Genomic DNA, 144,179 nt, shown 5'->3' with positions numbered 1-144,179 from the left:
ATGAGAAAATGTAGTAGACCTTTCTTGATGATCTTCCAAAATTCTTGGGTTAATAGATGGTTTCACCCCATCTATTTTGCTACTTCTGTTCTTTCCAGGATTTGTTTTGGTACACTATTTTATAGTCGTTTGCAGGTAAATAGGAAAGATTTATTGCAGTGATTTACTACTTACTCTGACATCTTGGCTCCCCTATGTTATTCAATCTTAACTCACTATTTATTGCCATACATTTGTCTTTTTACTCTTTCTTGATGCTTTTTATTCTTCTCTGAATTGTAGTTGTTCCAGATTTCTTTTACTTCCTCAAGGAACTAACATCATCTCTACTGCTTTTCCCTCAATACAAAACTTTGCTTCATACTTTACTGAAAAAAAAAAAAATTGAAGCCATCTATTTCAGGTTTTTCTCTCCTTCACAATTCAAAACTTTGAATCAACTCAGTATCTTCATCCCATACCTTTCTCTCCTTTGCTCTAGTCTTGAAGAATAAGATCCTTCTTAATGTCCTTCATTTATGTTTTTTTATGCCATTGCTTTTCTTTTTTACTTTAGTCCCTTACTCTCCTTAATTATTTTCAGCACATCCTTGCGTACTATTTCTTTCCCTGTTAATTATAAACATTCCTGAATCCTACATGTTTATTAATATGATACTTTAGCTTGATGCTACCACCTACTTCATCAATCTTTATTGATCTCACATCCCTTTGATAACCAAATTACTAGAAAAAGATAACCTATGCCCATTGCTTCTACTTTTTTGTCTCCAATTTACTTTTCAGCCCTTTGCAATCCTATTTCTTTACTACTCAACTAAATCTGCTCTTTCCTATATAATCAAAGGTCTTTACAATGCTAAATTCAATGCTTTTGTCTCAGTACTAATCCTAACTACATTTTCAATATTTGACAAAATTAATTACTCCCTCCTAGATATTCTCTTAACCTTTGGTTTTTGTATTGTTGCTAACCTGCTTTGCTGATATTGGTCATCCTCACTTCTATTTCTTGTTTCACAATCTCTGTTCAAGTCTCAGTACATATATCAACTCCTTCCAGTGTCCTTTCTCGATTTACTAATTTGTAAGTATAAGCCATTCCAATCCTTGTGTATTTATTTTGTACTTATCCTGTGTATAATATTTATGAACATGTTTTATCTTGCCTAGTAAATTTAAACTTCTCAAGGGCAAGGACTGTTTAGCTTTTCTACCTAATGCTCACTCTATCCTACTGTGCTTATATATAGTAGGTGTTTAATGTTTGTTTGTTTGCGTGTTGTATTCCACAGTAGAATTTTAATTCGATACATTTATATATGTCCCTTTTGTACCAGTCATTGTACTAGATAATAGGAATACAAAGGCAAAAATGAAACATTGCCTGCATTCAAAGAGCTACTAGAAGAAAACAACACATGTATAAATAAGTAAGTATACATAAATTACACACAAATATATAAAAGATAATTGGGTGTGAGGCAAGGCAGCACTAATTACTTTGTGAATCAGGAGAATTCTTCTGTATGATGTGACACTTAATGTGAGCCTATAAGAGAGTGATGGATGCAAGGAGAGAGAAGTAAAGATGAGGAACATTATAGAAATGTAGGAGAGTTTATATAAACTCACTCAGAAAATCTGGAGATGGAAAATCATGTATCGGGAAACTCAAGTAATAAATTTTCATTTGAAATTTAGAATTCATGAAAAAAATAATGTCAAATCAGTATAGAATAGAGGATAACAAACTGTAGTCTATAGGTCAAATCTGACTCACCATTTCTTTTTATATGACCTGGGAACCAAGAATGTTTTTGACATTTTAAAATACATAAAATTTAATTTTTTAAATGTCAAAACAATTCCTTTTTAACTTAAAATTTATTTATTTATTTAAAACTTAAATATAAAACAGAAAAAGAGAAAAAAAACCCACCACTATGTATGCAGCATAATCTAAGAAAGGATTTAAAATATGAAACAATAAAAACCTATATAAAAATATATTACATAGGGGCATCGAGGTAGCCCAGTGGATAGAGCACTAGCTATGAAGTCAGAATGATCTGAGTTCAAATTTGATCTCAGATACTTAACACTTCCCAGCTGTGTGATCCCAGGCAAGTCATTTAATACCAACTGCCTCAGCAAAACAAAACAAAACAAAAAACAAAACTACCCAAAACTATATTTTGTGTTCAGAGCTGTCCAGTGCTGTTTCCTTATAGGTTTTCTATTGTTCTCTGCTGTGCATTTTTTTACTTTATTTACTCTCTGTTTGTCTTCCCCATCCCCTCAAGAAGGCTACAATTAAGCATGGATATCTTTATATATATAAATACACACAGATATATGTAAATATATACATATATATTTATATATAAATAGGTATACATACATGTACATACACATAGATATCTATAATAATGCACATATACATGTACATTCATATACATCTATTTTACCATACTATGCTTGTTTTTCTTCTGTTTCTCTAAAGGTAAATAGCATCCTTTCCATATTTTTAAAAATCCACTACTCATTCCTGCACCACAGCAATATTCCCATCTTAAACTGCCTACTTATTTTAAATAGTTTAAAAAAATATTGATTAATATGGCTGAATCTAGTGTTTCCATATTTTTCTCTTTTGATTAAATCTATTTTAGCTTTAACTTTTTTTTAAATCAATGGTTATTAAACTTGCTTTTTTCTAATATATTCCACTCCTGATCATAATTATTTTTGTATATATCTCTTATTTCCTATCCCTACTGACTCCTCTGCTTTACTTCAACCCATTATTTTGCCTTGCTATTATTTAACTATTACCCGCTCCAAGGATCCCTCCCTTATCTTGTCCTTCTACTTTTTCCCTCCCTCTTTATCCCATTCCTATTAATCTACACATCCTTCTACATCCTCCTTTATTCTATTCTCCTGTCTTATTTCTTTATAAATTTAGATGTTTATACATCTAATGTACATGAATATATATGTATATGTATATTTACACATTCACAGCATATTGTTCTCTATTTAACCTATTCCTGATGAGAATAAGGTTCCAGAATTATCAGCCCTCCTTCCTCATCTAAATTCTCTGTGTCAGTTCCTCTCATACCTCATTTGTTAAATTATTATTTTTTTTACCTTTTCCTAAATAGTTTTGCTTTTTAGAATCACATTATACTCAGCTCTACCCCCAAGATTCCTTTCAAACTACCCAATTACTAATGATAATCTTAGATGTATAGTTGACATTTCCACAAATTAAACTTTAATTGTTTTTCTTATTGAGTCCTTTGTAATTAGCCTTTGATATTTATCTTACATTTCTATTGGATCATACATGTCAAATTTTCTATTAAGTTCAGGTCTTTTTGCAACAAAATTCTGAAAGTCAAGCAATTTTTAGAACATCTTTTTTATTTTATTTATTTATTTTTATTCAGGATTATGCTTAATTTTGTTGGTTATTATATTTTAGGCTGTAACACCAGTTCTTTTGCTCTTCAATTTATAATGTTCCTATATACTTTTAAGGAAGTCACTGCTAGGTTTTGTATGATTCTAATTGTGGCTCTGCTATATTGAATTGGCGTTTTTTCTTGTTTATTTTAAGATTGTCCTCTTTGACCTGGGGATCTTCAAATTTGACTATATTGTTCCTATATGTTTTGCTAGAAGAATCTTTTTCAAGTAGAGATCAGTGGATTAATTTTTCTTTTCCTATTTCTACTTTTCCCTTTTGTTCTAATACTTCAGGATAACTTTTTTTTTTCTTGTATCATTGCATCAAGATCACTTTTTGAGCATAGCTTTCAGGAACTCTGATTATTCTTATGTTTTCTCTTCTTTATTTTTTCTCCCAGTCAGTTTTTTTTTTTTTTTTTTTTTTTTTTTGTGACTGCATTAATACCCTGGATATCTTAGAATCAGCCAGAGTCAGGATAAGCAAAAGTCTTTATTCTCGGTCTTTTGTGGTCGAGGTCAGGGGATTAGATATAGGAATCTCTACACCTCCTTTCTCTCTCTCCACCGCCAAAGAATGATCCTGCTTGTCCTTCTTCACCCTCTGATCTCTCTTCCCCTTACTCTGCCCACACCCACAGATCAGCCAGCACAGAGTTAAGTAGGGTCATCTTCCAAACATGTTAATAGAGAATTGTCCAATTGGTAATTAACCTTAAGTGATAAGTTATCTTGCCTTAAGTGCATCTGCTCAGTTCTACCCTTTACAATTTTTCTCATAAGATTTCTCACATTCTCTTCTATTTTCTTTATTTTATATATGTGTGTGTGTATGTATATGTATATATATATGTGTGTGTGTGTGTGCATGTATATATGTATATGTATATACATGTATGTGTGTATATGTATATATATGTGTGGGTATATATGTATACGTATATATATGTATGTGTGTGTATATGTATATGTATATCTATCTATCTAGCTATAAAATTCCTTGGTCTTATATAATTTTGCTAGCTTCCCCTTGCCCAGTTCTAGTTTTCAGGCCATCTTTTTTCTTCCTTAAGATTCCAGATCTCCTTTTCTAGTTGTCTGATTTTCTTTTCATAATCTTGTTTTTTCTTGGATTGTTCTCTTTCTCTGTCTCTCTCTCTCTCTTTTTCTCTCTCTCTTTTCTTATATTTTCCTCATTTAATTTTAAAAGTCTTTTTTTTTTTTTGAGTTTTATGAATTCTTTTTGGACAGGTGATCATTTAAAATTACTCTTTAGGATAGGAGAGTTTTTTTTTTGTTTTTTTTTTTTTACTTTATTATTCTCCTTTGGTAATAAATCCTGGTTTTCTCTATTCTCATAGCAACTTTCTATGGTTTGGTTCTTTCTCATTGCCTGCTCATTGAAAAAAAAAATAGCAGATTTTTAGTGTAGTCACCTTTAATCCTAAAGCATGGGGAATGGTGCCTCTGGCCTTAAATCCTCCTTCAGTTCTCCCCCCAAGATCTCTATCTTCCTCTAAATGAACATAGACATTAGAATTTCTGTCCTACAACTTCTGTATTCACTAGAGGAGTGCTGGTTTTATTTTTTACCTAAGATTATGTCCGTTCAATATAGATGACCTGGAGTCCCTCATCAGCAGAGGTTCCCTCAGGCTTCTCTGACTCACATGCCTGACTCCCCATCCACCTGAGAAATGAAAATGCCAGTGGCTGGGGCTCAGGTAACTTGAGACCCAGCTAGCTCCAGAGCACATCACTTGCTATTTCAGCAGCACCAGTATGAAGGTGTTTATACTTCACAGGGGCCAAATGCACCCTGATATCTTCGTTTGGATCTTCTCGGGTTGTCCTAGAAAGTTTGCTGTGCTGCCCCAACTCTTGTTTGTTTGTAGTGCTCTACATTTGCCCTGAGGTGCTATTTTTGTCTTGCTTGTGAGGGAAATCTGGAGAAGTTAGACTTTTTTTTACCTACTTAGCTATCTTCCTAGACTCCTCTCCCAAAAGTGTTTTTAGCTCTCCATTTGTATAAAAACAGGCATTAAGTTGGATTTGGCCTACAGATCATAGTTTGACTACCTCTGAAATAGAATCATTGGATGAGGCCAGATTGTGAAGGGCTTTTAATAATAAAAAGAGACATGTGCATTTTATCCTATTTTATGCTAGACTCAAAAGGAGTAGATGAACCCTAACCCTAAAATGCGCTGAAGCTCCTTGAGTAGAGGAGTGACACTTTTGAATAACTTTAGAAACTTAAATATCAGAATTATTTTTCTAAATATCAAGTTGAAATGTGCTTCTTTTCAATTAATCAACTATACATAGAATTGCATCCGTCCTCTGACTCCATAACTATCTAGTTCCTCTCTCCTCCTAGTTACCTTATGGTCCTTGAGAATAGGAACAATTTTTTCTTTCTTTTTTTTTAATCATTGTGTTTTCTTATTTTTATATAGTCCCTTCAGATGGAGTCAAGCCTTCCTCTCCAGAAATTCCCTTGGGTGTCCTAGTGGAGAGGAACAAATTAACCTAAAGAGCTAATATAGTGCCTCAAATTAAATATGCATTTTTAAAAATTTGTATTGTATCAAACAGTAATTAAAAGAGAAGTTCCTACAGAAATGATTTCAAGATGACAGTTATCCATGCTCAATCACAACTCTGTTGGTAGTAAAATAAATGTCACAGGACTTCATAATTATCCTTCTCAATTGAAAAATTGGAGAGGCAAAAAAGAAATAAATAAACAAATAATGGCCCTCAAGGGAAGAGAGATGAACATCACCTGTCATCTATAATTAAAAACAGATTGAAAAAATAGTAGGTCTTGTTCTACTTACATTTATAGAGGTATATGTACATTGCATATACATGCATGTTTGCATGTGTGGTTGTGTATTATCTATCCAAAGAGAAAAAAAGTGAAAAGGTCATCTTATCACTGTAAATAAAAGTCATTGACTTGCCCAGGAAACTGTGATCTCAGATTTTGGTCAGTTCAAGCCAAATAATCATTGTGCTATTATTAGTGATGACCAAAGAATGAGGATCACTTTAATAGTGAAGTGGAAGTAGGTAACCATAGCTGCTATTATTCAATTGAACTGATAAGCATTATATGTTTCTCTGTTTATGCATTTTTTCCTGTGTCAATATTTTATTTTATTTTTTTACGGAAAAGATGCTGAAGGCCTTCTCTGATCCATCATTTCATTTTTTCTGTAATTGTCAACATCTTTGAAGAAAATATTGCCACTTCAGTTTAATTAAACCAAAATCTATATGCATTGATTCTAAGTGTTCTAAAGTTCTGGAAGGACAGGAGGTCACTTTTACCCTCTGATCTCTGGGGAGATTACAACATCAACCTCTGTTCTTTGAAATATATTTGCTAGGTTGCAGGTTCTACTTCAGGAATCCAGTGGGAAAACGGTCGCATAGCAACATGGGGCTGAGAGGGGGTCATTGTGTAGCTGTGATGAAGGAAACTTTATGAAAGGGCTTACCAGGTTCTAACTGGGTCAATCCTCCCAGATCCCTGGGTGCCTGGCTTGCTGAGATGGGTGATTTTGTATGAGCATGAAATTCATCTCATTGACAGTTGTGGGTCCCTTATAGGCACTGAGGTGTATAAACAGTAGGTGCTTAGTAAGTGCTTTTGAAAAGAATGAAGGCTTTTGAGTTCACCTTGTCAAAGAGTATATAGAACAACCTGAAAATCTTTCTTATATTTTATGTCTAGGAATTTGTTTAAGTTTTGGTAGCTATTTATTAAGTTTACAAACATTTGTAAGGCACTTTGCAAGATGAAGAGGTCACAAAGATTGAGAAAATACAAGCTTCTCAAGGAGTTTACAAACAGGGGTGTCTTATCTAGTAAATTATCTGGAGGGGAGCATGAGTACCAGGAGTTCTCTGGCTGGTTAGGACACCTGGGAAATGTAATATGGGGCTGGTTGATATATAGCTAAAAGTAGTCCTGGAGAGTAATACGTTACATTTATATTAATTGCATATCCTGATCCTCTCAACTCTAACATATAGATACCCTGACTTTTCTAATCATTGACTCCCCCATTTGAATATTGTAAATTTCTGTTTTTTAACTGTTTCTATCCCTGCTTAGCCTTTAAATTTTGAGTAACTTTTCTCAACTTCTACTTTCATTAATGATTTGGTTTCCAAGAGTTTGGTCATATACATCTTTATTTCTGAGTTCTAAAGGGGTATCCCTCTGGAATTGGGAAGTGTTTCTTTAAGTTATCTGATTGAGCACTCATTCCAGCAAGTTCTTTATAACAAAGTGCCTCAGTTTTTCTTAACTAAATGACAATTAGCTTTTATAAAGGAACATATAATAAGACAACTCATAAAAAACATTTCTCATAACACCTGAGGGCACCTCTTCTGTACTACTTCAGTCCCTGATAGAGAGACAAGTCAATCTTAGGGCAATTTCTCCATAGCATTTACCCCATTAAATTTACTTCCAAAGATAGTATAGTTGAAGGATGGATGAATCTGCATTTCTGTTAGCACTGAACTAGGTCAAGTGAGTCACTATTTCTGTTTTTGGTGGCTAGTTCTCTTGTTGGTCTCTCACAAACTTCCCAAAGACTCAAGCTCCTGAACTTCTGCTATGAACTCACAATGTCTGCTCTATTTGTTCATTTTAAGGCAGAGGAGAGAAAAAGCAACATCAGAGCCATGTTTTTTTGGGATACTTGGGACCATTGAGGGTTAATGCTTAACTACATCAAACACAGCATCAGGGAAGGAGAAGACCCCTCACTTAGGTTTGGTTAGTGACTTGAATTCAGCACAGTTGTAGCTCAGGAGTCAGTAATTATTTCTTTCCACATGGTAAGCAGTTATTCAGTATCTTTGCATTATCCAGAGAATCTGGGCCCTTTTTGTCATGGCTTTCCAGATTCAGGCTCCTACTATTACTTCTTCTACTTCCATCAAGGCTGACTGCAAGCAGAATACATTGTAGATACCCTAAGGGTAGAACTCAATTGTATAGGCTTTCTGTAATATCTGACATCACATTTTACCTCTGGCCTTTTCCAGTGAATTAACCCATCACACTGGCTTTTGCTATGGACAAATTCTTTCTCATATCTTAACTTCACCTGTGAAGGAATGTCTTTATTATATTTTCCTTCTCATTCTAAGAAAAGGTTATTGGATTATAGCTTTGAAGGTATAGTACCTTAGAAGGGAAGGGACCTTAGAAGCCATCTGGCCCAACCAATCTCATTTTGCAGATGAGTACACAAAGGTTAATTTACTTGTCTGAGATCATATAGATAGCAAATGGAAGATCAGGAATTTGAACTTTGGTCATGATGGTTTGATCCATATTATGGATTCTTCAAAATCATATATTTTCCTTGCCCTAGTATAAAATTCAATTAGATGCTGGGTCATTTTTAAGTACAATTGGTAAGGAAATGTGCAGTCAATCAAATAGCAATTATTAAGCATCTACTGCCATGGACTGCATTATGTTTTGGGGATACAAAGAAAGACAAAAACAAACAAAAAATAACAAAAAACACACAATAAAAAGAGTTTACTGTCTAATTTGGGAGACAGCATACAAGCAAAAATAAATATTATATGGAAAAGTAAGATAAATGTTAAGGATATGTAAAATTCTGTTTAATTTAGTTTGCTCCTCTCAAATTAGTATTTTGGAGGGGGGAAGAGATGGATTGACTTGTTCTGGAGAGACAATATTAAAAAGAAAAAGGACAATTTATCGAACCAATTTAATTGACTGAACACTACAACTGAATCAAGTTTGGGAGCAAAAATGCCAGTCACAGTGTCAGGAAGCTCTTCTGCTCAATGTAAATCCTTTACTCAAATAATGAAAACATTTCAGTTATTCTTTATTCCAAATTCACTTTCAATTTTTAAGTTTCTGTTTAATTAAAGGGATTCACTATATCATATTTCTTTTGAGTCCAACCCTTTTATAATGCTGGGCATATAACAGGTGTCCAATAAATTCTTATTGGTTTATGAAACTCAAATCTATGCCTTTTAATAGTAGAGGAAGGGGAGATTTAAGACAACTATCTGGATTGTTCAGACTGCTATTGAAGGGGGGAAAAGATGACTTTCTGAGTCTGATTTTTCAGGCTTAACAGTATTCAGTAATTAGCTTAACCATATAATTTCTTCTATCTTACCTTTCTTGTATCAATATATTCTAAAAGTGCTTTGCTCCTTATTCTATAGCAGGATCATCTGTTTCCCCAGTAGCAGATCTGAGGAATATGAATGTCTTGGAAATTGAGAGTACAGTCTTCATTTCAATTATACTCAGTTTTTTTAAATGAGCTAGGGTTCAATGTGATGGTGTTGTAAATGATTATAATTTTTTCTCTTTCCTTCTCCACTTATCAATAGATATCTAGAAGTTATCTAAATTTCATCTGCACTTTACTACCATACCAGGAGGAATAACATTGAAATAGAAAATTATTTAATCAGGACAGACTAGAAAACAAAGCTTTTCAAATCAATTCTATATCTCAGCATTCATTTGAGAATGAATTCTTTCATGATTCCTATTATAGAAGTCTGAACAAACAACTCCTCTAAGATCTATTTTTCTGAAGTGAGAAAAGAGATCTCCAAAAATAAATTAGAGGAACATAGAATAGTTTACCTCTTCCAATAATTGTAGATTCTGCCAGTCCAGAGCTAATTCAGAGGCTGGATTTGTTATTAGTCTAAGGGTCATGGGAGAAGGTCAGAAAGAAATGTGTGTGCTCTCCATCATCTTGGCTCCACCACCATATTTTATAAGCATTTTGATTGTAAGGACTGTTTCTTTTTTATTTATTTTTGTACCTCTAGTATCTGTGCCTTAGTAGATGATTGACAAATATTTGTTGAACAATTGATTGATTTTCACTATCCTCATTGTTTTTATAACACAATTTTTCCTTCTCTACATACATAGTATCATAAGGATTCAAGCTCCTGAAATTTTCTCAGTATCATTTTCAGTATACAAGCATTTTGGGAAATACAGACTGTTCATATCACAAATTGTATGTTAAATTTATAAACACCATTTTAAAGTCTCCTGCTATTATTGTATTCCTCTTTTTTGTTAATTTGATTAATTTTTTATTTTGTGATTAAAGTGCTATATAATTTGGAAAGTATTAGTTTTTATTGATATTGGTCTGTTGTATATAGTTCCTATATATATAAAATTTCCTTATCTATTTTTGTTTATATTGCTAATTTTCATTTTATTTTACTCTTTTGCTTTGTCTGATGATACCTCTACTTTCTGGGACTCGTATTATCCATAGAACATTTTATCTTACTTTTCATTTAAATTTTGTATAGCCTTTGCTTTTCAACTTTCTTTCTTCTAAGTAATCACACTTTGGAAGAGAAGCAACTTTTCCAAACGCATTTCATCCTCTTTAACTTCAGTAGCCAATGATATGGGAGACAACCCAGTCACCAAAATTAATTAGGAGAGAAAATTATGTTCATTCATTAAGGTTTCAGGTATCATAAGTATGATTATGGGATATGCCCTTTACATATCTCTATATGTAGTTAATCTTAATAAATTTAGTAGCAAACTCATCAAATTGCTTCTCTAGAATCATAATCAACTTTACTGTGCCACTATATTAGAATGAATAGTTTAAGGAATATTACCAAAGTGGTATTAGGGGCATTGTCTTTGATCTATAGTCACAAATTCTTCATCAGAGCACCTTTGCCAACTATGCCTAAGACTGCAGACAATTTATAGTCTGATTCAAAGCACAAAACTTTTTTCTATTTAAAAATTATTTTAATTGTCTGTTATTTTCCAATTACAAGTAAAGATGGAAAAATTTCTATAGAAGCACATACAGCACAAAAATATAAGGAACACTGCTCCAGGACACCTAATCCCATGATTTCACTGACACATAAAGTAATCTCTCTTGACTTTATTCATTTTCTTCTTCATCAGTGCGATATGGGTATCTATAAACCATTAAGTAAAGAAGATTGCTACTTTTATATGATGAATACTCTCAACCCTATCATGGAAAAGAATGATGCTTTTCGTAGGACAACTTATAGTGTTCCCAAGTTTGACTCTCCTGTCTTCATATTATCAAAAATGAGTATTTGTTCCTGCTGCTGCTGTTTATGATGATAAAACACTGATGATGTCAATACTAGGCAATGTCACCACAATTGGTGAACACATTTTCTATGTGAACTTGCCACTGCTACTATGTGTTTGCTAGGTTAGCTTTCATTGAGAACATTGGCCATTAAAATCAAGATTCATATGAAGCAGTTGTAGATAGTATCATTAGCCATCTCTATGCTGGAAAATCATTGTAAATAAGTGAAACTAGACTTCATTGGGAAGTCTTCCTTTAGTAAGACAAGGGCTTAGGGGAAAATAGACCTCTATCTACCACTCAACCAAAAGAGAATATACAAAGCAGGACTTAGGCTATTAGGATGATAATTGCTTATAGAACTGCTAGAGCATGGCATCATTTCAAACTAGTCCACCTGAGAAATTCAACTTCAGTAAGCCCAAAGAGTGACTGAAATAAATTAGGTGATTGGAAAGATTCAGAATCGCATCAAGCTGAGAGAGCAAGGGGAAGGGAATCAGATAAATACATTAACACATACAGTGACGGATGAGGCAGATGACATTTTATGCTCCTTTAAACTGACTGATGAAGATCAGACAAATTAGAAATAGCTGTGGACAAATTCAAGATGACTTTCTATTGTGTACTAAAAGGGAATCTCAAGAAGTGGTACCTAGAGAGGATGGACAAAGGACTAATAGAATTAATTGCCTGAGAAATTCATTTTTTTTCAAACCTCTTCTATGTTCCTTAAAAAGAGATCCTTGGCTTTATATGTTGAAATAAAACACAATTATATCAAGAACTTGTGACTAAAACTATATCCATGTAATGATAAAATAGCATTTTTATAAATAATTGCTATATGTTGGTATAGACTTTAGTTTCTTAGCCTGGAGTAAAATGAAAATCACTAATTAGTCAAATCATATAATACAAAATTGAGCAAAATTTAAAAAAAATCTCAAACAACCCACACTTTAACCAATATTATCTATTTTCTAGCCATAAGAACACTGGTTAACATTCAGAGAAGAGAAAATAATTAGCAAATTCATATATTAAAATTCTATTAACTCTTTCATTCTCACTGTTAACATTTTGCTCAATATTGATAACATCTCTGTTGGCTATCCCTTCTGCACTGCTCATAAGAGACCTCATCATCTCTTACTGGTTACTATTGTAATAACTAATCAATACTAGCTAGTGAAATCTTCCATCATAGTCTAGTTTACATTCCATCCTCTGTATAATTTGTTCCATGAGTATCTTTGCTGGAAATAGCTTGTCCCTCCTCAAAATTTTTAAAAACACATTTTCTGATTGTAAACTATCTTGCAAAATGTTTATTTGTATAGATATCATACTTTGCCTGCCCATTGATTGCAAAATCTTCAAAGGCAGATTTTGTTTTGCTTTTGCATTCCCAGAAGTAAGCACAGTGCTTTGTGTATAAGTGTTTAATATATGTTTGGTGAACTGAACTGAATTGAAAGACATCCTTCCATTTTGGTTAGACTGTCAGAACACAAAAGTATTTACTGGCAGGAAATATAGTATTATGGAATTCAAAGATTCTTGTGGGAAATAAAACTGCGTCTATTTTGTTAATGTTGTTGAGATGTAATATTTTACTTAAACCAGCAAGTAATCAGCTTGCATGGTTTCTAAAGGTAGACAAGTAAAACATTTGCATAACAAGCAAGTCTGATTTTATTTAGCAAAATATTTGCTTCTCATCATAAGTATGTCCTCTCTTTCCATAGGTTTGGAGGATGGTGACTGATAGTGGTTTCAAAAAAGAGTTCATACTTTTAATACTTCACATTATGCTGACCAAGGAAAACTTCTGGAGATAAAGCAATTTTGGAAGGCAAGATAACCCTTAAATTAAAAAGAAAGTTAATTTTTTTAAAAAAGGGAAATGTCATTATTAGTATGTTTTCTTCCCTGAATCCTTATGCTATAGCTAAGTCACTTCAGTTATGACCAGTGATAATGAATTTAGTCTTTATGGATCTTTAGAAGTTTCAAAGTAATTAGGTAATGAATAAACAGCTATCACATGTTTAGACACTCATTAAGTTAGAAACTGGGTACACAAATCACTTCTTAGGACAAAGGACCTTCTACTTTCTCAGCAAACAAACAAAAACAAAACAAAGTTATTCCTTATAATGTTTTTTTTTTTCTTTTTTTCTTTTTCTGATTAGTCATTTTTCAATTGAGTCTGTTTCCTCGTGGTCCACTTTGGGGTTTTCTTGGTAAAGATACTGGAGTGGTTTGTCCTTTTCTACTCCAATTCATTTTATAGATGAGAAAACAGACAAACAGGATTAAATAATTTGCTGAGGGTCACACAGCTAATAAATTTCTAAGACTACATTTGAAATTATTTCAGACCTACCATTCTTTTCACTGGGCCATCTAGCTGTTCCACTTGTTACAATGATTGAGACTATCCTAAACATATTTCTACAATGTTTTGTAATTTATATGACATTTTAAAAATAAAAATCCTATAAGGCAGAATGCTTAAGAATGATCACCTCCCTTTTTATATTTGAGACTAAGATCCAGAGAGACTAAAGGATTCTCAAATTTACCTAACTAGTATGAATTAGAAGTATTTATTAAGTGCCTTGTGTGCCAAGCACTGTGCTGTGTTCTAGGTATATAAATTTCTAAGTAGGCTAAGATTTTGTTCTCCTAAAGCTTACATTCTAAAGAAAGAGATGGCAAATAGGAAGAAGGGATAGCCAGAGGAGAGTTATTACCATGTGAGCTACAGGAACAGTAATTAAAGCCATAGAACAGTTGATTGTCATACCTTTTAAAGCAACATAATATTTATTTAATTATGTTTCTTTGTAACACAGCAAAGATATATATTTCCCAATAGATTAGATGGCAAGAAATTTAAGGTCAAATATTGGAGGCATAACATAAGGCTGGTTAGTTACATGTGTGTTTATGGTCATTTGTTATTTAATCCTAAAGTATTTCAAATTCTAGTGGAAAAACTTGTGCATGAAGGTAGACATGATCTCTGGAGGCCTTGTTTGGAGGGTTCTGTTCCAATTAAGAAAATATGAGCAAAATAAATAACTAAATTACTAAATTACATAGACAATTCAGTGTCTAGAAAGGTTTGTTTATCACGGCCTAGATTTCATTAGGACCCTCCTTATGTCCTTAACTCATTTCTCTAGTATTATATCTCTCTGATTTCCCATGTGAACTTCTTTCTCTGTCAAGAGATCGGCAGCATTCTCAATCATCAGTCCTCTGGAATTATGGTTGATCATTTTATTCATCAGAATTTTTGTCTTTCTTAACTATTTTCATATAGTTATTGTTTAGGTATAAGTTATTCTCCTGATTCTGCTCACTTCACTCTGCATCAGTTGAAAATGAGAAACAAATGCCTGTCTACTCACCCTGCCCCTTCCTCACTTGTTTCTTTCTCACTTTCTCTCTTCTTTCTCACTCCTTTCTACTTTCATTTGTTATCATGTAAGAAAATAAGTTCTACCTCCATTCTTACTGTTTTTCCTATGGTGTATACTTTTCCATCTCTTTTCCCTTTTTCTTTTTCAAGATCATAACAGTATTACAAAATTTTCTTTTTTTTTCAATTATTTCATCTATCATTCTCATTTCACTTAAAATATTTTGACTTCATAAAAATCTTTTGCAAATTATAGGAATTTTAATTGAGTGGACAAGGTTTTTTTAAGACTTTGTTATAGGTATTTGTTAATTTACTCTTCTGGCTTTTGTCTTGATATCTCTGACCTTATAAAGATATTTGTCTTATTTTTAAAATTATTCTTCTACCTCTCTGTTCTCTGCAAACAGATGTGGGAAATGTGAGAACTGACACTAGGACTCACTGCTCTCTTGGGCAGTAGACTTATCTACAATCTTTTCTAGGTCAAAGAGATCTTGGAGTTCTTGGAATTTAATCTATGTTTCTGGCTCCCCTGAAATATCCTAAGCAGCTGGACTGTGTGTAGAGGTCCAGGTCAGAAATTAGCTCTTGATATCTTTTTATATTCTGTTTTGTGACCTAGACACTGAGTCTGTTTTCCATCCTTTTTTGTATCTTCAAATTTTGACCCACATCAGGACCCAGAGGACTGGGTCAATATTCTTGAGCCCACTGGAAGATTTCTTGATACTGACATGGAACATCAGCCCTGGATGTTTCTGGGATGCTTGTCTAGTTTGGAGCTCTGAGCATTGTGTTAATGATCCTGGCCAAGTTCTGTTCCATGGTTCCTGCTCTGGTTTCTCTTGCCTGGAACTTGAATTTATAATCTTAGACTACAAAGATGACTCACTTCAGTTTCCCTTTTGATTTTCCAATCACTATTTGGTCTGGCATTCTCCTTGGATTGTTGTTGGAATAGTGATCAGGGAGCTGATCTGTACTACTTCCTCCTACCATCTGCCATCTTGGCTAGCCTCCCCATCAAAATGAGTTGTATAAAACATGTTGATTTTATTACTGGTTGTGAACTTCCAACATTATGCTCAAAATACACAAGACTAATAAGTCTGAAACACCTAAAGAATCTTAATTACTCAGTGAATCTAGTATTTTAGGGTCCAATTTTCAAATGTACTAGAGGCAGAAAAGACCACCCAGGATTACACTGAAATGTTACACGGAATATCACAAAGCACATTTCTAAGCGTAGTTGGATTTTAGTTTACAGATATATAACAGTGAAGCTTCAGAACAGATCACAGATACCGAGAGCTGACAAACTAGTGGCTTAGCTTTTACTTGCTGGCTTTCTGAGGAAACTGAAGGCCAATTATTTTGAACCATAGGAGTGTAGGAATATAAGCTTGTTGAATGGTGAAATGGTATGGATTGGATATGGATAATATTCAAAATAACCTCAGAGAACATGAAAATACTGAGTTCTATCTGAAAAAGGATTTCAACTTAGGACTTTCTGACAATAAGTCCTGTGGTCTACCCACTGCATCACTTGACCTGTTGAATCACACTACTGTGGGGTAGCATTAGAGAGAGCTACCAGCAAATCCTAAATAGTCTAAAACTGGTCTTTTGATGATTTAATTACTTAAGGGAGGGAGTCAAGTATAAATAAGCTTCCAGGATTTCTATAATGAAGACTGTAGGATTTATAAGAAATCAAACAAGCAGGGAAGCAATCAATAAGGATTTATTAAGTTCCTAATATATGTCAGGTACTAAGCACAAGAAGACCTGAGTTCCAATTCTTACTTAAAAACTGAGTAGTTTTGTGATCCTGAAGAAGTCCCATAATCTCTCTAATTCTCAATTTCCTTTTTATCAAATTAACTGGTATAACTAGATGGTTCTTGGATCTCTTTTAAATTTAATTTTATGATGATATAACTTGAGACATATATTTTTATGTAATCTATGATTCTCAAAGAAAAATTTTCTTATTTCTTTTTTCCCTATCCCCTGAAGTGCCAGTCAGCCAAAAGACATTTGTGTTTTTCTTCCTTGGGTATATGGTATTCTTTGACTCCCATACCCTAAGCCCCATCTCAGTTAGTAGGACCCTAACTTTCTCATGAAGGTTGGTTTTATAATAAGGTCTTATGGAAATAGGAACTCATCCCAAGACCGTGTACCATAAGCCTTGGGTTTGTTTGAGAGTACACACATAGTAGTCTAGATTGAGAGACTAGGTAGACATAGCACTTTTAAGCTTATGTTCCAAGGAGATCTAACCTGTCTATCTGTCTGTCTGTCTGAATCTCTGACTGTCTGTCAATCTAATTATCTATCCACTTATCAAAATATTTATTGCTGCACTACATAATAGGAAAAAAACTTGAAGCAAAATAGAAAGTGCAGAGCATGGAAAACAAGATATACACTGACTACAATAATTTAAATGGAAAGAGTGACAACAACAGTTGAAGCTGGATGTTGTTAAAGTGAAATTATCTGTGCCCATAAGAATTCCCAAGTCTCAGGCCGTATCCATAACCACCTTGTTAATCAGATCACAGTCCATGACCTGAGTATTTAACCCTTTCATCCACAGAGTTCCTGCCCAGGAGCATCTGTCCAGACTGATGATCTGCTTATATCATAAGCTACTACTTTGACTTCTTTTCTCCCTTCCCTTATTACACCAATAAATTCACTTCTGTCATTGCTCCTTTTTTATAATTTATTAATTTTATAATTATAATTTTTTGACAGTACATATGCATGGGTAATTTTTTTTACAACATTATCTCTTGTATTCACTTTTCCAAATTTTCCCCTCCCTCTCTCTACTCCCTCCCCCGAAGACAGGCAATCCCATTATATTAAATGTGTTACAGTATAACCTAGATACAATATATGTGTGTAAAACCAAATTTCTTGTTGCACAGTAAGTATTGGATTTCTAAGGTATAAGTAACCTGGGTAGAAAGACAATAGTGCAAACATTTTATACTTCTTTCCCAGTGTTCCTTCTCTGGGTATAGCTTTTTCTGTCCATCATTGATCAACTGGAACGGAATTAGATCTTCTTTATGTTGAAGATATCAACTTCCATCAGAATACATCTTCATACAGTATTGTTGTTGAAGTGTATAATGATCTCCTGGTTCTGCTCATTTCACTCAGCATCAGTTCATGTAAGTCTCTCCAAGCCTCTCTGTATTCCTCCTGCTGGTCATTTCTTACAGAGCAATAATATTCCATAACATTCATATACCATAATTTACCCAACCATTCTCCAATTAATGGGTATCCATTCATTTTCCAGTTTCTAGCCACTACAAAAAGGGCTGCCACAAACATTTTTGCACATACAGGTCCCTTTCCCCTCTTCAGTATTTCTTTGGGATATAAGCCCAGTAGTAGCACTGCTGGATCAAAAGGTATATGCAGTTTGATAACTTTTTGGGCATAATTCCTGATTGCTCTCCAGAATGGCCGAATTCTTTCACAACTCCACCAACAATGCATCAGTGTCCCAGTTTTTCCATATCCCCTCCAACATTCATTATCTTTTCCTGTCATCTTAGTCAATCTGACAGGTGTGTAGTGGTATTTCAGAGTTGTCTTAATTTGCATTTCTCTGATCAGTAGTGATTTGGAACACTCTTTCATATGAGTGGAAATAGTTTCAATTTCATCATCTGAAAATTGTCTGCTCATATCCTTTGACCATTTGTCAATTGGAGAATGGTTTGATTTCTTATAAATTAGAGTCAATTCTCTGTATATTTTGGAAATGAGACCTTTATCAGAACCTTTAACTGTAAAAAATATTTTCCCCACTTTGTTACTTCTCTTCTAATCTTGTTTGCATTAGTTTTGTTTGTATAAAAGCTTTTTAGTTTGATGTAATCAAAATCTTCTATTTTGTGACCAATAATGATCTCTAGTTCTCCTTTGGTCATAAATTCCTTTCTCCTTCACAGGTCTGAGAGGTAGACTATCCTCTGTTCCTCTAATTTATTTATGACCTCATTCTTTATGCCTAAATCATGGACCCATTTTGATCTTATCTTGGTATATGGTGTTAAGTGTGGATCCATATCTAATTTCTGCCATACTAATTTCCAGTTTTCCCAGCAGTTTTTGTCAAATAGTGAATTCTTATCCCAAAAGTTGGTATCTTTGGGTTTGTCAAACACTAGATTGCTATAGATGTACCACCTTCATCTTACTTTTTGTTCATTAATTCCCTTGAAATTCTTGACCTTTTGTTCTTCCATATGAATTTTGTTATTTTTTTCTAGGTCATTAAAATTGTCACTACTCCTGAAAAAGAAAAAAAAAAGTATATCAGTCTACAATGACTCCACTCACCATTTCTGTAACTTTCTTTCTTTTCTTATTAAAGCTTTTTATTTTCAAAACATATGCTTCGATAATTTTCAACATTTACTCTTGCAAAATTTTTTCCTTCCCTTTCCCTCATCTCCTTCCCTAGACAGCAGGTAACCCAATATATGTTAAATGTGCAATTTTTCTATGCATATTTCCACAATTATCATGCTGCACAAGAAAAATCAGATCAAGAAGAAACAAATGAGAAAGAAAACAAAATGCAAGCAAACAACAACAAAAACAGTGAAAATACCATGTTGTGATCCACACTCAGTCCCCACAGCCCTCTCTCTGGGTGCAGATGGCTCTCTTCATCACCATTAGGACTGGCCTGAATCATTTCATTGTTGAAAATAGTCACATCCATTAGAATTGACCATTGTGTAATGTTGCTGTTACCATGTTCTGTAATGTTCCAAGCCAAAATATTCCTTCATGTCCACCAGACCACTACATTGGTGTTCTTTGCTTATATTCCTGTGTTAGAAGGATTTTCTTTACTTTTTGGAAAAAACAAAATAAAACAAAACAAAAACAAAACTTAGATCCCTGGTACTTAGGATAGTGCTTTAGCACATATTAGCATTTATTAAACATTTTTTAAACTTTTCATTTTCCCCTTGTTCTCTCTTTCTCTCTCTCTCTCCTGTTCTCTCTCTCTCTCTCTCTCTCTCTTTCTCTCTCTCTCTCTCTCTTGCTCCTTTCCTCCCTTCTTCGCCCCTCCCTTCCCTCTCTTCTTTCCTTTCTTCCTACTCCCCTTCTCTTCTTTCCTTCCATCTTTTCCTTCCTTCTTCCTTCCCTTCCCTCCTTTCCTTTGTCCTTCCCTTCCCTCTTTTCTTTTCTTCTTCCCTTCCCTCCTTTTCTTCCTTCTTTCCTCCCTCCCCCTCCTTTCATTTCTCCCCATTTGTTCCTCCTTTTCCTTCCCTCTTTTCTTCCCTCCTTTCCTCATCCCTTCTTTTTTCCTTTTTTCTTTCTTTATCCTCCTTCCCTTCCCTCATTTCTTTCCTTCCTTTCTCTTTCACTTCTCTCCTTTCTTTTCTTCATTCCTCTTTCCCTTTCCTCCTTTTCTTCTTCCTTCCTCTTCCTCCCTCCCTCTATTCCTACCTTACTTCCTGTCTATTTATTGTAAATATGTCTATTTGAGAGTCGGCTGAGGTCTATATACTGCGCAGGAAGACAGTTTGTGAGAAAATTGTAATTATAATGTGGAGAGAACTAGTCATCAAGTCTTAGGGGAGTTTATTCTATTTTTCCTGTATGACAGAGAACCATAATCAAAACAGGGCCATTGGGTGTCTCCTAAGTCTTCTCAGGCATTTCTTGTGGCACAAATTTATATTGGTATTAACAGCTTCCCAAGGTAGCTTACATACCCTTAGATAAAGGTGTCCAAATAAAGCTTCATAAATACCATTGATTATTCCCTGCAGGTCCACCTGTCACACGTGATTCACTGTTTTCCTGTCCTACCCCATTTTTCAATGAGTCTCTCTCTACTAACTGCATGTTTCTGTTATATTCCTTTGTTTGCTTCATTTTCTGAGTCTTACTGGAAAACTCTTGCCTGGGAAATTTATGGCTCTATGATTCTATCCCTTTATTCTAACTTCTCTATTACTATGCTCTTTTTTGGATTTGCATGTATTCCTATAATTTAATCAGCTGATCCTAAAGGTCAAGAGTAACTCTATCATTTCTACCAAATCTTCAGGGACCAAAAATCAATTCTTATTCCTGGTTCAAGTCTTTCCAAATGTATTCTCCATGACTAATTCCAACCCATAACCAGTCATAACTATCTAATTTTATTGATATAGATATTAGTGACCAATTTTCCTTTATATTTCTAATACTGGCTACTGTATCCCATTTATGTTGTGACTACTCACATCATAAAACTCTAACCAATAAACTTCCTATAACTCTTCATAATGTGTTTCTCTAAAATATTAAGGGAACAATCTACCTAAGTATAAATCTTCTTGATTTATTTATTTTGGGGCCACATGAGCTCAATCTGATGCAAAATTACAAAACACTGCCTAAAAGCTTACTTGTTCTGTTAAACTATTCTTTGCTTTCATGATTCCTTTAATACAAGCGACAATATTACATCACACTTATGTGGATCTGGGGCTTTAGCCATCATGATGAGATAAATGGCTTGATCTTGCTTTCAATACTTGCTTGCCAATCACATCCTACAAGTCACACACATTTTCCTTGAGCCTTCCTTCCCGAGACAGAAGGTCAGAGAAACAGAAAAAGAGTACTATCATCATTACAAATATTATGTATCTGGGACTCTCAAAAACACTGTGTGCTTGAGGGGTCATTCTTATAAAACTTCCTTGTCATAGCTGTGATCCATGCTGTCTCACAGTGGCAGTACCCAAGATTTCCAGACTGGAAAGCTAATTTCCGGCAACTTGTGCCAGGAACTTACTATAGACACAGCAAATAAGATGCCTTAGGTGAATAGAAAACATAGAAATATTAAGTTGTTCCTTGCCTATATTCCCAAAGGTTAATATTCTAAAAGAGACACAGAAACATAATTATATAAAATAAGGCACTGCAGAGGGTCCTGAAGAATGAAATCCTGTCTATCTCATGACTCAATAATTAACTGGCCAAAGTGCTCTTTACTAATAATTGAATCTGCCAAAGGGCTCCACAATTTAGGCCATTCTAAGTGGCTATTTCTCTTAAGTGTTCCATTCCCAGATTCTACTAGTAGAGAAGAGCAGGTGTGACTACATTTATTGAATTTTCTAACCAGATGGCCATATGACTAAGCTGCTACTGACTCTGTTGCTTTTTCTGGCTATGGTTATCAACATCTTAATTTATGGGAATATTTCATTCTCTAAGATAGATTGAGGAAACATGGAAGAATTTCCCTTATTCCCTTATGCCATGAATTCTTTTTTTTTTTTCCTAATGAGATCTGAACTGACTTTTTCTGAAGTTTCATGATCACTCTAAGGGACATGGGAAGCAGTTTACCTTAAATTCCTGATCTAGGGAGAGGGTTGTAACAATCTTAGAGAATGATAAAATTTAGGGATTCACTAGTACTTTGATATTAACTGGCCAATGATTTAGGTTTTAGATCATTTAAGCTAATTGCAAATTAAATGAGTAAAGGGGAAGAGAAAAATTAGTAGTAAGAGACACTAACCAATAAGACATCATTTACATTGTCTATTTGGTGATAACCTGATGTTGCAACATTATATTCTTGTGTTAGTTTTCAGAAACAAAACAAAACAAACCAGTACAATGGAAGAGAGTGTTGAGCCTGGTTCTCAAACCAATGAGTTTGACCCTTGAGTTCTGTATATCTGTGCAAGATAGGGAAACATAAACTCAAATGTCATGGAAAAAGTTAGATTCTCTCAGCTGGGGAGGTCATTAGGAAGCCACTTCTTTGTTATCTATTGAATATCCTGCAGATGACCAGCTCTGTGGGAAAGTGGACATTTGATTGTATTGTTGAACTATAAACCTGGGAACTGGAACTCCAACAAAACCACTGACGATCAGGATTGATAATTGCTTCCAGAGGGGCTTTTTCTTCTCAACTGAGATAGATAGACTATGCTACCATGACTCATCCAAGCACTTAGGGTCAAAGGCTGAACATACTATGCTATCAGTACTAGTGCCCATTATTTCAGATAAATGGGAAAACCTCTTAACCTGAACCAAATGTGATACAAGGTAAGAAATCAAAGAAGAACCTGACTTGGGACTCTCACTCTCATATTGAAATTCTGCAGTGTTATCATTCTCTCAGAAGACCCAATACAATATTAGGTTGATAGGCTACAATGCACAGTAAGGTCACTTCACCCATAGGTGAACTATTGGGATTATTCAAACTCTAAACTTCCATTTTCCAGAATTTTTTTGTTGGTGTAAAATAAATATACTTTAATTGTAAAGGTAAGATTTTTTTTACTTAATCTGTGGCTTTCTTTGACATACATTTGCATCAAAGTTTCAAGAAGTCATCTTCAATGGTATATTTGTATATATGTGTGTATGTATTTATATGTGTGTATATATATATGTACATATATACGTATATAGTATATATATTTTAGGCATGTGCGTATTCATAGACAAGCAATTCTTGGTCCCTACTTCAATAATGTTACTCTTCCTTCTCCACATCTTGCTCTTGAATGTCTAATTGAATGCATCTGTGATATCTATCAATTAAGTTAAAATAGTGAAAATTGCTTTCTTTTTTTATCTAGCTATTATAAGATACAGGATTACAGTAACTAATAATGAACTGGCCTTAAACAGAGAGAAGAATATGTGGATTCAAATCCTGCCTTTTATGTATGGAATTTGTAATCATGGGGAAATTACCTATTTTTGTGTTCTTGGGCAAGGCACTTAAACTCTGATTAAAGTCTCATTTACATATCTTTAAAATTAAGGAGTGCGACTGAATGGCCTTTGAGGTCTCCTCAAGCTCTAAATTTATGATTTTATAAATCCCTCAATGTCCTCAGCAGTTTTCTAAGACTATAGTTTAAATATGAGTTGCTAATCTGCAAAGCTGGAGAGAGTTTCTACATGGGATTTTCCTAAACTAAATGATATTAAAAATCAGGGCTGTCCAATCAATTAATATCTATAATAATAATAATAATAATAATAATAATAATAAATGAATAATGGAAAACCTGACCTAACATTGCACTCTTTTAAAACACAAAAAATTAATAGAGTGAACTAGTCTGATGACATATAGATATGGTTGAGAGTATATCAAATAAGGCAGATAAGGACTGCATAATTTGAGGAAAAGTAGGTGGCTTGTGTAGTCCCATTGGGGGATGCTCTTCCCTGGACAAACTGGATTCTCAGAGATTTCTGTTTAGGATGGTTCTACTTTATTACCTTTTTCCCCTTCATGTGAAGAAATAGAGTTTGATAAATAAATAAATACAATGATCACATGTTCAGGAAGGTCAGTGAGATGCGTCTTCCAAGCCTTCTTCCTCATCACCAAGCCTTGTTTTCTTTTATCAACATTGGTATATAGTGGCTATATATGTTTTCATAAAATTGATCAGGGCTATAAATAATATTTGCTTCTCAGAAGAAATGGGTATTTGATACTTTTCCAGCCTATATACAGAACTTCATAAAGCTATCTATGGGAAACTTTTAAAACTCTTCCTGGCTTATTGTAGGCTGCATTCATCTTACTTTCATAAATGATGACAAATCAGCTAAAAAATTTCCCAAATGCTTCAATGAAAAAAATCAAACAATTATTTTTTTTTTCTCTTTTTGGCTTTTCTGCTTCAGATGTGGGGAATGTGCCATGAACCTTGACTGTCAACTTTTCATTTCTGATTTGTTTTCATTAACATTTAACTCCATTGTTCCATTCTTGTCCGATTCTATTTTGCCCTATGCTTTCTGCTTGAATTCAAGCTGTTTGTCAAATGTGATAATGGGCAGGAAGGCACAGCATGAACAGTTAGCCTCCTTGTCTTTGGGCATTCTTCCTGGGTTGTAATTTCCCTGATATTAATGCAACTATACATTTGACTTACAAATTCCAAAGCCCTTCAGAAAGGGCAGTGTGATTGCTTGTGTAAACACAGGAATTCTTTCTTTTTATTTTGTGGTTCCAATCATCTTCATTTTATGAGCTCAGGCTTATTCTGAACAAGCAGATTTAGAAAATATAACTGCTTTATTCATAAGAAGAAATTATTTGACATTCCATTACTGGCCTCTGCTATGAAACCCAGGGTCTAGGTAAGAAGCCTAGGCAGTACCCAACAGGCTTCCCAGACAGAACTATGTCACTTTGTCTTTCTCTACCATCTCCCAGTAACTGTTATTTATATAACTACTCTGCTGTCATTGTAAGATGTCCATCTCCAATTTTCCTTTTTCAACTTTTTTCAACTACAAAGAATCACCCAAAATTTTAAAAAAAATGTAACAAAGTAAGAGGGAAGGGGGAGCCAGTGAAAAATCAAGAGCCGGTATTCATGATTCCTAGACTCTAACTGTACATCTGTAGCTAACACCCTCTTTGGCCTTGTGCAGGTCACTCCAATCCTCCAAGTCTTTGCTTTCCCATCTGTTAAAAAGTGGATAATAATATTTGCCTCACCAGGGTGTATTTATGCTTAATTACTGTAATTGCTTGTAAACAATTTGATATCCCGGGATAAAACATATGACAGAGGAGCAAAATTAGAGGAGACATTTTAATATTTACCTTTTTTATGACACAACTGACTTTTCTGAGTTCATTTGAAGTGGTTTGGGTTGAAAAGTTTTCCTACTAGCTTGGAAAAGTAGAAAAAAATAAAAAAAAAACCCTAGAGGTAGAAGGCCAGATAACTTGATTTCATTTCTAGTATACCAATTTGTATGGCCATTGACATGTCAACATAGCTCTCTAGATCACAATTTTCTTATCTGTCAAAAGGTAATGGAACTAAAATTTTTTCCTACTTGATAGCACAATAATAATCATCAATTAATTTAATAGAAAAATGCAACTTTGATGTTTTGATTAGTTTTTGAAACAGTTTTTTTCCATTTGTTTTTAATGTTTGTTACATTAACTCTCTGGGAGGAAGAGAGGAAAGGAAATGGAAATAAATAGGGAAATTCAAATGAAGTAAAGTAAAATATAATTATACAAAAGTAAAAAGAAGAAACTAAGAAAAAGCAAAAGTATCTTGCAAAGTTAAAAGTGCTAAATTACATCCTGTTTTTACTTGTCAGTCTGATGGAAAAATTTATAGAATGTTTTCCCTGAAAGAGCAAATAGGACATTTGGAAAACTACACATTTTTCTACAAATAGATTCTTCAATAGGCCAGGTAACTATTTCTTTGAGAAGAGACTTTTCCTCACACACTCTAGGAATTAATGAGTAATTATTCTTCACTTTCTACACTCTACTTTGACCAAAGTTCATACATAAGGTTGGTGTCAGTGCTGTTTTCTTTGTAGAACAAAGATAATCCCTTTTAGAGGTATTTTTTTCTCATCAAACCCAATTCCCCAATCCACAAGACTTGCTTCTAGACAGTGAGGAACATGATCTTTTTGAGAGGTCTTGAGAAGAACCCCACATCTCTTAAATATCCCCTTTATGTTGGAACCTGAAGTTCTACATAGAGATTTATGGCTTTTGATTAAACGATTATGTGACCTGAGAGTTCATATTCAAATGAAAGTGCTCTCCCATTGATAACAATTAATATATAAGTGGATTTACTTAACCTGACCTTTACATATTAGAACACAAGACAGACAATTTTTGAATAAAGAAGAAATATTTGAAGCATTGTAGCAAATCTGTCATGAATGCTATGGGGAAGACTGCAGAAAACACTAGGATTTTAGAGTATGAAACAAACACAATTATAATGTACAGAAACACAATCACAAGAGATCTCAAAGGTCACTTATTTAACTTGTGCCTAAGAAACTCCTTTATGACAACCCTGAAATATGGTCATTCAGCCTTCATTTGAATACAGCTAGTGAGGGAAACTTTTGCAAGTAGCATATTTTATTTTTGGAGAAATCTAATTTTAGAGAAGTTTTCCTTTCTTGATGCCTTGTCTGCTTCGCTGCAACTTGGCCCATTTGAGGTCAAGCAGAATGTGTCTTTTCTGTCTTCTGTATTTGTCAAATACTTATATTTCTTATATCTTCTCCCACTGCTCTTCTTCTCAGCTTTAACATTCCAGGTCTTTCTATCAGTTTAGACAAAAATCAATTCTAGTCACCTTACTGGCTTCACTACCCTCCTCTGGACATTGTTCAGATTGTCTAAAGCCTTCCTAAATTGTGGTACTCATTAGTGAACACAATAATTCAATTGGTTTAGAACCAGGGTAGAATAAGTGGATCTATCTTATCCTTCATTCTGGACAGCTTTTTTTTTTTCTCAATGTAGTGTGAAATTGTTATTTTATTTTTTACTATTATGTCAAAATACTGACTTATACTGCTTGTCAACTAAAATCTTTTTCACCTGAACTATTTTCTACCTATACTACACTTGTGAACCTGATTAAAAAAAATCTAAATGTAGGACTTTATACTTATTTCTATTAAATTTTTATTCATTCAGTTATTTTAACTTGTCAAGGTCCTTTTGAATGCTGATTTTGACATGTAGCATGCAAGCCATTCTTCCCATTCATGTCATCTGGGAATAGTATACACATGTTATATATCCAAGTCAGTGACAAAAAATTTGAATGACACAGGATCAGGGAGAGATCCCTTGGGATACTCTAATAGAGCCTAGTTTATAGTTACTCATTAATGACTATTCTTTGGTGCTAATCCCTCAACCAATTCTATTTAAATCAATGAAAAGCTAATCCAGATATAAGATGTAGATTAATAAGAAAGCTTATGAAGTTCATGTAGTTTGATCACTTATAGTACTGCACCTACTATATTCGGGAAAGCAACACATTTATAGGTCATGTACTCAATTTGTTAGATCTCTGTATATATTAAAATGTGGATGTTGGTATAGGAGTAAGAGTGGGCATGTAAGGGAAAAATCTTTTTCTTGCTCTTCCTGCCTTTACCCTCAACAAGTTATGCTTCATTCACCCAATATCCTACGTCAACTGTTCTCAAACATTCTGGTTGTAGAGACTCTTTATGCTAAAAAAAGAAATTAGGGGGGGACCACAACTATATTTTGTTTATATGTGTTTTATATATCACTATTTACCATATTAGAAATTAAAGCTAATACAAATTTGTAAAAAAATCACTAAAATAAAATAATAAACAGGTTTATTTATGAAATAATAAATATATATTAACATTTTAAAGAAAAATAACATTTTTTTCAAATTAGAAAATAATGAAAACAGTCATTATTTTAAATATATTTGCAAATTTCTTTAATGCTTGGCTTAATAGAAGATAGTAGAATTCTCATTTCTGTTTCTGCATTCAATCTGTTGTAAAATGTCAGGAGGTATGTAAAGAAAATAGACCTTACACAAATACATAGTCAGAAGAAAGTGGAGAATTGTTTTTTCAAACAGGCAAATAATATCTTAGTATTATTATGAAATAATGCAGCCTCATTCCACATTTTCATAACCATTATCTTAAGGTATTATCTTCAAGGCAGCATAAGGAGCTGAGATTTGGGAATGCAATGATTAATGCACAAAGTACTTCCCATTAGAGGATTCTGGGAAGTTGGCAGAGTAGGTCAGCAAATTTCAAACTTTTACATTCTCCCCACAAACAGAGCAGATTTGCACTTCAGAGCCAACAAAGACTGGTTAAAAACAAAGAAATTCTTAAACTTCTCAAACAGAGCAGAGGTCCTCCTGGACAACTCAAGAAGACCCAAAGAAAGACCCCAGGTCGAGGATTAACCCGAGTGAGAGCAAACACTTCTAGCCTAGCTCTTTAAAAACATCAAGAGGTGACCTCTGGGGCTAGCTGGGTATGACTGGAGCTTCATCAGGAACCACATGAACTTTCACCTCCTGGACAGAATGGGAAGTCAGGGGTCTGAGTTTGGGAAGACTGAATGAACCTTGGCTAATTAGGAACATCAGACCCAGCTATAGTAGAGACAGCTCTGGGAGAGAAGGAATCAGCATATTTACTGAGTGCAGAGGGTTGGGATACTGGCCTCTGCACTCTGGACACATTATAAGCATCACATTTTACACCTCCACATAAACCCTCTTCTAACATGATTGCTCATTCTTTCTGAAATATCTTGATTTCTTGCCTCATCAACTTTGCTCATGCTATTTATTATTCCCTTTAATTCTTCCCTTTTTCCTCTCTGACAAATTATTTTTAAATGAAAGTTAAAATTTGTTTTTACATGTAATTAGAAGAGTTAAAATACTATTAAAATTGAACAGAAAAAATAAAATTAATTTCAAGGCATCTTTAACTTTTTGCATTTCTCTCCCCCCCACCCCCCCACAGTGTTTCACAAGAAGCAAGTTCTAGACCATTGTTGGTGGATTTATTGAGTGGTGTTCTCCCTTCTAAATTCTGCTTGAAATTCATCTATTCCACAAATTTTCTGAAGTCACCCTGACCTGATTCAGTTATTCTCTCTCCCCATCACATTTCCTCTACTTTTCTACTCCTCAGTGCTTTCTTTTGTTTTATTTAAGTGTATTCTGAGATGTTTTGAAAATGGGTTTAATTATTCCTAAATGTGTAAAATCTGTGGGTCAGGTTTCCCCTTTCTCCCCCAATTGTAATGTAGTTTTTTTTTTTTTTTTTTGAGGAGAGACCCTTTTAATCTCAGTGCCTAGTAGAGCAAATTTCCTATAGCAAAGAGAGCCCTTATTTATCATTTCTTGATAAAAGATCAAAATAAAGACTGGTGGTGTTTGTAAAGAACAATATCCTGGTAAGAAAACCAGAAAGGATTTGAATAAACTTGAGTGAAATTAAACTCTGGCACCTATCATGTACTTTATTGTATGATTGAAAGCTTTTAGATAGAAATAGGCATGTACAGATAAAACAGTGTATTGATTCTCGTGCTCCTCTCCATGGTTTTGCATGCTTCTTGCCTGAGACCATTATCTAAAGCACTGTCTGCAATTAATCTTTAGGCAGCATATAATCAGCCACAGGCTATAGGACTGGAGTTTCAAAGAATCCTCAATATCATAGTCTGGGATGATCCTGTGGGAGGGACTTGAGTAGAAGGTTAGTCTACTGGTAAGCTATATATAAAGGAAAAGTGTTAGATACAATGAAGTCCCAAGCGGAGTGGGAGGAGAAGGGAAGGAATGGAGAATAATGCAGAGGACATCAATTATAGATGAATGTATTTCTTTTTAATGTTTCTTTACATGAAGTGAGGGAGGGGGTGGAAGGTGAAAGCATCCAGATGCTAAGCTGCAGTAAAGCATTCCTGGCTGTTAGTTCCAGTAGGTCATTACTGCATTAATTTGGTGTTTAATTAAATGCCTGTGCAACAGACCATTTATTTGTTATCTAATATTAGCTTTAGTTCTTATCAATTAAATGCTAGCTGAGGGCTTGATTCACTTACATTTTATGTCCCCTTATACTCTTTTTATAAACAATGAAAAAATCAGGACCTCAGTGTGCTACTCAAGATTTACGCACCCAAATTTCACAGTCCACAGAATGTGATATCCGGGAGTTATTGCATGTGAAAAAAAGGGAAACAATGAAAATGGGAAGACACGGTTTTGTTCTGAAAAGGTCAGTGCCCACATGAAGGGGACAGCTAATTTTCTTTGCCCTCCTTTCCTTAATTTGAGGGTAGATGTCTTTGGAGAGTAGCAACAATGGTATTTGGGGGAGGAGTGAATTTTCCATTCTCCATCTTTACTTTCCCCTCTCACTCCCACAAAGGGCAATTGATTGGCGAACTGCCCACTGATGAAATCCCTGTCCCCAAAGTGTCCATGAGCTTTTAGTGAGACATGTGGTGTTACTCATGAAATGCAGGTGCTGAAAAAGACTGTTGAACTAAAATCAAATCAATTCAAGTCCACAAATTCAACTGATAAATTATTTGGGGCAAAGAATTTAGGGAGAGAGCAGACAGAGAGAACAGAAGCAAAGCAACTGCTTTGATTTATACAGTAGTACAGGGATATTGAAAATTTAAGGTTAAAAACAGAGATATCAGAAGCATTTATTGGACTAAATTCTCATGATGTAATAGAGAATATTGGATTTGGGGTCAAAGGATATGGGCTGAAATCCCAAATCTGATCCTTATTACCTACATAATCTTGGGTGAGTTATAGGAGAGGAGGTGTAGAGTGATAAGAAACACTAGTAGCCATTTAGTCCAACTTCCTACTTTTATAGATGAAGAAACTGAGGTTCAAAGGAAATTGTCACTTGTCCAAAGTCATACAGTCTAAAATAATCAGACATGGGATTTAAATTTAGACTTTCTGACTCTAGAATTAAGATTCTTTTCAATGTACTATAACATTCTTGAATTTCAATTCCTTTATTTGTCAAATCATAGAGTTGAAATAGATGATCTGGCTCAATGATTCTATCATCTTTAATGCCTTTTTAAACCATAAATCATATAATCCCCTATATGAAATTATTCATGAAATAGAATGAGCCTTCTTGATCATGGATAAAAAGAAAGGGAATGGAAGCTTCCTACTCAGGGAGGTATTAGAAATGACAGGGTCAGATTGTCAAAGATTTGGGTTGTTAGGCAGAAAAACTGGAGACATAATAAAAAGATTCCCCAGTACTAGAGGGATGTCCTGGCAAATGCTTAAGAATTGATTCTCTGCAGGACACATACATAATTAACATTTTCTCCATCACTTTCTTAAGTTTAGAATAGGCCCATGGGCCAAATCAGGCCCACTGACTGTTTTATCTCATAATCTATAAGGTAAGCATGTTTTTAATATATTTTTATTACTCTTGTTCTAGAAAATCAATGAAAAATAATAGTCTTGATTTGGAAGCATTTGCTAATTTCTGAGGTGTAAAGACTCACATTGAAAATTTAACAATCATTTCTTGTATTGTCTAAGCTAGTTCCATTAAGCCCTACTCCTATCAGAAACATCAGTTGGTACTAGAGGAATATTCTAAAGTCACGGTCTGTTTTAGACAGAAGACTTAATAATCTGGAAAATGGTGAAGATTTGAATTTTATAAGCTATCCAAGAAAATTTGCAGTATCTGAATCATATAGAAGCTGCCATTAGTTTCCAATATCCTTGGCACTTATTTTTCTCATTTATAAAATTAGGTGATATTGGATTATCATAAGGATACTTTTTAGTTTTAATATTTTATTTCAACATTGCCAAATCTTGTTATATCTATATTCATAATATCTTTTGCCATTGAACCTTCCTATCTACTCTTACAGTTCCCACCTTATCACTGCTTACCTAGATAATTGCAATATTCTCCTAACTGGTCTTTCTGCCTTAGGTTTCTCCCAGTTCTTACTTACCCATCTTGCTACACATTGCTACCAAAGGAATTTCCTTAGGTATAGATATGATGATGTGATTTCCTTACTCAACCAACTCTAATGGCTTCCTGTTACATTTAGAATAAAATATAAGCTCCTTCATTTAGCTTTAAAAACCCTACATGACTTGCCCCCACCTTTCCTTTTAGTGTCTTTGGACACTATAGCCTTTCCCATAGCAAACTGATCTTTGTTCCTTACTAAGGACATTGTCTCCCATTCCTGTACCTTTTCACTGGCTGACCCTAGTGCCCAGAATACACGTTGCTTTCCTTAACTCTAATTCATAGAGTCCCTCTCATGATACAGCACAAACATCATCTTCATTATAAAGCTTTTTTTTACTACCTTCTCCAATTACTGGGGCTTTCTCTCCAATAGGACATTGTATTAACTATTCTGTGTTAATTAATTATTCCCTCTACATAAATATATGTAAACATATGCATATGTTTATTGAATGCATTTTATATGTAATTGTTGTTTACCTCATTACAATTAAAGTTCATTGCTATTAGGTATCATTTTACTTTTTATTCTCTTATCTGTAGAAATTAAGACAGTGCTTGGTCAAGTAGTCCCTTAATAAATACCTTTTAATTGATTGATTTTACAATTCTATGACATTAGTATTATTTGGACATCCTCCTATTGGTCCAATCAGAATTTCCCCTAGAATGAAGGAATGGAGGAAAATATCTCAACTGTGGTTTAGAACATATACCATTGTTGCTATGGCGAATTACTTTTGTTAAGGGGAAGCAATGACACAACTTCCCTTTAGTCAACCTTTTTTATTTCCACTTTTGCTTCCTCATTTACTAGGAGGCTACTTCTATCACAGGAGGGTAAGGGATTAGTCCTAGACATAGATAGAAGAAATAGTTGCTCATATGATTAGTTGAGGTTTACCAGGAATTCTTTCTCTGTAAACATCTTCCCAGTAGCTTGTTACATTTCCACAATAATTACATTATGTTCTGCCCCTTGTTAAAATGTGAATAACTTAAAAAAATGAAATTCACTAAGCTTTAGTCATCTGATGCATTTACAATGAATCAGTTTATCTGGTTAATTTTGTGGAGAATGATAGCTGACTAAGAATAGATATTTAAAGAAATGGGATGAAATAATAGTAATGTTTATTGCAAGGAGAAAAAGATGAAAGGATATGAATGATCCAGAGGGGATGCTTAGACAATGCAAGTTTATGTTAACTAGTTGTACTAGAGGGCTTTGGGTAGCCAGGAAAAACATGAGGGAAATAACTCTTTTTATTTAAAAGGGAAAGAGGAATATTAGCTTTTTCCCATAGTACATTAGAATATATTAGTTTATTTGATTAGTTACTTATCACTATAGAAAGAATGAGATCAAAGAATCATATATTTAGAACAGGAAGGGATCTTAGAAGCAATTGAGTCCAAAGCCCTTATTTTATGGATGAGGAAACTGAGGCATAGAGGAAATAAATGACTTGCTAGGGGTCAAACAACTAGCAAATTACTAAAGCAGTATTCAAACTCAAGTTTCTCTGATTAGAAGTACAGCACTTATCTGACAAACTACCTATAGACATTTTGGACCTGAAGAAAGACACAAAATATGTTTCCATGGTGAAACGGAACAGAGTATGATATATTGTGGCGAATAGGGAACAACTTGGAGAAAAATAACAGAAACAACTCAAGTTTATTGCTTTAAAGTTAACAAAGTGATTTCCTCACATCAATCCAGTAGATTAGATAGTGTAAATATTACTCACTTAATTTTACAGATAAAAAGACTGAAGCTAATAAAGTTTAAATGGTAGTCAATGATCATATATCTAGTATGTAATATAGCTAGAATTCAAACTAGAACCATTACAAAGGTAAGAAGATAGGGACTGGGAATAGAGGGAGGTAATGAGATACATTTTTCCATCAGTTGGACATTCTATTCTTTTTACAACTCTATCTTTCTAAATTAATTCCTCAATCTCAGCCAGTCATTTCACAAGTATGTCCACATAATTCTTTTTCCATTAGAATACAGTTAGAGCTACAGGACAAGCCTTAACCTTATACCTATCATTTGAAATAGCTGCCCTGTTCTCTAGTCACCAGAGAGCTCATTAAGCTGTATATGTTTATTCAGGCATTACCACTGGTAATGGTTTCAGTGACAAAAACCACATACTGTCATTTGGAAGTACACAGTCTTAAGCATAATAAATACTTAATACAAGTCTGATACACAGTTGGGTGGACAACCGATAGAGCTTGTCCATCAGTATATATATCTTGTACAGACACTACAAATGGACAATGAGTTTGGATCCGGAATTGAACAAAAGGAGAAAAATGGAATGAGTTACCTTTTATAAAATGTGTGATACTTTTAATGGACCCAAAATTCTGCCAGAAACAAAAGACTGTTCAATTGATTCTATGGTTCAAAGTCATGTGATGATCTCCAATGAAATGAAGGCCAGGCTCATTCAAAAGGAAACAGAGCGTACATGGGTGAGATGAACAGTCTGTAATGCATCATAAATGAGAAAAATTCAGAAGAGGCATACATTATGTCATCAGAAAAAAAAATTTACCAGAAAAAGTATGGACTACTCAAAAAGAATAATAATATGCAATTCATAAATAACTTATGACCTTCATTTGCATTTATACAAAATCAACAGAAAGACCCAATTGTTTGTGGAAGGACATAAATAAAAATTACCTAAAATTGGTGGCCTTGAGTGGTTGAGATTTGTAGAGGGCCGGAACTCTGGAGAAGCATACTTGAAACAAGGATACTTACAACAAGGTGTTAACTCAGTGGAATTGATGAGATGATGATTCTCTAGTTTACATATACTTAGAATTTAGTGTGGTGATGTAATGGTTCTTTAGTTCACACATACTCATTATGCTGTAATGATGTAATTATAATAGGGTATTTAAGGGCTGAAAGAACTGGGGACAGGGTCAGTCAGTTAGGGTGAACATACTGTGAAGGAGACAATAAAGACTCTAGACTCTATTCCTGACCATCCTCCTGGTGACTATCCTGCTGAGACCAAGGCCCTTCTATAAGATCTCCAGAAAGCTAGAGATTATAGAGATTCATATTTTTGGAAGCATTTTTTAGACAAGTGATGCAATAGATTCAATGAAATATCAAAGTTTGGAAGTTAAATTGAATTGGAATTTTCTTTTAAAAAGTTTATAAAAATAACCATGAATTTGCATTAAATATACATAAAACTACATATATGTATTTATAACTTTTTTAGTAGTATATATCCATTAACAGTTGATGCAATGTTTGAGCTAGCTTTTTGGAGGTCCTCTGGAAGGGCCTTGGTCTCAGAAGGATAGACACCATAAGAATGGACAAGAACAGTCTAAAATTTTTATTGTCTCTAAAAATACCTTTGTGTGTCTGCATCTGTCATAGTCTAACTTAATCTCCTCCAGTCTGACTTTGTAGTCTGACTTTGTTCCCAGTTTAAATGCCCTATTACAGTTACATCAGCTATAGAAACTATTACATCACCATGCTAAGTACTAAGTATATGTAAACTAGATAACCATTGTTTCATCAATTCCATTGAGTCAACACCTTGTTTCAAGTACACTTCTCCGAAGTTCCACCCTCTACAAGTTGAAGTAACATAATAACAAAATAAGAAAATCCCCCTTCAAAATGTTACCACCAATTCCAGTTCCCAACTTGCTTTTATGAGTTGCTTTGCAAATAATCGATGATATTGATAAAAACAGTTTTATAACTTCTGTGATTTCAAGCTAGATCCTTTTTTTGAAAGCATTATTAACAGAGCAAATATATGACTATACTTTTCATTTAAACATCTTTGTGCTTTAAATAATTTTAAAGGCATTTTAATACTAGAGTGTTTCATTTAATGATGATGAGAAAGATGAACTTTTTGTGTATATATCTAAATTGCATGGTATGAATCCACTTTACAGACCTATTATACACTCTGCAATCCATCCAATCTAAGTAGAAAACTATGCAATTATTTGAATTCAAAGGTGTTTGAAATCTACTGCTGCCTAAAATATCTAGATATAAGTAAGAGAAGAAAAATGTGTGACAAAGGCTGGATATCAGAACAAATTTAATATCAGATTTATTATTAACTAACTGTGTAACAAAAAAAAAATTAGCCTGTGTCTCAGTTTTCTCATCTTTCAAATGGGGATAAAAATTACCTTCTTTACATAAGGGAATTGCTATGAAGAAAAAATAAAATTATGGATGAATAAGGACTTTGATAGATTAAAGGTATTTTTCAAAAGGGATTTTTTTTTTGCCTTTGAATTATCAAAATAATTGCCTCATTTCTTTACTAACCATGTAGACTCAACCATTGACCTTGTTGTTTTCAGCCTAGATGGAGTTTTTACAGATTCTTAAAAAAAATTCTTTCTAATGGAAATGCTGACAGAACCTCAGCCACAGTGTTGGTAGCAGGTGGTGCTCTGATAATGTCGGCACTAGTTGAGGTACAGTAAAACAGAGTAGCTGAAGACCGCAATCTGAGAGATAACAGGAAATGAAAAATGAGGCAAAGTTGTATCTTCTGTACTCTCATAAAGGCATCTGTGACAAATGGAATAGCAGACATCGTGCAAACTGCTTGGTGAGCTATACAGGCGGCAGCTGTCTTGACAGCAAATATCCACTCTTGGGTTATCTGTTTAAAAAGTAATAAGCAAATGGGTCCTGTGTGTGCCTGTAAACGTGTGTCATGGCTAATGACCAAATACAGGTTATTATCTGCTGCAGGGAAGAACAATTAGTAAATGCGTGAGTTTTGTTAGTTTATATTTGACACACTGAGGTCTAATTATTTGTTTAACTAGAGACTTCGTCTTGATGAGAACTGTAAGCAAATGCAAGCATTTTCTCAGACTAATTTCTTTTACTGTAATGAAAGATTAGTGAATTCAACCTCAGGATTTTTAAGAAATGTCAACACTTTTTTTTTTTTTTTTTTTTAAATCAAGGGCCATGGTCAAAGTATCTACTCTTGAATCACAGAATTTAGTATTGTCATTATAGCTATTGGCTTCTATTTTGTGCTATGCAAAGTGAAATACAACATTTAGATAAATATCTGAATACTTTAAATAAGGTCTCCTATCCCCCTCAAAAAATAATTTTTACTTGTAACATCCCTAGAAAACCATATTTGAGTTTGTATTTAGAGTACTTCAAGGATGTATGTCACTTATCTGTGCTACTTGGTAGCAGGTAGCTTTGAACAAGTCACTTTACTTCTGGTAGCCTAAATTTATTCATCTCCAAAATGAAGAGTTTGACCTAGGTGATTTTATGATTACATATTGTTCTGTGATACTATACATTGAATTAAAGTAGTAATTCAACTGAATGTTGTTTGGGCAGTTCAGTTCTATTTACTCTATGTGCTTAACATGTAATATATTTCTTTAAGACCATAACACCTTTATTTATTTGGTTCATACATGTATCAGATACATAAAATTTTATAAGTATGAAAAATTAAGCTATAATATCTCTCTAAACAGATTCAAATTTCAGAACCATTCATTGGTCTTCACCTAGAGTCTCTTTGCCTTGTAGATTTAGGAGATCTAAGCCACTACATCTTAGTGATATAGAGTAAATCTTTTTTCTGGTACTTGGGAGGTTAGATCTATCCTCTGGAATTTAGCCATTTTGTCTGGAGCTCTTTAGGTAACAATATTTAGTGAATAAAACTGTGCAATCCTCTGTTATCTCTCAAGAGTTGTGAGGAAAGTGCTTTGCAAACTTTAAAGTATTACTCAGCTAGTTTGGTGTTTGGGGTAATGCTATTGATAATGTTTGGAGGTCAGTCCTTCCCTCACTTATGGGACAGATTGTTATTTGTACTGGATAATTTCAACACCCCCCTTTTCCCCCCTCCCCCTGCCATATTCTGGCTTTTACACTTTTCCTTAAACTTCAGCCAAAGTTTAATAGGAGAAACAGGGGATTAAGAGAACAGAGACATTTGCCATAGTCTTGATTCTCTAACTAATGTAACTCATGGTATGACCTAGGATAACTGATAGTATTTCTAGAACTTCTTTATTCAGTAATTTCAGTCATGTCTATTTAGGGTCTTCTTGACAAAAAAAAAATACTGGAGTGGTTCATCATTTCCTTCTCCAGTTCATTTTACAGATGAGGAAACTGAGGCAAACAGTGTTAAATGCCTTGCCCAAAGTCACACAATCAGAAAATGTCTAAAGCTAGATTTGAAGTCAGCAAAATGAATCTTGGATATATATTTCTTAAATGGAAAGTATTTGACATACTGGATTAATATTAGGATCAAATAAGATGAAAGAAACATGAATTTCTTAAGAATAACTGTAGGGAATGATGAAATTGTAATGGCGTGTAATTCACAAATCTCCTCCCTTTTTAATGCTTCATACTTTTAAAGTATTTATCCCTTTCTCTTGCCAAAAGTTTTGGATGGTTCAAATTATGAATGAATGAGTGAATGAGCAAGCATTTGTTAGATATCTATCATATTCCAGACTTTCTGCTCAGTATTGGGAATATAAATATAAAGCCAAGACAGTTATTGTTATGGAAAAAAAAAAACAAACAAAAAACAACCCTTTAAGTCCTTAAAGGGATATTTGCTCTATATAGTGGAGAGAGACCAAAGAAGACAGTGTTTTATTAGAAGTCACAAGGACTGAGAGTGGAGACATGTCATAGTCAATTGTTAAAATCCTTTCCTATCCCACTGGAAGCAATGATGTCATTACTGTGAGCAAAAAAGAGCACGAAGTAAAGAGGGAGTACTGGTAGGATGCATTAATAAATCAAACACTGTAATGTCTCTGGTTTCTTGCTGAATGACTAAATGGGATCAGAAGTGTGATCTAGAAGCAGCTAGATAGTGTAGTTTCTGTGTGTTTTTATTCACCTACACATCAAGACTGTAGTGGAAGCAAAAGGGAGTCAAAACTAGGTGGATTAATATGGAATGCATAATGGTCTTTGGAGATACAGGATTGGAGTGTCACTGTTCCAAGTTGGGAGAGAACGGACACTAAATGACAGAACAGATTGCAATGTCCCATGTTGTGTAAGCCCCAGTTATTAGTGAATTATGAATCAGTGAAGTTCTATAGGAAAGAATGCTGCTTAAGAAAGGTAATCATGTATGGGCTTGGAAATCCTTCTATTTTAAGAGTTTTGTTATAAAATTGTCTTGTGTTTAAACTTTTTGAAGAATTTTAAAGAAATGGATCTTCTTCCTCCTTCCCTTCCCTTCCCTTCCCTTCCCTTCCCTTCCCTTCCCTTCCCTTCCCTTCCCTTCCCTTCCCTTTCATCCTTCCCTTCCCTTCCCTTCCCTTCCCTCCCTTCCTCCGTTTTCCTTTTCTGTCACTTTACAACTTCTAAATAACCAAAGAATTTTTTTTTCACTTGTGTCATTCTCCAGATACTAAATAAGAAACATTTCCTGAGCTGCTGCTGAGCATATGAGTGACTATTCTCTGTGTGTGTCCCCAGTGGCTTCAGTGCCCATTCCCCCTTCCTTTCTAACTGAAGTCAGGCTTTATCAGTCCTGCTATTCTTGGCAAAGAGGCCAATAAAATGGAGATAACAAGTCCCAAATCCCAGTCTGCAGGGAAGCTTTGCCTTGTCAATGAGAGATTAAAAAATAATGGCCAGGGCCTGTGCAATGTTAGCTGCAGCCAACTTTTAAAAGTAGGTATCTAGACCATCTGAGCTTTTCTTTTTTTTATTTTTAGGGGATTTGGGGGGGCATTTTTGGTCTCTAATCCTCCATAAGGTCTTGAATTCCTCTTCATTAAGCTTTATGGTTTGGAAATGAAAGAAAAAAAAAATAGATCCATGATTCCCAAATCTCGAATTTAATCATCAGACTTCAATTAGATTATATCAGGTTCAATCCAAACTTAGAGACTGTGCCTTATATTTCAAAATCTATGAGATTTTCCTCTTCACTTGGCTGTCCTCACTCACCTCTCTTCCACCAAGAGGAGGAGGTTACCTCCTCATTGCTTTTTCCTTTGAGATTTTTAACTGTCTCTGAGCACTAGGTCTCAGAATTAGCATCCCCTAATTCAGACTGCTGACTTTTTGGATGGGTGAATCCAGCCCCCTTTCAAGAATGCCAATGTCACCAATGAAAAGCATGGCAAAATCTAGAGTGCTTTTCCTTAAGTATTTCTCTTCTGAACCCTTAAACCTATTAATGCACTGAAATGTATCTGCTATGGAGACTCAAGTGCAGTCTACCATTTTCTGTTCTTTATGGAGGAGAGAAGATGAAACCTCAGACACATTTTCTGCTTTTAGAACAGTTTTGAGGTTTCTTCACTGTGTGGTACAAAAGTACTGATGGAGAATGCTTAGTCATCATTCAGAGTTCAAATCAAGCCCCATATCTTTATAATGTATTTACAAAATATTGAATTCCACATTAATCTCTCCTTTCTCTGATTATCTGAAGTAGTTCCTGTGTGGACCATTCAATTTGACACAATTATACACTCACATTAAAATAACAACTCTTTCATCCAGGTAAATCTTGTCTTTAATAATATTGTCAGCATTTTGAATGTAGGAATTTCATTCCCTTTCTTATACCTTGTACAGGGCGTGGCATTTACCATGACTTCTCAAGCTGAATTAAATGGCCAAAGTTAAAAAAAAAAAAAAAAAGTGTAGTTTTGTTGCAAAATTAAAGTAGGATGAGAAAATGGAAGGAATCAGAAGGGTCACTGGCTTTAATTAATTCATCTTTTGTCATTCGAGCTATGTCCTTGAAGTTTTACTCCTTGGGATTCCATAATCAAATATTAGATACAAGTCTAGGTGCAGGGTGCTAGCGATAAGAAGCAGAAGACAGCAACATAGACTTTGCCCTCAAGGAACTTAAAATTACTGGGGAAATATAACATTTTCACATATTGGTAAATACAATGTAATTTGAGACAGAGAAGAGCATTAACAACTAGGATGATCAGGGAAAGCTTCATAAAGAAAGCTCTGAGCTGAGAGCCTTAGAGGAAGATAAAAATCTTGCTGTGTCAACAGTGGAAGGGTGGGTTTCCCAAGTTTAGAGAAATATTTGCACAAATCTATTGGAGGGCAGAGATAGAACATTGTTCTTAGAAAATCACAAGTAATATTGTTTAGTTGAAACATAAAGTATATGGATGGTAAATGGTGGCCTGATAAGGAATGCTTTGCTGGGAATTTATATTTCATCCTAGGAGTGATGTGGAGACACAATATATTTGAGCATAAGATTCGTATTATTATATCTCTTCCTTATATAAAATATTCTGGCATTTGTGACTAGGAGGTATTTTGATACTTCACCATGCCATAGAAGCAGCACAATTAAAAATAAAAGCTTTGTAATTATAATGGCTATCACAGTGCCATAATAAATGCTTGCTGAACTGAGTTAATATCACAGTTCTAGGTATGTTACACGAGGAAGTGAAATTGGGACAAAATAATATTAGAAAGAGAAAAAGAGCTTGACTAAACCAAATATATAAAAAGTAAAACAGATTTCAAGATGCTGAAGGGACAATTCTCAAGGTTATCAAAAGCAAAGAGAACAAATACTTATAAAAATCATAGATATTGTTTAAATATCTGTGGACTTCACTATATGGGCTTATATTCCAATAATACAGATTGCTCCATTGATTCCTACTCATTCAATCACTTGTCCATATCATTACATGATTGTCCTTTCCTGTTTTGCATAGCTTACCAAGCTAACATATTGGAGATGCTTCTCAAATTCTCTTGACATCATGAGTTTACCAATGCAACAACTGGTTCTTCTAGCCTGCTCTATCACCTTGTGACTTAGTTCAGTTTTTAATAGAATATACTTCCTTGAGAAAATTCTTCTCCTTTGTAATTTCACATTTGTAATGTTTATAGCCAACATGACCCTCTCCATTTACATTTGGGTGATCCCCAATATTTTTTTTTCAGAGCCCACAACTAAAGACCAACACTGCAGTATTACTGGTATTAAAGAAAAGAACCTTTATTTCAGGTACACAGGCCATTAAAAAAAAATTGCAATTTCCTAATGTCAATTGGAAATTCCTGCTTTTTCTCAATTCTGAGTCTTATTGACTGTCCATTTTCAATGTCTTATATCAGTATATATTTCTATGACTTATATAAGTATATCTATATCGATATAGATATAGATATACATATACTGATAGACAAAGCAAAGATAGGTTGTCTGTATAATTATATGTCACAATGGACAGAAAACTTTGTTGTTCAGTTATTTCAGTTATGTTCAATTATCTAAACCCCAGTTGGAAATTTTTTGTTTTGTTTCGTTTTGGGTTTTTGTTTTTTTGTCAAAGATACTGGAGTGGCTTGCCATTTCTTTATCCAGTTTATATTACAGATGAGGAAACTGAGGTAAATAGGGTTAAGTGACTTGCTAAAAGTCACACAGCCAGAAAGTACTTAACTCTAGATTTGAACTCAGAAAAAGAAGTTTTCCTGAATTCAGGCCTGGCCCAGCTGTGCCACCTATCTGTTCCAAGAAATCCTGCTAACTACATTGTCTTTAATGACAAGAAGGTTATTAAAATCTTTTCAAATATTCCATTTGCTCACTTTCTCTTCCAGTTTTATCTTTAAATGCCTCCTAATAACATTGTTTAATTGAGTTTTGTAATTAATTTTCTTTAATTTTCTCTGCTACTTCTCATTGTTTTATAAAGTGATACATTTCATATACTTATAGATTCTTTCTTTGTAAGACTTTATAAATGATTTTATATGTGAAGAATGCCTTGGGCTGCCAGAAATCTTCACTAGGTGGAGTATTTTCTGACTTAAGCAATTTTTATACTCTTAGTGTGCTCATTACAGGCAGTGAAGTGACGTAGTAGACAGAGTGCCAGGGCTGATATCAGGAAGACTAGAATTCAAGTCTCAGACACTTACCAGCTGTCTGACTCTGGGCAAGTCACTTAATCCTATTTGCCTTAGTTTCCTCATCTGTAAAATGATATGGAGAAGAAAATGATAAACCCCTTCAGTATCTTTGCCAAGAAAACCACAAATGGTGTCACTTAAGTGAAACAACTAAACACCACCATCATTAAGCCAGTTGATATATAGTGATTAAACTTCTGTATAAAATTGTGATAATTGATATTGATGTCCTTTCCTCTATCATGTGTTAATTACTTGCTTGCTGTTGTTTTAAATATATGCTGTATGCTACTCATTTGTATTCTCTCTTTTAACAGGTTTGAATTGAAATTTCTGCTAAAAAGAAGTCAATGCTCTGACTATATATAAACAGCTGTTTGGGGAATAACTTCCACACAACAAATGCAACATTTTCTGCTTTTTAAAATTTTCATCATTTCCATTTTTGTGATATTATTTAGTGTTTTCTATTTCTATAGCCTACTGGTTCTTTTCTCAAAGGAAGTTTTCAGACATTATCACAATGTTTTTGTATATTTGATAATTTTTGTTCTCTTGCCTTATTCTTCAACCACATTTTCTAAAATATTTTTTCCTCTTTTTATCTCCTTTGCATTTCTACTAAAGTCAACAAATCATTTTTTTTTTCTTTTCTTTATAGGATCTTTCATTTTATTGATTTAGGATTCCATGGTGAGGAAACTTTTTACAGATATAGCCATACCTGCTTTGCAATTTAGAGTATTGTCCAAGATTTAAATGGCTAACTTAGGGTTACACAATCCACATGTGACAGAAATACAATTTCAATCAGGTCTTTCTTGCTTCCAAGAGAGATCTTTATCCACTATATCATATTACCTGTTACCAAAGGATATCTTTATTTAATTTGAGATATTTTATCAAGCTTTTAGAATAAATTTCCCTATTATTTCATCATTTATAATAGAATTGGTGTATGAACTGAAATTATTTTCATTATGGTCTTTTTGCAAATACTTATGGTGGTCACAGCCATGCAAAATGACCAAATAACCAAATTATATTCTCATTGACTTGGGCATATGATAAAACAAATTTTTCCAACACTTTAAGAATATGAGCCACTTTCCATTTAGATGCACCATCCTTTTTCTTCTGATTTCATTAATATCAAGAATATCAATATTGACTTTATTTAACCATCTGATTTAAGATTCCTTTTCATTAATTATTAGGCAGTTATCTCATAATTAAAGATACCTAGAAAGTAAATGTACTTATTTTATTAAATTATACTTATAGTTCTGAAAATTTTGTTTTCTATTATGTAACCATAATCACAGAAACATTGTGGGAAGTGTGTGGTAAGGACAAAAGAGGAGGTTACTCAGGATAGAGAGCTATTTTGTATTTTTATCTATTTCATGGGTTGCTAGGATCAAGAAAGTCACTTCCAAGAGATCATATATGCCTTTTGGGTATAGTTCCTAATCACTCTCCAAGATGGCTAGTTAGTTCATGACTCCACCAACAATGCATTAATGTCCCCACTTTCCCACATCCCCTCCAACATTCATTATTTTTTCCTATAATCCTAGCCAATCTAATAAATGTAAGGGGTTACCTAAGAGCTGTCTTAATTTATATTTTTTCATATAAATATAGATAGCTTTAATTTCTTCATCAGAAAATTGTTTTTTTTTTTTATATCTTTTGACCATTTATCAATTGGGAAATGGCTTATATTTGGGTTGATGTAAGGGGCTGAAACTCTTGAGTTAATGCACTGAGGTGGGACATTCCAGCACTTGAGGCTAATTGCTGATTCAATAATTTTCTATGAGAATGTGCTTGGAGAATGACCCTTCCCACTGTTCTGTGCTGGCCCAATCATTTGGTGTATGCAGAGAATTGTGGGAGGGACTAGGAGGTTCAGGGAGACTAGCCAGGGTCACTATTGCTAAAGAGACAAAGTGGGGGGGTCACAGAGATCCTATGCATCCACTCTCTTCACTTCTAGTGCTTAAAGACCTAGAATAAAGACTTTTGCTTATCCTGAGTCCGGCTGATTCTAAGGTATCTAGGGTGCTAACGTGGTCGCCACTGGTTGATTCTCTATATAGTTTAGAAATTAAGCCTTTATCTGAAACACTGGGTGTAAAAAATTTTCCCCAACTTTCTGCTTCCCTTCTATTCTTAGCTTCATTGGTTTTATTTAAGCTAAGTTATCCAATTTCATAATATTTTCTAGTTATTATTTGGCCATAAATTCCTCCCTTTTCCACAGATCTGAGAGGTAGACTATCCCTTGCTCTCCTAATTTGCTGACAATATCACTCTTTATGTCTAAATCATGAACCCTTTTTGACCTTATGCCTAGTTCCTGTCATATTATTTTGCAGTTTTCCCATCAATTTTTGTCAAATACTAAGTTTTCATTCCAGAAGCTGGAGTCTTTGGGTTTATCAAAGAGTAGATTATCATAGTCATTGACTATTGTGTTTTGTGTAGCTAAACTATTCCATTGATCTATCACTCTATTTCTTAGCTAGTAAGCTAGTACCAACTTGTTTTGATGACGGCTGTTTTGTAGTATAGTTTTAAGTCTAGAATAGTTTGGGTCTTTCTAATCTTAACTAGGATAATCCTTGCTAAAGGACTAACAACTAATGGGATTATACTTAAAGTCTTTCTAAGATGGTATGATTATGTCAGCTATGAGTTTTGGAGCTGGAAAGAACCTCAGAGGCCATCTAATCCAACCTCATATTGTAAGAGAAAACTGAGATCCACAAAAGTTCACTGATTTGTCTCACACAGGTAGTAAAAGCCAGAAGTTGGATTTGAACCCACGTTTTTTGAATTGAGTCAGTACTTTTCCCATTTTCTAGGCACTATCCTGTGAGAGCTTGTGCTTTTGTTGTATGGTCTTTTAGAACAGTTATATCCATGCTGAGATAGGCTTTCAGTCAGTAAGTTTTGTTAGGTATCTTCTGTTTTGTAGGTACTGTTCTTAGTACATTGGAATAGGACATTGTGGAAACCACAGAAGCTATCATTACTGACACTCCTTCCCATAAAGAGAACTGAAAAAATATGATAATTAGAAAACCTCTACCTGCCTTCATCTTTATATAAAATTTCAGGAAAATAACTTACAGAAGCATTTTGGGTATATATATATATGTGTGTGTGTGTATATATATATATATATATATATATATATTTTTTTTTTATAAAAGCTTGAGAAGAGGTTAGACCTTTCCAAATGAAGTGGATCATGTCTTACCAAGGAAATTGAATGAAAGACATGAATGGCAGATTCCACTGCTATTTGTTGACTATAAAAAGCAATTATTTGGTAGGGCAAAATTTCATCTTAAAGGCTTTCCTGCAAATTTTTTTCTCTTCTATAAATAATCCCTCAGAGAATTATAAGGACAGATATAACTAATATATATTTGAATATTATTATGAAGTGGAAATACACAGGGAAATAGACCAACCAATGTATTTACCACTATCATAGTGATGTTCAAGGTAAAATCCAAAAGGAAGAAGCCTTTCCTATAGGTTGTGAACACTCATGTTTGAAGATAACATTGTGCTGAATATATCAAGTCTAAGAATTTTGATTTGACTTCTCAATGAAATTCTAGGGTATAAATCAAAGAGCTCAATCTAAGTATTTATTAAAGACAAACTAAGTAGATAAAGCATTTTATTGTTTAACTTGAAATATATAGTTGGATGAATAGCTCACACACCTGGTATAACAATACATATATCTTGAACAGGCAATTAAAAATAAGTTTGATATTTTCAAATGAACAAAAATCTGTTTTTTATCCACTTCTTTCACCTCCCACTGTGGGGCTTGTAATAAATATATCTAGTCAAGTAAAAATAATTTACTCATTGGCCATATCAAAATACATGTATTATTGTTAATACTTTGGCATTTGGGTTAATGATCTGCATAACATGCCTTGTGTTGGTTCTCTGTAATTGTGAATGGTTATTGAATTGATGACAATTCTTAAATCTAGTTCTTTGAAATAATGCCAGTTTATTGGATAATCAATGACAGAATTAGAAAAGAACAAGAAACTGAGAGTGGACTTAATTTTTTGAGGAAAAATTTCAAAGTATTTTAAAATAAATTCAATATTTTTTTCCTGAAGAAATAATCTATCTCTTAAGGAAAAAAAAAAAAAAAAAAAAAAAAAAAAAAAAAAAAAAAAAAAAAAAAAAACAACTCCTGCTGATATTGTAAGACTAGAAGTTAAGGTGCACTACTGTCTTGAAAAGTTGTGCAAAGAGCAATGAAGAAGTACATGACTAGGGTAAGTCAGATGTAACCTGTTGTCAAAGAATAAATAAAGAAGAGAAACAAAGTAAAGCAAGCCATTTGAAAACAATGTAACTAGGGAAAGAAAGATATACACAGAGAAAGACAAATACACACACAGACACACACACACACATACACACATACAGGGAAACAGAGACAGAGACACAAAGAGCAAAATACAGAGAAACTGAAACACACAAAGAGAGAGATGGACTGGCCATGTAGCAGAAGTGAGAGATAACTAACGGACAGTTTCTGTGTTTCACCATGTATGTCCAATGTCAAAAGTTTCAGATAAAGTCCTCTAGCCTGCTCAGTGGACCTCTTTTGAGGGATCCATGAAAAAATATGGACAAGAGTCACACAGGATTAGAAAATATGTATGGATTATAATCCTCGCTACTGGAGAGAGTATTTCTGATTAGACAATAAATTCAACAATCTATTGAAGAGGAGAATTTACTAGAGAATGACGAAATTTGAAAAAGAGAGAAAAATTCTTATTGATGTGTCTTAGCCATTTACATAATGACATATCAGAAGGAATAAAACAAGAATATCTATGCTTACCCAAATATTTGCTACTGTGAGGAAAGAAATCTGAGAGAGAACAGGTCCACACGATGTTCTACGTGGATGCTGAAGACTAAGAGCAAGCTTTTCATAATAATAATAATAATAAATCCATGTTTTCAATAAAACATTTTGCCAATATTGTTGTATAGCAGTGGGATCTTCAAAACCATGACCTTAAAAGAACTACAAGTATCACACAAAGAACAATGGAAAAGTGTACAGGAGCTGTAAGTAGACTTCAACATATAATCAACAAGGAACTTAAAAAAAAAAAGGCAGGGCAAGAGGGTCTCAACAAAGAAGTATTTGAGAGAAAAAGAGAAAGGAATGACAAGTAGATAACCAGAATGCTTTATTAATACTCTCATGACTTCGAGGGAAAGTGAGGGAAAAACAAACAAACAAACAAACAAACAATGTAATTATTGCAAAATATTGAGAGAACATGAATGAGAGTCACAAAGGACAGCAAGGCATGAATTGTAATATTATTGAATAGAACAACTGAATTGAATTATATAAGAAGGAAATTTGGGACATATGTAATGTGTTATGATGAGTGCTTATATTCCTCCAAGGGGATAGGCAGAGTTCAAGCTACTTAGAGTAATTTCCTCTTATGACTTTTTCTACAGCTTCCATGACAGAAATGCAGAGAGTAACAGTATTAAAGAGAATCAAATATAGACCAAGCAGACACTTTGGAAGGATCATTTACTTTTGTAAAGTTTTAGTAAATTCTTACATTATCTGAATACATTGCTATAGTCCTCCTAGTGTCATCACCAGTGTTTCTACCAAAGAGCTAATATACCTTTCTTAAGACTTGGTGATAGCTGATGCTATGTGAAAATACACAATTCCCCTTCTTTAATATACCACAACACACGTATCAACATTATAATAATTGAAATGTCAGAGTTTAACATATCAAATGCTCATTGTAGAGACTCTACAAAAAGGTACAGAAAAGTGAACATACAGAATATTGATGATATGTGTTCATAGCACACTAAACAGTTGGATATTTAGAGGTATAATTAGTTTTTTTTAAATTTTTTATTTAAAAGTTAGACTATTTTTTAGGTGCAACCTATGACATTTAGTCAATAATTAATAATGAAGTATTTACTACATTTGTAATACTGAAGAAACTGAAGCAAGATAGAGATTAGAGAGTTTTTAATATTTTATTTTAAAAGGGAGAGATTTACTGGGCCAAATGGATCCATGAAGCTGAATGAGACTATTGTCTCCAAGAATCCAGCATCCAGCACCCAGCAGCGAATGTGAGTTCTTCATGACATATTTATACACAATAGCTAAACAAAGGCAGGGAGGTGGAATCCAAACTCTGGTGAGCAGGAATTTCCAGGCAGGAACCATGAATCAGGTTCTGACAAGCTGGACGGTAGGACCATAAATTCTTACTAACTGGGAGATAAGAAAATGTCTGGCTAGAGACAGAAAGTCTGAATTCCCCCTTTTTGAGTTTACACATTGACAATTTATAACCTCTGAGTTATACCACTCTTAATGAAATGGAGGGGGGAGGTTGCAACTAAAGGGATTGAGGCAGAACAATCAAGAAAAGAGAGGCAGGACCAATTAGGAAAACTGAGGCAGGACAATTTAGAGAAAATGAGGCAGAAGAATTAGAGAAACTGAGACAGAACCAATTTAGGGAAACTGAGTTAGAACAATTAGGAAACTGAGGCAGGACTAATTAGGGAAACTGTAATAAAATAAAAAAGGACAATAAAAGAACTGTGGCACAATGGTACCAGGTATTGTGTAAAGCTCTAAGAATACAAAAGACAGTGTCTGCCTTTAAGAAGCTCATAGTCTCCCCTCCAATGGGAAAAAAAAAATGATTTTAAATAACAAGATTCAAATAAACTATGTAGATAGATAGATAGATAGATAGATAGATAGATAGATAATTTGGAAATAATCAATAGTGGGAAGAAATTATGAAATGGTATTTGTAAGGATTTCTTGTAGATAGTGGGACTTTAGTTGGGACTTGAAGGAAGCCAGACCAGGAGGTAAAGATGAACTAATATAAGGTGTAAAAGCCAAAGGATTTTACATTTTTTCTGGAAGTTTAGGGAGACAATTGAAAATGGTATAATTTTTTTCCTGATTCTATTCTATCTAAATTACCATGATTTCTTATTCATGGTATAACTAAGTTCTGGATAATAAAATAAAAATTTCCATTGAACAGCATGGGACTCATATGCTTTAGATTGACAAGGAGTGAAAAAAGGTAAAATTGTTAGAGCTATACTTTAGGAAGATCACTTTGATAGAGGAGTAGATGAACTGGAGTGAAGAGAGACTTGTTGCAGGGAAAGGAGATAAGGAAGCTATTGAAATAGTCAAGAGGCATGAAGTGATATTTGCCTACAAAAGTGGTTGCAGTGTTAGAGGAGAGAAAGGAACTTATGTAAGAGATGTTAGAAAAGTAAAATCAATAGGAATTGGCAACAAGTGGGATTTGGAAAGAGACAGAAAGTGATGATGAAGTGGCATTTAGATTGTACTCCTAAATAACTGGGGGATAGTGTTTTTACCTCAAACACTATTTCTATGTCTCCAGAGAATATATTTGCCTTACAAAGTCTAAAAAGTATCTTTGTCTTATAAAGTCTGAAATTTCCATCTGGAAATAATTTGGGCACAAGGAAGTATGCCTCCTCTTTCTTATCTTTCCCCCCCCTTTCCTTCATTTCTTTTCCTTTTCCCTCTTCTTTCTTTCTTCTCTTTATCTTCCTTCTTTTTTCCTTGTCCTCTCCTTTTCCTTCCTCCTCCAATTTTGAATAGTGAAAGAAAACTCAGGATCCATTTAATACAACTTTACAAAAAATGCATCCCAAGTGTTACATAAAGGACATTTTCAGAGATATTGAATTGAATATTTATCAGATTCTACATGTATCTCTCAGTGATAGTCTCTTAGCTTGCCTGAAGTCATTAGAAGGAATAGCTTCTTAAAGAGATAAATTCATACATGTCTTTCAGAGTTCATATAGCAAAAAAAATATTCTTTTCTGTCCAAAATTAAATGTCAATATTAAGATTACATTTTGCCTTCCAAACCCAACTTTGGGTCTTCTAAAAGATTGTTTTGGGACTTAAGTAAGCGGTAAATCCATGTAACTATCTTATATTAATCTCTAGTTAATTATAAAATAGAACCTAAGATAGATCCTAGAACAACAGAACCAGCAAAGAGATGGGGTGAAACAGTCATCAGGCCATAAACTTGCAAAATCAACAGGAGGTTGGGGATGCATTTGGGGACAGGAAGTTCCCCAGGGAACTGGCAACAATCACTACCTCAGCAAACCAGCAGAAGATTTTAAGCCTCAGTGTGGTGGAATATGCAAACATTAAAATCAGTACCACATGTGCCATAGCATTGCCAGGGGAGCCAAAGGATTCCAGATCTAGGAACCATGAAAGTTCTTTGGTGTAGTCTTGGGCAAACAGGCATCCTCCAGCAGCCAAAGCAACACATGCTTTAGTGTAGCCCTAGGAAAATGCAGAAACACATCACATGGCCTTAGGACATGCCAGACCCCATCACTAAGACCCCACTCCAGCAACAGGTAATCTGCCAGACTCCTAGACGCTCCAACAGGACCAGCAATCCCCAACAAACCCCACCAGTGTAGCAGAAGACATGAGAATCTCTTGTGGACCTCAGAACATCAGTGTAGCACTGGATAAACAGGTAGAACCTGAAGCCACTGGCACAAGAAATCTGAGAGAGCTTTTCTTTCACCTTGGGAGCAGAACTTTAATATAAAAGAAAGAAAAAACACCCCAAAAAGTATGAGCAAAATTAAGGAAAAAAAATCTGAGCATAGAAAGCTATTATGGTAACAGGAAAGATTAAGACACAAACTCAAAAAGAGGACACCAATATCAAAATGCCTATGGGTAAGACCCAAAAGAAAAATGGGAAGTGGTATCAAACCCAAAAAGAAGTCATGGAAAACTCAAAAGAGAGCTTTAAAATCATATAAGAGATATTAAAGAAAAATTCTGAAAAGATATGAGAGTGATGCAAGAGAATTATGAAAAAAGAATCAATAATTTGGAAAATTGCTAGGCCAAATGGAAAAACAGATACAAAAATCCACTGAAGAAAACAATTCCTTAAAGAGTACAATTGGCCAAATGGAAAAGAAAGTACAAAAAAAATGAATTAAGGAAAAAAACTCTTTAAAAGTTAGCATTAACCAGGTGGAAGTTAGATTTTCTGAGAGGTCAATAATCAATCAAAAAACATTTTAAATGAAAAAGAGTGGGTGAAAATGTAAAATACCTTATGGGCAAACAAAAACAAACAAACAACTGAACTGGGAAATATATCCAGAAAAGACAATATCATAATCATTGGATTAGTTGAAAACTCTAATTAAAAGGATCTAGGCAACATCATTCAAGAAATTATCAAAGAAATATGTCCTAGAACCAGAGGACATAATAGGCATTGGAAGAATCCACCAATCACCTAAGGAAAGAGATCTCAATATAAAAACTCCAAGCAACTTTGTAGCTGAATTACAGAACTATTAGATCAAGGGAAAAAAATACTACAACTGGCCAGATAGGAAAAAACAAAAAACAAACCAAAACAAACAAACAAACAAACAAACAAACAAAAAACAATATCAGGGAGTCACAATCAGGATTACATGGGATTTGGTAGTTGCAGCATTAAAGGATCAGAGGGCATGGCCAAGAACCTCTTACTTGACAAAATTAAGTCTAATATATCAATGAGGTGGGGAGAGTCATTCAATTAAATAGGAGGATTTTAAGCTTTCATAAGAAGACCAAAAGTAAACCAAAAGCTTGACCTCTAATCAAGACTCAAGAAAAGCATAGATAGGTAACAAAACAAAACAAAACAAACAAACAAAAAAAACATAAACTATTTAACAGACCTAAACTATATAAATCCTTACATAGGAAGATGATACTTATAATTCTTAAAAATTGTATCACTAATAGTACAGCTAGAAGGAATATACATAAAGACAATGATTATAAGCTGAATTTGAGATAATAAAATGAAAAAAAAATTAAGGGATGAGAAAGAGAAGTTCACACAGTGCAGAAGGAAAGGGGAGGTAGAATGGTGTAAATTATTTTACATGGAAAAGTATGAAAGAGCAGAAGATGAGAAAGTGGGCAATAAGCATCATTTGAACTTTACTCTTATCAGTTTTGGCTCAAAAACATTTATCTTGCCACACAGTGAAGTAGGTGATACAGAGATTAAGAGACTGATAGAAGGGAGGACATATCAGGGAAGATGTTAGAAACAAAACACTGTTGAGGAGGAAAACAGTGAAAGAAGAGAGAGGAAAAATAGGATGGAGAAAAATACAAAATGAATTATCATAATTGTGAATGTGAATGGAATGAATTCTCCCATAAAATGGAAAGCAAAGTGAATCGAAAAACATAATCCTATAACATGTTGTTAGAAACACACTTGAAGTAGAGAGATACACACAGAGTATAGGTAAGGGACTGGAGCAGAATCTATTATGCTTGAGCTGAAGTAAAAAAAAAAAAAAAAAAAAAGGAGTAGCAATCCTGATCTCAAAGTAAAAGCAAGCATAGACCTACAAGAGATAAGGAAAGAAACTACATCCTGCTACAATGAAATAATATCAATACCAAACATATATGTACTAAGTGTTATAGAACCATAACATCTAAATTCTTAAAGGAGAATTTAAGTGAATTACAAGAAAAAATAAATAGCAAGAATATACTAGTGAAGGACCTCAGTTGTGCCTTCTCAGAACTTGTTAAATTCAATTAAAAAAAAAAAAAAAACAAAAAAAAAAACAAGAAAAAGGGAGGAAATAAAATGTTAGAAAAATTATATATGACAAATTTTTGAAGAAAACTGAATGGGAACAGAAATGAACACAACATTTTTCTCATTAGCACATGGTATCTACAGAAAAATAGACCATCTGATAATGCATAAAAACTTTAAAATCAAATATAAACAGACAGAAATGTCCAATATATTCTTTTTGGATCATAAGACAATAAAAATTACAGTAAAAAAGGCAATGAAAAGAAAAAAAATTAAAATAATCAGAAATTCAATATACTAATTCTAAAGAATAAGTGAGTCCAAGAATAAATCATAGAAACAATCAATAATTTAATTAAAGAGAATGAAGACAATAAGACAGTATACCAAAGTTTATGGGATGAAACCAAAGTAGTACTTAGGAGAAAATTTATTTCCCTAAATTCTTAGCCCAGCAAAATGGAAAAATGACAGATCAATGAATTAGACATGCAACTAAAAAACAAAAAGAAACAAAAAAACTTGAAAAAGACTGAATATTTATGAAAATATAAATTATCAAAATAGATCAAGAAATAGAAACTTTCAATAACCTCATCTTAGAAAAAGTAACTGATTAATGTAAATGATAAATGATTAAAGTAAAGTGATTAATAAACTACCCAGAAAAAAAAAAAAAAATCTCCAGGGCCAGAAGAGTTCAAGAATGAATTCTACCAAACTTTAAAAAAACAATTAATTCTGGCATTATATACATCATTTGGAAAAATAGATAAAGAAGGAGTCCTACCAAATTCCTTTTTTGACATAAATATGGTGGTGATACCTAAACCAGGAAGAACTAAAGCAGAGAAAGACCATTATAGACTAATTTCCCTAATGAATGCAAAATTTTTGAACAAAATACTGTTAAGGTGATTACAGCAATATATTACTAGAGTTTCTATGATCAGATGGAATATATGGAGGAATATAAGGTTGCTTCAATCTTGGAAAAACTATCAGCATAATTGACCAAATCACAAAACTGATAGAAATCATATAATTATCTCAATAGATACTCAAAAATCTTTTGACAAAAGGCAATCATCTAGCTCCTCTGAAGAGCTCAGAATAAGTCCTTGTCAGGATAAGCAAAAGTTCTTGCCCCACATTGTTGTGCCAATATGTAATGTGCTGTCGTCTCCAGAAACTGCCGATCCCTCTCTGGTCTAGAGACTGCCTTATGTCTGGCCCAGACAAGACTCTCTCTATCTCTCCAGTGCTGCCCTTTTTTATCCTCCCAGAGAATGGGCGTGGAACGCAAGGGCTTCTGGGAAAAATTACTTCAACCAATGAACTTGCTCCTCCTAAGCATGCAAGCTCCTCCCCAGGAGGTCACAGAAGTAAAGCTCAGTAAAGGCCAGAACCAGAGAATTGTTAAGTACTGACTTAGCACTTAGTAAGAACCTAATATCTCATTATCTCATTAGCACTTAGTAAGAACCTAACACTAGACGTCTTCTCATTAAAATCAGGGATGAAGGAATGATGCCCATTATCACCACTATTAACCCATTATCACCACTATTATTCAATATAATATTACCAGTGCTAGCAAAGCAATGAGAAGAAAAAGAAATTGAAGGAAATAGAATGGACAATGAAGAAACAAAACTATCACTCTTTGCAGATGATATGAGAATATAGTTTGAGAACCCCAGAGCATCAACTGCTTGAAAGAATTAACAGTTTTAGCAATGTTGCTAGATAAAAAATAAACACCCATAAATCCTCAACATTTCTTTATGCGACCAAAAAAAGCCCAGGAAGAGATAGAGAAATTCCATTTAAAATAACTATAAACAATGTAAACCCAGGAACTATATGAGAAATTATAAAATACTTTTCATACAAATAAAGATAGATCTAAACAACTGGAAAATATCAATTACTTATGGGGAGATGGAACCAAAATAATAAAAATAAAAGTTCTATTAAACTAATTTACTTATTCGGTTCCATACAAATTAAACTAAATTATCTGACAGAGCTAGAAAAAAATAATAAAGTTTATCTGGAAAAACAAAAGGGAACTAATGAAAAAAAATACAAGAGAGTAGTCTAGTAGGAACATATTTCAAATATATTATAAAGCAGTAATTATCATATCTATCTGGTACTGCCAAAGAAATAGAGTGATGGATCAGGGGGATAGATTTGGTACAAAAGACACAATAGTCAGTGAACATAATAACTCACTGTTTGATAAGCCCAAAGATCCAGTTTTTGGGATAAGAAATCACTATTTGGGAAAAACTTCTGGGAAAACTGGAAAACAACAGGACATAAACTATGATTCACTATGAATCAAGATAAGTAAAAATGGGTGAATGATTTAGATGTAAATGGAGGTACCATAAAAAAATTAGAAGAGCAAAGGATAGCCAGCTTGTCAATCCATGGAAAGGAAAAGAATTCATGAATAAACAAGAGATAGGATTTCAGAATATAAAATAGGTGATTTTAATTATATTAAATTAAAATTCTTTCATACAAGCATAACCAATATAATCAAGATTAGAAAGAAAACAAAAAGGTAAGAAACAATTTTCACAGCAAGTGTTTCTGATAAAAGCCTTGTTTCTCAAATATAGAGAGAACTGAGACAAAAATTCATTAGGAAACAAGCCATTCCCCAGCTGATAAATTGTCAAAGCATAGAACAGGTAATTTTTAGATGAATAAATCTAAGCTATCTATAATCATATGAGGAAGTGCTTTAAATTACTTTTGATTAGACATATGCAAATTAAAATAACTTTGAAATACCACCTCATATCTATCAGATTGACTTATATGAAAAAAAGGAAAAATGTTGGAGAGGATATTGGGACATTAATGCATTGTTAAAGGACTTGTGATCTGAGTCAGTCATGCTGGAATTTGGAATTATGTCCAAAGAGCAACTAAATTGTGCAGAGCCTTTGATTAAGTCTATATCGCAAAGAGATGATGAAAAAAAAAGAAAAAAAAAGACCTACATATGCAAAAAAAACACTTATAATACCTCTTTTCATTGTAGTAAAAATATTAGAAGTTGAGAAGAGTCTAATAATTTGGGGCATGAATAAGCTATAGTGTATGCTTACAATATTGTGCAATAAAAATTGATGAATAGGTAGATTTCAAGAAAACCTGGAAAGACTTTTACAAACTGATGCATACTGAAAAGAATAGGAGCAGGAAAACTTTGTACATAGAATCAGAAACATTGTGTGATGATAAGCTATGAATGACTCTGCTTCTCAACAACACAGTGATCCAAGACAAGTACAAAGAACTCACAAAGGAAAATGTATCCATATCCAGAACAAGAATTGTTGGACTCTGAATCCAGATCAAAACATTTTTTACTTACTTTATTCTATCTTGATTTTTTTTCCTTTTGTTCTATTTCTTCTTTCAAAATTGTGTCTAATGGAAATATATTTTACATGATAACACATGAATAAAGTATATGAAATTGCCTACCATCTTTGGAAGAGGGGAGGCAAAGGAATGAAGGGGAAAATCACAACTCAAAATCTTTTAAAAATGAACTCAAAACCTTTTTTTTCATGATATGTAACTGAAGAAAAAATATTATTAAAATTATTTTGGCCACTATTTCCCCCTTGCATTGTCTTGTATTGTATCTAAGATTAAACTTCTAAGCAATACTCATGATTGTCCTTAGCCATCTCAATTTAATTCCTGTTATTCTCCTTTTTTCATTCCTATCACTTTGTTCCCCAATGTCTTCTATGTTTGTTGATCTAATTGTTTCCTTTGGATTATATTACTTCCTGATCAAGTGCTATTGAAGAATAACAGATGTTAAGAATTTAGGAAAGGGAGATGATGATAATTAGTCAGATAAGACTTCATAGAGGAAAAAAGTACTTGGGTGAGATCTTGAAGGATGCATACAATTTGCATATTGAAATAATTTTGCTTTAATATATAAGGATAGGATACAATAGATGTCAGTAAACTTTTATACAGAATCCCGTCTTGAAATGGCATGAAAGAAATTGCTTTAAAAGTCCAGTGACTCAGCTAGCTCAAAATCTCATGGTTTGCAACATAAGAGAAAAATTATCTTTTGCAAATTGAAGGAGAATGATGGAGACACCTCACTGAGGGCCTCAGGGACTGCCTGTCCAGTGGAGCTATATTAACATGGTTTGATCACTGAAGTGTTATATAAACATTGAAGTAGAAGTTAGTCATACAGAGTGACCAATAGTGCATTGGGGTTCTAGAGTGGCTGCTTCTCTTTGTAGTAGTACCTATATCTGGAGGTGGACTGTGAGGTATAGGGAATTTCTAAAATCCAATATATTGCCCATAAGAAAAATAATACCCCCAAAAAACCCATTAAATGCTTAACTTCTCAGTTTAGCATTAAAGGACCAGCATCCTTACTTCATCATATTTTCTAACTGTATCTATCAATTAGTCTATCAGTCAAATCAACAGACATTTGGTTCTTCCATTATCTCTTTGAATTAGTATTAGTAATGTTTCAAGGACATATCTTATATTTATATCTGCATTCTACCTTTTGTTCAAGGGAGAAATTGTCTTTGTTCCCATTTCAGTTTGCCTAAATCTTATTTGAATAAGACTTATTTTCTTTTTTAATTATGATTTTCTTTGCTCTTCTTCCCTGGGACCTTTTCTATAGCTTTTTTTTTTTTTTTTGAGGGGCCAAGGTATGCTACTTCAATTCAGTACTTTATTGTGACTTCAATTCCAAGCAATCTAATCCATCAACAATAATTCTTTTCTAGGCACATAACAAGTTGATGGGCTTTCAAAGTCACAAATCAGTGTCTGCCTTTAAGTAGCTTATATTCAACAAAGATTCAGCAATCAACCCTACTATGAAAAGCTTTATCTTGGGCAATGGGGGATACAAAGATAAGTGAAAAACAGTTCTTGATTCCTAGCACTTCCATTCTAATGATTGTCTCTCCAAATCTATTAGTATAAAATATAAGCACTTTCAAAGCAGTTTGCATATTATAGTGCTTTATATCTATCAAATGTTCAAAAATTAATTTGTTGAAAATTCCTGTTATTATTTCTTTTTTCCTTCTGAATATAATCTGTGCATCCAAAGGCAATCACTCAATATTTTAAAATGAAATTCTCAAATTTTAGAATTCTACATTTCTAGAAATGGAAGAGACCTTAGAATTTAGTAAGTACATCCTCTCATTTTAAAGATGAGGAAACTGACGATCAGAGAGAAATGATTCTTCCAACTTAGCTAATGACATTCAAGACCATAATTTATATTAACTGAGCCCCACAATTTAGTATTCCTTCTGCCTCATATACTCCATTTCCATTCATTATATTGTTTTCTTCCATTTGTTCCTATATATTCAGACCAATCTTTAGCATTCTCATGCTACCCACTGGCAAATCTCATATAAGATGTTTACCCTGGCCTGATCTCCTAAGCCACATTGTTCAATTCATTGGATGTTTCAATCTTTTTTGTATTGTGATCATTTCCCTTAAGAGTTATTTTGATAGGAGACTGGTAAAATATTCTGATAAAAAAACATTTCTTCTGAAGTATGAATAGTTGATAATGACTTAAAATATGATACTTCCAAGATAACTTAGTTTATATAATTTATTATACTCTTAATTTTAAATAATAACAAAACCAAATAAGCATACATTCATAGATCTTTATTTATATTTATATGTTCCATCCATAAAAGCTTATTAATTATTTACTATCACTTTCTATTATTTGCTTATTAGATCTGGAGGGGGAGGAGAATTTAGAGGTCCTTTATTTCAATTTCCTCATTTATTAAATAAAGAAATTGAGACCCAGGATAGGGATGGGGAAGACAAAGTGAATTCCCAAGCTCAGTATAAGCCATAGGTAAAAATGCAGTAGAAATGGGATATAAATTTAGTTCTCTGACTTTGGAGTTAGGATATGTTCTCCTGTATTATGCTTTCCCCTTTCCTTTTTTTTTCTTTTTAAAGTAATCTTTGTTCTTACATTTACATTTTTCATCTGATAATATTGAATTCATAACCAAAAAGGAAAACATATTTATAATTAATGTGAGCCTTCAAGGACTCAACACAAAATAATTTAATAGCTAATAATGGGAACAACACCACCGGGGTGATGTTTTTGGTTTTCTTGCCACATCCTAAATGATAGTATTTAGGCTGCTTATCATTTTGTGATTGCCAAAGCCAGTTTGCCCAGGAATTTCAGACAAACTTCTGTACATCATGTTTTATTTTGTTTTGTTTTCCTTTTAAGAATGTTGTATAGACCAAAGCAGCCTACTAAGGGGGTTTCACTTCAAAGAGTAGCATCCTAAGAATAGCAGAGAAATAGGGAGAAATGATAGTAAATCATACTGTTTTTAGAACTACACTCCCCTTCTCCCTGAAGATTTTCCCCCCTTTGTTAATAGGTTAATTCTAATAGCTCTACCATAATGTAATAGCAACAAACTTGTTGGGTGGTAAATGCCCAACTCTTTTTGCTAAAGACACTAGGGGAAGGAAATCATGTTCTAAAAAGAAGTCAGCAGTTACATTTGCTAGGCTAAGAATTACAAGGGCTATAAGTACTCATGCTTCAGGGCAGAAGCTGGTCACCAGCTGAGCTCAGAAAGAGATTTCACTATACCCCCCCTGTGCTGATACTGCACAATTAGGTGCATTTCAGTGGAGGGCTCTTTTTTTCCAAAACCATTTTATACTGGCTATTCTCAAAGGCAAGATACTATACTAGATAAGTCTGGTACCACTGGGGCAATTCTCTTATACCAATGGATTGAAATAACCTTGCTGGGAGATAAATGTGACTCTGAGTTTTAAGATAAATTCCCCCAAACATAAAAATCCTTTAGTTCATTTTTGGTATAAGAGAAACCAGAACATGTAAAGGCATCTGTCTCATTTATTTTATTGTCTACTCTAACAATTATTGACAAACAAGGTCTGGCCTGGAGAAATTTCTAATCCCCCCCCCCAAAAAAAACCCAAAAAACAACAAAAACCTTTCCTATATATATATTTTTTTCCTTTGTTTCATTTCTTTACCTCCACCGCAGGTCCCTCCACCTTACACTAGAGAAATCTTTCTGGGTGATATATGTCTTTCATTATCTATTAAAAAAAACAATATTTTTATATACACACAAGCACACACATATAATTATAACCTTCTATCTCTTTATTTCTCTATTTATAAAGTAGTTGTACAGTTATTTTTCAATTATGACCAATTCTTTGTGATCCCGTTTGGGGTTTTCTTGGCAAAGATGCTGGAGTGGTTTTCCATTTTCTTCTCCAGTTTATTTTACAGATGAGGAAGCTGAGGCAAACAGGGTTAAGTGATGCCTAGGGTCACACAGGTATTAAGTGTCTGAAGCCAGATTTAAGCTCAGGAAGATAAGTTTTCCTGATTACAGATCTGCACTCTGATATAAGGGTAAAACAGTTTTTCAAGTTTTCTACCCTATCCCCACCCTAATACTTCTCTCCATTCCTACAGAATGGACACATTATTTATTTATCTTAGGTTCAAGTGGCCTGATTGTGCTACCTCAATGGTAATAGGGAAACAATGGAATTGCCTGAAATACAGTCTAAAGTGAATATAGATAAAAGCTAAACAAAACAAAACAACCTATCTTGGAATTTACAGAGCATATTTCGTTTCGGGATTTTAAAAAAATCAATTGAACAAGAACAAAATGTGAGATCTCTTTTTAACAGTCATATAGAAGGAAAAGAAGAAAATCTGGATTTTACTAGTTAACCATACCCCAGTATAAACAGTGAAATGATTGTTAAACAGCTAAAGCTGACTGGGTAGTGTTAAGACCAAGGACATGATGGCTCCACTGCACTCTGTACTGGTCACACTAGAATAGTGCCTGGAATTCTGGGTATTTTATATATATATATATATTACTTGCCCAAATATATATATTATTTTCCCATAATTTTAACATTTTTTTTTAAACTTAAACTTGGTCTTAATCCATTTATCACTGGTGAAAAGTGCTTTGAGGTCCTTTATAGCAGAATGTTAGGCTGTTTGACCAGTAGCTCCAACTTCTCTCTTACTGCTGTCCTATCTGAATTTCCAGCTCAAATTATATTGCTGACTTAATCATAGTCCCCTGAAAATGTTAGTCTAATTCTCATTATTTATGTCTTCCACTTCATGCAACCTTTCATACATGCAACTTCTCAACATACATATTTTGGAAGGCCCAATTCAGCCCTTCAGAATCATAGACTACAATAATTAAAAAGACCTTTAGAGACTCTGTGATGTAAATCATAACAGAACAAGCCTATCTTTTACAATAGGCATATTTGGGGATTCACTTCCTTCTGAGATAGTCCATTCTACTTTTTTAAATAGTTCTAAATATTATGAAAATTATCAACTCCTCTTACGTACATATGAGCATGTACATTAGCTAGATGATACAGGAGAGTGCAGATCTGTAATCAGGAAAACTTATCTTCCTGAGTTTAAATCTGGCTTCAGACACTTAATACCTGTGTGACCCTAGGCATCACTTAACCCTGTTTGCCTCAGCTTTCTCATCTGTAAAATAAACTGGAGAAGAAAATGGAAAACCACTCCAGCATCTTTGCCAAGAAAACCCCAAATGGGATCACAAAGAATTGGGCATAATTGAAAAATAACTCATAAAGTCAATTAGCTTCCACTTGCCCAATTTTAATTTTTAAAGAATTATTTTTCTCAGTGAGCTTTTGTAACTTTCCTATTGGGCCAATTTGGTTTTTTAAGGCATTCTTCTCCTCATTTACTTTTTGTGTGTACTTTTGTACCATTCTCAATTCTCCTCCTAATTTTTCTTCTATCTCTCTTACTTGATTTTCAAAATCCCTTTTGAGCTCTCCCATAGTCTAAGACCAATTCTTCTTCTTTTTTTGGGGGGGGGGTATTTTAGATGTAGAAGCTTTAATTTTATCTTTTTTCTAAATGTGTGTTTTGATCTTCTTTGTCATGATAGTAACTTTCTATGGTCAGAAACTTTTTCTGTTGTTTGCTTATTTTCCTATTACTTGGATTTTGATTCTTTGTTAAAGTAAGATTCTGTTTCCAGGGTGGAAAGTGCTCTGCCCCAAGCTTCAGAGGTTTTGTGCAGCTGTTTTCAGAAATCTTTCTATGTACCTGACCACAAGCCCTCTTTTCTGCTTTGGAGATGTTTAGGAGTGTTCCTGCCCCACCACAGCAGGGACAAAGGAAAGAAGCAAAAAAAAAAAAAACATGTAAGGAAAATATTGAGGAATTAAGGAAGGAAGCTTTTATTGAACACTTATTACATTCCAGGTTCTGTAGTAAACACCAGGGGCACATATATTAAAAAAGAGAAACAGAAAAACATGACAAGCACTTTCAACCAGAAGGAGGTGATTATAAAGAACCTCATCGACAATGTAACAAGTCAGTCCTTGAAATAATTAGGCATAACTAATCATAATTGAGGAACCAAAGACATTTAGTTTGGAAAGGAGATCATTTGGGCAGAGGATGGGGATGGGGTGGCAGAGAGCAGGATACTTCTGTTTAAGTCTGAAAGTTTTTTTACAAAAACAAATCTATTTTATGTGATTCAGTTTATTATAGAGAGACAGATTTCTGCTTAATGTAAATAACACAGTAGGAAATGTCTAGAAAGAAAGAGGACTATTTGAAAAAGCAATGAACTTTTGATATTCAAACAATTTAGATGAATATTTTTTCAGAATTCCTACAGTCTCAATCAATAAGTATTTATTTAGTGCCTTCTAAGGCTAAGCATTGTACTAAGTATTGGGATGGTTGCTTGGTTGTTAGTTGTTGTCCTTCAAACTTGAAGAGGACCAAACTAACATCATTATGTTAGAGTTGATACAAAAAAGAAGCAAAAAGTCCCTTCCCTCAAGGAACTTACAAAAAGAACGTAAGGAAACTTTCAATTGTCAAATCCTACAATGTGATGATTATTGTATTCCTTGCCTGATTATTATGCTGCCCATTTTATGGAATGCAAAACTTTAGGACCACAAGTCAGAATGATTACTGAGGGCCAAGGTTACTGGGCACAAAAGGGACCATCTCTTTTGGCTTTCCTCTTATTTCTCTGGCCAGATTACTGGGTCTGGCCAATAAACCTGAATATACTCTTATCTCCCCATTGCTCAAGATTCCTTTTGGGGAAAAGAAAAGGCAAAACAAAACAAGCCCTATTGATTATTTTATCAGTTTCTGGCAGATAAGAATTGGTGCTGACAGTAATTCAAAGTATTAGTGCTCTTGTGAGGCAATTTATTGTGCTCATGACAAAGAGATCCTGAGATACCACCAGGGATTTGGTAGGGTTTTTATTGTAAACCCAGGGGGTCAATGCAGTGGTTTGTTCTTTATATAAGACAGCTTGGGGCTGCAAGCATCAGCAACTATTGTACTGAAGTTTAAGAATGGGTTGAAATGCTCAATTTGTTCCCTGGTTTGGAGCAAAACAGCTAAAGTCAAAAATAGGGAGTTGGACCAGGGAAGAGGTGAGACCACGGATCATAACTGTGAACATCAGAATACCTCAATATTTCAGATAATCAGGTCCTTTACATTCCTTTTTGACTCACAATCCAATTATCTATTTTACTTAATCACATCTTTTTCTGACAATTTAAGTAAAATGTTATCATTTATTATCTTCCAGGGAAGTAATTTTAAAATGTAAAGTATTAAACAATGATAGAGTTATTAATATGATTCTAGAGCACAGAACAGAACAGGAACATGAAATTGACAACCTTTCAGAGTTTAGATGCAGAAGATCCAGTTTTAATCCATGACTATGTTGCTTATTACATGTATGGTCTTGGGCAAAGTAAGCTGCTATGTCACAGATGCAACTTGAAGGGAAGACAGGATTTGGAGGTGGAGGAGCTGAGTTTCAAATCTAATTCTTGTTTTTGGTGGTTTAGTCATTTTCAGTTGTGTTCAATTCATTCTGAACGCATTTGGGTTTTTTGTGGGGCAGAGATATTGGAGTGGTTTGGTATATCCTTCAGATTTTTTCACATGAGGAAATAGAGGTAAGCAAGGTTAAGTGATTTGCACAGGGTCACATAGCCACTAAAAGTCTGAGGTCAGATTTGAAGTAAGGAAGATGAATCTTCCTAAATGAAGGGCCACCACTTTATCTACTGACCCATTTAGCAGCCTCTAAACCTAGTTCTTTATTTGGTCAAGTCAAAGTTAAGAACGAATTATGTTTATTTGGCCCAATTTTGCCTTTCATTTATATAGTACTTTCCAAAGCACACCATAAACCATCTTATTTGACAATTCTCTTAATCCTGTAAGGTAGGATAGATTATTTTATCCTTATTTAAAAACTTCAAGAAAACAAGACTAACAGAGGACATGTAACTTTTCTAAATTAACAGAGTTGTTTTTAAAGTATTGCTTTATTTATATTCTAAATTATTCATATTACAATAATTTTTGTATATTACCTTTATTCAATGACCACCTATTCATGACAAAGAAAAAGTTAAGCAAAATTGATTGACAGTGCTTGCATCTGAAACCAACTATGAGAAACATCCATAGTTTCCCACTTCTCTGATGAAAGGAGAGATATGCATTTACTACTATTTTTCCATAGTCAAGACAAGTCAATAACATTGCAGTTATTTAGCATGTAACTTCATTTTCATATAAATTTCATTTACATTATAATAGTCATAACATATATTGTTTTTCTGGTCTATTTCCTTCATTTTTTTTTTTATCATTTTATATAAATCCTCCCATGCTTTCTAAATCCTTAAATTTCTTTTCTTAGAGTACAATGATATTCCATTGCAAATATATGCTATAATTTGTTTAGTTATTTCCCTAATCAATAAGCAACTACTTGGTAATTTTTTGCCCACTACCATTATTTAGTTTTGTCATATGGGGTCAAAAAATGTTGAGGTTATGGGGTGCAGTTAAGACTCTTCCTATACCAGACCACTAGAATGATGAGGTTAGCCATCAAATGATGATGTGTATGTGATACATAAGAGGTGATATACCAAAAGTATATTAAGGTCAGGAGAGGGTATTGCAAAGACTTTTTTGGCTTGGGTATTGTCCAAATCAAGGGGCAAAAGTTTTATTTTGCTGCTAAGAGCAGGGTAAATTACTAAGAGTTTTTAGTAAGGAAATGGGTTTTAGCAATTAACAAGGTGGAAGACAAGTTCCTTAGTAGCAACCAGGAGGAAAATACCATTAAGGGGAAGACTATGAGGTAGGATTACATTATTAACTGGAAGGTTAAATTAATAAGTTCTGCCATAATAGGGTGTAGCCATTATCTTGTGGCCTAATCCCGAAAGAGATTTAGCATCCTACAAAGAGTTACCTAGGAGACAGAGGCAGGAGTAGATAGGACTTTGCCTGAACTCTTTCTGGATTTCCTCAGAATCAATACTAGAATTTGATGGAGTGACAGAACCCACAAATATTTGGAAGGTAATGAATTTCCAGCAGAAGATATCTTGGAAGTTCTTCAAGAAAGGTTTGTCTCAATCAGTCAGGAAAGCACATGGCCCAGTGCAGGTGCAGTACAAGGAGCACCAAGGTGGAGATGCTCTGCAGAGGAATATAGTATGAGGCTTTTAGCTCAAGAAAAGAATAAGAAAGGAAAAAGGAAAAAAATAACCCTATTTTTTTAAAGGTGAAAATATTTATATTCCTACATGGGAAGATATGTGTAACTCTTGAAAATCATATCTTTGTTAATATTTAGAGGAAGTAGTATAAGTTGACTTTAATGAGATGACTTAAAAAAATTTAAGGGTGGGAAAGGGATTGTACGGGTAAAAGGAAAGGGGAGGTAAAATGGGGTAAATCACATCAAATGAAGAGAAAAAAAAAAGATCTTTTACAGTTGAGGGAAAGATAGGAGGGGAATGAGTTTTGTTTAAACCTTAATCTCATCAGATTTGGCTACATAATTAGTTTGATATAGAAACTTGACTCACATAGGAAAGAAGAAAGGGAAAGGGGAAAGAAAAGTGGGTGGTTAAAAGAAGGGAGAATAGAGATAGAAGGGGAAATGTAAAGGGCTGAAACTCTTGACAAAAAAAATCTACAATTTATAGAGAAATATTTTTTCAAGGGTTTTGATATCATAAACTTGGCTTTCTGATTGGGTAAAATGAAGGTGGGGGTTTTCTAGAAACCCTGTACCTGGAATAGGACTGTAATCAAATCTCCACTTGAACAAAAAGACTAAGGACAAAAGCTCCACTTAAGGCTGAGAGAATCCCAACTCCTCAGTTCCCTGCTTGCCTTGGAGTATTATAATCCTATTAGTGCTTCTGGCTTTCCTTGCCACCCAGGACTTAGTTCTGGAAAGGTGAATTAATGCAATTTTTGTGAGCCCTGAATTATGACTTAGATAGGGGAAGGTTTGAAGTCCATAACTGTGTAAAGTAGCTGGCCAGGAAGTACATTAAATCCTTTAAAATTATCTTATTTGATCCTTACAATAAGCCTGAAATGTAGTTGCAATTATACTCATTTTATACATTTGGAAACTGAAACCATGAAGTGACATGCCTCAGTCATACAGCTAGTAAGAGTCTGAGGCTGGATTTAAACTTAGATATTTCTAAATGTAGATCTAGCACTATATTTAATGTATTGTCTATCTTCCTGTCATCTAGGAGAAAAAGCAATTGGGTAGGGGCCCTGAGAAAGCTAAGGAAACTACCTGCTAGTGATAAAAATGATGATGCTCACTTGCGTAGGCTCAATAATCTTCACAAAAAAGAGTAGATTTGTTTTTACTGGAGTAAATTGGTTGGATTTTTATTTTCCATCCTTTCTACTCAGACTGTATGTTTCACATATATAACTTTTTTGACCCTGAAAGGTTATTTATGAAAGATAGTGTGGTACAGTGATAGAAGAATAGACCTGTAATTTTTAAAACTGGGTATGAATCAGGTTCTGACAGTATCCATGGTTATTTAACATCATATAAGTTTATAATAGCTTCCTCATTGATTCTGTACTTGTAGACTTTTAGTCAATGGGAATTCATTTACTTCTGAGATAGTCCACTCTGCTTTTTTTTTTTTTTAAGTCCTAATTGTTATGAAAATTATCCACTCCTCTTACCTACATATGAGTGTGTGTGTATACATATATATATATATATATATATATATATATCAGCTAGATGTTGCTGTAGATAGAGTACAGATCTGGAGTCAGAATCTCCTGAGCTCAAATCTGGCCTCAGACACTTCCTTGGTGGGGTTTTCCTTGCCTAAGTATATCCCTGGTAATGTGTTAAACATTTAGATCTATAAAATAGGTATAGGATGCTGGGTGATAATTTAATAACCTGACATATTTAATGCATGTTTACAAGTGGCTAATTAATTACATGGGATAAGTTAGGACCCAAAGAAATTTTGCTCAATAGCAATGCTGAGCATATTTGGTTCTTATAATTCTATTTCAATAACTTTATTGGAAGGATCAAGTATAGATATATTACCATAGCTAACAAGCACCTTTAGATTATATTACAGGGGAATTGTTAAACTCAGTGGTTCCTTTTGTCTAGAACTATTAGGATGTTTGGTCTAATTTTGTATGTATTCACTTCCTAGGATTACCTGATGAAATAACTGATGTGATTTCCATTCTGCTCTTTATTTTATTGCTTCAGAGATACATTCCCTGAATTTAGACATTTTCAGTTTTTCAGTTGAATTCAGTACCTAGATAAGAGAGTGAATAACCTATAGTATTGAAGCTCTCGTGTAACATCAACCTGTTGTAATACAGCAAACCTAATGTATGAATGTATGTGTGCATATGTATGTATGTGTACATAAATGTAACATAAAAATAGTACTCAAGACTCCTCCTCCCCAAAATCAGTAGATGATCAACACGTCAAAAAAGTATGAAAATATTCCCACATATATTTATACATATATATGGATAGTTTCCTGGACTAGGGATATTGAGAGAAATTATGATAAAATCAATAAAACATTATTTTAAAAATGAGAATTGAAAGAAAACTGGACCTGGAGTCAAACGACATAGCTCTGAATCTTGGCTATTTCACTTAGATATGATGATGGAGAAGTTGTTTTTGTTTCTTTGGGCCTTATTGTCATTCATATGTAAAATGGGAATAATAATATTTAATCTGTTGGGAAGACAATATTCAATAACCATAAAGTCATAAGTTATTGTAATAATTATCTTGTCCAAGATCATTTTCTTTGATAAAAATAACTGGATAATTTTCAGCTTCATTTTTCCTTGAGGCTCAGAGAATTTAAAATTTCCCATTTAACATACATCTTCATAGGACAATACAGTAAGCTTATCATAAGATGTGGAAAGTAAAGCAATATATAATGAAAAAAGAAGATAAGACCCAGAGTCAAGGATCCTGGGTTCAATTCCCAGTTGGGCTATTTTCTGGAAATGTGACAAGAAGTCAGCCCCACTTTCAATGTCTCATTTTCTTAATTTGTAAAATAAAAGGTTGGGATTAGATAATTCCTCAGTTCATTTCCAGTAGTTAATTCCATGATCCTATGACCCTGCATTCATTCTTACTGATGGGAGGGAGACGGGTGTAGCCACAATGCCAATAGACATTTGGAATGATTCCTGCATCATGTTTGTATGAGGCACCATCCTAAAGGTCACATTAAGTATGGGAGCACCATCTGGGAGAAAAAAGGAGATCCTTGATAATTTCAGTTTACCTGGTTAAAGAGTCTTAGGGAAACTAGAATCTCAACATCAGATAAAAGAAATCAGCAACACAACATACATTGTACACTCAGGAGATCTTCATATATACAAAGGACTGCCTAGGTCCCATCTCACTACCCTGTGCTATTGCTAATTCTCCACATGAATTCTGAACAAGGAGCTCAAACAATCTCCTGTGAAGAAAACAGAAATAAACAAATTGCCACCTATCTTTCATTAGAGAAATATATTCCTCTAACTTCATAAGAATATATGTAATGTCCAAGTCCAAGAGTTATAAAGGAAATTTAACGGAAGTGTTTGAAGTACAATTCAGAGTTCCTTGTTTCATTATTAGATAAAATTCTTCTTTGTTATAATCCTCAAAGATTAGTAAGGTAGTCCTTCATCAAAATGAGTTTCTATATGTTCCCCATAATGAAAGACTTTTCAGTGAAAAGTCTTTTAATTTTGTGCATATATGGCTAGGTCAACCCAGAATGCTTGGGATATTTATTTCCTTCTTTTAACAAGCTTGTTTTTGAAATGAAATAAAACAAAGCAAAAGACAACAATTAACAAGCATCTAGAAACCTATCACATACTGTTGAAATTTAAGATTCTATTATTCTCTTTTTTCTTTCCAAGATAAGAATCTATCACCATTTGTCAGAACTGGAAATCAGAATCATCTGGATATATCTCTTGATATAAATTTATTTTTTATCATGATTGGAATTAAAAGTTTTACCTGAATATCTGTTGTGAATCCACCACATACTGATTACACAGAAATCTCTTTAAGAGTTGTTTCATTTTCTTTTGTCTATCTCCCTAGTACTTAGCACACAATGTTGGGCACATAGTAGAGTGTTCAGAAATGTTGACTGATAGATTAGTAATGCTTTCAGTGCACTGAGACTTATGAAGGAAGATATGGTTTCCACCTTTAAAGTTAATAATAGGACTACTTCTTCTTAAGAATGGACTTTTGAAAAGAAGGCAAAGACACAAGGAATAATAGCAAAGTTATATGACTATAATGCAAACTGTACTGTTCATATCAGAGATTAGAGGGAGGCAAAGATGAGCTACTTCTAATTGGATATGTCTTTTGTCTGTCTTTTGTTGTCTTTTATTTATTTATGTCTTTTATTTAGAATATGCTGTCTTTTATTTATTCCCCCACTTCAATCCCAGTTGAAAACATAGAGAAGAAAATGATATTAAAAGAAAAAAAGAAGAAAACTCATGTGATGCAGTGGAATGACTATTGGGATAGTAGTCCCACCTTACAGGATTGTTATGAAGATTAAATGAGATAAGGAGGTACTTCATAAACTGTAAAATGCTGTAAAAATGTAAGGTATAATTTTATAGCCTTTGGGAATGGCAGGTAATAAACGATAGTGTGGCCTATTCTTTCTCCTTATTTGTGATCTTTGAAGTAAAATTGTGAAATTGGCAACTCTGGACATTGGTTCCTTTTTTTCTTGTCCTCTCCTCTTTCTTTTCAGTGCATACTACCCTTATTTCTTTTATATATGTGTGTGCATACACACATACATGTATATATAAGATATGTATTACATATATGTTAAACATATATAATTTGCAACACACATATATATATATATATATATACTATACATATATAATTTATGTTTGTATATGTATATCTCTCTATATAATTTGTAACATTGTTTCTCTCCCTCTACTTCCCATCCATTGAGAGGGCAAGCAAAATTATATCAGTTATGCATGTGAAATCATATAACACATAATTCCACATTAGTCATATTAAAAAAAGCAAGAGAATAATGAAATTATATTTAATTTTGTCCTCAAAGTCATCAATTTTTTCTCTAGAGGTAAATAGCATTTTTCCATCAGGAGTGTCTCTTTTACCAAGCTATTATTTTTATTTGTTGCATCACTCATTTCTTTCCCAATTTTTCTTTTATCACTCATCACTTTTTTTTTTTTAAACTCAAAAATTCTTCTTGGGTTTGGATTTAATTAACATTTTTTAATGCTTTGCTTATAGCTATTTTCATATTGTTGTCTTCTGAGTTTATAACTTCATATTCCCTGCCACTATAATAACTTTTTTATGGTCAAGCTTTTTGTTGTTGTTGTTGTTTGTTTGTTTGCTCACATTTCCACATTATTTATTGTTTTTGAACTTAAAGTTGGATTCTGCTAACCGTGGCATGAGGGTCTGTTCCAAGCTTCAGACTTTTTTCATGTTTCTGTATTCAAAGCTAGTTCTGGAGGTTTACCTGTTTTCAGAGCTTCCAAGATTGTGTGATATCAGGAGAGGTTGGGTTACTCCTCTTCTGGTCTGTACTCTGGTATTTGCTCAAGCAGGATCCCTGCTCTTCTGTAGCTCCGCCTTAGTTCTGGAACTGTGACCAGGTCCCTTGAATTCCTGCTGCTGCAAGTGCTACTTTTCCTCATCACCAGGACACCTGCAAGTGCTTCTTTTCTTCATCATCAGGGCACCTGCAGGTTTGTAATGGACCATAAGTATTTCTCTACACCCCAAAACTGTGGCCCAGAAATGTTGAGGGACAATAGAGTTGTGAATCAGCATCACCTGGACCCAGTACTAGCAATGAGTTCCCTGTATTCGTTTTCTGATCAGTTTTTCAACTCTTTTACTGGCTTTGGTTTAAAAAGTTCCTAAGCTACTGTTACCATGGTCAACTGCCTCCAAAGCCCATGCTGGTACTTCCTCCTTCATTCCTCCCTGGTTCTTTCCCCAGTATCACATACCTCTCTAATAACAACCTTCTAATTTTCTTTAGGCTAGAAAAAAATGCCTCACTGACTTTTTGTTTTCCCTGACATTCAAAAATTTTATTTGAGCAATTTATCTTAATATTGTTTGGAAGGGAATGTTGGGAGAATTCTCCTGGGTTCTTGCTTATACTTTGGCCATCTTGGCTCTACCCTTTCTATTCCCCTCTTTCTTTACAATCCAAGGCTTTCAGTCTTGTTAAACTTATAGATATTTGTCTATTCTCAGTATAGCAATTCTAATAACAATTAACAACTTAATGATCCTCTTAGAAATATTTTCTTTTTAGAAGGAAACCTTGGAGAGAGTAACTCAAAACTTTTAACAATGGATTTTCAGGACTAGTTAGTAGGGTAATTAAGAGAAAAGGAATACCCTAGTAGCTACCTCTCTCCCATCTCCCATACACACATACTCTAACCATGCATAATGCTAATCATTCCAGAACAGATGGGGAAATCTATTTGAATGAATGCTACCAGCAATAATTAATTCAAATTTATAAGATACAGGAAATTTTACAGCACTGTATCTCCAAAATAATTCTGTGAGGATATAGAACATATATTATTGTCCCTATCTTGCAGATAGGGAAACTGAGACACAGAGGGGATCACTGGCTTTCCCCAAACCAAACAGCAAGACATACAATTTAGACAAAGGCATCCTAATTATAAGTCCTAGTTGATTTCTAATATACCACTCTGTCTTTCAAGAGCATCAACTTTTAAGAGCAAAGAATTGCAAACCCTGCCTCCACCTCCTACCCCCACCACATACTAAATCAAACATTAAGCCTTTTGGGTCTTTCTTCTCATTACAGCTTAACAAGAGAGTCAAACTTACTTTGTAAAAAAAAAATTAAAACCTTATGGAAATTCCATGTGACTTGCCACATTCTTCCTTGGTCAGAATTCATTTTCTTCCATACCTATTTTTGATTTCAATTAAAAAAAAGACAGCTTACTTAATCTTTACCACAAACTGATATGGTGTATACCTGAGTGAACTGGACAATTTTCCTTATAAATTATGTATAAAATTCACAACTGCTGCCTCTCACTCTCTTAGAAACTCAAAAGAAAATTCAATTTCTCTTAGCTTATTTTTTTCATGGTTCTTGGGATATTCATTTCAGATTTTCCACTCATTTTTATAAATGTCTTATTTATTCAAGCTCTTCATAGAGGAAAGTAATGCTGTGCTTTGCTGATTTTATTATTCTGGACAGGTTACAATATCTTCTCAGAAACCAACATGTTAATTGATTTTAAAGTTTCTATAAGTATGTGTCATGCCTTCTTATTTCACATTCAAGAGTCCATATGGTTGAGTGGGATGAATACTGCCCAGGAAGAAGTGAATTCTAGAAAAAGACAGAATTCTATTCCTCCTTCCTTAATGCTTCCTACAACTGAAGATAACACAGAGAATTGTTTCATTTACAAAATTTACTTTGACCTCCTGAATGCAGGGGATCAGATCAAGATAAACATCTTTTTTTCTGGCACTTAAGTACTCCCATGAAGCCCACCAACCTATTTCTTCATGCTTATTTATATTACTTCTCATCAAACATTCTGTCTTCTGTCTAACTAGGACTGCTAGCTATTCCCTGATCTGGGGCTGAGTACTCTTCCAATGTACAGTAAAGCATGAAGCTGCCCTATACACCCTCTTTTCTCATGTTGATATTATTTTCTTCATTCTATCTTCATTTCTTCTATGAAGTGCTTATTGGTCCATTCAGCTGAAAGCAATCTTGCTCTTCTCAGACTTTTAAGGAGAATTTTATTTGAGTCTTCCTTTACTCCTCTCACACTCAATTTTGTATCTTATATGTGGACATACCACATATTTCCTCACTCTTTATTGATTTGTAGATAGGCCACATTTTCCTAGGCCCTGTCCTTAGGTTCCCCTCCTTTCTATTATGAGCTTATTGATGGCAAAGATTAGGTAATATTCTATCTTTGATTCCTTAGCATTGAGAAGAATAGTTTATATGTTGTAGGGAAAAAAAATTTGTTAAGTTGAATTGAGCTGAATTAAAGGGTCTCTTGAGTTCCTTCCTAGTTCATATGACAATGATTCTTCTAAAAGACATAAAATTATAGTACTAGAATGGATGTCAATGGTCATCTAGTACAATTCATTATTGAGTAGTGAAGGAATTGTCCTTTTCCCTTTTCTTGTAGAGCCCAAGGGGAATCTATTATTTATTCATTTAGACTATTTAGTTTGAATAGTTTCAAGTATTAGGAAATTTTGTCATATCCATTATATGCCATTTACCTTTTTGAAACTTTCATTGTTTCTAATTTTTAACTCTCTAGAATGTTAATATCATTTCTAAAAGATGGTACCACACTTAAACACAATATTCTAGATATGATCTGACAAATATAGAAGAAACTATATTACCTGAATAATATATCTTTTTAAAAATTGCAACCCAAGATTGAATTACTTTTATTGTTTGACATATATTTTTTGGTTTATTTGAGCTTACAATCTGCTAAAATCCCCAGGTTCCCCCAACTTTTGGGGGGGACAAACTGCTATCTAGCTATGTTTCATCTATCTCATACTTATGATTTGGATTTTGTTTTAACTCAAGTGTAAGACATTATGTTTATTTCTATTCAGTTTTATTATATTAGATTTAACCCAATGTTTTGTCAAACAGCATAGTAGCTTATCCCTCTCACCTAAAACTTTCCATTTTCAAGACATATTGAATTTTTTCTGTTTAGCTGCTATTCTTTTAATGGGTAGTACTTTAGTAAGAACATTTTCTCACAAATGGCAAAGAGAAGAATGTAATACAGTCAACTCTGAGCATGTGATTCCAGTATATAATCATTATCAGCTCATATCATTTCTTCAAAACTATTAGTTAAGGAAACATACTCTATACTCCTTGTATACAAAAGGAAATGTATTTGTAAATGTTGCAAGGGAAGGGAATATGGATAATATGAGATAAAAGTTTTGATGTAGAAGGCAAAGTAGGAAAGGGAGATCATGAAAGCAATCCAGAGCCAATATGGAAGAGGACATGAATGTGGAAGGTCCCAATTAAAAAAGATAAGATAAACTTAGATAAATCTGAAAGAAAATAAAATATCTACCTATTTTTAATGCTATAGGCTATGTTTTCCATTCATATATTTTTCAAAGCTCTGCTTGCCTCTTCCTCAATATGCTGAACAGCTTAGATTAGTATTTTATGTTTTCAGTTCTTCTTCCCAAATTGGAGCTTTAATACAAGTAAGAGTATATGCTTCTATGGTCTTTCTCTCTTGTTTTGTCTCTTGGATCAAACAGTTATTTCATATCGTTCACATTCCCTTACCTTGTGTTATAAAATGGTATATGTCCATTACCCTATCCTTAACATGCATTTACATTTGCTTATTTTCTTGCACCAGTTACCAAAAAGGGACGGGTTCTAAATTGAAAAGGAGAATAAGAAAAGAAGATATTAGGATGGGAATTAGGGGGATTAATGACAGAGACCACATATTGTAGAACCAAGATGCCTCGGCTAGAATATTAACTCCAGTTCCTTCTACTAAATTGCTGTGTGACGGTTAAACAACTCATTCATTTCACTGATACATACTCTTCTAGGTAACAGTGGAGAAAGTGCTGGATTTAGACAGGAAAACTTAAATTTATATCCTGATTCAGATCTTTCTTGGCTCTAGTGAATTGCTTAATCTGTTTCAACCTCAATTTCTTCATTTATAAAATAGGCAAACTACTAACAATTACAGTGTTATTGTGAAGATCATGTGTGTTCTTATAGAGGACTTGGCAACTGATCTGAAATGATTGTTAGAAGCAGCTCATCATGGATGATGTCCATAGATCAAAGAATGAAGCCAGGGAAGCACAAGGCTAGTGTTTGGAACTGGGGTAAATCCAGTTCTGATTATAGCATATTAGAGTATAGGATTGTTGGCAGTAAGACTCCCAATTTAACAACCTCAGGGCATTTCCAGATTTTCAGTTCCCCTAGAATCTCTGATGTATGCATTGAAACTGGTGTAGGAGGTTCAGTAACATAATGGCTCTAACATTTCTCTGCTGACTTATAAGTCATAGCTCGGTGGTCTTGCCCTTTCCTATTTCATGGATTTGCTTTCTCCATTTGTTCTTAGTTGATTAGGAAATTGCTGAACACAGACCTTCTCCCTCACTATAAATATCACCCAAGTTATACAGCATGGTGAGAGAGTCTTTGTTTGTTTGGTTCACTGACTTTGGGGCTTTTTGCAAATTAAAGGATTTGAAAGGATCTAATGTGGCCATACAGTCAGATAAATCTTTAGGGTCATGTTCTCCCCTTGGAACTTTCACTTAAGTTAGTGCAACAGAAAGTACACTCGGGCATCCAAGGGCAAAAAATTAGTCCTTGCCTAGTAACTGGTTGCCAGATACAGACACAAAAGGTAGGACTTGCCTTATTCTGTGGCTTTTTAGTTTTGTTTTACTTTGTTTTGGGGGTATCAAATCATCACATTCCATTCTTACATGGGTGTTTGTGTGTAAAAATGTATCTAAATATTTTTTTCAATTTACTAAGCAGGAGAGAGAAAAAAAAAACAAACACTGAGGGACACAATGAATCATGCTGATTTTACATATTTGTATCCTCATTTCTATACCTCTCAACTTAAACACATTTAGACTTATGAGTACTCCCCTAATGTTTGTTTCTGTACAATGGCATTGTAATTTAGAGTTTAAACATATGCATATATGAGAATAATTTCTGCTGTGGTTTAAAATGAGAAACTTCATTTAACAATTATATATTAACAACTATTTTTATTGGCCTGTGCTAGGCTTTGTAAATGAACTAAAAAAAGAGAGTTATGATTTCTTTGTGTTAGGTAGCTTATAATGTTTCAATCTAGTTGTGAGTAGAAGTAATGAAAGTTATGCAGGAGAGAAATGTATGTAGAGTATTGTGTATGTTTGCAATATCTCATTCTCCTATTTGATTAAAATAAACCTTTTGAGGACAGGGTCTATGTCTTCTTTTAGATCCCAAAGATTAGGACCATTTCATGTAATATGGATTTAGCCTATATTTTCTCTTTTGTCTATCTCTTTCAAGACATCTAGAATGGAGTTAGGCTTATTATAGGTGTTCAAATAGTGCTAAGGGCATAGCAGTTGATTAGCAAATATGGATTTTAAAAAGCCATGTGAATTGCTCCAAATCAATTAACCAACTAATAAACATTTATTAAGTACCTATGGACCAATTACTAATAATTAGAACAATTCAAATAAAAATAACTGAATTTCCATCTCATACCAAGCAAATTGTCAAATAATACAAAAGATGAAAACTCTTCATGCTGTAAACATTGTGGAAATATAAACTCATTATTGTATTTTTTTCTTTTTTAAATTTTAATTTATTAATTTGTATTTACAAAGCATATGCATGGGTAATTTTTCCAACATTGACCCTTGCAAAACCTTTTGTTCCAAATTTCCCCCTCTTTTCCCCATCTCCCCAGATCAAGAAGGAAGGAAAAGAAAAACTGAGAAAGAAAACAAAATGGAAGCAAAAACAGAGAAAGTAAGAATGCTATGTTGTGTTCCACACTGTTTCCACAGTTCTCTCTCTGGGTGTAGATAGCTCTCTTCATCACTGAACAAATGGAACTGGTTTGAATCCTCTAATTGTTGAAGAGAGGCATGTCCATCAGAACTGATCATAGTATAGTATAATTGTTGCTGTGTATAATGATCTCCTGTTCTGCTCATTTTACTTAGCATCAGTTCATGTAGGCCTCTCTAAGCTTCTCTGTTGGTCATTTCTTACAGAACAATAGTATTCCAAAACATTCACATACCATAATTTATTCAGACATTCTCCAGTTGATGGGCATCCATTCAGTTTCCCATTTCTTGCCACTACAAAGAGGGCTGCCACACAAACATTTTTGCACATGTGAGTCCCTTTCCCTCCTTTAAGATCTCTTTGGGGCAGAAATTAGATATGGATCCACACTTAACAACCATATACCAATATAAGATCAAAATGGGTCCATGATTTAGGCATAAAGAATGAGATCATAAATAGATTAGAGGAACAGAGGATAGTCTACCTCTCAGACCTGTGGAGGAGGAAGAAATTTATGACCAGAGGAGAACTAGAGATCATTACTGATCACAAAATAGAAGATTTTGATTGCATCAAACTAAAAAGTTTCTGTACAAACAATACTAATGCAAACAAGATTAGAAGGGAAGTAACAAATTGGGAAAATATTTTTAAAAGCAAAGGTTCTGACAAAGGTCTCGTTTCCAAAATATATAGAGAACTGACCCTAATTTATAAGAAACCGAACCATTCTCCAATTGATAAATGGTCAAAGGATATGAACAGACAATTCTCAGATGATGAAATTGAAACTATATCCACTCACATGAAAGAGTGTTCCAAATCACTACTGATCAGAGAAATGCAAATTAAGACAACTCTGAGATACCACTACACACCTGTCAGATTGGCTAAGATGACAGGAACAAATAATGATGAATGTTGGAGGGGATGTGGGAAAACTGGGACAGTAATACATTGCTGGTGGAGTTGTGAAAGAATCCAGCCATTCTGGAGAGCAATTTGGAACTATGCCCAAAAAGTTATCAAACTGTGCATACCCTTTGACCCAGCAGTACTGCTACTGGGCTTATATCCCAAAGAAATACTAAAGAGCAGAAAGAGACCTGTATGTGCCAAAATGTTTGTGGCAGCTCTTTTTGTTGTAGCTAGAAACTGGAAGATGAATGGATGTCCATCAGTTGGAGAATGGTTGGGTAAATTATGGTATATGAAGGTTATGGAATATTATTGCTCTGTAAGAAATGACCAGCAGGAGGAATACAGAGAGGCTTGGAGAGACTTACATCAACTGATGCTGAGTGAAATGAGCAGAACCAGAAGATCACTATACACTTCAACAACAATACTGTATGAGGATGTATTCTGATGGAAGTGGAAATCTTCAACATAAAGAAGAGCCAACTCACTTCCAGTTGATCAATGATGGACAGAGGTAGCTACACTCAGAGAAGGAACACTGGGAAGTGAATGTAAATTGTTAGCACTAATATCTGTCTGCCCAGGTTACATGTACCTTCGGAATCTAATGCTTATTGTGCAATAAGAAAATGGTATTTACACACATGTATTGTATTTAGTTATATTGTAACACATGTAAAATGTATGGGATTGCCTGTCATCGGGGGGAGGGAGTAGAGGGAGAGGGAGGATAATTTGGAAAAATGAATACAAGGGATAATATTATAAGAAAAAAAAAAAAAAAAAAAGATCTCTTTGGGATATAATAAGCCCAGTAGAAACTCTGCTGGATTAAAGGGTATGCACAATATGCACTTTTTGAGCATAGTTCTAAACTGCTCTTCAGAATGGTCGGATCTGTTTACAATTCCACCAACAACGTATTAGTGTTCCAATTTTCCCACATCCCCTCTTACATTTGTTGTTACCTTTTCCTTGTCATCTTAGCCAATCTGACAGGTGTGGAGTGGTGTCTCAGAGTTGTCTTAATTTGCATTTCTCTGATGAATAGTGATTTGGAGTACCTTTTTATATGACTACAAATAATTTCTATATTTTCATTTGAAAATTGTCTGTTCATATGCTTTGACCATTTATCAATTGGAGAATGGCTTGAGCCAATTCTCTATATATTTTAGAAATGAGGCCTTTGCTTTTCTTCTAATCGTATCTGCATTAGTTTTGTTTGTACAAAACCTTTTTAACTTAATATAATCAAAATTATCTATTTTGTGACCAGTAATGATCTTGTTCTTTGATCACAAATTCCTTCTTCCTCCACGAATCTGAGAGATAAACTATACTAGCTTCTTCTATTGTTTATAATATCATTCTTTATGTCTAGATCATGAACCCATTTCAAATTTATTTTGGTATATGGTATTGGTGTGGGTCTATGCCTACTTTCTGCCACACTAGCTTCCAATTTTCCCAGCAGTTTTTGTCAAATAGAGACTTCTAATCCGAACAGCTGGGGCCTTTGGATTTGTCAAATACTAGATTGGTAATAGTCATTGGCAATTCTATTCCACTGATGAATTTCTGTATTTCTTAGCTAATACCAGATGGTTTTGATGACCACTGTCATAATATAGTTATAACATAGTTTTAGAGCTGATACAGTTAGGTCACCTTCATTTGCTTTTCTCTTCATTAATTCCTTTGAAATTCTTGACCTTTTTTTCTTCCAAATAAATTTTGTTATTATTTTTTTCTAGTTCAGTAATATAGTTTCTCAAGAGTTTCATTGGTATAGCACTAAATAAATAGAATAGTTTAGAGAGTATTGTCATCTTTATTATATTTGCTTGACCTATCCACAAGCACTTGATATTTTTCCAATTGCTTAGCTCTGACTTTATTTGTGTGGAAAGTATTTTATAGTTTTGCTCATATAGTTCCTGACTCTGCCTTGGCAGATGTGTTCCCAAATATTTTATATTATTGATTTTTATTTTAAACAGAATTTCTCTTTGTATATCTTGCTGTTGGATTTTATTACAAATAATATATACAGATATATTACAAATATATAAAAATAATATATACAAATATATTACAAATATATACAAATGCTGATGATTTATATGGGTTTATTTTGTATCCTGCAATTTTGCTAAAGTTGTGGATTATTTCTAATGGTTTTTGTAGTTGATTCTCTAGGGTTCTCTAAGTATACCGTCATATTTTCTGCAAAGAGTGATAATTTGGTTTCCTCACTATCTAATTGCTTTAATCTCTTTTTCTTCTCATTGCCAAAGCTAGCATTTCTAACAATATTGAATAGTAATGGTGATAGTGGACAACCTTATTTCACCCCTGATCTTATTTGGAATAGTTCTAGATTATTCCAAGTGCATATGATGCTTGCTGATTATTGTTGTATTGTTAATGGAGTTGTGAAGTTGTCCAATCATTCTAGAAATAAATTTGGAATTATGCTAAGAAGGTGAATAAAATATCCATGCCTGCTTGACCCAGAGATTCCCTCTTAAACATATATGTCCCAGAGAAGTCAAAGAAAAAGACCCTGCACACACCAAAGTAGTTATAATAGTATGTTTTTTGTAATTGGAAAGAAATGAAGCAAATTGGTGTTATCATTTGAATGTAATAGAAAATGTAAGAAATGATGAAAATGGAAAATACAGAGAAGCATGAGGAAACTTATATATACTAATGCAAAGTGAAATAAGTAGGACCAAGAGAACAATCTACATAATAGCTACAACTATGTAAATAGAAATAAGGGTACAACAAAACTAAAATAACATATAATTATAACAATGAAATTCATCCCTAAATAAGGGATGAGAAAATTCCCAGACTAATGTCAAATTATGGGTCTGGAATGCTTTGTATACTGTTAGACTCAGTTGTTATATTATTATGTTTTGCAGAATTGATATACTCTTTGAAACAAAATAAAACAAAGGAAAAGAATTACCTTGTTACAAGGGATTATTTCCTGGACATAAAAAAAGAAACAACATTGATTTATTCAGAAATCTTAATGAAGTAAAAGCAAAAGATAGCAATAAAAGTTTAAAATGAGGTACAGTTAGTCTGTGAATTCGGTGAATATAACACTGGCCCTACAGTCAGAAAGACCTGAATTCAAATCTAGTTTCAGACACTTGACATTATCTGTGTGACTCTAAGCAAGTCACTTAATCCCAATTGTCTCCAAAAAAGAATTTAAAATAAAACACAGGGCAAAAGTTGTCTTTGAATTCAGGATGGAAATTAGTTTTGAGAGAGGCAAGTACAATTTATGTGTATGTATATTTCTGGGTCTATTTCTATTCCAATATATAAGCAAAGATTTTCATTAAACCCACTCCATTTTTAAATTTAATTAATGATTCATTAACTCTTCTTTAAGTAATCATGAAATATATGCCAGATGCTGTGCTAAGTACTGGGGCACAAAGATAGAAATGAAACAATTTCTATTCTCAAGGAACTTACATTTTTGGGGAGAAAATGTATATATAAGCCTATATGAATGCACACACATATACACATATAATATGAGGGTTTTTTTGTTTTTTGTTTTTTTTTTTTTTTTGTTAGAGGAGAAATAAATAGCAGAAGTAAATCTGGGAAGTATTTTCAGGGAGTCAATCTTGGGCACTGTTTTGAAAAAAATTAAGTATTTTAAGAAGAAAGGCAAAGTGAAATTCTGGTTTTGATACACCTCAGAAGAGATAGTGCAAATCTTGATCTTCTGAATAGCATATTAAAGCATCAAAAGATTTTAGAGATAATTTTTTGGATTCTATTATGTAATACAGGAATTCCTTCTGTAAAATCTCTAAAATATGGTCACTTAGCCTCTGTTTATACAACCCTGAGGGTGGGAATTTATTCTTTCCAAGATCAGGAAACTTTTAATCTTTATGTTGTGTTATAACATCATGAGCTTTTATTAGTATTTTGTTGGTAAATCAGTTTTGAACATGGATGTACTTCCCTCTTCATTCCCATCATTTCATTGGTGGTAAATTTTCCTTGAAATCAGTCAACTAGGCAACAAATCTATTTTGAGTCCTTTACATGCAGGGCACTGAAACAAATGTAAGGAATGATCTCTGTTCTTAAGAAATTAGGTAAGTGACACAAATACATGGAGAGCAAACTCGAAAGAAATTAGTAGAATTGATGTTCAGAGAAGGGAGAGTTCATTTCTTCTTTTTTAATTTCTAGCCTATTTCTAGATACTTGTCAGGTGTTACTTCCTCCACAAGGCCTTTTGGATTTGCTTTAGTTATTAGACCCCTCTTTGTCCTGGAATAATTTAGTATTTACTTTTCATCTTATTCATTTCTCTATGGGAATGTCCCTTAGTAGAATACAAACCAAAGTTTACTTATAAAAGTTTGATAGAACTGTTTCCTATTTTGCCTTGTATCCACAAGATATAGGACAATGCCTTGCACTCAGTAGATAGTTAATAAATGGTTACTGACTTCTCTAGAGGGAGGGAATAGGAATCACAGAAGTGTTTTAAGAATCTATTTGGGAGGTGAAGACTCTAAGAAAAAAAAAAGCAAAACAATAATAAAAATACCATCTGGCTAGAATGGAATATTTTTTATTTCTTCACTTGAAAATGTTGATAATAAACAAAATGTAGCAAGAGAAGTTTTCAGTTGTCCTATATGAGACAGAAAACATTATTTATCATATATCCATAGGATCTTTAGATTGAAAACCTAGATATAATGTAAATTAGACATGAGGGAAGAGAACTGGGCAATACACATAGGGTAGAGTCAGATGCCTCAATGAATAGAAGTTAAAAAAAAATCTATTTATCTGTTTATCCATCTCTAATCAGAACTTGGAAAGGGGATTACTGTAATGGAAATAAGTGGAATAGGCAGTTTTATGCCCCAAGTATTTATACTGTCTATTAAAGATATTGCCATAGTCCTTTTCCAGTGATTTGCTGGGCAGTTAAATTCAGACTGACTCCAGTTCAGTTTAACATCCTGAAATGGTTGTTTTACATAATTTATGTCACAGGGGCTCTCTTTGAACTGCAATTCAAACTTCTTATGTGGCTGAGGGAGAGACCACAGTTCTGAGGACCAGGGAGCTGGGGTTCAAATTCTTTGTGAGTTATGTGGCTGGAGCCCAAATACTTGGGCCTTTGTCCTTCATTCTCCCTAAACCCCCCACCCTTCCACACATATAGGACAATTATAAAGCATATGCTTACTTTTCAGCTTTGTTTCTGTGTACCTCACTATAATTGTATGCCTTGTATAGACATTTAATAAATCAAATACAGTTTGTTTTTGATATATTTTTAGATATCAACCTTAAAAACTACTAAAAATAATTTGAACTTTAATTAAACAAAGTGGATATTGATAAAAATCATTAAATATGGAGTGCTGAGAAACAGACTTATTTTGCTCTTCTGTAACACAACTTCAAGAATGAACAGAATCAGGATAATAGTAATAATATATAGATTCTTAAAATACTTTAGCATAACTTTTTTGTAATAAGGATCTTCTGATTGTCATGAGGTGCTAAAGTCAGACATTGAAAAGAGGATAATTTGAAATAGGGATTTAGTCATAATTAAATCAGGATTTTAAATTTGCTGCTATGTATTTATTCAAAATTCAAAATGTGGCTTAATATTTTTTATTCATATAAATAATAATTAGCTCATTTTAAATTAGACTACATATAATTTTTTTTTAAAAAGGAATAAAAAAGACAGAAAAGGAAAAGGAAAGGAAAAAAAAACTTATATGAAGTGATGCTAAATGTAGTGAGTAGAACTAAGAAAATAATGAGATTATATGATGATCAATTGTGATGGAATTGACTCTTCCATAACAAGATAATTCAAAGCAGTTGCAAAATATTTGAAATGGAAAATGTCATCCACATCCAGAGAGAGAACTTTGGAGGATGAACATGGATTATAGCATAGTATTTTCACCTTTGTTATTATTGTTTGTTTTCTTTCTCATTTTTTCCTCTTTTGATCTAAATTGATTATGGATCATTGATGTGGAAATATGTTTAGAAGAATTTCACATATTTTTAACCTATTTTGGATTACTTGATGTCTAGGGAAAGGAGGAGAAGGAAAAGAAGAGAGGAAAGTTTGGAACACAAGATTTTTTAAAGAGTGGATTTTGAAAACTCTTTGCATGAATTTAAAAACATAAAAAGCAATTTTTTTAAAAATAACAAACCAGTTTTTGCTATTGGTTCATATGTTAACTTTTCTATTAAGTTCAGGTTAGGTTGAGACAAGTTTGTTGAATGTACATTTCTTTCATAAAATATTATGGATAATTTTGCTGGATGCAATATTTTTGACCACAGGCCTAATTCTTTTGATTGCTAGTATATATGATCCCAGGACCTGTGGTCTTTTATTGTGGCTGTTGATAAGTTATGAACAATTCTAATTGTAGCTCCAGCATATTTGAATGTTTTTCTTGTTTCTTGCAACATTTTCTCTTTGATCCAAGGTTTCCAAAATTTGGCAGTAATATTTCTATGTGTTTTCCAAAAAAGGATCTTTTTGAAGAGGTGAATGGTGGATTTTTTTCCCATTTTTATTTTTCCCTCATGTTCTATTACTCCAGGACAATTTTTTGGTATTATTTCTTGCATTATTGTGTCAAGGTTCCTTTTCTGGTCACAGATTTCAGATAGTTTAATCATTCTCTTGTTATCTCTTTTTGATCTGTTCTTCAGATCAATTTTTCTCACAAGACATTTTATATTCTATTCTATCTTTTCATTCTTCATTTTTCTGGTTATCTCTTGTTTTCTTACAGTTTTATGGCTTGTCTGCCCAATGGTATTTTTTTTCTTCTTTAAGATTCTTTTTCTCCTTTCCTAGTTAGTAAACTTCCCTTCCTCCCTCCACACTCTTCTCGTTTTTCTTGGATAGTTTTTATTTACTTATTTTAGTTTTGCCTCAATTCTCTCATTTGATTTTTATAGCTTTTTTGAGTTCCTTTTATAAATCTTAGGCATGGAGCCATTTAACATTTTGATGTAGTAGCTTTTTTTTTTTTTTTTTTTTTTTTTTTTTTTAGTGTCCTCCTCTGAAAATAAACCCTTGGCTTCCCTATTCCCATAGTAAGTTTCTATAGTTGGGTTCTTTCTTCTTTGCCAGTTCCTTTTTTTTTTTTTAATGAGAAATATTAATGTAAGCATTTCTAATCCTGGGGTGGAGGGATGGTACCCCTAGCTTCACTTCAGCTCTCCCCACTGAGCTCTAGACTAGAATTCCAAACTAAGAGCTCTATTCTCCTGACAGTGACTAATGACCACAGCCAGCAGCAACCCTGCCCCTCTGCTTCTGTACTCATTGGTGTGCTGGTTCCTTCTCACATAGGGTCATGTCTCTGTAGTACAGCTGAGCCTGGAATTTCTAATCAGCAGAGTTCCTAATGAGTTTTCCTGGAGTCAGACCTCAACTCTGTAGTAGTCTGGGAGCTGAAAATTTCTGAAGTTCCTGCTGAGGCTCCAGCCAAACCTAGCCAGCCCCCAAAGTCCCCACTTGGTGTTTGTGCAGAACTAGCCTGGGGGTATTTGCACTTCACACTGGTCCCCATCCTGAGGTCTTTTCTTGTCTTTTTGGATTGTCCCAGTAGAACTCCTTGTTCTGCCTCAAATCTTTGTGTTTCACCAGTGTATGTTTGTCCTGAGGCACAAATCTGTTGTTTGTTGGGGAAAATCTGGAGAGTTTGAAATTTATTGACCTACTCCGCTATCTTCCCAGAATCGTGACCATTAGTTCATTTTAAAGTTTCCATATAACTTTACTACACTTTATACCCTTGTTTGAAAAAGAAACATCATAAATAGCAAACCAAACACATAATTATGTTTAAGATGTGGCAAGGTCATCTTGGATGTATTTTCTTTAGTAAAATATCTTTGTTTTTAACTGTTGGTATATGACCATTCAATATTATGTCAACTGCTTATATATTATTTTTACTCATTATGGATAATTTGTATAAAGTGTATGATTTCATCCTTTTCAAATATAATAATTGTTCCTAAAAATAAAATGGAAATATCTAAAGTAAGACCTAGAAAGGGTCTTGTAATGTTGGAAAAGATAAGCATTTAGGTTGATATGAGTAAGTGTTGTACTTGACATAAAAAAAAAAAAAAAAAGCTCAGTATCCCTGCCTCCCTGCCACTTGTTACCTATGCAAAACTGATCAAATCTATTTCACATCACTGAGCTTTAACTTCCTTACATGTATATGTATATTTTTGGGGGGCAGCAAAGTGGATACACTACCAGCTCTGAAGTCTGGAAGATCTGAGTTCAAATCCAGCCTCAGATACTTAACACTTCCTAGTTGTATGAGCCTGGGAAAGTCATTTAAGCCCAATTGCCTCAGCAAAATAATAATAATAATAATAATATTTTTCAAATCTTAGCAAGAAATTGTTGTTGTATCTTTTATATTCGGTATTGTAGAAAACCAATTGGAGGGGCTATATCATCTAAGGAAGATTTAATTGGGATGTTGTTTTTTGTCAAAACCTCTACCTATTCCAATTCTTTCATTTATTGATTTTGGAGAATGACTTGGAAAAATCATTTAATTTTTCTGAATTTTAGTTTCTCTTCCTGTCAAATTGGAATAACAATTTTTATTCTATCATAATATTATAAGAATTAAATAAGTCAGTGGATGTGAATGTATTTTCAAAATAATACTGTAATGAACAGGCTAGCTGTCTGGAGGTTCTCTGGATGGGCCTTGGTTTTAGCAGGATAGACACCACAAGGATAATCACGAATAGAATCTAGAGTCTTTATTGTCTCCTTCACAGTCTGTCTTCTTTATAGTCTGTGTCTGTCATAGTCTAACTCAGTCTTGCTCTTAATGGAGGAGTGCAGGAGGCAGGAAAGCCACCAATAGGATGGTCAAAGATGAAATGTCTCTATTTCCAGTCCTCTTCAGCCCTTAAATACCTCAGTATGATTCCATCATTACAGCACACTAAATATGTGTGAACTAGAGAATCATCATCTCATTAATCACATTGGGTTAATACCCTGCTGTAAGTATCTTTGCTTCAAGTATACTTTTCTCAGAGTTCCCCAATATCTGCGGTCCTTTACATAATACAGTATGGATAAATGTAAAGTAGTACATTATAATTACTATGGGTGTAATATACTATTATTGTACCTGATGAAACCATTGAAAAAGCTTGGTATAACCAATGTCTTGTTAATAATAATGGGGTGGATTATGGGCCAGGGTAAAAAGAGCCCTAGGATTAGGTGGCAAAACATTCTCATATCTGGAATTTTTGAAATGTAAATATAGTGTAATGAATTTGGATTTGAAATGTGGGTCTGAGTCCAAGATTTCCTATTTACTAGCTGAGTGATCAGGAACAACTCACTTCCCTCTGTGAATCCCACTTCCTATTGATAATGAAAAGTTTGAAACAGATCTCTAAGGTCTTAATTCTGAAATTACTTTTTCTGCAACTTTATGTTCTATGATTCCCAGACATGAATCTTTCTATCAAGTCTTTTTGAGTTCTTCAATACTCCTCTATTATGTACCTTATTTCTTTTCTCTTCCTTTACATTTTCTTTTTCATTGTTCTCATATCTTCCACCCCCATCTTTTTTTTTTTTTTTTTCCCAAAAAAATCATTGGAAAAACTGGACAGAAGTATGGAAGAAATCAATTTAATCATTATCTCACACCTTAAACAAAGATAAATTTCATATGAGTACATGATCTAAATGTAAAAGTTCATAAGTTAAACAAATTAGAAAAAAATAAAAAAAAAAACCCACTGTGAATTCTGTGAAGACTAATTTCAATGATAGTAGAGGTTATAGGGCACTGAACCTGGAATCAGGAAGAATAGAGTTTAAATGTAGTCTTAAACACTTCCTAAATCTGTGAACCTGGGCAAGTAATTTCATTTCTGCCTGCCTCAGTTTCCCTAAGTATAAATGGAAATCATAATAGCACCTATCTCACAAGGTAGTTGTGAACATAAAAGAACTTAATACTTATGAAATAATTTGTAAACCTTATTGCACTATATAAATGTTAGCTATTATTATTGTTCCTAGGACTATTATTATTATGATTAATTGCTAGCATTATCATTATTTATTATCATTATTATTAATTTTGCCTTTTGTACAAATGACAGAACAGGCTAAGCAATATTAAGCTTCTTGCCCAAGATCAGAAAACCAGTGACCTAGAAATTGACCTCATGTCTCAAGACTCCAATTCTAGTGCTTTCTAGGATTATCTCACTATAAACAATGTCTCTGGCAATGGCAATTCACTCAAAGAAACAAAACTACAGAATAGACACTAAAAGAAATATTACAAACAATGTTTGCTTTTTAAGCATTGCTATAATCTTTTAATATCTTAAGGATCTTGGAGCATAAGCGCTGGTTAACTTGAGAATTGTAAGCTGATTGAATTCAATGGCTACATTTCACTATAACTGTTTTGCTTGCAATACTACATATTGTTGTCCAGATATTCAATTGTGTCTGATTCTTCATGGCCCCATGGATCATCACATGCCAGGCCTTTTTTTACCCCCATTATTCCTTGACGTCTGAGCAAATTATATTTGTGATTTCTATGAAACTGTCTATCCATCTCATTTTGGTCTGTTTCCCTTTCCTTTTGTCTTCAGTCTTTCCCAACATTAGGGACTTTTCCAGAAAGTCCCATATTCTCATTATGTGGCCAACTTATTTTAGCTTCAGCTTCAATAGTTTACTTTCCAGTAAATAGCCTGAATTAATTTCTTCAAGTATTGATTTGATCTTCTTGATGTACAAAGGGCTCTTTAAAGTCTTCTCCAGCACCACAATTTGAAAGTGTCAATTCTGTAGCACTCAGCTTTCATTATAGAACAACTTTCAAAGTTATGCATTGTTATTTGAAAACCCATAACTTTTACTATATATAAATTTCTATAGTAAAGGTGATGTCTCACCTTTTTAGTATGGTGTAAAGATTTGCTATAGTTTTCCTTCCAAGGAGTAAGAATCTTAATTTCATGGTTGTAGTTTCCCATCTGCAATGATGTTTGAGCCCAAGAATATAAAACCTTACACTACTTTTATTTCTTTTTCTTCTATGTGCCAAGATGGGAAAAGTTTTTTTGGGTCTTTGTTGTCATGTTGTTTTTAATTTTAAGCTTCAAGACACATTTTATGCTCTCCTCTTTCATCTTCATCAAGTTTTTAAATTCCTCTTCACTTTCTGTTATTGAAATAGTATTGTCTGAATATTTGAGATTGTTGAAATTTCCTGGCAAACAATTCCAGCTTTTTATTTATCTAGTCTGGCACTTCATGTAATATACTCTCTATATAAGTTAAATAAATAAGGTGACAATATACAGCCTTATTGTACTCCTTTTCCAATCTTAAACTGATTAGTTGTTCCATGTTCAATTCTAACTGTTGCTTCTTGTCCCATATACAGGTTCCTCAGGAGACAAGTAAGATGAGCAGGTATTCCCATTTCTTTGAAGACTCAATACATTTTGTTATGATCTACACAAAAACTTTAGGGTGATAATGAAGCAGAAAGAGATTATTTTTTCTAGAATTCATTTGCTTTCTCCTAAATTTAATAAATGTTGGTAATTTGGTTCCTAATTCCTTTGCTTCTTTGAAAATCAGCCTTCTTTTCTCATAATTCTAGGTTCACATATTCCTGAAGCCACGATTGCAGAATTTTAAGACATATAAAATTAGTGTGATTGTTTGCTAATTTGAACAATCATTGGCTTCCTACTTCTTTAGGATTTGGATGTAAAATGATCTTTTCCAGTTCAGTAGCCCACATTTGAAATTCCCAAATTTGTGGGCATATTGAGTGCAGCACCTAACATCATCATTTATGGTTTTAAATAGCTCACTGGAATGCTATCATATCCATTAGCCTTTTTCTTAGCAATGCTTCCTAAAGTTCACTTTATTTCATTTGCCAGAATCTATGCATCTAGTTTAGTAACAAAACCTTCATGGTTATCAGTTATTGGTGATGTTAAGATCTTTTTGGTATAACTTTTGTGTATTCTGGCTATATGTTTTTATTCTTTTATGTTTTTGTTAAATCCTTATCATTTTTGCCTTTTAACGTGTCCAATTTTGCAGGGAACTTTCCTTGGATATTACTAATTTTCTTGGAGAGATCTCTTGTTTTTTTCCTATTCTATTGTGTTTGTCTATTTCTTTGCATTGGTATTTAAGAAAACCTTCTTATCTCCTCTTCTCTCAAATTCTGTATTCAGTTGAATATATCTTTCCCTTTCTCCTTTTTATTTTCTTTCCCTTCATTCCTCAACTATTTGTAAAACCACATCAGATAGCCATTTTTCTTCTTTGTTCTTCTTTGTCTGTACAATGTTGTTGTTGCTGTCTACTGCAAAATATCAAGAACTTCTGTCCATAGTTCTTCAGGAACTCTGTTTACAAGATATAATTCTGCATGTTCATAGAAACTGTTATTTGCATTATACTTGTATTATCTGATGATTTTATTTATTTTCTTTAAGTTTTAATTTTGCAATATTAAGTTCAAATCTGATTAACAGTCAGCTTCAGGGATTCTTTTAACCAACAATAGAGAACTTTTCCCTCTTTTGCTGAAAATTATATAATCAATCTGATTCTATCTTGACCATGTGAAGATATCAATGAGTAGAGCTGCCTTTTGGATTGTTGAAAAGCACTGCTTTTCTTACTTATTGTCTATGAGGGATACTCCATTTTTTTCTTAAGAATACTTGCTAACAGTAGTATATGTGAAGATTGTCTAAATTAAAGTCACTGTATTTTATTTTATGCATTTCAAAACATTATTCTGAGAAGTTAGTGCTTTTCCCCAGTTACCAAAGGAGTTCATGACATAAAAAAAAAAAACCACAATAAAAATGGTTAAGATCCTCTGTCTTAGAGACTTGATATCACATGAGGAACATATTTTCTTCTTCAAGATTTCCACACAATCAAAACATTTATTTATATACATGCACAGATATATATATATATATATATATATGTATATATATATATATAATATACATAACACATGTGCATATCTATGTCAATGTATGTGCATGTATATATATGCATATATATACATACAAATATACATATGCATATACATATATAACAGTCAATAAGATGTGTCAGTGGATAGAATGCTGGTCCTGGAGTCAGGAAGATGAGTTCAAATTGGACTTGAGATGTATACTAGTTGTATGGTTCTGGATAAATTACTTAACCTTAATCAATTGGAAAAGGAAGGAGCAAATCAATCCAGTGTCTTTGCCAAAATAATTCCATGGACATTATGATTCATGAAGAGCCAGACACAAATGAATTACTGAATTACATGCATATATGTATATGTGCATATATATACACATATATGCATATATTTGCATGTCTGTCTCCTTACCCTTTGAAGGAAGGGGATAGTTTATTTTATAACTAATGCTTAGAAAAGAGTCCCACATATAATAGGTGCATTAAAATGTTTCTTGATTGATTATTTAATCACAGAATTCCTTGTGGAAAGCCTACTCCCCAAAGTTATGTTCTGCACTTTGCTCAGAACCTGAATGTCATGGTTCCCACTCAGTCTAGCATCATGAACATCCAGGTGCCCTTTAGCCATTATTCCTATGGGTACTTCAAGGGGAACCCTCATCTGCCAGAGGCTATTAGAGATTCATGTATCCAAATAGAGGAACTAACCATGACTCAAGCAGCACACTGGCATGTTCTTTAGCACAGGAGTGATTCAATTGGGGGCAGGCTAACACCAGGAATCAAGGCATCCCTCTTTTTCCAGATCTGTGTCCTGGAATGAGTGGATGCACTAGGCTGCACTCACAAAACTGACAGCATTAACATTGACTTGAGGCAGATACAGTTAATATGTTTACTGACCTGCAAACTGCTTTGGAGGAACTTGCAGGAATGTGCAAACTGCAATGGGAATGATTGTTCTTTTCTGTGTCTCAATACCACAGTCAGTCACAGACCACAACTGACTGTCTTTGGCTCTTCTCTAGATAATTATGCCAGGGTTTTTGGTCAAATGAGTTCCTTATTATGTTGGGTTAAAGTAGCTTTTATTTTCAGGCATATTTAAGACATGGCTTGTACAGGCAGGGACCCTGAAATGAAAAATAATCTTGGAAACTTCTTTTTGTTGTGCTTCATGGTTTACAAGGAGCTTCACTCCCAACAACTGTGGTGAAATAATATAATTATCTACTTCTTACAGATATTTATCTTCAGAGAAGTTAAATAATCATTTATAGCCTAACATCTGTCACAACCAAGATTTGAACCCAGCTGACCCTCATACTAGTACTCTTTCTAATTTTCTTACTCTACAAACCTGTGCTGTGGAGGCCTCTAAGTTCAGGTGAGATTATGTGAGCATTTCATAGAAATGTCACAGTGGGGATCTAGAAGAATCTTAAATATTAATCATTTTATTAGTTCAAGTTTTTACTCTTCGGAAACATACCAATCATTTAATAATACCCTCTACACTACTTTTAAGCTGGGAGTATTTCTTCTTGTTAAAACAAAGTGGAGCTTTAATGAAGTAAAGCATAATCAAATGATAATATATTTATTAAGGGCAATTATGTGGTTCAGTGGATATAATACCAGGCCTGAAGTCAGGAAAGCCCATCTCTGCAAGTTCAAATTTGACTTCAAATATTTAATGACTATATGACTGTATGACCCCAAATAGTCACATAACTTCATTTGTCTCAAATTCTCATCTATAAAATGAGCTGGAGAAGGAAATGATAAGTCACTCCAGCATTTTTGTCAAGAAAACCCTTACTGGCATCATGGAGAATCAGACATGATTGAAATGATTAAACGACAATAACATGATAGTTGACATGTTGCTTCTAATACTGACCCCAGCATTCTCCTTTCTTTACCTCAATCCAAGATCTTAGCTGAGGATATGCTGAAAATCCCAAAAGAAACATGAAAATGCATATATTCTTTTTTTTTTTTTACTTTTTCTAATAAAATTTATTGGTGCTTTTAATGCATTAACAATTGCAAAACCTTTGTTTCCAACTTTTCCCCTCCTTCACCCCACTCCATTCCCCAGATGACAGGTTGACCAATACATCTTAAATATGTTAAAGTATAAGTTAAGTACAATATATGTATACATGTCCATACAGTTGTTTTACTGTACAAAAAGAATCATATTTTGAGATAGTGTACAATTAGCCTGTGAAGGAAATAAAAAATGCAGGCGCACAAAAATAGAGGGACTGGGAATTCTACTTAGTGGTTCAAACTCATCTCCTAGAGTTATTTCTCTGGGTGTAGCTAATTCAATTAATTACTGCTCTATTGGAACTGATTTGGTTCATCTCATTGTTGAAGATGACCACATCCAACAGAATTGATCATCATATAGTATGTATATTAAAGTATATAGTGATCTGCTGATTCTGCACATTTCACTCAATATCAGTTCATGTAAGTCACTCCAGGCATTTGTAAAATCATACTGCTGGTCATTTCTTACAGAAAAATAATATTCCATAATATTCATATACCACAATTTATTCAGCCATTTTCCAATCGATGGGCAGCCACTCAGTTTCTAGTTTCTGGCCACTACAAAGAGGGCTGCCACAAACATTCTTGCACATATAGGTCCCTTTGCCTTCTTTAAGATCTTTTTATAAGACTAACAATTTGCTTTTTCTCTTTCCTTTTTTAAATCACATTTACTAAGGGTTTGTCTATTTTGTTGGTTTTTTCATAGAACCAACTCTTAGTTTTATTAATTAATTCAATAGTTTTTTTACTTTCAATTTTATTAATCTCATCTTTTATTTTTAGAATTTCAAGTTTCCTGTTTGCCTGGGGGTTTTTAATTTGTTCCTTTTCTAGCAATTTTAATTGTAAGCCCAATTCGTTGACCCTCTCTTTCTCTATTTTATGTAAGTAGGCCTCTAGAGATATAAAACTTCCCCTTATTACTGCTTTGGCTGTATCCCACACATTTTGGTATGATGTCTAATTATTGTAATTTTCTTGGGTGAAGTTATTAATTATGTCTATCTATGATTTGCTGTTTTACCCAAGCATTCTTTAGTATAAGATTATTTAGTTTCCAATTATTTTTTGGTCTATTTTCCCCTGGCTTTTTATTAAATGTAATTTTAATTGCATTGTAGTATGAAAAGGATGCATTTACTATTTCTGCCTTACTGCATTTGATTTTGAGGTTTTTATATCCTAGTATATGATCAATTTTTATATAGGTTCCATGAACTGCTGAGAAGAAAGTATATTCTTTTCTGTCTCCATTTAGCTTTTACCAAAGATCTATCATATCAAACTTTTCTAGTATTCTATTTACCTCTTTGACTTCTTTCTTATTTATTCTGTAGTTTGATTTATCTAATTCTGAGAGGGCAAAGTTGAGATCTCCCATTATTATAGTTTTGCTGTCTATTTCTTTTTGCAGCTCTCTTAATTTCTCTTTTAAGAATTTAGATGCTGCACCACTTGGTGCATATATGTTTAATATTGATACTGCTTCATTATCTATGCTACCCTTTAGCAGGATATAATGCCCTTCTTTATCTCTTTTAATTAGATCAATTTTTGTTTTTGCTTGATCTGAGATGAGGATGGCTACACTGCTTTTTTTTACTTCACCTGAAGCATAGTAGATTATGCTCCAACCTTTTATCTTTACTCTGTAAGTATCACTCTGCTTAAGGTGTGTTTCCTGCAAACAACATATTGTAGGATTCTGGCTTTTAATCCAGTTTGCTAACTGTTTTTTCTTTATGGAGAGTTTACCCCATTTACATTTATAGTTAAAATTACCAATTCTGTATTACTTGACATCTTGTTAATCCCTGCTTATGCTTTTCTCCTTTCCTTCCCCCTTCCCCCCATCTCCAGTATTAAAGTTATGAGCACCACTTGCTTCTCACAGCCCTCCCTTTTTAGTATCCCTACCCCCACTTTACAGTTCCTCCCCCTATCTTACTCCTTTTTCTCACAATTTCTGTAATCCCTTCCGTTTAGCTTACTCCTTCCCTTTTCACTTTTCCTCTCCCACTTTTCAATGAGGTGGGAGAAGTTTCACCATAAATCAAATATTTCTAAAATTTTTCTTTTTAAGCCAATTCTGATGGCAGTATGATACACAGTATGTATACACTACATTCTTTCTCCCATATATAATAGGTTTCCATTGCCTCTTTGTGAGATGTTACCCTTTGCTAGGTACAATTTCCTTTCCACCTCTAGTTTCTAGAACAATGTATACATGTGTTCTTCATATATCTTTATAGCAGAAATATAGTTTCCAAGATTTCTTTGTACCTTTTTAGGTTTCTCTTGATTTCTATATTTGTAAATAATTTTTTTTGTTTAGATTCGGTTTTTTCATCAAGAATAGATGAAATTCACTTATTTCGTTGAATGTCCACCTTCTTCCCTGGAAAAAAAGATGCTCATTTTTGCTGGGTAAGTTATTTTTGGCTGCATACCAAGTTCCTTAGCCTTTTGGAATATCATATATCAGGCCCTTCAATCCTTTAATGTGGACACTGCTAGATCCTGGGTAATCTTTATTGTGGCTCCTCCATATTTGAATTGATTTTTTTCTAGCAACTTGCAGCATTTTTTCCTTCATCTGATGGTTCTGGAATTTGGCCACTATATTTCTTGGTGTTTTAATTTTAGGATCCCTTTCAGTTGGTAATCAATGAATTATTTCAATTTCTATTTTATCCTCTGTTTCTAAGATATCTGGGCAGTTCTCTTTGATAATTTCCTGGAAAATAGTGTACAGGATCTTTTTTTCATATTTTTCAGGGAGTCTAATAATTCTCAGATTGTCTGTCCTGGATCTATTTTCCAGGCCTGTTGTTTTCCCAAGAAAGTATTTGATTTTTTTTTTCCAGTTTCATTTTTTTTGGTTTTGCTTGACTGATTCTTGGTGTCTCCTCGAATCATTCAATTGCATTTGTTCAATTCTGATTTTCAATGAAGTATTTTCTTCACTCACTTTTTTTATACCTTTTTCTAGTTGTCCAATTGAGTTTTTAAGTAAGTTGTTTTATTCTACGGAATTTTTCTCATTTTGCCAATTTTATTTTTTAGAGAGCTATTTTCTTTTTGCAATTCACTAATTCTGTGTTTCAAGGATTTGATTTTTTTCCACTCTGTCTTTAAATGAGTGAGATGACTTATCCAGACTCTCTTACCAAGCTTCCCTTTCCTTATCCCATTTTTCTTCTAGCTTTCTTGTGAGAGCCTTTTAAACTTCTATGAGAGTCTTGTGTGCTGAGGGCCAGATGCTATCCCCCTTAAGGGATTCATCTGGACACAGTCTGTTTTTAGTCTCCTCAGGGTTTAAAGTCTGCTCTCTATCCATATAGAAGCTATCGATAGTTAGAAACAATAGAAGGGAGAGCAGAAACACTAAGGAAAAAGATATGAGAAGAAGGGAAGAGTTGATAGAAAATAAGGTAGTGGGTGGAGTGAGTTTAAAAACATTACTAAGAGAAGGGGGGAGGGGTGATATAAGATAAGATAGTAGCTTAGTAGATAGTAGATAGTGGAGTAGGTAAACAAAACACTAGTAAGAGAAGGAGCAGGAACAATGGAGACAAGGTAGTGGATGAGATGATTAAAAACACAAGCTTAGAACAAGGTGGAAAGAGAAAACAAAAGTATACACAGGAAAGAAAATAGGATGGAGGGGAAATATAGATCTGGTAATCATAATGTTAATGTGAAAGGGATGTGCTTTCCAATAAAAAGGAAGCAAATAGAGTGGATTAAAACACAGACTCCTACAATATGTTGTTTACAAAAAACACATTTGACACAGAGACAAATACAGAGCAAAAGGAACAGACTGGAACATAATTTATTATGCTTCAGCTGAAATGAAAAAAAATTAGGGGTGTCAATTTTGATCTCAGATAAGGCAAAACTAAAAATAGATCTTATTAAAAGAGATAAGGAATGAAAATACATCTTGATAAAGGGTATCATAAATAATGAAATATTAATGATGGTAAATGTGTATGCAACAAGTGGGAGAGCAGCCAAATTCCTAGAGATTTTAAACTAGTTACAGGAAGAAATAAGAGCCTTAATTTCTGCCTAAATTGGCCTATTTGTTCATTGCTATACCAATCTTTATTATTATTATCATTATTATTATAGCTTTTTATTTACAAGACATATGCATGGGTAATTTTTCTGCATTGACTCTTGCAAAATCTTCTATTCCTACTTTTCCCCTCCTCCCCAGCCTCTCCCCCAAATGGCAGGTAGACTAATACATGTTAAATATGTTAAAGTATATGTTAAATACAATATATTTATACAGTTATCTTGCTGCACAAGAGAAATAAGATTTAGAAACAAAGTAAAAATAACCTGAGAAGGAAAACAATGATGCAAAAGGACTAAAACAGAAGGAGTGGAAATGCTATGTTGTGGCCCACATTCATTTCCCATAGTTCTTTCAATGGGTGTAGCTGGTTCTTTACATTATTGAACAAATGGAACTGATTTGGTTCATCTCATTGTCGAAGAGAGTCATGTCCATCAAAATTGACCATTATATAATATTGTTGTTGAAATGTATAATGATCTCCTGGTTCTACTCATTTTACTCAGCATCAGTAAGTCTCTCCAAACCTCTCTAAAATCATCTGTTGGTCATTTCTTATAGAACAATAACATTCCATAGCATTCATATACCACAATTTATTCAGCCATTCTCCAATTGTTGGGCATCCATTCAGTTTCCAGTTTCTAGCCATTACAAAAAGGGCTGCCACAAACATTTTTGCACATGTGGTCCTTTTCCCTTGTTTAAGATCTTTTTAGGATATAAGCTCAGTAATAACACTGCTGGATCTTAACCCCATTAACATTGTCAGCACCAAACAGTGAGAAGAGCTATTTTTCTAAACATATGCTAATAGAGTCACTGTCTTATATTGAATAGGTAATTAGCCTTAAATGCCTGAATGTTGTCTGATTCAAGTACACCTTTTCATAGTTTCAGCCCTTTAAAATAGAGTACACAAAAATAGCAAGAATGTGTGATTATCCACTATGAAACATATGGTTCTTCTCAGTAGTTCAGTGATCCAAAGCAATCCCAATAGACTGGAAACAAAATGCCATCTGCATCCAGAGGAAGAATTAAGGAAACTGAATGTAAATCAATACATGCTATGTTCCTTTCTTTTTTTTTTCTGTTTTTTTTTTTTTCTTTTTTTAATCTCTCCCATGGTTTTTCCCTTTTGTGCTAATTTTTCTCTCCCAAAATGATTCATAAAGCAATATGTATTAAAAGTAAATAAATTTACTAGGAAAAAGAATACGTCTGAAAAGAATCCCATATACATGTAATACCACAAATAGGGACATATGCCAAAAATGATTTCTCCAATGATACAAACAGTTCTTCAAAGAATTGTATACTATTAAAACCCTGCAAAATAATGTTCCAAGTCATGAATAATAAGAACTGAAGATAAAAATAATCTTCAAATTTTATATCACACACAGAAAGTAGGCAAAGATGGATAAAATATGAATAATCTTTAGTCTAAGGAAGGACTCTCTGTGAAGGAATACGGGGAAGGATGTAGTATGAAATGAAGATGATATAAAATCAAAACCTATCAATAAAAATCTGTTTATTAAGAAGAAAAATAATGAATGGTTCAGAATGAGCATAACTTCCCCAAGTCACAGGGGAAAAAAAAAAGCAAAGCAGAATTGGAGCAGGTGAATGGATTAGCTTTGATGAAGATTAGAACTGTAGGAGTAAAAACAGGGTGATGATGCAGAGAAGTTTTGAGAATAGGCATTAAGGTAATTTATGTTTATGTCCTTAAACTCTCAGTGCAATAGGAGATTAGATCATCAGATGTGTGTGTGTGTGTATGTGTGTGTGTGTGTGTGTGTGTGTGTGTGTGTGTATTTGTATGTGGTAGAGGGGATAAAGGACAATGTGGACATGGAGATATGAGGAAGATAGAGATACTCTGAGGTTAGAGATTTAGAAGTTTCTTCAATATAAATGAGCATATCACTATCCATGACAGTATGGACTATCTATGGTGTTCTGAAGGGTCAGATTTCTCACTGGAAGAGACTTGATCAGTCATCTAGTTCAATATTGTTTTTATTTAAAGATGAGAACATGAAGGCACAGAAAGGTCAAATGGCATACCTCATGTCATGTAAATTGGTTGGTTGTTATCTGACTTCTCAGAGAGGACCAAAATGACATCACTATGTTAAAATCCAATTATGGTCTATCTGACTATAGTTGATCAGACCAATTCGAACTCAGAATGCTCTGCCACAGTTCAGACACAAATAGTTCATATGAACATTTGAAGTAGCTTCTCTAATTTTGTTCATCTAGCATTTCTTTTGGGCTAATTTAATTCTGCTTTGCTCATACAGAATAGCATTTTTTCTGCTGAGGACACACCATACTGAGCAATCCTGTTCAAGTGTTTCTATAGCCTTCACCCCAGAGGTACTAGTCTTCCCTGAACATACCCTACACCTCCATGTAAATAGTTAACATCAGAAATACTATTTGAATCCAAGTTCTTTGATCCCAGAGCCATCACTCATTCTAATGTACCAAGCATGGCTTCTCATAAGAAAGATGCTTCATAAATTGCAGAAGGCTGTATAAATATGTTATTAATGTGATTACAATGTGAAAAGTACTCTAGAAGGCAAGTTCACAATGTGCCATGGGATTAGAGCGTCCACATTAATTTCCCTAGTATTTTGCTATTGGGAAAATTAAACTACAATGTGGATTAATCTCTCCTACTGCATTTCTGCTAATATCACGTCTACATCTTCTCTAATTTCCCATTATCTGGAGCACCCTTGCAGTCATCAAAGTATTTGCAATGTTAAAACAAACTACAGGTCTAACAAGGCTAGCAATGAAATTATTCACCAGAATGGAATTAATAAACCAAAATAAACCTGTCCTGTATAAGAGAATGCCCCAGCAGGTAGCTTGCTAATGAAAACAATGATTTCCCAATGGTTGTACATTTCAAAGTTTGGGCAAAGGGTTCTGCTTTCAGAATACATGAGAAGACAAATAAAATGATCTAGGTGGCTTTAAGCTTGTTTGTCCTATATGAAACTGAGACACAGGTTGAGGACAATTTTCCCCCTTCTATATCCCCTTCCCAGTTGGAAATGTGGTCTGAGTGTAGTGTGAAACTTTAACATAACTAATTGGGGTAAATATTCAGCCAATGCATGGGAAATTAACCACTGAAGTCTCATTTACATTAATGGGATTTGCACAGCTAATTCCCTCCCCATTGTGTGCAATATTACTTCATAATGTTTATCCTGACATGGCACAACTTCCAGCAGGAAACAATGTATTAGGGACACAAGGGCAGGGTGTTCTATTGGTTATGGTATTGAGGACTCGGGACTCATTATCATCAGTATCACATCTTTCTCATGTTTCCTCAAAGAAAATGCTAGATATGTGTCTACAAAGAGGGAGATATGTCACAAGGCTATAATGCCCTCCTCTTTCACATTTCCTCTAGCCCTAGATCAAGGGTGATTGACACAGACTTTCTAATGGAAGTTTGTAGTCTGCAGAGGCAGGACTAGATATAATTGGTTTGGTTTTCATTGATTATTTGTATGGTGCAGTGGATAATAAGATTGCTTTAGAGTCAGGGAGATCTGAATTTGAATCTTGTCTTTATCAGATATGGAATGTAGGACCCTTAGCAAATCCACTAATCTCCAGTGTCCTAAGTAGCTCTTTAATTTTACAAATTGTAAGAAAACAAAAACAAAAAGAGATCTCAATTTGCATTGGTAGAGAAAATTATTTAGCTGGGAACTTACTATACTATTGAAATTGTGATTTCATTCCCCTTTTCACTTTAGGTTACCAGCAATCATATGTTACCTCTAAGTCACTGAGATACCTCTTCACTTATGGTCTCCTTGACAAGAGTGAACTTTGTATGACCTGAGTGAGCCCAATAAAATTATGTAAAATCACACACAAAAAAATGTCCTCTTTGATCTACAAACCCAAATGGCCTTGCATCCTCTCAGAGCAAGATAAGCTTTCTTGGGGGAAGTCATAACCCCAGGCAAGACTTCATATTTATCTGAGACTTCCCTTAGACTCATACATAAAATGGGTCTTCAAAAATGATTCTTTGTAGATCACTTCTCTCTTGGAGAATTCTATGCCTACCAAGAGAATCCCTCTTGGTGTTTCTTTAATAATAAAGCCTTTTTACCATAGCCTCTGGATTTGGCTAATTTTTTTTTTTTTGCTCAGAACTCCAGTCTAGGAGAGAAGGAACCATACCCATTCCTGCCTAACCTCTTCATCGGTACCCTCACCATCCTCAGTTATATCTTATAACTTGGGGTTGTCTAGTAATGTCTAAAAATACAAAATTTTAAACTCTGAAAATACTTTAATTATTCAGTAAATTTTTCCTCATTTCACTGATAAAGTAGGAAGGTAGGATCACTACTCATGAGGTAGAAAGCTTAAATTATCCAAAGTAAAAAGCAAATATACAAGCAAAAATTCAAACATATTAAAATGAGATTTTCTTCTCAGTCCTCTGCTTCTTTCCCAAATAACCCCGCTGACTCTTCTCCTGTTCTTTGGTCATAAACTCAATTCCTAATTCAGACTATTTTGTTGTCTTTGATGAGAATGTGCTACAGGTGAGAGAACATGGGGAATATAAAACAAACTATCTCTAAGAATAGACAAACTAAAATCAAATGATCTATTTTACCTTCTACCAGTCTAAATAAAGTTGTCATGATGAAGAGATCAAAGGAGATAGCCCAAGACACAAATGATTAACATAATCTTACATCCTCAAGAGAAATTCCTGTCTTATACAAACTTCAAAGGATTTACACACCTCCTGAGGAACTTCTTTGATATACAAACTTCTCTATATCTGAAGGAAGCAGAAAAGTCCTTTGCAAATACAAACTCTGTTTTATGATCCTGTTTGTGTACAAAATGAACCTCCAAAATTCTATTTTTTGCAAATAGGCTTTTCTCTGCTTTTTGCCAGCAGACCCTGTGGCATCCCTTTCCTAATCAGGGGTTCCTTTCCTAATCAATAAAGATTTTGTTTTATCACAGCTTTGAGTAGGGAATTCATTCCATATAAATCTGGCCTTGGTAATGAGGAGGAAAGAAAGAGAGAGAGAGAGATAGAGAGACAGCCAGCCAGAAAAGAACCACTGACTCATCTCTGCCCAGAGTTTACCACCCTCTTCAGTTCTTCAGCGCCCTCTTCAATATATTAGTTAATTGCCTCCCCAAATGACCCAAAGTATTAAATTATTTTAATAATTAAATTAAATAATGCATAAAACATAGGAAATAGTCCTCTATTAAGTATCTTGGAAGGGGATGTAAATGAAGAAAACCTCACTGTTTTCTTTTCAGAGAATTCTCCTTATAAAACAAAGGTTGAATTAAGGCTGAGAGAATTGGAAGGGGAAGAATCAATAAATAATGATTTTAACCATTTTTAAGGCAGTTGGTATTGCTCACTAAAACAAAAATCCATCTTTCTAATACCACTTTCTTTCTGGCATGGGTTACCACAATCTTTAAAGAGTCAAAGTTGTGTGTGATTTAAAAAGTAATAATAGTTATGTAGTGTTGTAAAGTTCACCAATAAACTTTACATTTATTATTTTATTTGAATATCACAATAACCTTAATAAATGGGTTATAATTATCTTCAGTTTACAAATAAGGAAAACTGAGGCTAAGAGCAATTAAGTGATTTCCATTAGTTCAGAAAACTAATAATTGTCTGAGAAAGGATTTAAATTCTAGGTCTAAATACTCTATCCACTCTGCCACCAAATTGTCCCAACTGGAAGATGTATAGAAAATTTAAGTAGTAGGCAATAAATAATCATGATGCTTGGAAAAAGCATAATGGAAATAAGTGGTATAACAGATTTCTACTAGGTTTGGTTGGCAAACAAGGTGGATTGCCTATATAAAAAAAGAATAAAAAATAATGGGAGTGGGTAGTCTGAATGATGCACTGGTACCCATATTATATTAAATATCTGAAAGAAGGTCTGTAACACATGAGGTGGGACCCTTATGGAGGATTTTCTGGTAAACATGGGCAAGAGTGTCATAGTATGAGAAAGCATGAAGGGATTGAAATATATACCCTTGGTTGACATATCTATATCAGTGAGATTCTATTGTGCTCATAAATATATCAAAGCAAGTCACAAATGTAATGAATAGTCTTTCCTCCTCCTTCCTTCTTCCCTTTCTCCTTTCCTTCCTCCCTCTCTCTTTTCCTTCCCCATCTCCCTTTCTCCCTAGCTTCCTTCCTTCCTTCCATTTCATTGTTCACTTATTTCACTCATCTTTTATGATAGGCTATAAACTTGATTGTCAACAACATCTTGATTTTATATTTGTATTTCTCATACTTAGCACTGCTATAAAGGAAATGCTTCATAAACTGTATCTGAAATATAGTTGATTTTTAATATATGCTTGATTGAACAGTATATCAAAGAGTCACACTAAATTGCCCTCCCCCCCACTATTGTTACTCTTACAAATCATAACTTCTACCTTTGTAATGATCTTCATGAGCTATTTTTTGGTGGTCAATTTAGAATACAAAGTGATTCCTAAAATTTAAGAATATCCATTCTATAATCAGTCCTATACTCTGACTTTATATATTTGTGGGAATCACTAGAGTTTGAATTTGGTACAGTGTAGTCTTCATGTTACCATGAGCCAGTAGTGCCATTCTGCTTTCTTATGAAACATCAAATGGCACCAACATAATTCAATTGTACATATGAATGTGTACGTGGTTCTGAAAAAAATTAATTCTGTAATCTAAATGAAAAGTTAGAAATTGACTGCCACTGAAAATTTATGTCAGAAAACTCATTGTGCTTCAATGCTTGTTACTGAAAAAAAAATCATGAGCCTAGTTTTCTTGTCTTAAGTGAACCCAATAATCATTTCTAAAATTTTACTTGGTGACTGAGAATCTTGTAGAGCCATCAATATTTAATCTGTTATGTACATATATGTGTATATATATGTATATATACACACACACATATATATACATATATACTATTATTAATTTATTCTTTTCTTCAATAAAATGTAATATCCTTAAAGGCAACATTGGTTTTATCTTTTTTCTCCTTTGCATCTCCAATGATCATTATAACCCCTGGTACATGGTCAATGCTCAGTAAATGCATAGATAGAATTTACTAAGCTGGGGGAAGGAGTTAGATAGGGTATAGTAAATTATGCTGAAATTCCAGAGAAGCCCATTTTGATTTAGAATGATGTGGGTAAAGGTTTCAGTATATATGTTTTATACCAAAGACTCTACACCATTGTAGTCTTTGTCTCAGTTCTTTTGTCACTGATTTTTCTCTTTGCTTTAGTATAGTTTGTTGCAGCTGCTTTATCCTGCTCAGTCACATCGCCCTCTAGTCTAAAGGAGTCTCTGTTCTGTTACTAGAGCATGCCAGAGCCAAAGCTCTCTTCCAGAAACTAAGAGCCAGCTTCTTCTAGTTAGCTCATTAAAACTCTGGGACACTGCACAGTTTACTAATTTCTAATCCCCTTCCCAGAAGCTTTTGTCTCTGAGCAACCCTCAGGTGCCAAACACACTGGCTGATGCCTCCCTCCATCTTCCTCTCCCCAACTCCCTTTATCTTCTGCACACGTTGTATCTGCATATATGAGGCCAGAATTTGGCTCATCATCAACAGCCTCTGTAAAGGGATCTGATCAGTCTGCCCGGGAGGCTCTCTAATTGGTGGCTTATGGTAATACAATTGTTTCCCACCTGCAAGGCATTTCTAGTTACTCCAAGGCTTATGGGAGAGAGAAAGAGGTTGATGGACAGCTAGTCCCAGCCTTACCACTTCTCATTGTAGAAGGTCCAAGGTCAGCCCACTTGGCAACCTCATGGCTCCAAATTGGTGTCTGTTATAATCAGTGTTGCAGAGTAAGCATCTCCTTCCTGCTTTTGTCTTGTTCCTAGAATGTGTCACCAGATCCACTATTATTTTTCCACATGATCAGAAGTGAAATGGAAGGAAGCAAACTCAAACTCCCATGTTACTGACCAGACATTTTAGTTGGGTGAAGTAGGGAGAGGGTGGGGTGAGAGTACTCACCTTGGAATGCAATGAGTTGCATTGGTGTGAATTTGATGGGAAGAAGAAAGAGGACCAGGAGAAAAAAGGATAGAACTCAAACTGAAGGAGGCAATGTTGTACAATGGCAGTTAAATCTGGTTCTGCCAGTAACTATCTGTGTAACTTTTGGCACATTTCTTCACTTCTCTGGCTCTGAGATTTCTCATTTGCAAAATGAGACTTTTGGAATGGATGTTTTCTAATATTCCTTTATAGCAGCTAGTTGGCAAGGTGGAAAAAGTTCTGGGCCTGGAGTCAGAAAGACTTCTCTTCTTTCTAAATTCAAATCTGACCTCAGATACTTATTGGGTGGGCTAGTAAATTAATCCTCTTTGCCTCAGTTTGCTCATCCATAAAATGATACAGAGAAGAAAGTTGTAAAACACTACAGCATCTTTGCCAAGAATGGGGTCACAAAAATTCAGACATAAATGAACAAACTTTTAACTTTCACATTCTGTGTCTTTAAGGTTAGTCTCCTTTCCTCTTCATCTCCAGCCTTGTTCAGGGTTTCAGTTTTCAGACATATCACTCTGATAGCACCTTTTTCTGTTAAACACATATTTTATGCAATTCTGTTTCACTGTCACCACCAGTAATATCTTGAACTATCAACTCTTATAATTGTTCCACTTTCAAAATGCTGAACTAAAATCATTAAACTGAATTCTCTAATGGAAAGTTCTTGTTCTTTTACCTCTTCCATCACTTCATGACTCCTTATTCTTGTCCTGATTATGGTATCTGATGTCTTTATTTTCTGATCCCTTCCCTGACTTCACTTTTTGTTCCAGAATCATCTATTTCAATAATACTTTGTCTTTTACCCCTAAAGCCCTCTTCTCTTTGTCCTTCCATTTTTCCTTTCCTCATAATTCAAAAGTCTAAGTGACCACTATGATCTACCATTCTTTTTCTCTGATGCTAGAATAAGTCATGAAACAAAATTCAATTCAATGTTAGACATTCTGAGTTTGGTGTGCTTTTACAATAACCAAGTGGAGATGCTAGACAGCTATTTGGAGATTCAGGACCAGAGCTTCACAGAGAGATTAGGTTTAGGAATTATCTTTATAGACATGATCCTTCAGAGCTGACAAAAATAACAAGAAAGATTTCAGAAAAAGGAGAGAAGAGGCCAGAAGTAGACCTTTGAGGATAAACACATTTAGGATGTGGGACCCTGGTGATTAGCTAGGAGAATAGAGAAAAAGTGTCTAGAAGCAAGCAAGAGAGAATAGTACCAAGAAAACTGAGAGAGGGGGGCGTATTCAATACTGTCAAGCAAGAAAGCAACAACCACTTTATATGGTGTCTATTATGTGCCAAACACAATGCTAAGAGCTTTACAAATATCTCATTTGATCCTCAAAGCAACTCTATGAGATAGGTGTTATTTTATCCACATTTAACAGTTGAGAAAATGACAGATTATATTATTTTTCCCGGGACATACAGCTAGTAAGTGTCTGAGGCTAGATTTGAACTCAGGGGCTATCTCAACTCAAGTCTCAGAGCTGTATTCAATATATCACCTAGAAAAGAATTATAAGGAGATCAAGAAGGATGAGGGTGAAATATGTGAGAACAGTATCTGTAAAATGATCGAGTTAGAACCTAGATTTTTGGGAAATTGAGGAGAAATTGGAGGTAATAGATATAGTTAATTTCTTTTGCCTGCCTCCTCCCCAAATTTTGACTCTGAAATAGAGGAGAACTATACAACAGGAAAATAGCTTTAGGGAGATTTATGTTCAGGTGAAAGGTTTTGTTTATTTTTAGAATGGGAGAGACTTGGATATGTATGCAGGCTTCAGGGAAATAGGGATTACATAGGAAAAGGAATGATTATGAGTGAGGAGAATAGTAATGATTGACAAGGCAAACTCTTAGATGAGAGAGTATAGAATTAAGGGTGAAAGTAGAAGGATTAGCCTTGACAAGGAGAAGAATAATTTCTTCCTCAGAGACTGAAATAAGGGACAAAAGAATAGAGGTTGATATCTAGAGGTTTTGAGGTATAGAATGGTGAAAAGGGAAAGTTCATAATGGATTACATCTACTTTTCAAGAAAATGGAAAATTAGGTCTTTTGCTGAAAAAAAAAAAAAACAAAAACAAAAAGTTAAGGCTTGAGGCTTGAAGAGATATTACTGGTGGTGACAGTGAAACAGAATTGCATATTTGGAATATTCTTTGTGGAGAGTGAGATAGAGAACTAATTGGTCAAAAATATATTATTCCATCTGGTTTCATCTAATCATTGAGATTAGATACATTATTTTGTAGTGGACCAGCCCAATGGTGTGACTTTCTGAAGTAGTTTATATAACAAATGATCAGAATGTAGAAGAGTTTGAATTAGGCAAAAAAATAAATAAATAAACTGCAATAGGATAAGAGGGAAGGGATTCACATACATTGGAATATAGTTACATTGTTTAACTATAGTTTTTTTTTTTTTTTTTTTTTTTTTTTTTTTTTTAAGGGAATTGAAAAAGGGCAGCCCAGACCCAGAGTCTGGAATAAATATTCTGGAAAGGAAAGATAAATATTCTGGAAAGGAAAGACTAGGAATCACAGTGAGGATTAACAATAAGATTAGGAAGACTAAAACTAAGAGGAAGATGGATAAGCAGGAAGTTATAAGAACAGAATAGAATTACTAGGTTCTAGATCATAAAGGAAACACATTTATAAGACCAAGCATACAATTATATTTTCAGGTACAGCTAAAGGTAGGAAGTTAAATTAGTGGAATCCTGGAAGTGGGAGCCCAAGTTTCAGAAGTTTGGTTTCAGGAAGTCTTAAATCTGATTGATTTCTTATAATACTTGTCATAGTAGCTGTTGCAAAATGTTTTCTTGTAAGACCCCATGGGCAACAGGAGAAATGGATTTTCAAACATACCATGAGTTTGAAATTGTCATCACAATACATATTTATTAAGGTAAGAGTTAGGAAGGAGACTGTGACTCAGGTATTGAATTCTATGAAAAATTAAGAGTGAGGATTTGGAAAGCCAGTAGATTAAGTCCCATACCTAGCCTTGTGGAACAAACCTGAAAGTATAAGATATGACTGAATGATGTGAGGAAAGGATTTGGATTTGGAAGGTGACAACTGAATTAAGGAGGATGCCAACCTTAGTCTAATGTTTTGAGGGCCAAGATATATGATATATGATAATAGAGGCAATGCCATGTCTTCGAAGGGGAACCAGTGAAAGAATCATATCTAAGAAGGGATGTCTATTAATAATAGAAGGGGTTTCTAGGAACACAATAGAAAAAAGTGAGAGGAGAAAAATAGGACTAGAATGGGTTAAAGATAAAGATGGAGAGTTGTATCAAGGATCCTATATATATATATATATATACATACATATATACACACACATATATATACATACATATATACATATACATACATATATACACACACATATATATATACATATATACATATATATATATATACATATATACATATACATATACATATATATATATATATAATCATCCTCCTTTCAGGAAGCCAGTGCTTGGGGGAAAGTATGGATAGAGTAGGTAGAATTCTGGACATAGAGTGAGACAAATCTAAGTTCAAGTCCTGCTTCAAACATTCATCAGGCATATGACTCTGACAAGTCACTTAATTTCTCTGTCTCAGCTCTCTTATCTATTAAATAGGTATAATAATAGCATCTATCTCATCGGGTTGTGAGAATCAAATGAGACCACACATAAAGTGCTTTGAAAACTTAAAGTTCTATATAAATGGTAGTTATTATTATTAGTAGTAGTACTCTTACTATTATTCCTCCTACTGCTTTTCCTCCTCCTGTTCCACTTCCTGCTCCTCCTCCTATCTAGTACTACTTCCACCACCACCACCACCACCATCACCACCACTACTACTACTACTGCTGCTGCTCCTGTTGCTGCTGCTTTTGTTATTACTACCACCTCTACCATCATCATCACCACAATCATTACACTAGATTTCTCACCTTAAAGTCTTTCCTGACTTCTAATTGCTTTTATCTGTCATAACTTAAAGGGACCTTTCCTTCTTTAAATGTTTTAACATTTTATCTGGACCTCTTATTTTTTTTTTCGTATTATATTCTAACTTGTATACTATAATTTGAATATATGTCTAATGGTCTTTTTTATTTAGCAAGTTCCTTGATGTTTTGGACTATGCCATTTTTAATTTTTACATCTAAAAGAAGCTAGTTCAGTATTTTTCACTCAATTGGGATTTAACAAATATTTGAATTGAACTGAAATATTGTTTGCAGCAATTGGTATACCATTTATTAATTTCAAGGTTAATAGTGAGCCTCCTTACCAAGTTCATGCAAGGAAGTCAATATAACATCAGATAATTGGCTTTGTATAGCAAGATATATTCCTTGTCATGCGCAGGAGACATGATTTGATCCATTCTGTGACCAAATTCTAAAGTCACAAAGGCTTTTAATGATGGGATTTCAGAAGATTTTTAGCAAGGTTGTGCTGTGATAAAAATCATGAAGCAGGCAAAGCTCTCATTTATTACTATTAAAGTTGCTTCTTTTTTCTAATTTCTGTTTCTTCTCCCTGGTTTTGCAATCTCTTCCTTCACAGCCTAGACCCTTCACAGAGCCCTCTCTTAGTGTACCCCACATTGATATGATCTCTGAGGATATTATCCCACCTTGTGGTATTAGTTCTAGTTTGCTTTTCTTTCTTATCCTCAAATTTTTCCTTTTCTTTGTCCCATTTTCTTGGTATTTGAAGCTCACTCTTTTTTTCCCTTCCAATATAGGCTACCTATTTAGTTACATTAACACTAGTTTCATGTGCTACATTTCCCAGGGGTTTGGGAATTTCAACAGTAACTACTAGAGATATGACGCCTCTAGAAGAGGTAATAATAGCCATGTGGAGCACATTAATGAAATTCTCAGCAAAGACAAGTATTTGGGTGAAAACTCCATCGGGCTTTTGAGGCACATTTTAAATAAAACTATTCTCTTGATTTGTGTCATGATATTCTGAGGCCATAACTAATTTCCAATTGTGATCATCAAGAGATTGGGGAAAGAGGAAATAGTTACATTTTATTTTTGGAATGACCAAGTGTCTTTATTACTTAAAGACAAAAAGATAGAGAAGAAATGTATGCAAAAAAAATCTTACTAGTTCTTTTTTATCTCCAAGACAACTCCCATTTCTTCTCTCTCCACCCCCCCCTTCCCTCCCCCACCCAAATCCACTAGAAAAAGGAATCAGAAAGAATGGTCTTTTGGCTTGTGAGTAGTTCTTGATGTTACATAAAAGCAAGCAATGTAACATAAAATATTAAGCAACCCTAATGCTGACCAGGAAAATTTATATAGAGTCTGAAGTATGGGCCTTAAATCACATACACTGATTACCTATGTTTCCTTTTCTCTACTGGCCTTCTCTGAGGATTCTGAGTCATACTACTTTGTTTCTTGAATATTACACAGAGACTAAAAACTCTCTAGAAATTAAAAAGACTATGTGAAGTGGATTTAATTGCTGGGAACATTCCTACTTAAGTTTCCATGTTCCTTTTCATCCCTTTTTGAGTGGGTGGGAATTTGTTTTGAGGGTGTAAAACTTATGATTATGTAAAAAGAAAGCACAGAACCAACAGTTTTCTTTTTATTTTCTTACTGATTTAGGAAGTAAATTAATCCGGAGTATGATTATGTACAAGGAAGGCACAGTGAAGTGGCAATGGTAGATTTAAAAAAAGACAAAATTCCTGCCATCAAAATTTTTTTATTCTGTATAGTTAGATCATATATACCCACATAGAAACATAAACACACACATATAAACACAACTATAATTTTAAATCATATGATAACTTTCTTCAGTGAAATAAGCACTTGTCGAATGAATGAATGAATGATAATCCTATAATATTACTTGCATACTCAAATCATAAATCCACCAAACTATAGTCACCAAAACAATGGCTGTCTGAAATCTTTGTCTATAACCACTACTTTGACTAGAGTTTCTACAAAACCTTGATTGCCTGTCTGATATTTCAAATCAGATGTCCCAAGAGACATTCTAAATGCTACGTGTCTAAAACTAAACTCACTCCTAAACACTCCCTTCTTCCAGGCTTTTCTATTCCTCTTAAAGGCAACATTATTCTTTCAGTGTTTTAGGTTCATAATCTCAGCTTTATTCTTAATTCTTCTCTCTCACTTACTTCACATACAGTTTCAGTTGCCGAATCCTGCTATTTCTAATTTCACACTATGTCTTGGGTATATATTACATATATATCAGTTTCTTCATGTATAAAATGAAAGTTATTCTCATTTTATATAAAACTATATAATGTAACTATATATATATATATATATATAAAAACTCTAAATATAATGTATAACTATACATACACACACACACACACACACACATATATATATATATATATATATATATACACACACACATAATACAATTATATTCGTGTGTTTATATACACCTACAACATACTAGATGGACAATAAGGTCCCTTGCATTTCTAAATCTCTGGTACTTTAGGTCCAATAATCTAATAATCCATGTGTCACATGAGTAGACTGATCAATTAGTAATTATTTTTGAAGTTTAAATGTAATTCATTATATAACTGAATGCATAAAGTTCATGTGCAGATGGATTTCTGATTATGTGATTTATAAGGAAAGGAAAAAAAAAAGATCCCTGGGCTAATATGTTATATATAGCCTTGGAAGAGTTGTTATTTTAATATGCTATTTCTGGAAACCATATATTTTAACCTAAATTGTCATACCTCAAGTAAATTCAGGTACCCTGGAAAACAGCCTGGTTGAAGAGATAATTTTTTAAGAAATTCTTATTTCTTGTGGACTTAAATCATACTAGTATAGCAAAATACCAATAGATGTGGATTTCAAAGGCCTGGGTTCAAATCCTCTCTATACCAATTTATTATACATGCGATTTGAGGCAAGTTGCTTTGAATTTGTTTTATCTATAGAAATGAAATTAGACTATAGAAATGATGGTCAGAAGCACCTCCAGATCTAAGAATGGTTTTTACATTTTTAAATACAATAAATCTATTTTGAAATGGTAAAAACAAACACTTTATAAGAAGAGTAGACAAATTTATCTTCTGCCGATAAATCCTAGAGATTTTCATCAGTTTGCAGCTTCCAGAGAGCATCCTCATCTCCTTACCTCAAAATCTTTTCACACACTCCCTATTATTGTACTACGGCCTTCTCTGGAATTTCTGTGTAACCCATTGACCTTTATTTCCTAAGAAATAGCCATACTTCAAAGGATGCTGACTTCCTCTTACTCTGTACCAGCCATTTTGCTATAAATGATCCCTAGTGCATTGTAAGACCTGTTGTAGCATCTATTGTACGTCAATGTCTCCTTTTTACTTCTTTGTGGTACAAGAAGACTTAGCTGTTAAAGGTAGAGAATTCCAGATCCCTAGGAGAATTCTCCTCCCTGCCTCATCTAATTGAGATGGGGAAATTTCTCTGATATAATGAAACTAACTATTCTCAGAGGACAGCTCCCTTTGTCTATATCTTGTAACTATAATATACATTTTCACCTAACAAGTATGCTATTCCTTTTGTATATTCAGCTATTTTATAATTAGCCATTTTATGTTCTTTGTTTCATACATTGTTATTTTGAATAGCTTATGAATACTGCCCCAAAAATTATATAACTCTTATTTCAGGATCATTTTATATGTTATCCAAATTGTACTCCTACTTTTCTCTTCATTGACTCTTTACTGATGTCATCTGATACAACCTCAAGAACATAAATTAGCAATATCTCACATAGATTCCCCTGTATCTCTAATAAAAAAATTCTGCTATAACCATTTTTAGCTTTATACAAAAACTACTGGCTTTTAAGTCAGTGGGAGTTGAATTCTTTACTCAGTCCTACTCCTTACTACTCATCTGATTTTGGACAAGGCACATGGAGTCTATGAGTCTTTGTTTTCTTACCAAACATCAGGGGTTTAGACTAGAAAACCCATAAAGTCAGTTTCTCTTTTTAATCTTTGACTCTAAAACATTATGATAATAATTAATTCTAATATGGCTATGTATTAAGATATTCTTTGAAAGTTCAAGTTTTAAGGAAGAAATTCCTTTTCATTTGTTCTTTGAACATCCCTAGGTTCAAACAGAAAATTAAAGATGACCAGAAGTCATCCCTGGTATCCTGAGAGTGAAAACTTTTTTGTTGTTGTTGAGGCAACTGGGGTTGAGTGACTTGCCCAAAGTGACACAGGTAGGAAGTGTTAAGTGTCTGAGATCAGATTTGAACTAAGGTCCTCCTAATTTCAGGACTGGTACTCAAAAGTTTACTTTTTAAAGAACAATGAAGCAACATCAATAGCTTTGGGAAATCCTAGTTTATTTTGTGGAAATCACTTTATCTTTTTGACCCCATGCTCTTTTAAGTTTTGCTAATCAATCACAACATACTTATTTTGTGATAGGCACTGTAGTCATTCTGATCTATATGTGGCCACTGGACCTAGATGACTTTGGAGGAGAACATGAGGCAACCCTTCCCCCCTTAAGTCCTATTCCCTTGCATATCATGGCATCACCTCCATGATGTCATGATTCTCTTTGAGAAGAAGGGACAAGTGACAGCAGATTATTCAAGAGGAGAGAAAATATGGTCCTTATCTTAATTTTTACTTATTTTTACAATATTTTCTTGGACAGAGAGATCACATATATATGAAACAGAATAGTAATATAATAACTGACACTTGTATAACTTATCTGAATTTATTCTTATATTAATCCTTTTTATTGCCATTATTATTGAAAATTTTCAAATAAGTAAAACAAAAGCCAGAGTGATCAATTAGCTTTCCCTAATCACATAACTTAAGATTTTAAGTCAGTTATCAATGCCTCCAAGTCTAGCAATCTATTAACTAAACTATGGCTTCTCAAAACTCTGTATAATATTAAGAACTTCATTTTATAATATGATAATTTTTAAAATTAACAAAATTAGATAGGGAGTAAGGAAAAGTGGATTCTGGTTCTTAATGTTCTACTGAGAAAACCACAACATTTTAGACTATGCGTTTACTTCATTAAAAGTGAAAGTTATAAGAGCTAACCTAGAAAGCTCTGATATTCTTTAACATTTCAGAATCTATAACCCTCAAGTACTAAAGGAATTTAGAGGGAAGAGATAATCATGTCGGGTAGACTAGTTAAGGAAAATTTCATGGATGTAGAAGAGCTTAATCTAGGTCCTAAAGAATTGATAAGATTTGTTTGGAAAAGGGGATGGGCAGGTGAGAGGCAGTATTTTAATTTATTTTAAAATATTTATTTATTTTTAACATTAACTTTTTTTTTTCAATTTCAAATTCTCTACTTCTCACACTTCCTCCTCCACTGAGAAAGCAAGCAATATATCAATTATGCATGTCAAGTCAAGCAAAATATATTTACACATTAACCATATTGCAAAAATAAAGCAAAAAAAAAGAAAAGTATGTTTCAATATGTAGGCAGATTTTATTAGCCAAGAGACAGTATTTTAGAGGAAGAGAAATCTATAATCAAATTATAATTAAATAGAAACAAGGATCACAGAATCTCAGTCTGGCTTGGTGACTTCAGATGCCATTTGTCCAACTAATAATCTGTCCAAATCCTTATAAATGATTCAAACAATTGTTCATTTGCTGATTGGAAAGCTATTATCTACGAGGCCTATTCTTGCCCTTCAAAATCTCTAAATTTAAGGAGTTTGACTTTATAAAATAATGTAAGACTTTTTCTCTCAACAATTTCCATTCAACCTTTAGGACCAGGTAGAAAAATCTAATTTCCTTTACATATGACCAGCCTTTGAACAGCTGGAAAAGGCCTTCTAAGTCTTCTCATCTCCAAGCAAACATCCCTAGAACCTTCAATTCTCTACCCTAAGTAGGATTTTTAAGTCCTCTCTAATCACTCTAGTTGTCCTCTTCTGAACCTCAGGACTTGCTTCGATTTGCCAGAACAATAAGGAGACTGGCCAGAGTGGGGCTACTTCCAAGTTAAGGAATAGTAGTAGATCAGTTCCACTCAAGATATTCCCAAACCATCCATACATATCAGTGTAAAGACAAATAAAATGAAATCTTCTGTCTCCGTGGAGTTTAGACTACCTAAAGTGCCTCAGGTTTCTTGAAAAGGCAGCAAGATTGCAACTTTCTATAGGAAGTACTATTTTAAAGTGAGATTGTTCCAGTTTAAAATGCCATAGTACAGTAGGTTATTCTTTCAGGGCTAGTGAGAAGCATTATCTAGCTTAACTGGTCTATTTTCCAGCATCGACATTATTAGAGGAATACATTATGAATTAATATGTTTTTTTTAATGAGGAAAAACTAAGTGATTCTCTTCTTTCCTCTTTCCCTCTCTGTCTCTGTCTCTCTCTGTCTCTCTTTCCTCTCTTCTTTGTAAACTGGAAGGACTTCAACTAATGCTCCATAAAAACTGGCTTAATATACAGTTATTATAAAGCTTCAGATTTTTGACAGATTAAGTGCTATTAAATCACCTTACTGTGAAGGCACTAAAAGGTCACAAGATGAATTAGTTTAGGCTGTCTTCGCTTAGGCTGCAGCAACCAAGCTCCTCTTAGACCCCCTCAAAAATGGAAGGGGGGAGCAAAAAAGAAAAAGGAACTGGAAATTATGACCCACTAAATGTCTCCAGGATGGGAGACTGTGAAGAATAGCAGTGCCTTGTCAGAAGAGGCAGATGGGTTTTTATCAGCTTGGAGGGCAATTTCCTTCCTCCCCTCCCCCTTTGGTTGCTTGTGATCCATAATGCTGAATTCTGCCCTTTAGGAAGAATTTTCCAGTTGACAGACTCTGCAGCCATAACCTATGCCAGCTCTTGGGGAGAGAGATAGGGGTGGGGGTGGGGAGGACTTGAGTTGGATTCAATATATATTTTTTCCAACAATATGGTCTCAACTGTTTTTTGAATGTCTTTTCTTCTTTTAGTTGTTGCCAGGAGAATCAAACCTAAAATTTATATAGCAGATTGCTGTTCCCCATAAATGCTGTTTTGAAGGTTCTGATAAAAAAGCAATGCATCCCATACATTAAAGATTACTAGAGAGAAATAAGAGTATGGAATACAGCTAACAGAAGCATGGCAGGCCTGCTCAAGGATTACTAACAGCCATGGTTGTCTCCATAATTTGAAAACAGAAGCAGTGTTTGTTTTTCTGCCTTTTACCTGCCTGGATAACCCATTTACTGAAAATCTTAGGCAGAAAAAAGTGCCCATCTATGAGAAAATTGGAGCACGATTTTATAACAGAACAATTTTGAAAGTTGGCTTTTTATACTTAGGTTAAAAAAAAAATACATAATTCTCTGCTGTGTGACTGTCCTTAAGTAACCCTTTGTCTCTCCATGAATGACTCCATTTTCTGTAGAACCTTAGACAATGCTGAAACACTAAGGTATAGCTTTCTGGGTGTCTCTGGATTAGGGAAAGAGGGGATAGTGGGAGACAGAGGGATTGTCTGCATTTAGAAGAGTGATTAATTTGTACCTGTGTGTGTATATTTACCTTCCTGCTTAATAACAGAAGGGATTGTTCTGTAAAATTTTGCTGCTTCATTCCACCTAGTTTCTCTTCCATTAACTCTTGCTAAGTTCTTTGCCTTCCTTTTTCAATTATTGTTAGGAACTGACCTGATGTGTATCATAGATTTAAGCACTATCTCGATAACACTGAAAGGTAAGGAGTAGATGACCTGGTTCAAGAAAAATGACAAGTTAATTGCACACCGATTTTCATATAGCCTCAGTCAGAGATGGATTTTTATTTTGGACTACAAAAGAAAGTAGACTGAGAATAATTAGTTTAAATTAGCAGAAAATTCTAAATGGGAGTTGATGGGGAGTTCACTTATTCCATATTTCTGAGGCTGTTAAAGTTTTTTTTTTTTTTTTTTTAAATGACCTAGTCCATTGTTTTCATTGTCCATGAAAACTTTTTCTACTTAGTGATATGTTCATTTCTTCTCCCCCCATGTGGAGGAGGGAGGTCATAGCAAAGAAGGATAAATTTACCATATTTGCTTAGATATTTCATCCTCTTTAGCAATACTTTACTACTAAAATAGAAGGGAGGATTATGATTCTTCACAAGCAATCCCAGTTAAGCAACACATTAGTATTATATCCCTCCTTCTCTCCCTTTACTAAGGCAGACTATAATAATGAAAAAAATAGTAGAAATGGTTTTCATCAAAGGGCCTCAGGTGGATGGATATGAGGGGAGCAGACAAAGAAAAATCAGGTATGTTAAACTCTCTTTGTTTTCAAGAAAATAATATTTATTAAACAGTTTCCACTATAATTGTAGTTACTTTTTTTATCAGACTTTCAGAGGTTCGGGACAGCAGTATATCTAGAGAAATCATGAAGAAAATAAAAATAATACAATATCTTGAATTTTTCAAAATTAGGGAAGGTAGGAGGCATTATAATAAGGACTATTGGGAATTCAAGTATCTAGTTTATCCTTATCTAAATGATCCTTGGAAATCCCCAGATTTTAAAGTTGGCATCCAAGTAAGAAATACTTGTGAGTTGGAATAAGTTTTGGCCTGTGATTCATAGAATATACTGAAGGCCAGATTTTGTTGCTGCTTTGTTGAGTAGGAAGGACAAACAACAATCCAAATTGGGGAGGGAACTTGGGTCAGAAAATATGGTTAGAATAGATCATCCAAAACATGCTCATGAAACTCTAGTGTTCTGCAAAAGTAATTAGATTTTCCATGAAAAAAAATTTCAGAATAACCAATATATTTTCTCTCAATATTAAGTGAGAAATTATGTGTAATGAATATAATAAATGCATTTGACATTTTGGGGTCATGGTGGGGATAAAGAAGTTAATAAGATTTATTTTGAAATTTCCTTAATCTTCTGTTCACCTAAATGCCCATATTCTTTCCCACCAGATTTATGAGACCACTGATATAGTTTAAGTCCTCCAGGTGTTTTATGTCACAGATTCATTTTGGAACTGCATACAACCATTGAATGTAGTCTCCTTATGTATATCAAACTGGTGCTTTCATCTGCTGTGTAGAAGGTGACATTATTAGCCTTTTATATTCTGAGTGATACATAGTTTCTGATGGTGACATTGCCATTTTTTCTTCCCTATCCCTAAATATCTAAGCAGGAGAAGAAAAAATCTAAATGGAATGATGGAAAAGAATATCTTATTCATTCTTGGGAGCTCCATGTACACATTTTTAAGAACCAAAGATGAGATGTCTCTCACTTTTATTAGGGATCCATAATCTAGAATCATAAATGTGTGGTTCTAACTCAGACAGAAACATTCATCAATTGATTAACCAATGGTCAATGAACAACACTCTAGGTATTATGGGAAGAGAGTAATAAGAAAAGAAGTTAATTATGTCCTTGTCATAAGGAAGACTAGTGGAACAGCATGACAAATATAGATGTAGACAATTTTTAAAAAATCATGTTCTGTTCAACTGTATTTTATAATCCTATAAGAAATCAGAGAAGGATATGAGAGAATATATAGTATTATTAGTATATATTAGTATATATTCTAGAACACCTACTTGTAAAATTGAAGTCTTAAGTACTGTTTTTTGAGAGGGGTGTGTGTGTGTGTGTGTGTGTGTGTGTGTGTGTGTGTGTTTTGAGGAGGGTGATATAGGCCACAGAGCTCTAGTTTCTATATCTGCTGCCTTGTGTTTTATGCAGCAAAGTATGAGGGAGTTGGTTATACCTCTGCAGTGAGTGTCTATGTATGCATTCATGTGTGTGTGTGTGTGTGTGTGTGTGTGTGTGTGTGTGTGTGTGTGGTGTGTGTATAGAGTGGTAACTTGAAGTAAAAAAACAAAACAAAACAAAAAAAATACTCATGATTTTTTTTTAACCTGTTTTATTGACATTTGGCTCAAGTCTACCATGTGTAGGTGATTGTTCCCCTTTCCCAAATTAGACTTTGATCAATGAAATGGAATGAGGCTATTTATTATGCAAATCTTGCTAGTGGGGGACACAAATACTTTAGAATAACAATGGCATCATCGCCATGTTGCATTCATGGGAAATTTTATATTTTTCTTAGTAGTTTCCCACGGGCTATTTTGTTATAACCTTATGATTGGGGTAGGTGTGATTATCCCCATTTAACAGATGAGGAAATGGAAGCACAGAGAGCTTAATTGGCAATTCAAGAACCTAAGAAAGTTAGTCATTAGAAAAAAAAAGTATGATTCTAAAACTGAGATTCTCAGTTTACTTATCTATAAAATTAAGGAATTTGGATTAGGAAATCTGATTTCTGGCGACCCTCATAATGCTCACTTTCTCTTAGAGTGGAGGTCTATGACATTTGAAGTCTGAAACTTGCCCAAAATTCATGGTGAATGTTAGGAGGAAACAAGGGTTTTCCATAAAAACCTTTTCCTACTAGAGTATAAGCTCTTTGAGGGCAGATAATGAGTCTTTCTTGTCTAATATTTTCATCTTGTCTACTGCCTAGAATGGTGCCTTGGATCTTGCAATCACTTAAGAAATTTTTTTAATAGCTTTTTATTGACAGAACATATGCGTGGGTAATTTTTACAACATTGTCCCTTGAACTCACTTCTGTTCCAACTTTTCCCTTCCCTCCCTCCACCCCCTCCTCTAGATAGCAGACAGTCTTATAATGTTAAACAAGTTATAGTATATCCTAGATACAATATATGTGTGCAGAACCATACAGTTCTCTTGTTGCACAAGAAAAGTTGGATTCAGAAGGTAAAAATACCCTTGGAAGAAAAACAAAAAGGCAAGTAGTCCACATTCATTTCCTAGTGTTCCTTCTCTGGTGTGGCTAATTCTGTCCATCATTGATCAATTGGAACTGAATTAGATCTTCTCTATGGTGAAGATATCCACTTCCATCAGAATACATCCTCATACAGTATTGTTGTTGAAGTGTATAATGATCTCCTGGTTCTGCTCATTTCACTCAGCATCAATTCATGTAAGTCTTTCCAAGCCTCTCTATATTCATCCTGGTGGTCATAAGAAATGTTTATTTAAAGGAACTGTACATTCTCTCTTCCTTCATGAGGTTTCTTCTTCATTCTAAGCCACACCTATTTTGGGTATTTGGAACTCTGAACTTGATCAGGGAGATCTTAATTTGGAGCTCTTGAATTTGATCAAACGCAGATAGAATTCTATAGGCTGTTCATATGGTAGCATCAGGCTTTTGATCATAGATAAAATCTCTTAGGGGAAAACCCATGGAGAAATAGAATATTCACTTGTTTAAATTATGATAAAATGTTATTAGTAATAAAAGTTGTCAGAAGAAAATTATGAGATAGTACACAAGCCGTGATCAAGAACAAGTTGGAGATCAGATAGGATCTTATAGCTTATAGGGAGAAGCATGATAGAGGAATGAGATCAATGGCCCAAGGAGGATATAGAATAGAGTTTTAGCTCTCTCACTTCTTAACTGTTTGACTAATGTCTCATCCTCTTTGTCTTAGTTTTCTCATCTCAAAAAGTAGGAGTAATGAAATCTACGCTGACATCAAGCCATGCTGGGGTTCAAATGAGAAAGTGTTTGTAAAAATATTTTTTATCCATATAAAACTGTACTAATATTAGGCATTAATATTGTAATAATTGTGCTATGATGACATCTTTAGACTCTTTTATTAGATCAAAGGTTCTTATTCTGGGGTCTGTGAACTAGTTAGTATGTTTTGGGTAACTGTATTTCAATATATACTTCAAAATTCCTTTATCATCACATGATTTTTATTTTATTTTATGTTTTTAAGGAGGAGGAGAGGCATAAATTTCACAAGACTGCCAAAGGATTGTAAAAAAAAGGGGGGTTAAAATCTCTTGGACTTGATGATGTGTAAGGTCTCTTCTCAGTCAAAGATTCTGTGATTTTTACTTGCTTATCATGCTTTTTGTGACTAATTCCCTGAGCTGAGGACCAAGAGTTCTAATAGGGGGCTATTTGCACATATATCCACACTTGATCAAAAGCAAAGGAGATTAACACTAGATTTGAGAGTGCTTCAGCTGAAGAGATTCACAATGGAACCCTGGCTCAGGAGTTTGGTTCTTTTCATTTCTAGGTACAAGTGACTTTGTTTTGACTTTTATGCCCTTCTTACTTTTCCCCATAAGTCACACAGGACATCGTTGGGCTAACTTGGCTTTATTTTTGTACTATGTCCCCATGCAGGGTTGAAGAGGTTGTTTTTTGAAAAATGGAGAGAGACTGAGAAAGCGTCACAGTGACAAACCCAAGACCATTGGAAATTTATCCATCCCTGTTTACAATCCTGATTCATGGCACAGCAATCATCTCAGCCAGTGTTATCAATGGACCACATGTCCTATTGAGGGTCAGATGACCTTGTGAAGCAGAAATAATATGTCACAAAAATACAGTGTAATAAAAAGATATGTGTGAGACTGCCGCCAAGCCAGTTTTTCTAAATAACATTCTGATTGCCTTCAATGCCTCAGCAACCCCACTATTCTTGCTAGCCAGACTCTCTGAAGCCAATATATGCATTGTAGATGAATATCCCAGTTCTTGATCAGACAAAAGCCAAAGCACACATAAGCAAAATCTATACAAAAGCATCCAAAGAAATCATGTTAAATATTTAGATATGAGGGACTCAGATCTTGTTATATACTCTTCCCTGAAGGCATGCAGTTCACTACAGGAAAACTAAGATTAAAAAACAAGTGCAATATAGCTCTTTCTGAAGGAAAAATTTGGGAGAGGGCTTTGTCAAATATCTATCTAAATTACTTATATCATTACTGACAACTATTTATTGAATAGTTACTGAATGAGTGGCCTAGATTGGGACCCTGGAATAATAATATTCATTATTTTTCTCTCATTTGTATAGCACTTATCTTTGCAAAGTATATTATAATAATCGGTTTTATGATCTCATGGTCAAATGAATTTCTTCTTTCTGAGGGAGTTGAACTGATTGACTGCTAAGGTTGGAATATAAAGTTAGTCAAAAACCTGTATTTAAATGCTAAATTTAACACTTTGGGTACATGACCTTGAACAAGTCTTTGTATCTATGATTTTCCACTTCCTTCATCCATAAAATGAAGGAAGGTTGGATGAAATTATTTTTTAATATTGGTTCTACTTTTAAATGATTTCAGAAATTTGGCCATCTACAATTCATATTCTCTTCACATGGAAGACACAATAAATATTTGTTCTATTGTTTTAAAGTTAATGATTCAGGGAACACATAATGATAGTTAACATCTCCAATCATCTTGATCTTTATTTGCCACTGGACCCAGATAGCTCTGAAGGGAAAGTGAGACAGGTGAACTTGCACAGCCTTCCCTAACTTAAATCCAATTCACTTGTGTGTCATGGCATCACCTCCCTCATGTTGTGTTCCTCTTTGAGAATGAAGGACAAACAACAATGATAAAGCAGAAGACAATAGTTATATAGAAAAAAAAAAACACATCAAGAAACTGTTGTGAGGATGGTAAAAGTTAGATATAGTCATGATGGCCTTGTATGTATGTATGTGTGTGTGTGTGTGTATGTACATGTATATATATATATATATATATATATATATATATATATATATATATATATATATATATAAATTTTTTTTTTCTCTCTCTGTTTGATGCCACATTTTTGGATAATGATTAAACAAATGAGGAGTGTGGAAGCACTATAGAGCTGAGAAAAATAGGTGGTGTGGAATTGTATAGAATGCTTACTGACCTCCAAATTTTATATTTTATATCTTCTACCACTGTGCCTTTCTTTGTATGTTGTTTCTCATGCTTGGATTTCACTTCTTCCTCATCTTCACATCCTGTGAGAAACTCAACCTCTTCTCAATGTTAAACTATCATGCAATCTCCTATGGTAAGTTTCCCCTAATCCTTCTATTGTTATAGATGATTTTCTCTCTAATTATCTTGCACTTCTATCTGTTGCATTGCCCTAAACTTTTTGAGAACATGGACAGCTTGTTCCTTTGTAGTGTTCTAAGTTCCTTTTTTACTTACATATGTATATGTGCCTTGCATATGTTAGATGCTAAATAAAAGCTTGTGAATAAATTAAAATCATTAGAACCAATGAATTAGAATCATTAACTTCAATAGCAATAGAAGAAACCTTTGTGTTCAATCCTTTTATCCCACAGATAAGGATTTACTTTATTTGATTGTTAGGGCCTTAATGGCAAGTACTGAAAATTTATGCTCTCTTCCTTCCATGTCACAGAACCTTTTGTTTTTTAACATCATAATTTGCTTATCATGTAATGTTTTACAGTACTGCTATCTCAATGTATGACATTTCTCCCTAGACTGTAAAATTTATCAAAGTAATGATTGTATCTCATGAAAGCTTTCTTCTTCTCCATGTACATATTAGAATATTCAGGATAGCTTCATAAGGCATTTTATAAATGAACATTGAGGGTCAAATGACCTTGTGAAGCAGAAATAATGTCACAAAATGCAGTGTAATAAAAATATGTTTGAGAGACTCTGCCACCAAGCCAGCTTTTTTTTTTTTTTTTTTTTAATTTTTTTTTTTTTTTTGCGGGTGGGGTGGGGAGAGTTGTCTACCTGAGATTCTGTTTCTTTTAAATGTAATTAATTATTTAAACAAACCCTGGAAGATAGTTCCTTTTTTCCCCATTCATTCAACAAGGAATTAATAAGAGCTTCTAAAATGCCTTAATCTCTGTGCTAAATATCATGGAAATTGCAAAAGGAAAATATTTCTGGCTTTTGTTGACAAAATTAAGAAATATGTCTTAGAATTCTAGAGTTTGGAAGCACCACCATAATATAATTTAGATCACTCCAGATCTAAATTGGAAATTACTTCTACCAAATCTCTAGCAATATTTGCTGATATTTATATTACTTCCTTAGCTAACTCAATCTGTATTGGATAATTTTGTGTTAGTGATGAAGCTCTTGCTTATATTGAGAAGAAATCTGCCTTTTTATAGATTCTATTTTTGTCTTTTGGATGCATGTAATATACTGCATGTCTTTCCTTTCTAAATAATCACCCTTCATAGAAAGCCCATGTGATGTATTGGAATGAAAGGTGTCATCAATGTCAAGAAGATCTAGGTACAGATTCTATTTTTCACACAGGATACATGAGTGACTGAGCAAATAAGCCCTAACTATCCTAGACAATTCTGTATTGCTATTTTTATAATAGATTTTTATTTTTCAAAATCCATGAAAATATATTTCTCAGCATTCACTTTTTATAAAACTTTGTGTTTCACATTTTCCTCCTCCCTTTCCCCCTTTCTCTTCTCCTAGACACAAGCAATCCAATATAGGTTTAATGTGTAAAATTCTTCTAAACACACTCTGTATTTATTATGCTGTGCAAAAAAAAAAATCAGATGAAAAGGGAAAAAAGAAAACAAGAAGGAATCAAACAATAACAAGAACAACAAGAACAATAACAAAAACCAGTCAAAACATATGCTTTGATCCATATCCAGTTTCTATAGTTCTTTTTCTGGATTTGGGTAGCACTTTGAATTTCAAGTCTATTGGAATTGCCTTAAATATCCTCATTGTCTCATTGTTGAAAAGAGTCAAGTCCATCACACTCAGTCATCAGTTAATTTTGCTATTGTTGTGTACAATGTTCTCTTTGTTCTACTCACTTCTCATTTCCCTTACCATCAGTTTATGCAAGTCTTTTCAGGATTTTCTGGAATCAATCTGTTTGTCATTTCTTAGAGAACAATAATATTCCATTACATTCATATACCATAACTTATTTAGCCTTTCCCCAACTGATGAGCATCCACTCAATTTCCAGTTCTTTGCCACTGCAAAAAGGGTTGTTACAAACATTTTTTGCACATGTGGAACCTTTCTCCATTTTTATGATCTCTTTGGGATACAGACCCAGTGGAGACATTGCTGGATCAAAAGGTATGCACAGTTTTATAGCTATAGTTCTAAATTACTCTTTAGAATGATTGGAACAGTTTACAATTCCACCAATATATTAGTGTCCCAGTTTTTCCACATCCTTTCCAACATTTATAATTATCTTTTCCTGTCATATTTCTATTGCTATAAATTGCAGGACAGAAGCCAATATACATTTACAGAAGCTTTTTGGTACCAGGAGCTTATTTATCAATGATGTCCTTGTTTTGTTTCCCTCCAAATTTTTTTTCAAATATTTGAACAAAGATCATATTTCCCCCAATGCTACTATTCTTTATGATATATATATATATATATATATATATATGTATATATAAAATCAATGTATTTCATAAAATGAGATTTTTGGGACACAATCTAATAATCCAGATAAATCCTTACAAGTTCAGGGGAAATATTGGCAGTTTTATTTATAACTTTATATATCTCCTAATGCAATATAAATTATATTAGCCTTCTTGGGTTTTTGTTTTTTACAATGGACCTAAGTTAAGCTTTCAGTATACTAAATCTCTCAAGTCTTTCCCCAATAAATTACCATCTTGTGAAATATATTTAAGCAATTAATTTTTAAACCCATGTAATACTTTACATTTATCCTTTTAAAATACTATCTTAATCAGTTTGGATCCATTATTCTTATGTATTAAGATATTTATGAATTCGAGTTCATTAATGTAATATATTATTTATAACATTCAAATTTTTTATCACAAATTTCATAATCATTCCATCTATGGTTTCATACAAATCAATCAAAAATATGCAGTTAACAGGACCAAGGACAGATCCTCTAGGATAATTCTAAGACAGAAGACCTATGCAGCAAAAGGAAATCTTCAGATATAGGTTGGACTAGATAGTCTTTCTTGTTTCTTTCCAAGCTGTGATTCTGTGATTTGGTGGCATTTTCCCATTAATCAGAAGTAGTTGGCTTGAGTCAGTAAATTAAATTAAGATCTATCTCAATCTAATTTCATTTGTCCTGTCTCTTTCTGTATTGATGACAAAGAAAGCATGAGAAAATTTATCAAATTCTTCAGTAGAAGAATTTGTATAGAGGTGAACAAATATTATTTTTCCACATTCACAAATGATAAAATCTCAGGTCAGTGAGGTTCAGTAAGTCTATGAAAGCCATAGGTTATTAATCATCATTCCCATTAACAATGCCTACTACCAGAAACATTTTCTAACCTCTGAGAATTTGAATAAAAATAGCATATCCTTTACCTGTAATGGCCTATCTAGTAAGGAGATAAGCACATAAAAAGATAAGTTACTAAAAGAGTTGATATAATAGCCAAATAGTAAAAAGAACAATGAGTTTCAGATATTCAGAAGACAGAAAGATAAAGCACTCAGGAATTGTTGAAAAAAATCTCTTCAAGGATATGGATCTAAAATGATGTTACTCAGTCAATCAGTAAACATCTACTATGTATCTACTATGAGCCAGATACTATACTAAGTATGAGAATTAAGGAAGAATCAAGAAAAAAAAAACTTCCTATATAAGGTAGGGTTTTAGCTCTGACTTGAAAGAATCCAGGAGGTAGAGATGAGAAGAAAGAATATTTCAAAAATAAAAGACAGGCACTGAAAATGACCAAAATAAGAGGTAAATCATCTTGGATTATCTTGTGGGATGAACAGCAATGTGTCTAGTACAAATAAGACCTGGCAAGATGTTTTGCACTAGAAAGAGGAGAAATGAGATGGGTTATGAAGGGCTTTGAATGCCAAGTTTTTGTATTTAATGCTGGAGGTCATAGGGAAGTTGATTATATGAGTTGAATGATATGTTGATATAAAGATAACATTTAAAATGGGATTAGCATCAGGATTGTAGATAAATAGCTTTGAAAGCCAATTAGTTCAAACAATTTCATTTTACTAATTTATGAAATGATCTCTGAGGTTCTTTTCAGTTCTAAAATGATTAACACACCTCAGCAGTAGCTGCTACCACTTGTCTTTTTAGTCATAAGATTCTCCTCTTTTGAGGAACTGAATTCTTTTAAAAAGTGAATAATTTTTTCAGGATGGTAATTTTTTTTTTTAATTCTATGAAAGTGAGTTAAAGTAAGGGATAATTGTAATTAGCTTAAATATCAAATCATTGACATAATTTATTTTAATGAGATTTAATTTCAAACATATTTTTGACAGAATTCTTTTAATATGAACCCAAGATTTGGAAGTTGAAATAATAGGCCAGTCTCCACTTCTAAAATCACTCTTAGGCAATTTGCTCCAATAATATCACATTGAATAAGTAGAAATTGTATTTGTATGGGAGGGAGTGCTTAAAAATAAAGCATTATGATTTATCTTATCTTGTCTGACATTTCCTTTGAGTAATATGGTAAGTTTCACCAGTTGACAATTGCATGGTTCTTTCCTGGCCCAGTGCTGAGACATAATAGTGTATTTTTTCAAATATATATTTTTCCTGACCAAGTGGGTACATTCTGTCAGGTAGGGCAGCTGCTGACAGCTAGGCAAGAAAGAGAGAAGAATTATGCAGACATTTGGCAGTGTAAATGTTAGACCAACTCAACTGTATGTATATTCAGGAGACTTCAGTGGCTTCTAGGAGCACAACTCCAAGAAATAAAATGACAGCCTCCCATAATGATTATGCTAATTTAAGCGGGATTTCAGGTCTCTGTGTTAAAGCAGACAACTGGGAGGTGAAACTCCTGGGCTTGAATCTCAACCCCAACAAAATCGACCACTGTGATAGTTGGCAATTTATTCTCAATTTTTCTATGTGCTTTGGTCCCATTTATCTATCTATAAACCCAGGATAATAATAGTTAACTCCACCCCGGAAGTGGTATAAGAATTCAGTTAATGTGAGGTATTTGCATGGCTGAAGAGTAGTAAAATTATATAGTGTGATCATTTCCATAAATCTCTGATTTGCACTTTGGGCAAACCAATTGCTTTGCATAGAGACTTTCTCCGGATTGCATTCACTTCTCTCTTCTTCTCCTGATAATGAACCATAAGTTTCATTTCTGCTTCTATGAGATATAGGACTGCTGGTCTAGAAGGAAATGAGTTACTCCACAGTACCCAAGCCTGGATATAATGTAAAAATGATAAGGAAAGAGGACCCAAGTAACCAAATGATAGAAATGGGAGTCAGAGAGATATGGGAAAGGAAGGACATTTCCCTTTTAAATGAATAAAGAAATAAGCAAACAAACTTATAAATACCTTTAACCATCTTAGTATTTTTGAAATCCTATCTGAGAGAACAATACATGATGATTAGTGGGAATATTTTTACATAGCAAATATCACATTTCATAGGGAACAAAATAGCTTTAAATTAAATCTCATTCTCAAATCTTGGCATTTTGCATTATACCAAGGGGAAAAAAAAATTATATAAAATCATCCTCATCTTCAGATATGTGAATATATCCCTCTTTACATTTGTGATAAATCCTCTACTTACCCCTACTCCAAATAATATAAACATATATATTTATGAAATACCTGCATGTTTATATGAGATGGAGCAAGTTAAATAGATTACTCATTATTTAATTGAGATTCTTTAATAATATTTTAATAAAGTTTTTTTTTGGGGGGGAAGAGGGATAATTTTTGCTTTAATATCACAGATATTCTGGCAATATCTCCTCCTGACTGGTCTGAATTTTCTAATCATTAAGCAAAAATACCTTTATAAAATGATCACATTGGATTACGGGTATGATATTCTGCCTAAGTAGTCCTTTACATCTTAAAAAAAGAAGACTTTTTCATTTTTAGTTTTAGGGTTTTTCACATTCATCATTTTTATTGGTATTGGTATGTTTTTTTTTTTTAGCTACCTTTTAATTTACCTCATTATAGACTTTGTAATGTCTTTTTTTCTTTGTATTTCACTAACATTTGAAACAACCTTGCCTTGAAAAAACAAAAACCAAAACCAAAACCAAAACCAAAACCAAAAACATAACAAAAAACTAAAACACATCCCAGTTATCCATTAGAATAATAGATGGTAAAATATGTGATGTCCCAAAACTGCTAGTACAGTTTTAAGTTGTTAAATTTTGTATTGGAATTTCTTTTATAATAGTAAGGAATTCTTTATTTATTCCCTCAGCATAAACATACATATGTATACATGTATATTTGAGGATATTCATATTATATCTATATATCTATATATCTACACAGAGACACTAATACATATGTAATGTATTTGTAGGATAAAGGTACTTTTTTCATAAAGACACTTTTATTGGAATAATATATGATTATAAGATTTATGAATGTAAAAGATAGAAGATAGGCAGGGATTTCATTTCCTCTGCAATGACTTCAAGTTTTTCTTAAGTCTGGATCCTTAACTCTGACACTTAATAACTCTGTGATCTTTTAAACATCACTTACATTCTCTAAGATTTAGTTTCCTCATTTGTAAAATGTGGATAAGATCACTTGTACAACTTGTAGGCTCACAGAGGTGTTTTGAAGAAACATCTTTTGAGCATTTAAGCATTCTGAACCAATATGAGTTACTAACTAAAAAAAAAATGAGGACCAAGGAGATGGGAGGACCATCCAGGCAAGGGAAAATATTCAGGGATGTAAGTAAAGTTAGAAAGGGACTATAAATCTAAGCAAGCAGTTTTAAAGAGTTTAATAATTCAGCCAGAAATAGCTAGTATTTAGAGATTCTTTGGATTTGCAAGGTGAATTGCAAATATCTTGTTTAATTTTCACAACAATGCTGGGAGGAAAATGCTATTATTATTTTCATTTTACAAATGATGAATCTGAGGCAAATAGTAAATATCTATAGCAAGATTTGAACTCAGGAATTCCTTGGGCTCATTAGCTTCAACAACTAAGCAGGTAGAAATCATATTACTTTTCTGTTTTGTCACAGACTGGCTTTGTTTGATGAATACTAGACTTTGTTTACCCTCAATATGTAAGGATACCATTATGAATATAATATTTGTATGTATGATTGTATAGTACAAGTTCCTTAAATTTGCTCAGACTTCCTTGCACATGTTTAACGTATATTGGATTACTTGCCGTCTAGAAGAGGTGGAGAGGAAGAAAAATTTGGAGCAAAAGATTTTGTAAGGGTGAATGTTGAAACTTATCTTTGCATGTATTTTGAAAAATAAAAAGCTATTATAATAAAAAGTTCATGTAGACTTTCACAGTTCCCAATAGAAAGATAAAATATTCATATGGAAAAATCATTAAGTAATTTACTATACTTTAAATGATTGTGAAAGGAACCTGGTTTCCCATGATGAAAGTCTCCCCTCTGAAACATTTTCACAAGGCCCCTGTTTAGGATGTCTATTTGCCATGAATACTGGTGAATATTTGGGGAAGTGTCAAAGGCGGGGGGAGGGGAGGGTCTTTCCCTAAAGGTGATGTCCCTCCATCATGTGAATTGTAAAGTTGATTTTGTCTAGGCAGAAAAAAAAGCTAATTAATGGGCCCAGTTTTATTATCAGTTATGATAGTAGTTGATATTTATAAAGAGTAGTCCAGTGGCTCCAGAGAGGACCTTGGAATCAGGAAAAACTAGGCTTACATCCTACCTCTGAAATACACTGACTCCACTCCTTGAATTTACTAGGGAATTCTTGAGGATCCAAAGTTGCAGAATAGCTGCTGATTAACATTAGTAGACAGAAATTTCTCCCCAAGAGTTCTGTAAACCAATGAAATCATACCTGATTATATACACACACACATACATACATGCACACACACACACAATGGCACAATAGTTACATACATATGCAAATACATAAACTCCATATACATATATAAATAATAATATTTAAAGAAGAAAGACATTTTTGACCATTAATGTGTGAATGTCTATAAATGATACATACTTTTACATGAGATTGTTGCTGTTAAATTGGTATGACTAATGCTACCATAGCTTTAACCTCCATAACCCAAAAGGATTCAGCTTCTCTCAAAAATCTCAGTTCCTCTGGTTCTGCCAACAAGTGACTTGAGCCCAATTTTTCAACTTCCCTATAATCAAAACCTATTCTCAGTTATATATTCAATTGGAAAGAATTTAATAAATTAATATTATTGTTAATGAGTACTGATAATTTTATATAGCATCATCCCCAGGAAGATTTACATTTTAAAAATGTTTTATTGATATTGTTTTATACTACATAAATCCCTCCCTCCACCTCACTGTATCCTACCTCTTCCCTCACAGAGAACTAACCTTTGTAACAGAGAATGATTATTACATTTAAAAAACATTAAACCAATTCATCCAACAATTATTTATCAAGGACAAGGATATAAAGTAAGTGTAAGGCTTTTTTACTCTGGTCTAATGGAGCTTTCAATTTGTGGTACATATTTTCAAGCATCAGAGACAAATGAATGCAAAAAATAGTCAATCTTTTTTCAGATATGGTTTAGACTAAATTTTCTGAGGTCTCTTCCAAACATATCACACACACACAAACACACACACACAAACATACAAACAGACACACACACAGGAACACACACATACACAGATATACACACAGACAGAATTATATACATATATATTATATATCCATATATAATCTGTGTGTGTATATCATGGACTCAATTATTGAGAATGAAAGAAAAATGCTATTATTTCAAAGTACATTATGTTTAGATCCAAATATATATTTGAATCAACAATAACCAGTTGAGCAGTTGAAATATTTCAAATACAAACTTGTTGAAATTGACCATTACTTTTGACAGCCTTTTCTGGAGATTTGGAGAAACATACACATATTCTTTTTTTTTTTTTTTTTCCCTTTCCTCCATTACTCCCTCCCTTCCTCTTTTCTGTATGTCAGACTTGGCTATGTTTGAAATTCCTGGGCCTACCATGTTCGTGCTGTCTTTATATATACACTCATCTCTCCTGAGGAAAGATTTCAACTTCATGGCAAAACTGAAGAAAGCATGTCAGAATGCTGTCGGAGAAAGAACCTTCTTTTCTACAACTGTTTTTGGATGCCAGCCAAAATTCTCCCTTTCTGGCTTTTACTCTTGACACCTTCTCCCCATGGAGTAGAAGGGATTTTTTAACAACTGGCAGGTTTTAACAGTGCCCCTCCATAGTTAGCATGGGCAGTCTGGAATTCAAAGAGCACAAACTCTGTATTCATGTCAATATTAAATGAGCATGCCATTTAAAGACAACTCAGGGCAACTTTTCTTTTGAGGCTATCTGGGGAGATTTTTTATTTTATAAAGGTTTTTATATAAGACATCAAATAGTTATGAGGAACGTGGCTGTGCTTTTTATAACACAAGAAAGGTTAAGAACAGAAATTTTTATAGACATTGTAAGAAGTTCCAAGGGACTGGAAGGCTCAGTGGATTCCTAAGATGGATTTCACCTTCAAGTTGAGGATTCAAGTTCACCTGAGAAATGGACAAGTTACAAATGGTTTGATCTCTGCTGAGATCCCTGTTGTTGGTAGGTCTTTTCCTCGGAAGTCTGTTTGGAACTAATTGAAAGAAGATTATTCCCCGTGAACACATCTTGTAACATCACAGTAACAGAAAGAACAAGCAGGTTAGAGGATATAATAGCTGGTCAAATAATCTGGCAATTTCCAGTTGTGACTTTGGTGGAGAGAGAAGCCTAGTATACTGTTGCTTTCCAGTGTAGTTTTGACACAACTTAGTTTGCAGTCTGAAGGAATTGTCCCTGTATAAATGGAGGCAAAAATCACAGACTCCAAAGCTATTTAATTTTAACAGGAATTTAACAAGAAACTCCTCTGGGATAGAACTCACTAGCTAATGAGGAAGTCCAATTAATTTTGAGGCAGCTCTAATCCTTAGGAAAAAAAAAAAAATCCAGTCCACATAGCATTAAGGAGAAAACTTTTGTGTGTCTCCTAAACTGTCTCTTCTTCAGATTACAAACATTCCCAGTTTCTTCAACCAATTCTTTTGTGTTATGGCTTTGTCAAATATTTTCTTTAAGCACTTCTGACTTTTTTGTAAACCTGGGCTCATAATTTTCTATACATTACAGAGAAAATAATGCCATTAGGTAGATGGGACCCTAATATAGGTTTCTAAATAAAATAAATGTTAAAAAAGTCTTAAAAGAAAATAAAAGTCAAGCTTTGTGCGTACATGCCCCTAAATGACTCTATACTTAGTTGAAGAGGACTGCATTGTATTTTTATATGGAAAATCTAGATTCTAGAAAAAAGATCATTTCTCTAGAGTTGAGAATTGCAAGATTGAGTAGGAAGAATCCATTTGAGTTAGTGGGAGAAAGTTAACCTAAATCCTAGTGATAAAAGAATATTCAATGAGCTCAAGGCTCCTTTATCATTTCAGATCTCCTAATGACCTCAAAATGAATTGTTTTCTTGAGAAGGGTAATCAAAACTTAGTGAAAGGTGTAGCAGAGGCTGTTATGAAACAAAGAAATGAAAATCTCTTAGGGGTACCTTTCCCTGTCTTTCCCTGTCTTTTCCTTTCCCACCCTCAGGACTCAAAAGGCTTTAAGTAAATGGCTTCTGGGAGGAAGAAGAAAAATGTTAATGGAGAATAAGAGCTGAAAATAGTAACAGGAAAGACAGAAATTTAAGTACCCAGACCCATCAGTCAGTACAAAATATCCTAAAACCTATATTTCTCTCTTTATCTCCCTCCCTCTCTCTCCTTCTCTCCTGTATCTCTATCTCTCTGTCTCTCTCTGTCTCCCCTCCAACACACACATACATGTGAACACATTGTAGACAGCATAATATATGGATAAAAGCTGTCCAGGAAGGTAAAGTGTAGGTAGCAAAAGGTGCACCTACCCTGGAAACGATGAAATCTCTGTCATGTATCCCAAAACTTCCTTCTAGATCTTTCAAGCATTAGACTTCCAAAGAAATAAAAATAGAGAGTAGATATAATGTTGCACACAGTCAAAAGATTTGGAATCAAAGAACTTGGGTTCAAATTTCTCTATTCTGATTTGCTATGTGACCTTTCTCAGCCACAGTTACTCCATCTGTAAAATACATAAATTGGATTAAAGGGTCTCTAAATTCCTCCAAAGTTTTAGATGTATGTTCTTCAGACTTTCATCCAAGACATAAACAAAAAACTCACATATTTGCTTACAGTCATATAAAAACTAATAGGACTGAACCCAAGGTGACATAGTATTGAGAAGCAATTTAATAAGTTCACCTTTACAAACAGATCTAGAAAATGTACTAGACTATATCTTCATGGGAAATTCTAGTTTGGAAAACTTCAAGCGCTCTCTCTCTCTCTCTCTCTCTCTCTCTCTCTCTGTGTGTGTGTGTGTTTGTATGTGTTCTTAAATAAAACTCTGATTAGTCTTAATTACTATTAGTGAATATCCACATCATTTTTCTCTTCTCTTGATCTAAGCCTTTTAAAGAGGATGCTTTGAGAATAGGACTTGAAAAAAGTACCTATCTGAGCCATAAAATCCATGGTACCCAAGGGAGAACTGTATTCGGGTATTCTAAGTTTAGCTCTATAGCATGAATGAGGAGTCATGGATACAATAAGACCAAAGGAAATTTTCTATCTCTGTATAACTTCCAAAAGCACAAATGACTCATCATAAGGGAAAAGGACCAACATGTGCAAAAATGTTTGTGACAGTCCTTTTTTTAGTGGCAAGAAACTGGAAGGATACCTTTCAATTGGAAAATGGCTCAACAAGTTATGGTATATGAATGCTATGTAAATATTATTATTCTATAAGAAATGGTCAGGAGGATGATTTTGGAGAGACCTGGAGAGACATGAACTGATGCTGAGTGAAATGAGCAGAACCAGGAGAACATTGTACATGGCAACATAGATATTATGAGATGATCAATTCTGATAAATGTGGCTCTTTACAACAATGAGATGATCGATGCCATTTCCAATGATCTTCTGACAAAGAGAGCCATCTACACCCAGAAAGAGGACTATGGGAAGTGAATGTGGATCACATTTTCACTCTTTTTGTTGCTGTTCACTTGCATTTTATTTTCTTACTCATTTACTTTTCTTTTTGATCTTATTTTTCTTGTGCAGCAAGAGAATTGTATAAATATGTTTACACATAGTGGATTTAACATATTTTAACATGTATTAACATATATTGGATTGCTTGTCATCTAGGGAAGGGAGTGGAGGGAAGGAGGGGAAAATCTGAAATACAAAGCTATGTAAGAGTCAATGTTGAAAAATTATCGGGGCTTATGTTTTGAAAATAAAAATCTTTAAAAAAAAAGGTTTTCCATAGGCTTCTCTTCTACACATGTTCAGTCTTCTTACATGTTTCTCCTTACCATGAATACTTAGTGACATCAAACTCTTTGCTATTTTTCATACAAGACAATTCATCTCTCAACTCTGCACTTTCTACTAATTGTTCTGCATTCTTGAAATGTTCTCCTTTGTCATTTCTACTTCCTGGCTCCCTTGGTTCCCTAGTTAAAATCTCATTTTCTCCAAGAAGCTTTTCTGGATATTCCTTGATGCTAGTGCTTTCCTTTTGTTGATTATTTCCAATTTATTCTGTATACTGATTATTTATAGAGTTGCTTTTATATTGTCTCCCCTATTAAATTGTGAATTCCTTAAAGAAAGGGATTATCTTTAGACTTTTTTGTATCTCCAGAACTTAACATAGTGCCTAGCACATTGTAATTGCTTAATAAATAGCTTAATAACTATTGACTGAGTAAATACTCCATGAATGAGTTCATGTTGTAGATGCTGGAAGTTCAGTAACAGTTTAAAACATATTTCCTGGTGGTTAAGTGACATCTAAGTCAGCTAAAAGGGATAGGACATTGAAGAGAATGGACATAGACATCTAATTTAGTTCTATTTATTTCGATAGATATATCTAAGCAAATCTTACTTTTATTTTTTTCCCAGTGTGTGAACTTGTCTCTGTGATTCTTCATCCATAATAAAGAGTTGTGTTAGCCAGCAAGACTCTTTTAATGATCCTATGACAAATTAGAAGACTGTCCTAATAGTCTAGGGAAAAACAGATGAGGATCTCATCCAAGATGACTATGGTGTGAGTAAAATGAAGGGAATGACTGAAAGATATATTGAGGACAGAGAACAGACAAATTTTAGCAACTTACTAGATGGTGGGTGACTTGGAGTGAAGATTAAAGAGTCAAAGATGACTCCTAGATTGAAAACACAACTTACTGACTAATGGGATGATGGGAACCTAAATTGGAAATTATGAGAGGTGGAATAAGGAGGAAAAATGATGAGTTAACTTTGGAAAATTTAACTATATGATATCTAGAGGACATCTGAGTAGAGATGTCCATAAGTCAACTAGATATATGGGATTATAACTTGGGAAACATTAGGGCTAGAAATGTATATTTCAGAATAATTTGTAAAGAAATGAATCCACCAAAGTTTTTGAGATCAAATAATTTATTAAGCATCCATGTGACAGACATGATCCTAGATGCTGAGCATACACACACAAAAATGAAATTGTCTCTGACCTCAAGAAATTCACATTCTCCTAGACAGATATGATTTGTATATAGATAAGTAAATAATATATACAGACTAAAGTACAATAATTTTAAGAAAGGAAGAGGCTTTTCAGCTATTGAAAACAGGAAAGACTTCAGGCAGGATGAGGCAAAGGAGTCATAGGCTGAAGGAAATTAATGAGTCTATATTGTGAAAATAATTATATAGGAGTCAAAGTGTAAAACTCATTGGTGTATTGCAGATATGATCAATTAAAAAGAAACATTAATAATTGAGTGCTAATTTTGCTAGCCATTTTAAGGGTTGCAAAAGAATTAGAAGATAGAATTTTTCCTCCTTCATTGGGACAGCCAATTAACACATGTTAACAAAACCAGAATCATACAACATGGTGTATAATCATCTCTTAGGGTATGGGATTAGAATTAGTGCCTCATTAGAAAGGAATTATTTTTATAATCAATGAAGAAATATTTATTGTTTCTTCTATATCCTTAGCACTAAATATCAAAGAATTGAAATACTTTGTTTGTGCCCTCAGGAAGCCAACAATCTGGCTTAGTACAAACATTTAATGGTCCCAAAATCTGGTATAGTAGATTGGGTTCAGATTTTGTATTGTTTTTTAATAATTACATAGGGGCTCTGAAGATTTCCTTCTAGACCACAAGTGACCTTCAAAAATAATTTTATTTACAGAAAGATTTTTTTATGTAAAAAAGAATATTAATCAGGATCACAGAATTTCAGAGAAAAAGGTCCTTGTGATACCATCTAGTATATGCCCAATGAACTGATATATTCAATAATATCTCCGATAAGTTTCCATCCAGGGAAAAAACAAAATAATTCAAAATGAATTTCTCTTTCCCATAAACCTTTACTGATGGGCAACCTACTATATTTAGAAGTGTCAATTATAGTTTTGGATAGATTTAATTATTAAGAGCTTTTTCTTTACATTGGCTCTAAATGTCTAAGTGTTTTTAGTTCTGTTTATTCTTCATTTTTTATGGAACAAAGAATTCCAAAATCTGTGATTTTCTCTACTTACTATCTTAGGCAAGAATGCCTGACTTAGGGACTTCAATATATAAAATTGATGACAATGACAAAAATAGTAATCAGGATTGGAAGTGGTAGAAGAAGTAACCAACCTTATAAAAGTGGTTTCTTAATGGAATTTCAAACTCCCATGTTTGATCTCTCTCTCTCTCTCTCTCTCTCTCTCTCTCTCTCTCTCTCTCTCTCTCTCTCTCTCTCTCTCTCTGTCTGTCTGTCTCTCTCTCTCTGTTTCTTTATTCTCTCCCTCTTTTTTCCCTTCCTCCCTCTATTTCCTTCTGAATTATACATCAGAGCAAAGAGAATGCCAATCTTCAAATTTGGAAGGTCTCTGGTCCCTAGGGCTGAATCAGCCCCTTAAAAAACCATGGGAAATGGATTTGCTCATGCTCATTCCTTAAGAGAGGCTGAGAATTGACAGAGCATCCAATTTACACAAAATAAAGCTAAACTGTTATGGATCTTTTACATACTCTTACTTGGAATAGAAATGCAGCAAGACCTTTGATATATTATCACAAATGTGAGACAAATGCCCTAAATCATGAAGGGTGGTACACATGCCAAAGCAGAAATGTGCATGGAAACTGATTGCAGTTTGTATGTGGTGGACTATGGTTCATGGCAGAAGGCCATTTTGGAAGGAGGAAACAAGAAGCAATGAAAAGATGACAAAATATTCTGATTGGGAAAAGTCCCAGACATTCCAGCATTCATCTCACCCACCAGAAGTATGACTCTGGAGGCTGCCAAGTTTAATGAAAGTCTCAGAGCAGTCTTTCCTTGGATACTTCACAACTTCCATTGTGAATTCCAGAAAGTGTAGAGATTTGAGGATGATGAAAATCAATTTGAATTGTTCCTGACTTGGATGGGGAACAAAATAGATACTTTTGATTTTGAATCTTTCATGTCTCTCAACTAACTGATCAGTACTTGAAAAGCATGGTAATGATTTCCATATACAGTATTGCTAATGCTCAGTTCTGCATTGCTGTTTGTTCTTTTTCACAAATATAATTTCTTTTCTTCTTTTCCATCTCTGTCTCTGTTTCTCTGTCTGTCTGTCTGTATGTTTGTCTGTCTCTCTTTCTTTTTGTGTATGTCTCTATGTTTCTCTGGTTCTGGCCCTTTCTCTTTATTTTTTTTTCTTCTCTCTCTCTCTCCTGTGTTTCTGGCTCTATTTTTATTTCTCCATCTCTATTTCTTTCTTAGTCTCATTGGCTGTCTACCTTTGTATATATCTGTTTCTTTTCCTGTATTTTTTCTCCTATACCTCTCAATGAAGACAATAAACTGGAAGAAGAATCTGGAGTAGCATAAAGAATATGGTATCTACAAGTCACAGGAATGGATTGAAGTCCCAGCTCTAATGCTTAATATTCATGTCAAGTCCCTTCACCACTTTAATACTTTTTTTCATATAAATAATGAAGAAATTTGAGAAGAAATTGTAAATTCCTCTCCAGCTTCAATTCTATGATTCTAGTGACCCTGAGTTCTACTATCAGTTGGGACAACTGATTGACTGAAATAAAAAAGACCTCCCCACCATCTTCTATATGTTCTTAAGTGGAATGATTCATGTGAACTACTTGGTTAGCAATGTGACATGATTAGAGAGGGACAACCAAAAGGGGCTCTTTTCCATAATTGCTAGCATTATATAAAGTTTTCAAAGCACTTCTTCACAGCAACTCAGTGATACATGTGCTATTATTACCAACATTTTATAGATGGGGAAGCTAAGATTGAGAAAGGCAAAATGACTTGCTTAGGATTACACTGTGAACAAGCATCTAAGGCAATTTTTTTTAACTCAGGTCTTCCTGATTCCAGATCAAATGCCCTATCCATGGTGTCACCTAACTTCACCCAGAGACAAATGTTTATGCTTCAAAAATATATGCAGGTTATTAATATTAATATTATATAAATATTATTAATAATAATATCCCCATATTAACTATTGATGATTGGCCATTCGTTCCTTACATTGATTTGAGGGATGGGAACCAAATTATCCCTCCATTCCTCAAAGATCAAATTAAAACTATCTAGAGATATATAACCTCAGAAACCATTCAATGTAATCACTGTCTATCTGTCCCTTGTGCTGCCTAGCTGCTTCCAATATTTCTTGTGACAAATGATCACTGATACCTGGAGTGAGATTACAATTACAAAAACTAAGAACTTCAAAGTTGGAAAATACCTCATAGGACATCTAGTTCAATTCATTCCATGGAAAGATTTCTATCCCTACCATTACTGACAAGTGGGCATCTGTGTTTTTCCTAAAAAGCTTTTCTAACAGGGAGACAACAATAACAATAAATAACAAAACCAAAAGAAAAAAAACACACTAGATTATAAGTCTTGGGTTTTATCTTACCTCTTATAGTCACTTCTTGCGACCCTGGACAAGTAATCTAACATTCCTGTGTCATACCTCATTTTTAAAACAAGGAAGGTAAGTTGCCTTCTGAGTTCCCTTTAATATCTTCCTCTCTGACTCTATGATCCTGTGACTTAGTGAACATCTCCATTCCAAAATTTCTTTCTTTGGATATTTGTACTTGCACAGTGCTGAATGGTGCTTATTTTTAATGTACACTATATATAGAAATATACATGAGAATGAATTCAGGAGACCCATGAATTCAGGTCTCCTGAATTGCTGATCTTGCTATATGCTTTATACTTTAACTTATATACTTATACATATATTTATATACATAAATGTATATACACATACATATATATGTATATATATAAATATATATGTATATACACACATACACACACACACACATATACTTTAACTTAAATTTTGGTCACTTTAATTTCCCAGGACTGTTTTTTCCTTTGCAAAATTAAACATTTGAATTAGATGACCTCTTAGATCTCATTCAGTTCTGTCTTATAATCCTATATAGTTAGAAGATCAAAAGATAAGTCAAAAGATCAGAGGATTTAGGGATAGAAAAAAAACTAAGAGGTCACCCAATTAAACCATTTAATTTTACAGATGAGGAAACAGGTCTAGAGAGAGGACACAGCTTACTCATATAAGTAGTAGGTCTGGGAAATGAGGTCAGATTCTTCAATCTCAAATCCAGTGCCCTCTCTACTCATCAATGCTACCTTCCCCTTTACTATGTAAATTGAGTATGAAAATGAAAATAGACAATCTTCCCATTATACAACCTTCTAGTTTTCTACAGTTAATTACTTCTATTTTTTGCACTCCTCAAACAAGCATTCTTACTGACTACCACAATACTCAGGCATAAAGGTGGATCTAGGTTAGGACAGCTAAGATTTTGAGTCAGGTACAGCAATTTTCTAGAGAAGTTATACTTCTTAAAGATGATTTGCATAAAATGCAAATAGAAGGTGATTGCATAGAATCTGATAGTAGATCAGTCCTAGGTATAATATGGCAGAAACAGAATGTTAGAGTCAATGACTGGCAGAAATTGAACTCCATCTTGACCTCAGAAGGGGGGAAGTTCAGTCATAGGTGTAATTCCTGCAAATCAGATCTCTCAATGCTGACTATAGTGGCCTTATTTTCCTAGTGATGAGACCGAGAGTTTCATCCCCTGTGAGGGACTCCCTATAAAAAAGATTAAAAAAAGAGAAAAAAGCAGTTCAGCAAAATTGACTAACACATCAAGAGTCTGATTATATTCTATATCAGTAGCTTTTATAATTTCAACAAAAGAAATGAACTATGTTTTCTCAACTCTTCTTCAGAGCCCAGATGCCATGGTTGGCCATAAAATTTTATAGCATTTAGTTCCTTGTTATGGGCCAGAACTTTGAACTTGAAACACAGATTCTTACAAGGTGCTAATTCAGTGAAATTGATGAGACAATGGTTATCTAGTTTAGCATGGTAATTTATAGTTCTCTAAGTTCAGTATGATTGGTTTAATCTTACAAAAAATAATGGTTTCCTAATGATATAATGATTGATTTATACTCAGTATAAAGCATATAAGCTGGGAGCCTCAGCCAGATTCATTCAGAGCTAGGGAAGACAAGCGGACTGGAAGCGGAACCACAAGTCCTCAGACTCAGATTCATTCACTCCATCACACACAGCATTATCTCCTCCTTCATTTTCTCTACTGAAACCAAACCGGAAGACATTTAAGAAAACTAACCAGGCCCCAGGAAAGGAGACAAAACTTTGAAAGAGACAATAAAGAATTTGGACTTTGGGCTTCAACACCTGGCTATTCTTGTAGTGATTACTGAAATGAAGACTGCCCAAAGACTCCAGAAAACCAAAAAAGAACAATAGAGTTCCTTCTTCCTTTCTCTAAGTCAGTAGACCTGGTTTTTAATACCTACCAGATAAAACCTAGGTCTTTTTTTTTTTTTTTTTTCTTATTCATAAAATTGTGAGGGGAGGATATTTTGGC

The sequence above is a fragment of the Sminthopsis crassicaudata genome, chromosome 1 (genome assembly GCF_048593235.1).
Source record: "Sminthopsis crassicaudata isolate SCR6 chromosome 1, ASM4859323v1, whole genome shotgun sequence".
NCBI lineage: Eukaryota > Metazoa > Chordata > Mammalia > Dasyuromorphia > Dasyuridae > Sminthopsis > Sminthopsis crassicaudata.
Note: the sequence above shows the minus strand (reverse complement) of the source record.